Raw genomic sequence first — 121,896 nt, 5'->3', positions numbered from 1 at the left:
CCTGCAGTGGTTTCTAGGTCTTTCTGGCTAGACACTCTGTCCCCAGCTTCCAGCACCAGGTCTGGCCCAGAGAAGTCCCCAGGATTAGGTTGCTTGCTCCTGTGCTCTCATGTATGAAGATGGAGCTTTCAGGACTGTCTGTGCAGCATCTAGGCTCAACTACAGCATGCCAAGGCATCTCTGCCCCTGGAAATCTCTGTAGCGTGGATCTGTTAGAGTCAGAGAGGAGGCATGTGAAGGAATTTCAGCAAGGGCATACTGGATTCCTAACTGATGTGAATGGCAAGGGAACCATACAACCCAGGGTGTGTTCTTGCCAGGTGTTACTGACCCACTGCTGGAGGCGAGGGGCAGACTCTGATTCTGAAGGGGACACATTGCCCCCATAGGCTGAAAGAAAGCAGTTTGCAAGGGGGGGCCTGCTCTCTCTTCTCGCTGTCTGTCACCGGAGCCGCTTGTTAACCTACCACTGGGCAGCTGTCTTTTCAGGCCACATAGACGGGACACAAGTTGATGTTGACATTTCCAGCTTTCAGTGATGAGCGCCAAGCACAGAGATGGGAGCCCTCATCCTGTTCGTTGAGCTTATGTATGTGTGTGGGTAGGAAAGGACAGGGGATGGGGAGGTAGCATCTGAACACCCAACCTTGGCTTTGTTTGGGTCCTAAGTCCTGATTCTGAATATTTGAGAATTCAGGAGTTTCCTTCCCACCCCAACCCCACCCCAAACTTGTACCCTTTAGCCAAGAAATTACCAAGTGTTTTCTGAAGGTAATTAAATACAGGCAGAATTTAGTAGAAGTGCTCCCTACCACATGACTAGAAGACTGAAGAATTTTAAAAAGCAGGAGGTTCTCGGAAATATTTGCTTTGATAAACAAGCCCTTTCTGCCCACACTTAGAGCACTCTCATGGGGCTTATTTCTGAGAATCTCTACGGCTCATCCTCCATAGGGTGTCTGGTTTTGATTGATAATGAGCCTCGTGAGAAGAGTACACCTGGAAGGAGAGTCGCCATTGGCTTTGGCCTACTTGCCAGTGGCAGGAGTGATGATCACTTGGTTTCTCAAACTTTACTAACTCAAGTGCCCACAAGGGCATGGCCCGAAGCCCCCCTGAAGCCCATGTTTCTTTGAAGTCTACAGTTTAATCTTAAAACTGCGGGCACATTTTATTATTTTTTTTTCACGTTTTATATTCTACTGCATAACATGTCCTTGTTTGTTTCAATATGAAAATGTGTAAAATAACTGATTAAATTGCTTAAATCTCTAATCCCCACTGTTTTTTTCCTATCACCAATTTTTGGGTAAACATGAAATTCCCGAAGCAGCTTCAAGTATCTTTGAATACAGTGCTGCTGTGTGCTTTTGGGGAGTCAGCCCCACTGTGAAAGTAAGTCACTAGGTGATCCCAGCACTTTCCAAATGCCTTCCAGAGCTTCTATACACTTTCTTCCATGTGGAGGGTGCTCATGAGAAGTGGGAAGGCTGGTGGTGAAAAGACTGTCCAGCTGGGGAGGGTCGATGTGCTCATCCCTAGGGGTTGGGACGGTTAGAGGGAAGGTTAGAATTAAGCAGGAGGATTGTTTCTTCACTTGGGTATAAAACTCTATGAAAATGTTTAAATTTTGCATTTTCATTTTGATGATTTTTAAAAAAGATTTTATTTATTTATTCACGAGAGATACAGAGAGAGAGAGGCAGAGACACAGGCAGAGGGAGAAGCAGGCTCCATGAAGGGAGCCTGATGTGGGACTCAGTCCCAGGTCTCCGGGATCCCCTCTGAGCTGAACCACCCAGGCGTACCTTGATGATTCTTTTTTTTTTTTTTTTTTAAAGGATGGATAGGCATATTCTAGATAACTGAATGTTGGCCTCAACAACTGAATTCTGTTAGCAAATAAATTGGGGTCCCAGGCTAGTACTTTCAGTTCCATGGGCTAATGAGAAAAGAACCAAGTTTGACTTTATATATGTTATGGAATGAATGTTTGGTCTCCTCCCTACTCCATTCATATGTGAAAATCTAATCCAATGTGATGGTATTTGGAGGTGGGGTCTTTGAGAGGTGATTAGGTCACGAGGGTGGGGCCCTCATGATTGAGAATAGTGCCCTTAAAAGCATAGGCCAGAGAACCAACTTGCTTTCTATCAAGTGAGGATACATAAGAAAGCACCAGAAGAAAGCTGTCACCAGAACTTGACCATGCTGGCACTTGACCTCAGACTTCCAGCCTCCAGAGCTGTGAGAAATATATTTCTGTTGTTTATAAGTCACCTAGTCTATGGTACTTTGTTAAAGCAGCCTGAACAAACAAAGATAATACCTAAGTGAAGTATTTGCACCAAAAGATGGCTAAATGCAGCATGAGGTACTGCTTCCACAAAGATTTTCCTTGTATTTATATTAGATAAAGAGGAATTGTCACAATGCACAGGATATAAAGGCATATTGACTAAAAAAAAAAAAAAAAAAAAAAAAAAAAAAACTTGTTCCAATGTGGTGTCTCCATCCTGTCACTGTGAGTGGAGATACAGTTTTGGCAAAGCAACATCAGCTCTTATATATATTTTACCATTTAAAAAAAAAGCAATTCTCGGGATCCCTGGGTGGCGCAGCGGTTTGGCGCCTGCCTTTGGCCTAGGGCGCGATCCTGGAGACCCGGGATCGAATCCCACATCGGGCTCCCGGTGCATGGAGCCTGCTTCTCCCTCTGCCTGTGTCTCTGCCTCTCTCTCTCTCTCTCTGTGACTATCATAAATAAATAAAAATTAAAAAAAAATAAAAATAAAAAAAAAGCAAATCTCAATTCTCTTGTTAATGTTGTTAAGATAAACTCTATTAGGGGTTGCCTGGGTGGTTCAGTTGGTTGAGTGTCTGACTCTTGTTTTTGGCTCAGATCATGATCTCAGGGTCATGAAATCAAGCCCCACATGGGGCTGCATGCTCAGCAGAGTCTGTTTGAGGGTCTCTCCCTCTGCCCCAACCTCCACTTGTGCTCTCTCTCTCTCTCTAAAATAAATCTTAAAAAAAGAGATAATCTCTATTGGTTTTGTAGTTGTGAGTTTAACCTCTAAAAGTGTTCACCTTTTAATTCTCAAAGTTCTTTTTACAAAGAGAACATGTTTATGCCTGGTTTATGTTAGGTAATGTTATGATGAAAATCATTTCAGTCTAAACACTGGGTGTCTATAAGACTTTTGTTATTTTTTAAATGAGTAGACACAGGGAGCATCTGGACGGCTCAGTTGGTTGAGCCTCTAATTCTTGATTTTGGATTGGGTCAGGATCTCAGGGTTGTGAGGTTGAGCCCCACATAGGTTGAGCTCCATGTCGACCATGGAGCTGAGATTCTCTCTCTCTCTCTCTCTCTCTCTCTCTCTCTCTCTCCTCCTCTGCTCTTCCCCACCACTTGTGCACATGCGCTCTCTCTCTCTAAAAAAAAAAAAAAAAAAAAAAAGGCGGGGGGGAGGAGGTACAAAATCAAACTTGAAAAAATCATTTTTTTTTGAAAAAATCATTTTTTAAGGAATATTTTATGTATTTATTTGAGAGAGAAAACACACACAATAGAGAGAGTATGAGGATGAATTGGGGGGCAGGGCAGGGCAGAGTGTGAGGTAGAAGCAGGCTCCCCACTGAGCAGGGAGCCCAACATGGGGCTTGAATCCCAGGACCCCAGGATCATGACCTGAGCCGAAGGCAGACACTTAACTGACTGAGTTTCTCAGGGGCCCCTGAAAAATCATTTTTAAACATAAGAAGGTCCACCTTAAAAATGTGGCCCATGCCCACTCTTGCCACTTTTATTCAACATAGTACTAGACATCTCAGGACAATTAGACAAGGAAAGAAAAAAAAAAAAAAAACAGCATCCAAATTGGAAAGGAGGAATAAAACTGTCACTATTTTCAGATGACATGATATTCTATATAGAAAACTCTAAAGATACCAGTAAAAAACTTAGAACTAATAAATGAATTCAGCAAAGTTGCAGGATACAAAATGAATATATAAAATCTGTTGTGTTGCTATACACTAATAATGAACTGTGAGAAAGAAAAATTAAGAAAGTCCCCTTTACGGTGGTATCAAAAAGAATAAAGTACTTAGGAATATAACCAAGGAGATGAAAGACCTATACACTGAATACTATTAATATTGATGAAAAAATTGAAGAAGACACAAATCATTGGAAAGATATACTCTGCTCATGGATTGGAAGAATTAATATTGTTAAAATGTCCATAGTAACCAAAATAATCTACAGATTCAGTGCACTCCCTATCAAAATTATAATGGATGTTTTTCCCCACAGAACAAACAATCCTAAAATTTATATGGAACCACAAGAGATTCCAAATAGCCAAAGCAATCTTGACCAACAAAATAAAACAACAAAGTAGGAGGTATCATGCTTCCTAATTTCAAACTCTATTACAAAGCTACTGTAATCAAAGCATATGGTATTTGTATAAAAAGAGACAATGGAACAAAATAGAGAGCCAAGAAATAAATCCATGTATACATGGTCAATTAATTTACAAGAAAGGAGTAAAGAACATAGAATAGAGAAAATACAGTCTCTTCAATAGTGTTGGGAAAACTGGACAGCCACGTGCAAAGAAATAAAACTGGAGCACTATCTTACACCATACACAAAATTAACCCAAAATAGATTAAAGACTTAAGTGTAAGGCCTGAAACTATAAAATTCCCAGAAGAAAAAATAGGTGGTAAGCTCCATGACATTAGTCTTGGCAATGAGTTTTTGAATTTGACGCCAAGAGCGAAGGTGACAAAAGCAAAAATAAAGAAGTAGGACTACACTAAACTAAAAAGTTACACAGCAAAGGAAACCATCTGCAAAATGAAAAAACCTATCAAATAGAAAATATTTGTAAATCATATATCTGAAGGGGTTAATATCCAAAATGTAAACAACTCATACAATTTAATAGCAAAACACCGCAGACTGAAAAATGGGCAGAGTATCTGAATAGACATTTTACCAAAGAAGATGTACAGATGGCCAGCAGGTACATGAAAAAGTATTCAACTAATCATCACTAGTCATCAGGGAAAGGCAAATCAAAACCATGATGAGATATCACTTAATACCTGTTAGAATGGCTGTTTTTTGTTTTTTTGTCTTTTGTTTTTAAATAAGAGATAAGTGTTGGCAAGGATACAGAGGAAAGGGAACCTTTATACACTGTTGGTGGGAATGTAAATTGGTGCAGCCATAAAAGAGGGAAGTCTTGCCATTTGTGACAACATATATGGACTCTGAGGGCATTATGCTATGTAAAATAAGTCAGAGGAAGATAAATACCATATGATCTCACTTACATGTGGAATCTAAAAAAAAACAACAGAACTCATGGATACGGAAAACAGGTACTTGGCAGAGGTGGGGAATAGAGGGTGGGCAAGATGGGAGAAGGGGGTCAAAATGTACAAACTTCCAATTATAAAATAAGTAGGTCATGGAGATGTAGTGTACAGCATGGTGACCATAATTAATAATACAATATTGTATATTTAAAAGTTGCTAAAGGGCTGGGCCTTAGATGTTCTTATCACAAGAAAAAAATTTTGTGACTATGTGTGGTAATAGATGTTAAGTATTGTGATAATTTCACAGTATACATAAATATTGAATCATTATGTTAAACATCTGAAACTTTTTTATGTCAGTTTTAAAAATGTGGTCTGGAAATTAACAGACATGGAAAAGTTGCAGCTACTATGGAAAAGAGTATGTCAGTTTCTTTTTACTTTTCTTTTTTTCTTTTCTTTTTAAAAATATTTTATTTATTTATTTATTCATGAGAGACACAGAAAGGCAGGGACATAGGCGGAGGGAGAAGCAGGCTCCCTGCAGGGAGCCCAATCCGTGGGACTCGATTCCAGGACTCCAGGATCACGCCCTGAGCCAAAGGCAGATGCTCAACTGCTGAGCCACCCAGGCATCCCAGTATGTCAGTTTCTTTAAAAATTAAACATAGAATTACATATAATCCAGCAGTTTCACTTCTTGGATATATACCCGAAAAGATTGAAAGAGACTTAAATAAGTATTTATATACTCTCATACATAGCATCATTATTCATAGTAGCTGAAAAATGGAAGCAATCCAGTGTCCACTGGCAGATGAATAAGTAAAGCAAAGTGTTAGAAACATATCGTGGAATATTATTCAGCCTTAAAAAGGAAGGAAATTCTGACGTGTGGTGGAATATAGATGAACTTTGAAGACATTATGTTAAGTGAAATAAACCAGCCACCAAAAAATGAATAGAAGATGATTTCACTTATTTACCTGAGGTACCTGGGAGAGTCAAAGTCAGAGGCAGAAAGTAGAATGGTGGTTAGCAGAGAGTGGGGAGGAGTGGAAATGAGAGTTGTTTAATGAGTACCTGAGTTTCAGTTGGGGAAGATAAAAATGTTCTGGAGAGGTACGGTGGTGATGATTGCACAACATAGTGAATATGCTTAATACTGCTGAACTATACACTTAATAATGGCAAAAATGGGGATGCCTGGGGGGCTTAGTGGTTGAGCATCTGCTTTTGCGTCAGGTTGTGATCCCGGGGTCCTAAGATCAAGCCCCGCATTGGCTCCCTGCAGGGAGCCTGCTTCTCCCTCTGCCTATGTCTCTGACTCTCTCTGTGTGTCTCTCATGAATAAATAAAATCTCTTTAAAAAATGGCAGAAATGATAAATATTATGTTATGTGTATTTCACCACAATAAAAAAAGAATACGTAGTGACAGTAGTTTAGCAAATCCGTGTTCACAATAGCAAGGACATGGCCTGGTTCTCAAATCTCCAAGGACACACAGAAGCTGCTGTATACTTCCTAAGGCACACAGGTGCTATAATCACAGGCATTTGGTCTTTCTAAGAGAGACTTCCTTGAGGTTCTCCAAGTGAACATTGTCTCAGTCCTACGATAAACACTGAGAGAAAAATCAACAAAATCTATAGTTCTTTCAAACTAAAGACCAAGTTCTCCTGGTTACTCTGCTGAAGACAGTAACACATACGAACCAAGTCAGATTCCTCAGATGTAGGCATTATGGGGCACAAATTCAATTCCATGCAGTGAAATTCTGCATAATGATTAAATTATAGGATCTATAGTAGAATTTTCCAAAGTATGTTCTGTGGGATATTCTTAGATGTTACGTGAGAAAGAGAATTCTGTTATCAGATACATTTTGGAAATTCTGGATAAAACCAGGACAAACAGCTGCTTTACTGCAGGATTTTCAGAGCCTTTAATGTGCTAGCATGTGACACGGATCTCCAAGGAAGGAGGCCTGGAGAATCCTTATACAAGTGTCTGCCAAAGGGGTTTGGCCACATGATTCTTTTTCATGATCATATGAGGGGCTGATGTTCTATAAACACACTTTGGAATACTTCCATTTTCTTTAGAGAAAAGTTATGAAATAGAAGTTGAATGTAGACTAGACCAAGGGTCAGCAGACTGTAGCCCTTGGGCCTAATCTACACAGCTGGGTATTTTTTCACAGATTTGTACATGTTCAAATGGTTACATTTTAAATACGTAAGTCCTTGCATAACATTCTAGTTTTGACTCTTGGCTCCCAAAGCCTGAAATATTTACTATCTGACTCTTTAAGGAAAAGTTTGCTAACTCCTGTAGTGGGCAATGAAAATTTCTGAAGACTTAATTCCTTTTACTCTTCATAGAAACCATAATAATTATGGTGTGCTATTAGAAGTGCCTACTATTTGCTAGGTGTACATTGTTTCCATTAATCTTCACAACTGTGTGAGAAAAGCATCATTGTACCCATTTTACACATGAGGATGCTAAGTATCAGAGAGGTCAAGTGTGTATCAGAACCAGGACTCAAACCTGGATCTGTTTAACCTCAAAGGCCATAATTGTTCCTTTGTCGGTGTTTTACCAAGTGGGGTCCGTACATCCCAGAGGTGGATAAGACAAGTTCTTGGGAGGGTAGCTGTATTCAAAACTCTTGTTTTCTGCCTGTGTCCCCTGTGTCTTTCTTTCTCGTGTGTCTCCTTTACTACTCACACAGAACACTTCACTTCTGATGTTTCTGGTCACCAAATGTGTGGGTTTTTCCCCCACACCAAGCAATTCTCTGCAAAACCAGCTGTGTGTCCTACAGCTTAACTTGATTTTAACACTATCTACCTGGAGACACTATCAGATACTACAGGTTAAGGGCTCAGTCCCACAAGATGACACCCCCCCGCCCTACTTCAGATGCTAACTGCAAGTATTAAGTCCCTAGGTTACCTACAACTTCTGATTTGGCTACAAATCAGGTTTCCATGACCCCCTCCTCAGGTTCAATCAATTTGGTAGAGTGGCTCACAGAACTCAGGGAAACAGTTATTCACATTTACCAGTTTACTATAGAATATGATGAAGGATACAAATAAATGGTCAGTTGAAGAGATGCATATGGTGCGGTCTAGGAGGGTCCTGAGTGCAGGAGCTTCTGTCCTTGTGGAGTTGGGGTGCATCACCCTCTGGGTGTTGGTGTGTTCATCAACTTAGGAGCTCTCTGAGCTGCATACTATTGGGGTTTTTATGGAGGTTTCCTCATGTGGGCACAATCCTTAACTCTGTTTCTAGTCCTCCCTTCTCAAGAGGATGGGGATGGGCTGAAAGCACCCAGCCTCTGATCAGGGCTTGGTCTTTCTGCTGACCAGCCCCTCTTCTGGGAGCTGTCCAGACCCCAGAAGCACCTTGTTGGAACAAGAGCTACTCCTTTCACCTAGGAAATTACAAGGGTTTCAGAAGCCTTGTGTCAGGAACTAGGATCACAGAACAAATATTAGAACAAAAGATGCTTCTGATGCTCTTATCAGTCAGGAAATTCTGTATGAGGGTTTCAGGAGCTCTGTGCTAGGAACTGGGGGCAGAGACCGATAGAGATCTCTTATTATCTCAGGGTAGTGAAAAATTACCTCTTTTAATTATTTTTTAGCTTATCCTTTACTTTTAATTACATATATTTTTATTATAATATATAAAAACTACTATAATAAATTAGCTAAAATTAGCCTAATCAGTAGCCAAAAGGCAGTTAAAAAAAAAATTTATTCATGAGAGACACAGAGAGAGAGAGGCAGAGACACAGGCAGAGGGAGAAGCAGGCTCCCTGCAGGGAGCCCCACGTGGGACTCCAGGATCACGCCCTGGGCGGAAGGCAGGTGCTCAACCACTGAGCCATCCGGGTGCCCCCCAATAGTCAGTTTTTAAGGAGCCTAACATACAGCTTGCCTTTATGTTAGAAAGTTAGAATTGAGAGAGACAGAGGGACCTGGGAACTGAAAAACAAAACGGCAGCTTTCTTCTTGAGAGAGCCATGGAAGCATCTGGCTCAGGTGAGATGGGCAGAAGTCACCTGAATTTCCTAAGCCTGAATCCCAGAATTAGACATGCTCCCCGAAAAGCACAGGGCTCCTTTTGTGGGGGCTTCTTTTACCACTAAGCCTCCGCTGACTGGGGCCAGGTGGAAGGGGTGCTCCCTGAAGACGTCTGACCCTAAATAGGAGAGAAGGAATGTGCTATGCTCTACGGGCCCTTGCTCCCCTAGATAGCAATCATCTGAAGAATTTCCTCTTCTCACCTAAGAAGAGAGAAGGCTGGAATATTATCTTAGTGCAGCTCCCTTCATGTGGAACTGAGCACCAAGCATGAAGTGTAAGAATTTACTACCTTAAAATATAGTACATAATATATTCATTTAGTAATACATTTCCATACCACATATATGCTAATTTTTTAAATTTTTATTGATTATACTCAGTGAAAACTGTTTGGTGATGACTATTGTAAACTATACTGTACGAGTGTGGCCCGTTCTTTGTAGTTGAAAGGAAGCCAGAAAACATAGTTAATTGTAGGATCTGGGCCCCCTGAGTCTGAAAAGGAGGTGAACCCAGGCTTTATTAACTTGCGTTGGAATGCTCTGAACACTGCTATTAATTTACAGATCTCTAATGGAGAACTTGCTTATGAGGTGGAAAACAAACTGTGTTCCTGCAGGCTATTTTCTTAACAGTTTCCGACGGGGTGATTTCACTATAGGGAAGTCCATTCAGATTGCTTCAGGTTAGACCCACCTCCAGTAGGAAACCTTGACCTTCATGAGCAGCTCTCCATTCAGGGAAGTATTTTGTACTGGCGATGCTGTGAATGTTCGTCAGCTTTGAAGACTGGGTTGCAGTGAGGGGCAGAGTCACAGCCTGAGTCAGGGTGAGGAATCAGCTAAGGATGGTGGCTTGGACAGAATTCAGGAGAGTTGAATCGTAAACTTTGAACTTTTCCAGAGTTTGTGACATGAAACACTGCTTCTGCTAGATGCTCTGTGAATGGTTTCACCATCAAGTCTGTTTGAGGAACCCCCTATAAAATCCCCCTCTCGGACATTCACATTGCATGTTATTATGTGAAGCTTTGAGATGTCCAGTAATAAGGCAATTATTTAGCTTTCCTTAACCCAGTGTTTCTCAAAGTTTCCCAGTAAGTGTCCACAGAACATTTATTTCAGAAAGCTATGAACATTTGTTCTGGAAAACACACTTTGAAAAATGCTGAATGGAGAGATTATATGTTTGAAAGCTGTGATGGTCTATTAAGATCAGAGGCTTTGGAGTTAGATACCGAGTTCATTCTCTTACTACCTGTGACCATAGATCAACTTAATCTCTCAGACTATTAATTTCCATCCATAAAACAGACATATTAATTCCTACCTAGAAGAACTGTACTGAAGGTTGAAGATGAGTATCTATAAGGTACCCAGCCAATAGCTTGTACTCAACAGAAGTTAGACCTTTTTCCTCAGTTATAGAATTAGGTTTTTGGAAAAGGAAGTATTTTTCTTTAGGGTTTTATTTATTTATTCATGAGAGACACACAGAGAGAGGCAGAGACACAGGCAGAGAGAGAAGCAGGCTCCCTGTGGGAAGCTCGATGCAGCACTTGATCTCAGGATCTCAGGATCAGGACCTGAACTGAAGGCAGACGCTTAACCACTGAGCCACCCAGGTGCCCGAAGAGGAAGTATTTTTTTTTTTAAGAAGAAGTATTTTTTGAATAAGATTTTGAATCCTGGAACTAATTATACCAGGACTAGATATGTACTTTGATTAGCATTTGGGAGGGGACATAGAATAGGATAAGAGTCAGCTTTAGGACCAGATATCGTGTACTAGCTATGTGACAGTTTGGTCTGGTGCTTTCACCTTCCTGAAATGTACATAGTGTCTTCATATATAAAATGCAGGTATCTACCTTACAGAGCATTTTGAGGATGAAATAAAAGTGTACGTAGCCTAGAACACAGTAAATGCTCAGAAGAATAATGGTGACATTGATAATAGTATATGAGGTGTCATTTTGAATACTGAAGACTATGACAGGTGATGTGCTGAGTCTGGCCATTTCTCAAAAGTGGAGTATACAGACCACTTCCTCAAAAGGTACTCTTAAAGGATGCAGATTTTTGCTGACTCCCACTTTCATGGATTATGGCCCAGAAATGAGGACTTTGACAAACTCCCTGGTAAGCTGTATGTATGGTTTCTAAAATTTGAGAACTATTGATTGGGAGGCACAGGTTGCAAGATGGTGAGGAACCACAGCTAGACTGGATGGATACTAACTAGAAAAGTGATGGACATGAAACACTCTGGATTCGGAGAAGAGTGGCTCCATGACCTGAGTCTTAGACATAGATTTACAGTGACCTCTTATAGGGTCATGGTAAGGAAAGTGGGAGGAAACATGTGTGACAGCTGGATTGTGTTTGGCCTGGCATTTCTGAAACAGTATAAAAGGGAATGGCCAATGTGCCAGTTTCAACTGAGACCTAAAGACAATGGGTAAGCACCCTAAGAGAGTAAGTCAGGTTTGGCTCCTCACCATGATCCAGTCCCCATCCCATCCCATCCTGTGAGGTGAGGGTCAGGTGCCCCTGCAGACCTGCTCCAGGAATCCCATATCCCAGTGATAATCCCATTATCAGTTGTATTCTTATGAAGGACCACAGTTAGTTTGAAGATTTGGGAGAGAATGCTCCCAAGGGGTGGGGCGCCTGAAGCACATCACGCTTTTTCCTTCTTATGGGAACAGAGACTGATACTTGAATGACCATTATTCTTAAGCAAGGTGGTCCATCAAGAAGGTCATTGCATTCTTTGAAATCATTCCTTCAAGGATGACTATTGAATGGAAGTTCCCCCCCTTTAGACATTCTGTCCAGGGACTCTGCTGGTTCTATTCTTTCCTCCCCAGGAAGGTGGGTGATGGTGTCATTGTGTTTAATTATTTACCTGAGGCCAAGGAGGCTCCACGTTGGGGGTTGGTTTGGCCTTGCCTCTGACCTTGGGAAACCAATAGCACATCAGGCAATGCCCTCCAGATCCCAGAAGCAAATGGCTTGAGCAGTCCCTGCCGCCCCACCACGGCTGCACCCCCCCATCGTCCACCACATGCTCTTGCCCATCAGTAGGCCACAGCAGTGAGGTTCAAGACATCTTAAATGTGTGGTTTTCCATCTGTAGGCACAGAGCCAAGAATATGTGGGAAATGCCCAGTGAATACAAGGACACTTTCCCTTAGTTTCTGGACACTGTAATTCAAAGAATCAGGATGCACTAGGATCCAGAGGAGTCACCCCTATTGTTCCAACAGCTCACCCAGGCTTCGGTTCTGATTCCCAAACTCGAGCCCAAAATGCCAGGGCAGATAGCTATGCCTCACTTCTTTAGCTAAATAAAGTCCATAGACACTGCATATTCACAATGAAGCTTGAAACCAGTCAAGCATTTTTATTAAAAAAAAAAAAAAAAGGAGAAAGTCTAATGGTATATAGTCTATACATGCTACAGCTAATTGTTCACCACCCCTCCCCCCTCACATTATATATCCTCATGTATTTGTGTGTGTTAACAGGAAACAAACAAAACACCACCAGAATTTGTCAGTTTGCCAAGAGGGTATGAGGAGTGCTATGATTTTCAGGGATCTCCAGGGTCACTCTATGAGTAGACATGAGGAAGTGAGGCAATGCTGTCAGAGCCCCACCGTTCCTGGAGGGATGCACAAAATTTTCTGGTGACTTGGTGGTGCTCTGAAGCAGGAAATGTGGGGACAGCTAAGGTGACCACAGTTTATCATCTCCCCTGTATACGAGTGAAAGGGGCACTAGTAACAGTTACATGGACACAAAGGCAGAGACAGGCACACACTGGGATAAAATATGGACACCTTACTTGCATCAGAATTGCTTATTGCCGTAACAAGCCTGATTTTGGAGGTGGGGGCGGGGCGGACCGCCTTTTGTACATTTATAGAAGACCTGAAAGTGAAGGCTGCTGGCTGTGGCACTGGCTCTGGCCTCTTCAAGGACAAGAGTTGAGTCACTTGTCCTGATTGGCGCTGGGAGGCCTCCTTTGGAGTAGAGATGGGAAGGAGGGAATGCTGAAGCATGGTGAGGGCCTGGGTAACTTGGCAGGGTAGCACCAGAAACCAATCATTACCCCACGGAGCTGGATGTTCAAGTCTGTGGGAAGGGTCCCTGGCACGTGGTCCACAAGCAGGTGGAAGACCATGGGGCCTCTGGGTTTTAGCTCCGTAGATCTGGGACTGTCACAGGCTGTGGTCCATCCAAATGTCCGAACCTTAGCCAATTTAGGAGTAATTCTTCCAGGCTAATGGAGGGCATCCTACACCCTCAGGCCTCAATGCAAACCAACTTCCCACTCCTCCGGGCCACAAAGTTTGACATTAGGTATCTTTGGTCTATCATAGGGTATGGCTGGTTTGCAAAAGCTCTGGCCTGGATAACCAAGGGGGGTGGGGAGGGGATGGACAGGACTGCCAGGCATGGCGCAGGCTTATGCACCCACGGCCACAGTACAAAGAGAAGGGCAAAACCTCCCAGGGAGCAGGCTGACCCAACACTTAGAGACTTGGGCATGATGAAAGAATGGGAGCCAAGCCACGAATGTTCCTGTTCTTGATGATGTTGAGTCACCAGCTCTTTGAGGGCAGGAGCAACTTCTTTATCCCACTCATTGCTTTGTACTCGATACAGGCTGTATAAATACTGGACTGTCCATGCCTTGGCCTAAGGACCTTCTGAAACCTGGGGCAATTTGGCACCTGCCCTTTCATGTGGCAAGTTTGTTTTCCTACACTCCACCTGGTAATGCGATCCCCAGTGGGCTCAGAAACATCTTAAGGCCAAAAGCTTTGCCTAAGAAACTGGCTACATGGGGAGGTGTTGTGGTGGAGGCTTAAAATGACTATTAGAAACTCACTATGGGCTCTAGCAATTCCTCAGTGAGGTAGGGCATTAAAAGTGGTTCAAACCAGGCCCCAGCTCCCCCCTCTCAGCCTGGGACAATGGCATAAAGTCACCAAACAGCAGAGATTTTGAGTGAACATTTTGTGAAGGCCTGTTTTGCCAAGCAGTGATCCTAAAACTCAGATTTTCCAAAGATTTGGTGGCACTATGAGCTGTGGTTTTTACATGCCCGCCTTTTTTTTTTTCATGTCTGCCTTTTGGGCTAGCATTTGGCCTGTGACCAACTGCCACGTGTGATCATGGGATGAAGAGAGTAGAAACCTAAATTATGTGAGAGGGTCACCTGTTGCCCTGGAGGGGCCATGCACATTTTGCTAACATCGGAAGAGGAAAAGCCATGGGCACTGGGGAGAAGGCACCCCTGGATTCAAGTCTCAACTTGGTCATGATCTGGATGAAACCGGGCATTCGATTTCACCCCATGTACCTCAACCACCTCTTCACAGCTCGGGGCTGGTCCTATGCACCTTATAGGGTTGTCTTGAGAGTTAAGTTAAGAGGGAGTTTAAGCACCAGTGACCTGCCTGGAGCTTGGCACAGAGTTCTAACTGTGGTCTTGGGCATTTACTGCGAGCGTAACTTCAGGGGAGTTCTGCATATGCTGTATCAATTGCTCACAGAATGGTGGCCACAGGGCTGGATGCTATAAAGCTAAGTCCTCAGGCAAGGACAGCTAGGGGGAGCCCCCGGCCACCAGGTCCCCCTACTTCCAGCTGCCTGTATAAGTGCCCACCACTGTGGCACATGGGGCCGGAGAGGGGTGTCCTCAGGCCATATAAGTGTCCTGAGCAAAGAACGGTGAACAGAGAGAAACGTGGTTTCAGTACCTTCAGTTCACGTCAGAATAATAATAAAAATAATAAAAATAAAAATGCAAGTTCTTTCATTTGCAGGAACACTTTTGCCCACAGAAAGGTGGAAGTAGTCCACTCCCACCCGGCTGACCTTCAGCATGATGGAATGAGGCCAAAGATAAACCCTTTGGGTGGAAGCAGCAAAAAAACCCATAGCTTTCAGAGCCAGGCATGGAGCCACGTGTATCCTGGTCTTACCCAGCGCCAAGCACGTGGTAGGCGCTCACAAAACACTTGAAAAGGTCAAAGAAAGCAGAGAGAAAATCAGAGAAAAAAAGGCTGAGTTCTGTCTTTTGAAATGTAGTCAAATCCTGCATAACAGCTTCATAAAAGCTGTTTCAGCCAAAGTGGGTCAAAAACTCTGGAAAACATGCTATGGGCTTCGTTCCAAGTGAGGGTACCTCAAAGATGTGGGTGGCCCTCTCCCAGCCTCCCTTCTTCCCGGACTGCTATCCTCCACTACGGTTCTGGGCACAGGGCCATGGGGCAAGTGCACACTGCCAGGAGCACCTCGGGGCCCTGCCCCCAAAATCCTTGGGGATGGGGCTTACACACTACACTGCCTGAGGGAAGGAATAAAGATGCTACTGTGAATCAGAGAACACTCCTTCTCCTGTAGAAGCATCCAGAGCCCATGTGGCCTTGGGGAGAAGGGAGAGCAGAGGAGGGCCATTTACACAGAAATCTTTGGCACTGCAGGCGGACAGTGGGTGTCCCCAGGAAAGCTGGCCCTGCGGTCCCCAAAGCATCACAGCAGGTAAACACTGAGTTGGAGATCTCTGAGCTGGATCCTCTTCCGCAGGGTGGGGTGGGCTGACAAGCGGGTTTGCCCTCTTACCCACCAGGGCAGCCTGGTCCACGGGCAAGAACTCTGGGCTGGGCCAGGAGCCAGAAACCGAGGGTTCTGATTCTAATTCTGCAATGTTGCTGTGCCTCTACCTGCCTTAGTGAACACATCTGTCCAAATGGAAGGGAGATGACAGGGAGAGTGCTTGTATAAAACAGAAGTACTCTGCGAATCCCAAAGAGGAGCAGGAAGCAGCAGCAGAGAGGGCTGGGAGGTCTCTGCCTGTGGCAATCCAGCTGCTGGTCCTTGGCCATCCACGACATCCCCCACCCCGGCCAACAGGCTGTCATGCGAGACCACCTCAGCCTCACAAGCTTTATCTCCCAGAGGGGGCCCCAGCACAGCAGCAGGAAATGGGGCCCTGTGGCAACTGCCAGAGCCCCAGGCATTCCTCTGCCATGGAGGAGGAGCTGTGGAGGGTGCGGGCAGCCTCCAGTGTCAGCTGCACCAGGTCGGAGGGGTGGTGGGTGTGGGAGCAGCCACTAACGCCCCCCACCCACACCACAAGCAAGCCACTTGGCCACCTGCTTCTGGCAGTTAGCTTTTTCCTGTGCCCCTGCCTGATGAGCCTCCTACGGGTACAGGCATCGAAGTCGGGCCAGTTCAATTCAAATCCTCTTTCCTCTTCTCCTAGCTAGTGTGCCCTTGGCACGTTGAGTTCGAGGTTCTTTGTCCATAAAATAGGCATAATTACACAGGAGAGGATTGATTTGAGGGATAAAACAGGAATGTAAAGGGCCAAGGACAGAGCCTGGCACCTACTAGCTATTCAGCAATGGGATGCTCACGAGGGACATGGATTGTGAGTGGCTCCTTTCTTTCTTTCTTTTTTTTTTTCTTTTTTGAGTGGCTCCTTTCAAACAAACTTTGAGGTTCTTGCTCTGTGGAGATGAAAGTGGAATGGCCCAAGGTGGGGTGGAGGTTCCTATTTAAAAAGCCCTGCGCAGGTAAATGAAGCACCCCTTTAGGATCTGTCAGGGTCCCAAGACAGACGATGGGAGGCAGAATGGCTCAGTGGACCTTCTGGCCCACTCTTGGGGCAGTTGAGACACTCATGGGCCCAGAGCCTCGAGGAGGACATCTCCCTACGACTGGCGGTAGAGCCAACTTCCAGGGGATGGAGTTCTTTCTGGTACCAACAAGCATTTTGGAAACTCAGGAAATCAAGTCACTGGACTTTGAGAAACGTGGAGAGGCTGGAGCCAGCCATCAGGCTGGGTGGGGTGCCGGCAGTGAGACTATTTCTGCAGTTTCCAGACAATGGGTTCTGGTCTTGGAGAGTCATGGTCCCGCTGCAGGGCAGCCTACAGAGGGTGGCAGTGCCACTGGCCTTAAGGCAGGGATGCTGACTTGGAGAGGAAGCAGGAGGTTGGCCTCTGGGCTGCCAGGGGATGCTGTGATGGGAGGGAAGAAACCATAGTATTCCAGACTCTTTCTTCCTTCGAAGCTGCATGAAGGATGATAAATTAAGAGGCATATTAAATACGTGGGTAAGCCAGCAGGGATGTGCGGGACCTCCAGGCAGGGAAGGAGGCTACGGCTTCTTTTTGAGATAGTTGGAAGGGATCCACCCTTCCCAGGAAGGCGCCCCGCTCAGCACTTGGCAGAACCACCAGCCACTGCTGCTCTTTTCCCGGACCTCGAACACCGTCCCCTCCTGGAAGCTGCTGGTGTCTTTGTCTCCTTCAAAGTTGGCCACTGCCACGTATAAAGAGTCCTTCGAGCCGTCAGCACTGGGGAAGGGGGCGGCAGCTACTTTCTCCCTGTTTTCTCCTGTTTTGCCCACCAGCCACGGTCCCAGACCACCTTTGCCTCGCATGTCATCATGGCTGCCTGAGGAGTTGGAAAGAAAAGGTTTGGCTTTAGGAGGGACCAGCAGGGCCCGGCCTGGAGCAGGAGCTGCCTTGCCTTCACTCGCTTCCCGCTGTGGCCCTCTGACCTCCGGGAGGGGCCTGGAAGATGAGGTTTTTTTGGGGGGTGGTGGTCTCCGGGGCAGGACCACGGGTCGCTGCGGGGAAGCCTCTTGGAGAGGGGTGGGCACATTCTTAGGCACAGGATCTGCGGTCTTGACCGGCTTCGGAGGGGCTCTGCAGGGCACCTCCTTTGGGCTGAGCCCGTCCTGTTTGCCCGTCCTGTCCTGGGTGCGGCCAGGCCCTTCACCCGGGAGGAAGCTCCGGCTGCAGGCCACATCTTGGCTGCCCTCTCCATCCAGTAAGGGCTTCTCTTGGGACTTGGCAGGTCTCAGCTTACTCCTGAGGTTGCAGATGTCCACTTGGTCTTCACCCTGAGGTGGTTCTGTCCTGGGGGAAGGAGCTGGTTTGGGCCTAACCTGAGGTTTGGATTTCAAGAAGGGATTCTGAGGAATCCCTTCTGGCTTCTCCTCTGGCAGATCAGCTTTGGATTTGGAGATGGGTCGGAGGTTGGGCTTCTTCACTTCTTTGGCCAATACCTTGTGGCCACACTCCAGCCCCATCTCATTTTTCAGCTGGAGCAACTTGCCTTTGTCAGGTTTGGGCTCTGACCTCCTGCCATCCCTGGCTGGGGGTGTGTGTTTGGCTGGAATCATTGGCAAAATCATGCCTGGAGGTTTGGGTGAGGAGCCTCTGAGCTGCTCCATCCTCTGCCGCTCCCTCTCCTGCAGCTCCCCTTCCGACTTGATGATAGATTCTTTCCGGGGGGGGAGGCTGGGTTTTTCCTCCAGGTCAGGGCTTGAGATCTCTTCGTAGCCAGCACATGAGGACATGTCAGAAGACGCCTTCCTCGGGACCTCCTTGCCTCCCTTCCAGTCCTTGGACCATGGCATCCCGGAGTCCATGGCACCATGTGGTGCATCTGGCAGGGGCCGGGAGGGGCCGATGGCTTCGCTGCCCGTGTTGTTCTCCATGGCTGCTGCATCCCCCAGATGGAGCTGGGTCACCTCGTTGGGCAAGGGAGCCAGGAAGTTGGGCCTTGAGGCATTGCTGGTCTTCTTATACTTGTCAATGAAGGTTGCTGGGGCCCATCCTTCCTTATCTTCGATCTGAATGTACCACCAGCCACTCAAGTTCTTTTCTATCACCTGGAGAGGAAGACAGAGGAGAGCACTTAGTAGGTAAGGTCTTGAGGACAGCAGAGGAGAATACTCTGGGAGAACCCACATGTAACTAGATTCCAGAAGCAGGGAGTTTTCACTCAGCAGATTCCCAAACAATGGCTGTGGTGGACCACTTATGGAGATTTTACTGGGTATCAGAAACCTCTTACATGGGGGTAGGTTCTTGACTAATTTCGGATATCCCCCAAAGCAGTCCTGGGGATGTGGATTTGGGTACATGTAATTAATTTGAGAGGTGATTTCAGGAAGTGCAAGTGAGGAAATGGGAAAAGAGAGCCAGTTATGACATTATTGTTCTGGGTTACTGGGGCATAATCTGCCAGGGGACTCATCCCATGCAGACTCATCCCAACTGGGGGATGGAGACATTTATCTCCAGATTCCTAGTCCCTGGCCCCCTTGGGTCATCAATCCCTTGGCCTTTCTGGGCAGGTGCCCTCAGGCAGGTGTAGGAGGTGGGAAGCTGGGGGATACAGGGACCTGCGGCTAGAGATCAACTCAGGTGGGTCGGGGTATAGGGGTACAGGCTGCCAGCACTGTCTGCCACATTTCTAAAGCAGCACAAGGCAAAACCCACATAGCCAAATTAGCCTTGATTGTTGCTTTTTTGGTTGAGCACCAGATGAAGCTGTTGGCTGGTGTTCACAGTCCATGCAGTATAAAAAATGCATACCCTTAAATGTGGGAATTACATTCAGCTTGTGTTTAGATAGAGGGGAACCTCTGCTGATGAAGGTAAAAGAAACTTTCATCTTATCTCCTTCTCCCTCTGGGATACGCACCCATTGACTGGAACAGTGGGTGGAATCACCCATGAAATTTAAGATCTTTGGTTTCCTGTCTCCTCTTTGTTCAGTACTATGGCTGAATTGACTGAATGGTGTGTCTGTTGCATGTTATGGGCTGAACTGTGTCCCCTTCAAATTCATATGTTGAAGCCCTAAGTCCTACATCTTAGCATGTGACTGTATGTGGAGACAGAATCTTTTAAGAGGTAATTAAATTAAAATGAGGTTATAGGCATGAGCTCTGATCTAACATGACCCGTGTGCTTATGAGAGGAGATTAGGGCACAGAGTACATACAGAATGAGGGACAACCATGTGTAAACACAGCAAGAAGACAGCTGTCTCTAAGCCAAGGCAAAAGGCCTCTCGAGAAACCAAGCCTGCTGACACTTTGATCTTGGGCTTCTGGCCTCCCAAAGTGTGAGGAACCAAATCTGTTGTTTACACCACCCGGCCTGAGACATTTTGTGGTGGCATCACAAACAAATACCCTAGATTCCCTAGCAGGCCCCGGGTGTAGGAGACCTGATTAATGCCTGTAACTGCCTTATGAGATGAGGATTATCATCCCATTTTACAGATGCAGAACCGAGCCTCAGGATACCTGAAGACCTGGAGAGGGTCAGGTGAAAGTTAACAATGGAGGCAGGAATTAAAGGCAGGTTGGTGGGTTCTAGAGTCCATGCCTTTACCACTACTCAACCATGCCTGGAAAAGGGAAAGAGCCCTGCTTGGGGTAGTTTTGAAAGCGCCAGGGGACAAGGGGGGTTACGGGTGCAGTCCTGCCCACCACACTCCTCTGCCCAGCCCAGCCCAGTTAGAGAGGAATGGTGGTTACAGACCCCTCAGGAGGCAGAGGCTGGGCTCTGGGGCCTGCATAGGAATCCAGTGTATTAGTTTGTTTATTGCCTGTATGGCCCTGCACAAGCCGCATGCCTTAGATTCTACAGCACGAGATGGGGAGGATGGCGAGAACAATAACACCCACTTGCAGGATTTTTCACAATGACCACATAAGCTAATGTAGACAAAAGCCCTCGGTATATGCTGAAAAGTAAATGTTCCCTATTATGAAATTACAGTGGAGATCATTAACAAGGCAGGATGCGTGTGACAGGTGTATACTTAAGGAGTCCAACTGGTTTCCCAGAAAGGGTACTGATAAATGCAAGCCCTTTAAGTGACAGGGAGCAGTGTCTGACCAATACTTGGTAGCTCTGGTAACAATTAAAATTGATTCTGGGCATACAAATCACCATTGGCACATCCACGAATTCAAAAACTCTAAGTGTGTATGTGAGAAAATGAAAATAGGACAATAATCACAGTGAAATATATGAATGAGGATTTGTTAAGCTTACGCTCTGTGTGAAGTACTATGGCAGAAGCTCTAAACATTTGTGTTCCTGATCACGATTTATGGGAGTGTTCATTTACTAGAGAGAAGCCAAGAGCTATTACAAATAAAAGCAAATGCCAGATCAGAAGAACGGAGGGGAAAGGAAAGAGTCTGGGTTTTATTTTATTTTATTTTTTTAAAATTTTTATTTATTTATGATAGTCACACAGAGAGAGAGGCAGAGACACAGGCAGAGGGAGAAGCAGGCTTCATGCACCGGGAGCCCGACGTGGGACTCGATCCCGGGTCTCCAGGATCGGGCCCTGGGCCAAAGGCAGGCGCTAAACCGCTGCGCCACCCAGGGATCCCAGAGTCTGGGTTTTAAAACCAGAGAGACCTGGGTTCAAATTCCAGCTCCACCATTTATTAGCTATATAATCTTGGGTACTTGACTTATCCTCTCTTTGTCTCAGGTACATCTGTGAAATGGGCTGAGACTACCAACCTCTTAGGACTTCTGTGAAGCCTAGTTAATCAAATAGGTATGGTACCTGGCACAGAGGGTATCTATCGCATCATCATCATCATCATCATCATCATCATCATCATCAGTAACACATGTTTTGAACATGCATAGATCAGGTAGGGAACTACGATGTTCTTAGTAGCTCCACTGCTAGACCACCGTGGCTCCATTAATGAACTCTGAAGGCTTAGATGAGATTGAAATGAACCAGGAAGCAAAAGTGGAAAATATTAGCAAGTACAGAATTGCTCATGAGAAAAGAATACTTGGTTAAGCCAAAAACTTTAGTGGCAGGGCGCCTGGGTGGCTTAGTCGGTTGTCTGCCTTCAGCTCAGGTCATGATCCTGGGATCCTGAAATTGAGCCTCATGTGGTCATCAGGCTCCCTGCTTCTCCCTCTGCCAATTCTTCTGCCACCTGCCCTGCTTGTTTTCTCTCACTCTAGCTCTCTCTCAAATAAATAAATAAGCAAAATCTTAAAAAAAAACCCCAAACTTTAGTGGTAATGACTTCCTACTTGGGCCCCTCAAGCTACCACTGGCAGAAACATGCTGACATCATGGAACAATAAGAGAAGTTTCAAGGCTGAGTTATATCTGCACTTTCTGGAAAAGAATGTTGGGTATGTGAGCTTTTTATTGGATCAGCTTTAGCAAAGAGAGATAGGATAAAGCCAGAAATTAAAAACAAAACAAAACAAAACAAAAAAACAACCCAACAAGGAGACTGGTTCTAGTTAAACTGGAAATGGGGCCAGGAGAGAGGCTCCCAACACCCCCAGAAAGCCCCAGGGACCTGTGAACTCTTTGCTGCACGCAGAGTCAGCCCTCAGCTTCAGTGCATCGTCCACCATCCCGAGCTGCCCCTTGGCTGATTTCAGAACATTCTGAGCCAGGGAGTGGTGGTGCCTATCGGCAAATGTTCAGATTGCCAGTATGCTTGAACAATGGTGTGTGTTTGTACAAAATGCTGGAAACTCATTGTCTTAAAGGAGGTGATTTTATCATGTTTTTTTCAGTGCTCTGAGGAAAAAAGAACCAAACCTTTATACTATGTAACTTAGACTTCCAATTCCAACATGAGAGATGGAGTGAATAGCAGCTTCCTCTTTATGCAACAAAGCCATGGAAATAAATAATACAAAGCCAAGCTCAGAAGGAGGAGAGGGGGAAGTCAGTGGAATGGGAATTATGAGGACTCATAGATGGATAGAAGCAGCAGAGGGTAGCTGTGGCCCAGGACTGCGGTAGGGGTACCTGCTACAAAAGGTAGGAGAGGGCTAAGGGCTGCCAGACTTCCAAGGTGGTGGAACGGAGGAACAGGGAGGTGCAAGACCAAGTGACAGGGAATTAAGAGATACCATTACTGAGAAGTAGCCAGGCTGGTTGGCCTCTTCTGCCCCTTATCCTATCCTTACAAGGCAGGTAGAATAAAGAAGGTGACTGTTCACAAGTGGAAGCAGTGAATGTGGGAGCTTGGCTTAGAGACACCCAACACTGTTCAGTGGCTGGCTCAGAAGTCCCCCACCTTGCACTGAAACCAATGGCAGGTGTCTGGCCCCTGGTGTACCTACCCCAGCCGGGGCCGCTTGACCATCTGCTTCCTTGTCTTGTGCAGCCCAAGGCAAGTACTAACACCATGAGAAGAAACAAAATGAACACCAACACCATGGGAAAGGGGGCACAACTGAGAAGAGATATGGGCTATAATAATAATAGGACCTTAAACTCAACATGTTTACTATCCTTAGAGAGAGATGTGGAAGGGCATCATGTTCCTAAAAGAACAGGCAATGCTGAAATAAGAACAGGAGACCAGGAAAAAGAATCAGTAAAGAGCTCTCGGATATGAAAATTACAATGCTGAAATAAAACCAGAGAAGAGCTGAATTGTTAAAGAACAAATGAATGAGCTAGAAGGTGAAGCGGAATGCTCTAGGAATGCAGCACACAGGGATGAAGATAGAAAATGTGAAAGAAAAGTTAAGAAATGTGGAGAATAGGTCCTGAAGGTCACAGAGCAGTATAATAACTGCCCCAGGAGGAAAGAATAGAGAGAGTGGAGAGGATGCAATATTTAAAAAGGTAGAAGTGAGGAATTCTCTGGGAAGATCTCCTGAGGCCTAGATTGAAAAGGCCCACCACCTGCTGAGCAGAATAAAAATAAAGTCACACCTACACACACTTTAGTGAAATTCCAGGATATTAAAGATAATGAACTCTTGCGAGAATCGGATAAATGACAGATAATGAACAAGAGGACAAGAATTAGGTAGGTAGGAGCTTCTGACCAGAAGCATTAGATGTGAGAAGAGGACAGAGTGATCTGTTCAAAATGCTGAGGGAAGAGGACTTTCAATCTGGAGTACAAAATCCAAATAGTCCTTGAAGAAGGAGAGGAAAACCACACTCACATCTCATGATGTCAAGAAAGCATGTACAGGGGTGCCTGGGTGGCTCAGTTGGCTAACATCTGCCTTTGGCTCAGGTCATAATCCCAGAGTCCTGGGATTGAGCCTCATGTTGGGCTCCCTGCTCAGTGGGGAGTCTGCATCTCCTTCTCTCTCTGCCTGCCACTAAATCTGCTGGTGTTCTCTCTCTCTCAAATAAATAAAATCTTAAAAAAGCAAAGCAAAGAAAGAAAGCATACATAGAAGTGAGGGACTGCCTTCAGCTAAAGATTGAGACATATGGTCCTAGAGAAGCCATGCAGGGCAGGGAAGGGAAATCAGTATGAATCAGGGGAGGCTTCCCAGAGGAAGCAGGGATTTGAAGAATGAGTTGGATTTTGAGATGCCCAGTTCAGTTAAAAAAATGACCTTGCATGACTTCTATGAGAAGGCAGGTGGAGCTCTAGGAGCTGGGTTAAAGCAAGGTGATTCCTTGCTTTAAGAGAGAGCAAGAGAGCTGGAGAAAGTCCAGCTTGACCAGCAGGGATGACAGAAAAGCAATGGGAACAGGCTTTGTTTGGAGAAAGCCTTGGATGTGAAAAGATGTTAGGAAGAAGGCACAGGTTCCAGGTGAAAATTGGATATATAAGTTTTACAGCAGCAAAATGGAGACCCTGGACATAGAATGATCTTGTAGCACAAGCAAGATGCCTTGAGAGTTCTCTGTAGATCTGAAGTTGGGAAGAAATGAAAAAAAATGAATGAGTGAAAAAATGAATGAAAAAAATGGGTAGGAGAAATAGCTAAGAAGCCTTTTAGAACTTTGTGGGTAGGGCAGCCCTGGTGGTTCAGCGGTTTAGCACTGCCTTCAGTCCAGGGTGTGATCCTGGAGACCCAGGATTGAGTCCCACATCCGGCTCCCTGCATGGGGTCTGCTTCTCCCTCTGCCTGTGTCTCTGCCTCTATCTCTCTGTGTGTCTCTTGTGAATAAGTGGACTAAAATCTTAAAAAAAAAAAAAAGAACTTTGTGGGTATTTGTTTTCCCCTCAGTCTGTCTACCTAGATTGGGATTTGCATTTTATAAAAATTAGTTTGAGAGACTAGCTCAGCTTTATTTATTTATTTTAAAAAGATTTTTAATTTATTAATGAGCGACACAGAGAGAGAGAGAGAGAGAGAGAGAGAGAGAGAGAGGCAGAGACACAGGCAGAGGGAGAAGCAGGCTCCATGCAGGGAGCCTGACATGGGACTCGATCCCAGGTCTCCAGGATCAGGCCCCAGGCTGAAGGCAGCGTTAAACTGCTGAGCCACTCGGGGCCACCCACTAGTTCAGCTTTAAATATCCCTGCAGAGAGCCCTCCTTCAATGGGTTGAAAGACATTTGGCTTGAGGACAAGCTTCTGGAGAGGCCTGGGCAAAATCAATGGTGCTGAGGCCCAGGACACACATTTAGGAAGCTACCTTCCACTGAGCTGACTGGGCACCTGCTCCAGGGCGCGAGAGGAAAGAGAGAGAGGCAGGAGGTGTTCAGACTGGAGGGAAAACAGTAGGTGCTTTGCAGATCTCCTAGAGAGTGATTAAAGACCCTCAGGGCACACCTCACTTATGCACCTCACTTTCTTTCCTCTAGTCATCCACCTATTCATTCCTACAACAATGGCTTACTGAGCACCTACTGTGGACTAGCCTCGATGCCAGGGCTATGGGCAAGAATGAAGAAGACACCCCTACTCAGGGTTAAGCAGGAGGCTAGTGAGGAGATAGATTTTCATTGGTTCAACAACATTTCTTGGGGATCCTTGGGTGGCTCGGTGGTTTGGTGCCTGCCTCCAGCCCAGGGTGTGGTCCTGGAGTCCTGGGATCGAGTCCCGTGTCGGGCTCCCTGCGTGGAGCCTGCTTTTCCCTCTGCCTGTGTCTCTGCCTCTCTCTCTCTCTGTCTCATGAATAAATAAATAAATTCTTAAACAAAACAAAACAAAACAAAACAAAACATAACATTTCTTGCAGACCTACCATGTGCCAAGCACTGTGCTAGATATAAGGATATAGGAGTGAAAAACAGTTATGGTCTATACCCTCCCAAATGTCCAGCAGATAAATAACAATAGCATGTTAACATCCTTGGTTCAAATCTGGAGATAGGCATGGGTTCAAATCCTGGCTTTGTCATGTTTTAGCTGTGTGATTTTGGACAGTACCTTTCTTCCTGAGCCAGAGCTTCCTCATCTGAAAAAATGCAGATCGTTAATGGTCCTGCCTCATAAGAGTAAAGGATTAAGAGAAAGACTGTATGTGAAGTGCTTAGTTCAGTGTCTGGCACCTAACTGCTCCACCATTATTTACAGGCTCTCAAGGAAACATGGGAAACAGCTCAAGCTCTAACTTCACAAGGAAAGAAAAGAAACGGAAGGGGGAGAAAGGATTTATGTTGGCCTTTGTGCAGGAACAGAGCAGACAAGCAATAGAGTGGGAAGAAAAAGGAGAGAAGCAAGAAGTGATGTAGGTGGTGATAAAAACAGAATACAACACAGTCACTAAAGATCACACAGTGTATGATTCCACTTATATGAAATGTCCCAAACAGGCAAAGCTATAGAGACAGGAAGCAGATTAGTGGTTGCCAGGGCTGGGGGCAGGGGGTACTGGGAGGGATTGGGAGGAAACAGGAAGTGGAAGCAAATGTGTACAGAGTTCCTTTTTTGGGTGATAGAAACGTTCTAATGTTCTGAATGTGGTGGTGGATGCACAACTCTGTAAATGTACTAGGAAATATTGGGTTGCATGCTTTAAATCAGTGAATTGTATGGTGTGGATTATATCTCAGCAAAACTGTCACAAGGAAGGGAAGCAAGAAAGAAAAAGGAAGGAAGAAAGATAAAAGGAAAAGAGGGAGGGAAGGAAGGAAGAGGATGGAAGAGGAAGGAAGGAAGAAAGGAAGAGGAAGGGAGGGAGGAGGGAGGAAGGAGGGAGAAGTAGGTGAGATGAGAGAAGCAGGAAGTGGTGTGATGGCTCAATAATCACAAGTAGGCAGAGGGACACCAGGTCCACTCACCTCGACCTTCAGACCCGCCTGGAAGCTGATGCCATCAGGGATGGTTGTCTGGAATTCGGCAATGGTGTAATACTCTTCCTCCACTTGGGGTGGAACAGGAGGCTTGGGCAGGTGGAGACCTCGAGGCTGGCACAATTAAACACAGTGTTAAGTCCAGTCTGTTACCACTGGCTGAAGGGGGTAGGCGCTAAGGGACCGGGGCACACATTCATCCATGAGGGGCGCTGGTGGACCCATTTGGATTCTGAGAGGGCAAAACAGAGAGGATGGCTCAGATTGTCATCTCCCAGATGGGTCATGGGCCCGTCAGCTAGAGCAAGGAGAAGAAACATGGCACATTTACCTACAAGTATGAAAATCTAGGGCGGGACAACAGCCTCTGAACTCAAGAGGTAGCGAGGGGATGGAAAGAACAAAGATCTGCAGGGCAGACCCATCTGGGTTGGAAATACTGCTCATGTGTGCTGTGTGCCCTTGGGCAAATCACTTCCCCTTCTCGAGCCTCAGTTTCATCTCCTGTAAAATGGGGATCCACCGGATGGGTCACTGTAAGCATTCAATAAATTAATGTCATGAAGCACCCAGCACGTTGCACAGCACCCAATGGGTGCTCAATAAATGGGAGAAGGCTCATTTTTCAAAGTATTAGTTAGAAAGGTACCTGAAGAATTAAAAACAGTTTGATAGTAAATTACCAAAATGGCACCACAAAGCATATTTGCGCCTCGTCCCGGCTTTGGTTTCAGGTTACCTTCTTTGAGAAGACTGATCTAAGGTAAAGCAAAGTGGGCTCAAGAAGCAGAGAGCACGTCCTGAGACCCAGCTGTCACAAGGCCATAGGGAACTTGCCTCACCCCCCACGACCCTAGTCTTTTCCTCCTTGCTGGGACCAGTACTTGTACAGCCTGTTTGACGAGGCAGCTGTGTGGAGAGGAAAGACAGCATCTCTGGAAAAGGCAAGGTGGCCGGCTGGGGCCAGTTTCAGGTCGGGGGCTGGCTTCCCGGCAGCCAGGGTCCACTTACTATGGTCATATCCCGGCGAGGAGGTGGTCTCTGCCTCATCTTGGGCGATCCTATAAAGAGACGAGAGCTTATTGCACATACGAGCAGAACTCTACAGAAGGAAATTCCTGAGGGGGACCCGAGGACAGATCTGTTCTGTTCTGCAGAGGATCACGCATCACGCTTGGGGCAGGCATTAGTGAACCACTGAGACCCTTCTCGTGGGAAAGAACAGCCCGACTGGGAAGGGGCTGCTCAGACTTGGCTCAGGACTCTCAGGACTGCCCGTGGGCCGGAGAGACTGGAAGCTTTCCAGGGAGGCCAAAAAGGGTAGGCTCCAGTACAACACAGTGTGGGCTGCCACCAGTCATCTGACTCTGATCCAGAGGCCCCATCTGCAGAAGGGGGATAATGTCTGCCTCTCAGGGGCAGTGGCAGAGATGAAAGTTAACAGTACATACCAGGCTCTTGGCACCTGGAGGGTGTGCAATATTAAGCAACACACAAACAGAACCTAACAAACTGGGGCTGATGATAGCAGGGGTTTTTACTCTGGAATTGGGCTGCCCTTGCTCTGGGTCTCAGGGTCAAGAGGATGACTGCAGTGGTCCAGCCTCCTGGCTCAAGGTGGAACATGGGTCGCCCCTCGAGCTGGCTCAGCACGGGTCCACACAGGGGACTTGTTTGGAGTTGGGATGTGGAGAGCGCTGCTAATCTCTTAAATACCCATCTCCCCCGTCTTCTGTTAGAAATAAAGTGACAGAGTTTTAGGCAGACACTTAGCTGCTTACATAAAAACTGCATTTCTCAAACTCCCTTGCAGCTAGGTATTGCCACGTGACTAAGTTCTGGCCCGTGGGACGTGACACAGTGCAGTGTGTCGCTTCTGAGTCGAGTCCTCTACTTCGCTCTGCCTTCTTCATTGGCTGGACTAGTGGGGCGCCATTTGGACCAGAAAGATGAGGGCAACACAAGAGACAGACTCTTGACTGCATAGAGCTGCCATAGCAGCCCCAGACATAGAGCTGGACCGCTTTTGAGAAAGAAACCAACATCTCAATTATTTAAGGTCCTGTTATTGGGCCGGGGGTGGGGGGAGCGTCTTTGCTTGAGCATCTGAACCTATATCCTCACAAAGACGGGGTTTTCAGATTCTCATTTGCTCTAGTGTTAATGGGAATCCTCCTGTGCTCTTGTCTGTGACAGAAGCACAGAAAGCTGGGGCTGCCCGGAACCCCCACCATGGCATGTCAGTGTTTTCTTCTGAGAAATCAGCTGAGCATAGGATTGAGAAATTCTTGAGTTTCAAGAATTCACTGATTTCTAGAGGTTTGCCGAGCCACAATATACAGCTGGAGAAGCCCAGCCAGGGGGAAGGCAGGGGACTTTCCTAGCATTGGGCTTCCTCCTACCCTCTGCCACCAGGACAGGGCCATGTGCCCAAGGCTGGGGTCCTGGGCATGCCGCAGACCATAATGAGGAGCCCTGCTCTCAAGTGTGTTGGGAACATAAGTAGAAACAAATATATGGGAGGTGGGAGGTTTTGGAAAGTAAGATGGGTGAGGAATTGTTGTTCAAGTCAACTCAAGGTCAACTTCTTCCAGCTCAGAAATAAGGCCATGCAGAGAGGGCACGGGCATGGGCCTGGGTTCAAGTCCCAGCCCCACTGTTTATTAGCTGAGTGGCCCTGGGCAAACCACTTTACCTCCCTGGTTCCTAATCTGTAAAACAAAAGTAATTTAGCCCCTCAAAAGTTGTTATAAGGAGCCAATGAATCTAACTATAAGATTCCCAGCACATGTAGGGCTTGAGAAGTAATCTCATGATTACCATGAGATGGTGGAAAAACCATGGTCTGGAATAAGCGACCCAGGGTTTCTGTGCCTGTTCTGTCTGCAGGATGTTGGGCAGCAGGGCTGTTGTGAGGATGAGGGACAACATGTGAGGAGCTCTGAGCATGGAGCCTGGCACACAGTAGGCATGCAGCCCCCCAGAGCTTGGTAGGGTGGTGGGGGCATCACTCACTCTGCTTGATGTCGCCATCGGGCACCGGACGGCCTTCAAACCGGCCGTCCCTCTGGTTGTTGAGCAGCTCCCTGTCCCGACCCACTGAGCTCTGCTGCCGGGAAAGTCCATCCAGGTCGAGGATGCCAGTGTGGGCAGGCGAGCCGGTGCCCGGCTTCGGGGGTAAGGGCTCCCCACTACTCTTCTTCAGGTAGGAGGCTGGGGCCCAGCCCTCTTTGCCCTGGTACCTGGGAGGAGGAAGGATGTTGAAAAGGCTGCTGTGCCTGGCCTATGGGAAGAAGCTGTGCTCCTGTGCATTATACTTCAAGACCCAGATGGCAGGAATGATTGGCCAGAGGCTGGCACACCCCTCGCTGCCCTCAGCTCGGCATTCAAGGCCTTTCTAATCCAGCCTCTTCCTGCCTCCCCAGTCTCATCTCTCATAGCAACCTCCATGTCCCTCCCATCCCATAAGGCTTTTAGTCTCCCAAATGTACCACCACCTTTCACTCCCCTGGCTTCTGCTCATGATAACCCTGTGTCGGGAAAGCCCCTTCCCACTCTCCTTTCTGCTCTTCTTCCCTAGGTCTGTTTAATTAATGTCTTTTCCATCCCAAGCCTTTCCTGAGGCTCACAGAGAATGAAGCTTGCCCTCCACGGTGCTCCACTGTCTCCTGCACATACCACCACCCCAGCACCCTATGACACAGAGACACTTGGCTGTCTGTGGTGGTTCTGTGTTCCCAGTGAGCACACACACTCCTGGGGTAAAGGTGGCACTCAATTGATCTCTGTATGGCAAGAGCCTCAGTGCCAGTGAATTGAATGAAGAAATAAAAGGACAAGTGGACAAACTACCCAGGGGCCCGGCAAAGGTGAGCAGCCACAAAGCATCTGCTACACTTGCAGTTCTGTTACAGTCATTGCAGTGATGGCAATGATGATGATAACTGGCACTTATTGGGCACCTACTGTGTGCCAGTCTGTTCTAACCACTTTATAGCTGTTGATGTATTTCATCCATCCAACCCTGGGAGGCAGCAGAAACGGATTCAGACCTAGGCAGCTGGCATCAGTCTAGTCTGCTCCTAACCTCGGTATTTCGCTGCTTCTTCCCAGCAGCTCCAGTTTCTGGCACAAAGCCTGGCAGGGGCAGGGTGGGGCTCTCACATTGGTTAACATGTAGATTAAACATGTTCCTTTCAGAGGGGAATGAAGCCAGTCGGGGGCTGGTTCCAGGGCTTTCTAAGAATCGGCACGGTGACCAAGACCCTGACAGATAGCTCACTGAATTCCACAGGGATTCAGTGAGTGAGATGATCACTTCATTCTCTGCACAACAGAGCTCAGTGAAATAGCATGACTGGAGGGGCCCATCCGGACCAGAGGAGCGCTGGAGCCCACCTGCACCAGCTCGGGAGAGTCTGCTGTGTATGTCTCTTCCAAACTCCAGTTACTGACATGGCAACGGATGGCCTGAAATCACCCAGGGAGAGTATTTATACTATGCAAACTGGCAAACACCACAACTCAAGGGCAGTTTTCCCTCAGAGAACTAGATGTTAACTGTTTACAAGCACCTCACTGGTCTGGCCCACAAAACAGGTATCCACACCTTAGGGGACAGTTGAATAAACCCAAATGGCTAGAGATGACATACAGCAAATCTCTTGTCAAGAATCACTTTACGAACTAAATGGCACTGTGTTTCAATGACAAAAAGCTCCTTTATAACTGGAAGTCAATTTATAGGAAATCGAAATCTGCAGTCTATGTCTTTTGATCTTAAAATACCCTTGGAGCAGGGAGTAAATCTTGTCTGAACTGGAAAATGTCATGCTACATCCAATCCAGGACCTCAGCACAAGACAGTTTACTGTCTTCAGTCAGAGCCATGCGCAGAGCAACACATGCAGATGTGAGTGGGGTACAAGTTTAAATCTTAGCTCTGTCTCTTGCCAGCTCCAGTTGAACCTTCAGATGATAGCACTCCTCACTGACCTCCTACCACAATCTCATGAGGGGCCCAGTTAAGCCACTCCTGAATTCTAGAGCCACTAAGTTTTGGGATAATTTGTGATACAGCTTATACCATATATACTCAAGATACGTTAGGTGTCACTGCCACTACTCCTGCTTCAAACCTCAGTTCCCTAGTCCCCTCTCAAGAAGCCTTCCTGACCTCTGGGCCAAGGAGCCCCTCTTCTATGCTCCAGATCCCCACGAACCAGTCTGCCCTATAACGGAGGCTGACTTCCTTGCCTGCTGGCAGGAACTACTGTGTCTTTCTCATTGTTGACTCCCCAACTCCCAGAATAGGGCCTGGCCTGGAAAATACTCCTGGTGTGTACTGCTGAGTGAATGAATAAAGTGCCACAGGCTTGGGCCCCATGAGTGGCTCTAATGCCCTGCCTCACATGGCTGCACAGACACCAGGTCCCCGAGACCTTAGGCTTCTTTCCTTGCCCTAATTTCTTATGGCCACAGTCTGCCTACTAGGATAACCAAGAAGGGGCTCCCAGGACTTTCATTCCCCAAAATGGGAAAGTGCCAGGCAGGCCAGAATGAGTTGGCTACCTATATACTCATGATGTGTTGATTTCACTCTATAGGTGAAAGAGTTGGGACAAAGAGTTTGAAAGCTGGTCTCCTGCTTTTACTATTGGATTCTGTGAGAGGAGGGCACATGATCAGCTCCAGGATGAGTTGCAGTCCCTCTGGTATTCTGCATCATCCTGGTCTCTGAGCAGGGCTGGAGTGGGAAATCACCCACACAGAGCAGCACAGCTTCTCCTTACGAGAAACACATGGAGGTGGAAACCAGTCTTGCTCAATGAGGTTACTACCATCTGTGTGTTTGGAGGTTTTGCTTATTAGGGATTTTTTTAAAATTTATTTTTTTAAAGATTTTATTTATTTATTCATAACACACACACACACACACACACACACACACACACACACGGCAGAGACACAGGCAGAGGGAGAAGCAGGCTCCATACAGGGAGCCTGACGTGGGACTCGATCCAGGGTCTCCAGGATCACACCCCAGGCTGAAGGTGGCGCTAAACCGCTGGGCCACCGGGGCTGCCCTTATTAGAGATTTTTAGAGAAGGACCTGGATAGGGTGGGAGGCCAAAGGGCACTGAAGAGAAGCATCCTTTTATGGCTTAGGTTAAAACCTTATACTATCCATCTGTAATCACTTAGAGACCTCTAGGCACCCAGAGACCGTGTGACTTGAAGCCCACCCAGCTGCAGCAGGTACCTGATCTTCCACCAGCCTTCCAGGTTCTTCTGGATGACCTCCACCACGGCCCCTCTCTCTAGATTCATTTCATCCTGGTCACGAGCTGTGTACGGGTAGATGACTGTGTACTTCTCCTCTGCAGGAACAAAGGGATGCTGGGTTAAGTCAAGGACAAGGGAGAGTCCTGGGATGCTGATTGCTGAGGCTATGATCCATGAGATACCCTTGCCCATCAGAGGGAAAGATTTCCTTTAGAAATTTCTGGGGACCCCACAGGCCTTCATTTAGCTTTGGATGACCCTGTGGAAGCAGGAACAGGACATAGGACAAAGGTCAGGTCCCAATACCTCTGAAATCCCTGTGTCACACATTTGTCCTCATCTTCCTCAAAGCTGTGTCACCTTCCTTGACCTTTATGCAGTATTCAGACCCATGGCATCCTCGTCCCCCTTACCTAGGTTTATTTTTTGCCCCATACCAGGAATTGCCTTCTAACAAAGCATATAATTTACTTATTTATTGTGTTTTGTGTCTGTGTTCCTTGCTTGAATATAAACGCCATGAAGGTAGGGATTTGTGTCTGTCTCATTCATTCCTCTGACTCTAGCACTGGGTACAGTCCTGGGAATATTGTGTAACTGTTTATTAGTAAATTAGTCAGCGTTTAGGAAATGAAGGGCCTAGTGGGAGCTGTCTTGCTCATACTAGAGGGAGTTAACTCATCTGTCCCTCCTCCACAGTTCTTGCTGGTAGAGGGGTCAGGGATGAGCTGGATTTTTGGCAGCAGATAGTTCAGGCTGAAATCATTATCAAGGAGGTGAGAGCTAGTAATTTTTCTTTTTCTTTCTTTCTTTCTTCTTTCTTTCCTTCCTTCCTTCCTTATTTTTTTTTTGAAGGTTAAACTTTTATTCAGCAAGGCTCAAACAATTACATGCTACTTTCCAGCTAGGTTGCACCAAAAATGACTTAAAAATTTCCTTTTGGGGGGATCCCTGGGTGGCTCAGCAGTTCAGTTAATGCCTGCCTTTGGCCCACGGTGTGATCCTGGAGTTCTGGGATTGAGTCCTGCATTGGGCTCTCTGCATGGAGCCTGTTTCTTCCTCTCTCTCTCTGCCTGTCTCTGCCCCCCCACCCCCGCCCCGCCGCGTGTATCTCATGAATAAATAAAAACCTTTAAAAAAATTTCCTTTTGGTATCCTGAAGAACTGGATTCCTGTTATATAAAAGCTTTGTTCTTTCTTTAGACCTACAAAGAAGTATGTACAGTTGACTTCACCAAATGATTTATTCCCTTTTCCCATGTTTAGAAATCCCTTATGATCCCTCAGACAGTTCCTTCTGGAGCAAGTTTTCTCCTTTCCCCCAGCCAGCCCCAGTGGGTTCACCTTTACAGGCTCTGCGACTAGGACAGGAGGTAAGACATGTGACTGTTTCTTCACTGGGACCTTCCTTAATTTTTAAGGAAATTTTCATTACCTAGCTGGTAACTGATCTTTGTTTTTCATTAATTATTTTCAAGCCCCTGGATCCAACCATGCTTGAAGCTTTAATTTTATTTTTAATGTTTTGGCTATTTTATTGAGATATAATTGACATTTAACACTGTCTTAGTTTTAAGTGTGCCACCTAATGATTTTATATATAAACATACACACACACACACGCACAATAAAATTACTGCCTGCTTCAATTTTCATTAGTGTAACTGAGGTGCCTTCTACCTCTCTCTCAGTGGTTTCCCCATTCCTTCCCCTCAAAGCTACGGAGCCATTGCTCAGGCTCTGCTGGGAGATTGCTCATTGTCGCACTCTGTTAGGGCCCTCTGGAGAACAAGAGTAGAGCTCCCATGCTCCACACTGTCAGCAGCGACTGCTGAGACAGAACGGGTAAGTGTCCCGGGGGACCCTGGGGAGGACACTTTCCTGTTTTGCTTATGTTCCAGCCCCCAGGGAATGACTGAGCCAGCTGTGGGCTGATGTTGATGGCCAGTGTGTTGGGTCCGACTCTCTCTCTTTGGGAAAACACCACAGGCTGTCTGCGGCCTGTCCGGCTGGTGTTGAGAGAGGTGGCAAGCACACAGGGAGTTTATTTATTGATTGATCTAGCCCACTGACCTGCTCTGCGGGGGTTGAGCTGACTCAAGTTACACATATCCTGTGTATAGCAGACTCAGCTGTTTCCCTCACTCACGTGGCAGCAGGGTGGGGTGTGGGCATTGTGAGGGGTGCAGGGGCTAATTCAAGCCCAAGGAGGCACAGAAGTTCTATCTCGTTGGGTGAGAAGGGGTGCTGCCTGGGTCCTAGACTAAATGCAGTCAGTCCTATGGGCCCTGGACTCCTGTGGGGCCCCATCCTCCTGCTGAATTACACAGGGAGATTCTCTGGCACCCAGAGGCTCTCTCTGGGCTCCGTGAAACACTCAGTGATCCTTAACAAAGCTTAAAATGGGAGACCATGCTGACTGCATGGCAGGTGCCTGCTGACAGTGCCTGCTTAGCATCCATCTGTTCTTCCTCTTCTGGCACTACCAGCCTCTGTCCACACGGTTTGGGGAAGGCTGACCTCACCACTGCCTGGGGGGAAAGGGGGTGCATGACTCTGTCCTGACCAGAGTGCCATATGCATTCCCCTGGCCACTGCTATGGGTTCAGGGATAGCACGGGACCCAAGCTATCAGAACCAGGGAGAACCAGTCCTAGCACCTGTGTTGAAAGAGAAGCTCTCTCGGTTAGGTATCCCTGAAAGGTGCTTAAGATTGCTGTCAGGAGAAAATGGTGTCTGCAAGGCAGAAAGCAGAGCAGGGGTGGGGAGAGTGAGTCTCAGGGCCTGACAACATTTTCAAGCCCCTGGATCCATTCATGCTTGAAGCTAGTCCTTCCCCAGACTTTTCAGTGATGAGCTAGTACACTCCCTTTTTACTTAAGACAGTTTGATGTGGGTTTCTTTTCCTTCTAATGTGTCTGATGAAAGAAATAGGTCACTAGCTCAGCATTGTAGAGGCCCCAGGCGTTATTTTTTTAACCTGGGAAGCTTTAGAGCCCCAGGCTGAGAAATACTGCTCAAACCTCCATGCCAACACACACAGGGCACAGACAAGGGCACTGTTTCTCACATGCAACAGGCACGGGCAGTCCTCGAACAGGAAGGCGCATGCAGATGCAGGGCCCCAGCTCCAAACACCGAACATGGAAGAGAACCCCAGGGTAGGCACCTTGACGCCAGCTGATGGCATACAAGTCCCCCAGAGTCCGGCGGCGGCCCACGGGCCGGGGCAAAGACCAATACCTCCATGAGACTGGACAGGCAGCATGTGGAGGTGAAGCGGAGAAGGCATAGGTGAGGAGAAAGCACTTCCAGTGTCTGGAGGCAAAGGGGACATCAAGCACTTGTTCCCATTTAGGAGTAATTATTTCTGAGCCTCTACCAAGCCCCAGGTGTCTCAAAAGGACCAAATCCTTGAAATCCTTGAGTGTTAACCTTGGACTTGGGTGCAGAGGCCACCCAAGCATGAGTTTATTCTATTCCTAGCATGATTTATAAAGAGACACTAAGAGAAGCCCTTGTGTTGGGGGAAGAAAAATGTACAGACTTAGGAAAATGTGGTATCTCTCCCATCTTCTAGCTGTGTGACCCCAGGCAAGTGTCTTTACCTTTCTGAGCCTGTCTCATCTGTAAAATGAGGTTAATAATCAATCCCTTACAGAGGGATGCCCGTAAATGGTCATCATTAACTATTTAAGGGAGTTACAATTTCTATACACTATACCTCAACCCCTGCATCTGAGTTGATTCTTTCAGCTGGCCCAACCCCTGGGGCCTGTAGGGCCCCACAAAACACAGAGCAAACCAACAGATGTTTCACTCTGAGGGGTGCTGGCTGTAATAAAACTAAATGCAAAAGCACATAGACATTTTTATTAACCCTTGAGCACAGAAATATCCCCTTTCTTATCTTCCTTTCTGATAAAGTGGTTTTGTGCTTTCCCCAAACAGCTAAAAGCCCCAAATGTTCAACCCTGGGTAAGGCATAGCTATATGATAACTGTTCTAGTTACTTACTGTTTCAGGTTCTTTGCCAAAGGCTTTGCATGTGGAATCCCATTTAATTAAAAAAAATCCATGATACAGACATCATCATTTTCATTTTTAGAGGAGGGGGGTAGGGCAGACAGGGGTCAAGCTGCTGGCCCAACTCAGCCTGTAGTGGCACAGCTGATTCCCATTCAGGTGTGTCTGGCTCTCAAAGCCTTCTGTTTATTAGCTAAGATGAACTTGTCCTCCAGTTTCAGGAATGCTTCTAGTGGGGAACTTGGAGACAGTTGGGTGTTAGTATTTGGGGCATCGCAGAAACCACCCCCGGGGACACCCGGAAGATAAGTTTCCCCAGTAATGGAAGTGGGTAGGTGGAGAGGGTTGGCCCCTAAAAGCCCCTAAGAAAAGACAGGCTTGCAATCAGCCATAACCCCACGGCCTGGCTTCATGTCCTGAGCCTGTGAGCCACTGAGATTTGGGGGGGCAGAGGCTGAAGGGCACTGAGGGAGTAGGCAGGGAGGCCCCCACATGGGTGATGACTGGCACAGGTCTCTGCGACAAATTCAAGGCTCCTGCTCCTTCCTACCTTCTTCAGGCTGTAGGGAAAACTCATCCTGCATACCATCCTGCCCTTCCAGGCAGGTTGCGGGGACCCAGCCTTGCTCTTCGGCTGTGCTGACGAACCACCAACCTGGGAAAATGAGAGTGCAGACTGAAGTTAGTTGGGTCGGGTGTGAAGCCTGGGGGTCAGAATATAACACATTCAGCCACTACAAGAGTCAATGCTTGGGGTACAGCAAAAAAGTCACCATCTTATTGAAACGAACACAACTCCCTGTGTTAGCTGCCTGCTAACTGCTCAGGGCAGCCTAACGAGAAACCCCACTCCTGAGTCTGCAGGGGAGAGAAAGGTCATCCTGAATGATCAGAGTAAAGAATGTAGCTACCTGCACTAGGGTATGTAACCATTTTACTCACACTATTTTTTTTTTTAAAGATTTTATTTATTCATGAGAGAGAGAGAGAGAGAGAGAGAGAGAGAGGCAGAGACACAGGCAGAGGGAGAAGCAGGCTCCATGCAGGGAGCCCGATGTGGGACCTGATCCCGGGATTCCAGGATCACGCCCTGGGCCGAAAGGCAGATGCTCAACCGCTCAACCACTGAGCAACCCAGGCGCCTGCACTATTTTTTTTTTTTTTAAGATTTATTTCTTCATTCATTCACTCATTCACTCATTCATTCATTCATGAGAGACAGAGAGGCAGAGACACAGGCAGAGGAATAGGCAGGTTCCCTGCAGGGAGCCTGATGTGGAATTCAATCCCAGGACCCTGGGATCAAGACCTGAGCCAAAGACAGACGCTCAATCACTGAGCCACCCAGGCGCTCCTACTTGTATGTTTTATCTAATCTTCACATTATCATCCCCATTGCATGGGTGAGGAAACTGAGGCCTCAAGAAGCTAATAGACTTATCACATAGCTTAGGGCACAGCTGCTTGTGCACCCAGGACTGTCTGATGCTGAAGCTGCTGCCCTCATGACTTAGCTGAGACACTGATCTTGCATTTGCTCATGTCAGGGTAAATCTGTTTGTGATGTAACTGCCTGAGGGGCCTCTCACCCAGACCCAGGCCCTCCTTCTTTAGAGAGAGGGCTCATATCCTGTGGTAGGCAGAATAATGACTTGCCAAAGGTGTCCATGTCCTAATCTTCAGAACCTATGAGTATGTTAAGTTACGTGGCACAGAGTAATTAAGGTCGCAGCAGTGGGATTAAGGTCACAAAGCAGCCCAGCTGAAATAGGGGGTATCTGGGATCATCTGGGGGGGCCCCCTGTAGTTACAGGGAAAGCAGAAGAAGAGTTGGGGGAGATGCAGCTGTGGAGGATTACAAGAGAGGTACAACACTGCTGGCTCTGAAGATGGAGGCAGGGACCTTGGGCCAAGCGATGTGGTGGCCTCTAGAAACTGGAAAAGGCAAAGAAGCACATCCTATCTAGAACCTTGCAGTTCGGAACTCAGCCTTGCCAACACCTTGATTTTAGCCCAGTGGGACCCACCTTGGACTTCTGACCTACATATAGGACTGTGGGATGATTAAATTACATTGTTTGAAGTTCCTAAGTTCGTGGTAATTCGTGGCAACTAGAAATCATCACAGGGCCCAACTGGCTGTGCACAATATAAATGGAGAAAGAGAATCTGGGGGCACCAGCTGACTCTTGATTTCAGCTCAGGTCATGACCTCAGGGTCATGGGAGGGAGCCCTGTGTGGGATTCCATGCTTAGTGGGGAGTCTGCTTCTCTCCCTACCCACCCCTCCCCCCACTCACACAGGTGCTCTCTCTCTGAAATAAATATTTTTTTAAAAAAAAGAAAGAAAAAGAAAAACAAGATCTGCTTCCAAACATCACACACCTCCAAGCCCTGGAGACCCCAACAAAGAAGAGAAGGCAGTGGCAGACTACTGAGCAGCCTTCCTGGTCTTACAGCGAAGCCTCTGCTTTTGACCTCCCTGAAATGGAAGTCATCTGCTTTACTCAACTGGACACTCCTTTTAAAATATAATTTTTTTGGGGGTACCAGTTGGTGGCTTAGTCGGTTAAGCTCTTGGTTTTGGCTCAGGTTTGTGATCTCAGGGTCATGGGATCAAACCCTGCATTGGGCTCCATGCTTGGCAGGGAGTCTGTGTGGGATTCTCTCTCTCCCTCTCCCTCTGTCCCTCCCCCTGCTCTCTCTCTCTCTCAAATAAATAAATATTTAAAAAAGAATAAAAAATAAAACACAAGTTTTGGTGGCTGGGAACTGTGTGCATGGGTGTGAGTGAACAGGGTGGACAGATCTGTGGAAATCTAGAAATTAGGAGATATGTTGTAGGTCTTCTTAAGAACTCATATTTGTAGGTATTTGTGTGGGGATTAAGCAAACTTGTCACAATACAACAACAACAGCAACGTGTGCCAGGTTGTCAGCACTTCACATCTACTACTGACTGGCTGGGTCCTCACATGAGCCCTATGAGCTGTGTACTATGACTGCCCTATTCTACAGATGAGGAAGCTGAGGCTCAGAGAGGCAATGACTTGACTAAGGTCACAAAGAAAGCGGCAGAGTCAGGATTCAGTCCTAGGCTGAATCCTGTTCTCACAGTCTCAGCTCGCAAGATCACAAAGAAAGCGGCAGAGTCAGGATTCAGTCCTAGGCTGAATCCTGTCCTCACAGTCTCAGCTTGCAACCATCTGCACTAATGCTTCATTGCTAGAGGGAGAGTAAATTGCCATGGCCAGTTTCGAGGCAGGTCATTTGGCAGTATCTTAAAATTCAAAATATGTGTACCTATGGTCTAGTACTATGTCTCATATCTAACCTAAGGAAACACTCACTGGTAAGTGTTTTGCATATGGACAGACTGTTCATGCTAGAGAAAAATATGGTTTATTCAGATCAAATAGTATATAGATGTTGAAGCAGTAAGAAGGGCTAAATGTTGACTAAAAAGCACATTGCAGATCAAAATGATTAAATATATAGAATGATGCCACTGGGGTTAAAAAAACTACAAAATTATATTCACACACAAAATACTGTGTGTGTATATGGTTATGTATCTATGTATGAGTACACACCTGCACACATGCAGAGACACAGGCCACAAATAAACATATACATACATATACACATATACACGCATATGCATGAAGACATGTATACACACATACGCCTATGTACAGGACAGCATATGTGAACACAGGTGTATGTGTGTATACAGTTATTAAGAAGGATTCATAGTAAACTGAAAGAAGGTCTATCTGGGGTTTGGAAACTAAGGTTTGGGACTAAGGTTGAAGCTAATGGAAACAACAGATTATACTTTATTTTATTTATACTTAATTTTATTTATTTATTAAAGATTTTATTTATTTATTCATGAGAGAGAGAGAGAGAAAGAGAGAGAGAGAGGCAGAGACACAGGCAGAGAGAAGCAGGCTCCATGCAGGGAGCCCGACGTGGGACTCGATAGCGGGTCTCTAGGATCAGGCCCTGGGCTGAAGGTGGCACTAAACCGCTAAGCCACCCGGGATGCCCCAAAACAACAGATTTTAACTTTATCATTAATGTTTTTTTTTTTTTTAAAATATTTATTTATTTATTTATGATAGTCACACAGAGAGACAGAGAGAGAGAGAGAGGCAGAGACACAGGCAGAGGGAGAAGCAGGCTCCATGCACCGGGAGCCCGACGTGGGATTCGATCCCGGGTCTCCAGGATCACGCCCTGGGCCAAAGGCAGGCGCTAAACCGCTGCGCCACCCAGGGATCCCTATCATTAATGTTTTAAGAAGAATGTGTCCACATATACTTGGGTCAGTAAAATATAATTAAACATAAGTGTTGCCAGTTTGGTGGCCACTGGAAGCCCCCTTCCCCCACTTGCCTCTGCACATACCAGGCTTATTATCCTCAACACCCCATCCTGGCTGCTACTTTCCTCCCGGCAATGTATTCTTCCTGATTTGAGGCACACAGGCTGCTCAGGGGGGTGGGGGCTGCCTTTCTAGTTTCACTGGGGCATCCCAGCCACATCCATAATCTGCATATACTCATTCCCAGGAATTAGAAAGTCACATGCATGGCCTTGGGGCCAGCTGGAATTGGTTTGGAATGCCAGCTTGGTAACCTGTTTTGAGATCTTGGGTGAGTGGTCATGGTACTTGGAGTCTTGTTTCTTTAGCTGTGATGCAGGGATGGCAGTTGCTGTATTGAGTAATTAAAGAATTTAGTGGGCTAATGCTGATCTTATGACTAATGGTAACATGATCCAGATGCTGCTGCAAACACAGCCCTTCCACTCTGTTGGCCTGTATCTAGTCATTGGGGTGTCTCAGAGGTAGGCCTACTAATGATATTGTTAGACAATGTCACATTTTAGCCACAACAAAGCCCAGTGAGTTTATGCCATTTTTTTTCCTGGAAGGGATCTGCTCATCCCCTACTCCTTGCTCTTTGCCTTCAGTGGTGTCAACGGCTGCTCTGTGGCTAAGGAAGGCAAGAGGAAAGCAAACCACATCTTTGAGTACTTACTACGTGCCGGGCATGGGTGTAGGCACACTCTAAGTAGTATCTCATTTAATCCTTGTAACAGCTTTTTGAAGTCGAAGCTTTTTCTATTTTTTAAAAAAGATTTATTTATTTTTTTGGGTGGGGGTAGGGTGGAGGGGCAGAGGGAGAGATAGTACCAAGCACACTGGGCTGAGTGTGGAGCTCAATGTAGGACTTGAATCCACAACCCCGAGACCGCAACCCAAGCCTAAAAACCAGGAGTTAGGTGCCCAACCGACTGTGCCACCCAGGTGCCCTGAAGCTTTTTCTATTTTGCATATGGGAGAATTGAGGGTTAGAGAGAAGCAGCAAGCTGGACTGCTGTATAATGCAGAGTTCAGATGGAAACTGAGGCTAAGTGTTTGATCATACTGCCTTCTGTTCCAGACCTGACCAGTGTACAGGACCAGGGGAAGTTGTGATGATGGGTGGGGCAAGGAGATAGGTGATATGACTGTCCCACCAGAGCCCACAGCTGATGGAGCCTTCATGAAGGGTCCTGTGGTAATCAAAGGCAAATTTCCAGTGGAATGCTAGACTCCATGTCTCCAAGTGCTTTGAAACCAGAAGACAGATTCATGAAATGTGGCCCTCAGAATAAATCGGTAACAAATGACCCAAAAGGATGCTGGTAAGTTGTGACCAAGTTGGATATTTGAGCACTGTGATCAAACAGGGGTAGCTTTCTAAGAGAGTGTCAGCTGGATCTATGGAAACTGCCCAGCTTAGACCAGCTACTGTAGTATCTGTTTCCAAATCTTTCCTGTCCTAGGGGCTTGGTGACAGTGTAAGGCAGGGAGGGAGGTGGCTTCATTACCCTACCTGACTCATTCTTCTCGATGATGTCCACCACCTGCCCCACACTGAGGCTGATCTCCGAGCTCTCCTGCTTCTGGTAGTCTGCTACCACCACGTACTGCTCCAGGACCATGGGGTCCACTGAGGTCAGGTCACCCCCTGTGGATACAAAACCTTATCAGATGTCACATCTGGCCACCACTCACACATAAAGGAGCAGGAGCCAGGAGGGTAGAGGATGGGTCAGGAGAACATTGCAAAGCCTGAAAGAAGCTATTATAGGGCTTACTTCAAGGGTCACCTCATCTATTCATTCTTTCATTAATTTGCTCAAGCAACCGTCAAAATTTACCAAGTGCCTATTTGATGCAGAAAATGTGCAAGCCACTGGGGATTCAGAGTTGGTTAAGATATGGCACTTGCCCTGAAGAAGCTGATGGCCTAGTGGGAAAAGTGCATTCACCCACATCAGTCTTTCCTTCCATTTGTCCCTCTGCCATGACTCACCCATCCATCATCCATCCAACCAAACATCCATTCATCATCCATCCACCCATCCAAAATCACCCATCTATGAATTCATGAGGTCACCAGTGATGTTCCAGACACTCTATTAGATGCTAGGGGGTACTAAACTGAACAAAACAGATATGACTCCCAGCCTGAGTAACTTAATCTAGTGGGAGAGATAGACACATGGACAAACATAGATAATCATAAGTATACAGGATGATATAAATTATCAGTATTTGATTGCTGCATTGCTGAAGACAACCAGGATACTGGACGAAGAATAATTGGGAAAGGCGATGCCACATTCAAGGGGGTCTCCTAAGGAGGGGACATGAATTCTCTCTCCGAGAGAATGGGGAGAGAATGATCCAGGCAGCCTCTCAGATAGGAAAGGTCCTACAGCTTTCTAGGAATGGGGAGGAGGCTAGAGGGCTGAAGCCCAGTGAGTGAGGATACACAGGTAGGCATGGGTCAGAACAGGAAGTTTTGATTTTTTTTAGCCCTCAAGCAGAAAGCTGCTAAAGAGCTTTAAGAAGGCAACGAAAAATGCAGATTGACATCTTGAGAAAGGTAATTCTGGCTGCCACATGGAGTGTGGATTAGAGGCTGGCAAGAAAGAATGGAGGAGACCAGACGGAGGTCATGGGAGTTGTCAGGCAGGAGACAATGGTAGCTTTGGACCAGAGCAGTGGCAGTGAGAAGAGAAGGGTATGGACAGGTGCTCCAGGAGAGGCTGTTCCCACAGGATGCCATGCCCTCCGGAGTTGCATGGTCCTGGTTATGTACTAAGACATATCTGATAAACAGAGGAAGATATCATATAATATGGGTGATGTAGAGGGACATCTGAGTTCAGAGACTCCAAAGAGAAGGGAACAGCCTTTTCAGAGCAGCAGAGTGAATGTGGTGGGAGGGCAGCCTGACATTTGTGGCCACAGGGCCCTGGTTTTGTGAAAGTCCTGATTCACAGTATTCCCTCCTATTGTTTCCATAAACAATTGAAATATCCAGGAAATCCCACATTTCTGTGTTCAAACACACCAAATAATGGAGTGGTGTGTGTGGGTCAGCTCACACTAAGCCGATTCTGTGCTTCCCTTCCCAGCTCTATTGGGTGACGCTTTGCTGGTAGCTTGAAACTGGCCACAGTGGGAGTATTTACACCATGGATATTGGCAAATGCTACAAAGCAGGGCTTTCGATCAGAAAGCTGGTTGTGAAGTGTTTACCAGCATGCCAGTGCGCTCCTGCCTCTAGCATCCAGAAGCAGCACAAAAGCCCTTTGTTAGAACCATGTGCTCTGAATTTGTGATGTGGAAAACCAGAATAGGGCATTGTAGCAGGGTGAAGTGTCACTGCTTCTTGGCTCTTCCTGACTGAGGGTAATGGAGGGAAACAGGAACCGGGGAGGGTCCCAGGTTGCCCTGGGTAGAGAAAGCATGGGAACAGAGAAAAAGCAGAGGAGAGAGATGGAAATGTAGACCGAAGGATCGGGAGCAGGTCAGGAGGGAAGTAGCCCCCCTGAATGCCCATCACAGGCTACACATCATACATAAATTACATCAACACACCTACCCTGGAAGATGGGTACTGTCACCTCCCCCGCCTTTAGAGACAAAAAAAGAGAGGCTTTGAGACATCAAGTGACTTGCCTTGGGTCCCACAGCTGGATGGTGACAAAGCCAGACTTAAACCAGGTCCACTGGGCTTAGAGGCTCTCCAGTGTGATGGGGCGTGGTGGGGGTAGGTGAGGAAAGAAAAGATGCTAGGGAAGGCAGGATGGTCTGAGGCCCGCTTGCTTTCCTTCCCTGTGGGTCTCCCCACAAGCACTCACTCCCTCAGACCAGTCAGGCTGGGTCTGATTTTCTTGTGTCTCTCTGGGCTATCTTCTCTCATCCTCCGGCACCTTCCCCAAGGTCAGGCTACAGGGCTGGTTTCCTCCAGTACGACAGTCCACCTCAGCCAGCCCAGATGCTTGAGCCTTTCAGTAGCGGCCTTCGGGTAGGCTGGTTACTGCCCCTCCCGCTGGACCCATTAGATAGGGAGCTCTTGACAGCAGAAGGCTTGACAGTGTCCTGAACCACCTGGCACTGTGCTCACAGAGGTCCTATCATGTGAATGAGTGGGGGCAGATGCTGGCCTGCTGGAGGCTCCTGGCTATTGCAAGCTGGGGACAAGTTCTCCAGGGAATGCAACAGGTAGAGACCAGAGTCTATAGTTTTTATCCCAGGATATAGCCTGCCTTACAGATCACAACCCTAGGTATGCAGCTACCTTTCTGTTCTGGCCCTCAGGTGGGCCATATCCAGGCAACTATGCTTCCCTGTGCCTCAACCTGAAAGAACTGGAGAGACAGGAGAAAAGCAGTCACTACACAGACAGGTTGGAACCTGTGCCCACTGCTCAGATGAATACCCAGGGATATGTCCAGGTCTTCCTTGAAGGAGGTCAGGGGGCTGGTAGGGTCTGGAGGTAGGTCTGGATTCTTTCCCACCCAGCCACAGGTTTGATGCGGGTGGATCTTTTTAGCACCCTCTCATCTGACTTCACTCGCATCCTCACCGGGGCCCCATTCTCTGCACCAGGGTCTGAGTGAGGATTCTTGGGGATGGTGGAGGCAGGCGGCTGACACCTGTAACTGGTCTCTATCCTGCCAAACCCTGGCCTAGAATGTGGATGTCTCTTACTAGGCTCAATAAATATCTGAAGGAAAAAAAAAGATTTTTCTAAAACTCACCTTTAAAGGCTCAGAAATTCATTCAGAAATAAATTAAAATGCCTTTCTTTATAGCACCTATAACAGAGTGTTTAACCATCTCTTTTTCCTACCAAACTGTAAGAATTCTTCCTACATCTTGTTTACCTTTGCATTCCCTAGGGACCTAGAGCCTTGTCAGGTGTACAGTAGGTACCTAATAAACACTTAATAAGTAACTGTGTCTGTCTTGTTCAGTCAACACTTAGCACAGACACTCAACGGATATCTGTGGAGTGAATCACCAAAGGACAAAGAGAAACTTCTAGAAACTCTTTTGCTTTTCATGGGTCCAGGCCTCCTCCTAAGAGCACATAATGCTGACAGTTATTGCAGGAACCTGTCCAATTTTATGTGCAACCAAAGACTACTCCTTCTTCCTTATAAGGAGGGACAGAGGTTTGATGAAGTCAAGGTGGAGTTAAGTCTGGTTACTCTGCCCAAAAAGCTAATTGTAGCCACCCAGTTTTGACAACTGATGGTTGTTATCCCAGTTTTTAGGATTCTGATCAATGGACTGATCTATTCATTTCCGCACCAATTCTCTGGAGCAACCAGGCTGCCAAGGGGGCTTGGGAGAATGAAGAGCAATGACAGAAGCAGAAAATCACAAGACTCACTGCAAACAAGACACCAATCCAGGAAATGAGGTCAGGGAGCAAGGTTTAGGACTCTAGGCTGGCAAGAGAAGATCTTCTACTGGCACACGGCTCAGGGAAGCCAGCACATCCTCCAAGACTTGCTCAGGGGTCAGGTCTGTGTCTTACATCTCCTTGTTCTTCTAGGACAGCAGCTTTTACACTGACGTTTCCCTGCCATTCAGTGGTTTGGAAGAGAGTGCATGGGGCTGCTTTTCCAGCACCAGGTCTTCTGTCTTCATTTTACCCAGAGCACTCAGCTTATGAAAATGTCATTCCTTTGACTGGCTAGGATTCTCAAACTAGGCTTCAGGCCAGCTAGGTGTTAGGTGGAGACACCTACTGGTGGACAGCAATATTGTGCCCAAGCTCTATAACACATTGTAACAGCAATCTCTAGAAGCTGATGCCAGTAGCTAACCAAGTATCAGCAACTGCAAGTTTGAAATCTAAGTATTCCTATGTATGGAACACCATTCTTGTGGTCCATCAGGAATAAGAGAAGGAAGAGGTTAGTAGAGAGATTCGACAGTGGAAGGGTGATTTTCACATTAAGCAACGACTATAAAATATTCTCAAGTAGTATAGTGCCCAAGGTACCATAGAATTTTCTAACTGGAATATTTTTATTCACAGATGACATGTCTTGTTTTAAAGATAACTGCCAAGGAGTGAATTTTGTCCCTCCAAAATTCATATGTTGAAGCCTTAACTACTATGAGATGGCATGTGGAGGCGGGCCCTCTGGAGGTAATTAGGTTTAGATGAGGTCATGAGGGTGGGGCCCCCATGATGGGGACAGTGACTTTATTAGAAAAGACACTAGAGACCTTGTTCTTGCTCTCTCTCTGCCATGGAGGACAGAGCGAGAAGTCAGCAGTTTAGAAGCTAGGAAGAGGGCTCTTGATGGAAACTGATGGTGCTGGCACCTTGGTCTCAGACTTCCAGGCTCCAAACTTGTGAGGAAATAAGCTTCTGTTGTTTTAGCCACTAAGTCAATAGTATTTTTGTTATGGCAGCACAAGCTAGACTAATACAGCAAGTAATTTTATCAGTGGGATTTTCTTTCCAGAAATTTACTATACTGCCAGTCTTTTTTTTAAAAGATTTTATTTATTCATGAGAGACAGAGAGAGAGAGAGAGAGAGAGAGAGAGAGAGAGAGAGAGAGAGGCAGAGACACAGGCAGAGGGAGAAGCAGGCTCCATGCAGGGAGCCTGAGGTGGGACCCGATCCCGGGAGCCCAGGATCAGGCCCTGGGCTGAAGGTGGCGCTAAACCCTGGAGCCACCTGGGCTGCCCTATACTGCCAGTTTTGTTGAAAGAACCAGTAAATCAGAGAATGCTTTCATAAGAGGAGAAAAATCAAGAAGAAAGATGCTCTTTAAATAATCTGATGACCTCTTAAGTTATGGTAGGAGGCTTTTTTCCTGCAAGATGAGCAGACATTGAGACCACATTAGCCAAAGTCTGCAGGAGTCAGCTGGCTGGCCATGACTGGCAAATTCTGGAGACAGATGAGCTGTCTCCAGTCCAGAGTTCTGGCACAGAGATCTCAGGGTTTGGGCTGCCAACCTTAAATCCCTTTCACAGCCAATCAAGAAGGCAAGTTCTAACAAAAAGGACGTGTGCAAAGGTCAGATTAAAAAAAATAAAGCTAATCCCAGCACGGGTCCTTAGTTTGAATGAAGAAAGATGCAATTTTCCATCCATGAACTATAAATAAATCCATCCCCCATCATTGCAGGTGAATGGTGTAACAGTCGTCACCACAAATTAGAGCCTCTTCTTTCTTTTCCAGACCAGTCCCCTCATCAAGCCTGTTCTGACCGGACACTTTGGTTTTTGTAGACCAGAGCTGTCTCTTTCCAATCCTTCCTTAGCCGTTCCCTCCAGGAAAGTCTCTGCACCCTGGAAGCCAGAAACTCTGTGACCAGCCCAAGAGTGGCTGTTCGTCTTCTCCTCTCTCTTCTTTTCTAAGAAACCGATCATTATCCTCAGCAATCAAGGACCATGTGCAGCTCTAACAGGATGCCATGGTTCTGGCCAGTAGCTATTAAACTTGAAAGTGGAGCTGTAAACAGACTGGTTGGGGAAAGACGGGCGTTCACTCCAGACGCCCAACCTTGAAGCAAGAGACGCAGCTCCTCTCCATTCTGCCTTGCAAGAACAGTCTGAGCCCTGTAAAGCTGACCACAGGCCTTATACCCAGGGAGCAGTAAAGGGACCAGAGCTGTTAAATTTGGACAGGGACACCCATGTGCTTTGAATTAATGGTGGCAGTATAAAGACTGCAGCAAACATGTCACACTTAAAATATGCCAGGCATTGTTCTAAGTGCTTTATACATATTACTATAAATCCTCTAATAATCCTCCAAGACAGATTACTATTATTATTCTCCTTTTACAGCTGAGGGAACTGAGAGCCATGAAAGGAAGCATCCTTTTTTGCTTCTGGGATCTCTGCTTGGTCCCTCTCTCCCCACATCATTATCAGTACCCTCAATCTTCCCAGAGTCCTGGATGCATAAAAGAACTCAAGACTGCTGGAAGCTCTGAAGACCATGCTGGCTCCAGGCATGGTGGTGTGGGCAGGGCATTTTGCAGATATGTGGGGTCAGGGAGCATAATCCTGGGTCACTGGAAGTAAAGGTCACACTGTGTGGATCTAAAGTATCTAAAGTTATCAACTCCAGGGATGCATGGGTGGCTCAGTGGTTGAGCATCTGTCTTTGGCTCAGGTCATGATCCCAGGGTCCTGGGACAGAGTCTCACATCAAGCCTCCCACAGGGAGCCTGCTTCTCTCTCTGCCTATGTCTCTGTCTCTCTTTCTGTGTCTCTCATGAATAAATTTTAAAAAATCTTAAAAAAAAAAATAAAGTTATCAACTTTATTTATTGGGCCTATGAGGACTCAGCCATTCCTCTGTGCAAACTTGAATGCCCGCCTTCTCTTTTTACATCGTTGCTCTAGAGAGAAGAACTGTGCCATCCCAGGATGAGGAGGGGTGCTGGGAAGGAAGGGAAAGGATGCTCAGGAGAAGGGAGTGAGTGCCAGAGGTGCTGGAAAGAGTGGCCTGCTACTGCCCAGAATAGCAGCTGACTAACAGAAGCATAGAAGCTTGGTCCAAATATGTGAGGCTCCCGCCACCCGCCTGTGTGCCTCTCCTCAGCCTCAACCGCCCTTCACTCTGTGGAAAGCTCCCGCTCGCTCCTCAAGACCCAGCATCCCTTCTCTTTTGAGACTTTACAACACCTGGGAGGATTGCTTTCCGCTGTGAGTCACCACATTCCTCCATCTAAAGCAGATGAGAAGTATTTAGCCCCCCACAGCTGGTCAGGAGATGTCAGGTTCCCCCATTCCTCTGAGGCATTCTCAGGGAAAGACAGCATGTCTTAACCACTCTGTAACTTTTTTTTTTTTTTAAAGATTTTATTTATTCATGAGAGACACACAGAGAGGCAGAGACATAGGCAGAGGGAGAAGCAGGCTCCCTGAAGGGAGCCCAATACAGGACTCGATCCCAGGACCCCAGGATCACGACCTGAGCTAAAGGCAGATGTTCAACCACTGAGCCAGCCAGGCGTCCCATCCACTCTGCAACTTTTTGGTATAGGATGCAAAAACCTCCAATTGTTTTTTTGAGAAACAGGCTGGAGTATCAACCAATCAATCAAGCATCAGCCCATCCATCCATCCATCCATCCATCCAGCCAGCCAGCCAGCCAGCCAGCCAGCCACATGCTTATCCCCCAGGCAGTGCCCAGGGCCTGGTGATCACAGGTGTTCAGGAGGGTATGTTGAACGTTAAATGAATAGGAGAAAAAGGAAAATATTCTTACCAGATTTCTTTTTCCCAACATGCTCCCTGCACAGGAAAGAAGGGGGTGGCAGACAGTAACACATCAGTACTGTTAAACAGCGAGGTGAGTTATTCCATTAAGAAACTGAGATGCTCCATCCTACATCATTTCCAAGGGAATGAATATAATCCAAGTCAGCCCCAGGAACCCAGACTCTTTGAAAAAGAAAGAATTCCTCTTAATTTTCTTACTTTGCCTTGATAAGAGCCCTGGCACCCTGGGCAGGGGTTGATGGAGGGCGGCACATGGGATGAAAACAAGATTAGGCCCCCGTGTTGTACTGAGCCTGATGCTCACCTCATCAGGCACAGCAGAGGCCTTGCCCCACTTCTTAGGGCTGTTCTGCGCTCTACACATGGAGTGTGTAGATGGGATGAGCACTGGGTGTTATTCTATATGTTGGCAAATTGAACACCAATAAAAAAATAAATAAAAAAAAAAAAGAAAGCTCTTGGGGGTAAGTGGTAAGTGTAATGCACTAAAACTGGGTAGATATCTGGATATCGGTGAATAAAACACATCTCCCTTGTGGTGACATAGAGAACACTGGTGTGGGCTAGAATTCAAACAATGAGTAATGACTCCCTTGTATTTGTCAACCACATCAGAATTTGTACACGCAACTGCATTACAAATCAGGGATTACAAGATACTTTCAAGTAAATTGTCCCATTAGTAAAAAGGTTTCCTATATTATAAAAAGAAAAGGGAGGTGACAGGATGGTTGAGTTGAGACAGATGTTGTGGCAGCAGTAACATTAGCTAATGATTACTACATGTTATTACCCTGTGCCAGTACCCTGCTAAGTACTTTAAGCTCACTTATTTAATACTTATAATAACCCTGGAAATAAATACTCTTTAAATATCTGTTTTATAGATGAGAAAATGAGGCCCAGAGAGGTTGGGTAGCTTGCCTAAGGCTAAACATCTAGCAAGTAGCAAGCTGAACCCGGATCTACCTAATTTTTAAAAATTAAGCTATACTTCAAAATTAAGCTATGCTATAAAAATTCATTTTTCTAAAGCATAGAATTCACTGGTTTTTAGCATATTCACAAGGCTGTGTAATCATCACTGCTATCTAATTCCAGGAAATACTCATCACTCCAAAGAGAAACCCTGTACCTATAAACAGTCACTTGCTATTCTGACTCCTTCCAACCACTGGCAAATACTCAAATACTAATTTGCTTCCTGTCTCTAATGATTTGTCTATTCTGGATGTTTTATATGAACGGAATCACACAGTAAAAGGCTTTTTGTGATTGGCTTCTTTCAGGTGGCATGTGTTCAAGGGCCATCCATGTCGTACCAGTATCAGTATTTTATTCCTTATTATGGCTGGATAAAATCCCATCTTGTTGGTAAACCACACTTCGCTGATGTATTCATCAGCTGACGGGAATTGCGTTGTTTCTATGTTTTGGCTCTTATGAATCACGCTCCTGTAAACATTTGTACACAAGTTTTTTATATTTTTATTTCTCTTGGTTCTGTATAGGAATGGAATGTAGGTCAAATGGTAACACTAGGTAACACTAGGTTTAACTTTCTGAGGAATTGCCAGGCTGTCTTCCACAACAGCTGTACCATTTTACATTCCCACCAACAGTGCATGATGATTCTCGTTTGTTCACATCTTCAACAAGTAGCTGAAGCACTAGTATTTGCTATCTGCTTTTTGATTCTAGCCATTCTAGTGGGTGTGAGGTGGTGTCTCACTGGGGTTTGGATTCACATTTCCTGATGGCCAATGATGCCGAGCATCTTCTCATATGCTTATTGGCCATTTGTGTATCTTCTTTGGAGAGATGTCAAATTCAGTCTGATTTTACAGTCTGGCTTTTTAACCAGCATGTAATGACCCTGTCACTGTCATTGTGGGTGAGGGGGCTATGCCAATCCCCGGAGCTTGGGGCTGCAGGTTGATCATGATGTTCCCTGGCCCAGCATTACCTCACTGGGGCTAACCTTCATTGCCCCTGTTTAGGGGAGGGTGAGAGCAACAGTGGAATAATCTAGCTCACGTTTACAGGCACTTGCTGTATACAGGGTGCCACTAGTCAGGGTGCTGTATCTGGACTGACCCAGTGAACCCTCACAATAATCTTTGAGGGTTACTCCATTTCACAGATGGAGACACAGAGGTCCAGAGAGGTGAAGCAGCTCACCCAACATCAGAACTCAGGAAGCCCAGCTGGGGCCCACTCTCCTGACCACACCCTGGCCTGCTCCATGGGTGTAGCTCCCTTTTTGGTGGCCAGCTCCAAGACATACCCACAAAGGTCCCTCAAGGCTGCCTGTATGTAAAGCATAATCTGCCTGAGTTGCCATTAGGGCCTGTGACCTGAGCTATGGTCTGGGCTTCCTGAAGTCCTGGGCTCCTGCCTGCCATATATTCCTGCTGGTTGTCTTGCTGTCCTGGCCGGAGCAGGGAGTTAGGGGCAGCAGAGAACTCTTGGAACAGCATGTGTGAGCTCACACAGGCATATTATCTTCTCTGTGTGACATGCTTGGGACGGTCCCGAGTTTACCTATGCATGGCAATAAAAAAAACCTTTCTTTTAATAGGACCATTTGGAATCCATGTTCTCTCTCCCTAGAGACTGTTGGGAACAACCCCCGGTTTCCATCTTAAGCCCTAACTCAGGTATGAGCTTCAGGATCCTGACCAAGGGACCAGTTGTTTCGCTGCTGTTCATTACTCCCTAAACCAACGATGAAGGCCCACCTGAGACTGCCTGCCTGCTGTGGCCCCAGAGCCATCCCTTGGGCCCTCTGAAACCTTCCCTTCTTCCTTCCATATCAAAGCCTGGCTATCAACAGGAAGGCAATGCCAGGTAAGTCCCTGCCCTGTGCCAGACTCCTTTATAGGCAGGATCATGCTTAATTCTCGCAACCAAGATGTGGTCAAGGTTAGCCACGACCACTTTACTGATGAGGAAATAGCAGCTCAGAGAAGTCAAGACACATGTTCAAGGTCATATAGCAGGGAAGGAACAGAGAGATTGGAACCCTTTCCTTCTTTACTGGAAGCCTCTTGGAGCAATATACAACTACTCCAGCAGGATGCTGTTGGCTTATCACAGCTGGTACTCTGTGCTTTCTTTGGTATAGTCCAGGCTATGTTTTGTAGTTTTAGTGGCTGTTCTATTTGCAGGTGTGTACATGTGTGTGCACGTGTGTGTACACCTGTACACATGCTGTCTCTCTAGTCAAAGAGCCTGGCTGGCACTTATCAGCCCTTCCTGACAGGTGCTGGTTCTTGTTCCTGTGACCCCATGACAGCCCTGAACCTGTGAGCTGGTCTCCTCTTGCATACTACGATTGCTCCATTCAACAGAACTCTTCTTTCTGCAGACACCCATGGTAGTTTCCTCCATAATAAAACTTTTTAAAAAGCACTATGGTTATGTCAGTGTTTCAGGCTGGCAGGGCTATTGGTGCCATCAACTCCTGGTATGTCAAGCCAGCAGGCAGGTGGTAAGATTCTATACAGTGTGCCTGGGCTGCTGGGACCCCTGGCTATGCACAGACAGGTGCCTGGGAGGGTTTTCTGTCTGCTGCAGGGGCTGGGGTGAACATTTTGGACAAGCATTAGACCCTGGATGACCAGGATCAAATCCTGGCCCTGGCCCTGTCACTTGCTAGTGCAGAGACTTTGAGTAGGTCTTGTCACTCATTCATTCATATCCCTCAAGGTCATGAGCACATTCACCCTTGTGGGCAAGGCACCAAGATGAATCTCCTGCACAGACCCCACCTGAAGGGAGCCCAGCCTTCTGCTCCCACCACTCTCCATGCATGCCTGCTAAGTACAGGTGTGTAGGGGATTCCAGGAGTGACCCTAGGCCAGCTTCCTTCTCCTGGGAGGGCCACATGGAGCCAGGCCCCAAAAGTGCTCAATCGGTGTGGTCAAGTGTAATTTCTCCCTTGGCTTTACACCAATTCTCTTGGGGCCAGCCTGGTAGCAGGGAGGGCCAGGAGGGCACACTCAGAGGAAGTCCACATCCCAACTTACTCTTTGGGGGGATTCAGGTCCTCAGGTCTTGTCTCAAAGAACTGCAGCACCTCATCACACTGAGAGATATAGGGGGGCAGCTGGATCAGGGCCTGCAGAAGAAACACAAATGAGACTGAAGGAAAGAAAGGGGTGTCAGGAAAGCCATGAGTCAGGGGTTCTCAAACTTGGGTATGAGCAGAATCATCTGGGGGGTCGGGGTGGAGAGCTTGTGAAAACAGATGGCTGGGCCCTGGCCCCCCGATTTTCTGATTTAGTAGGTCTGGGGTTGGGCCTGAGAATGTGCATATCTGACAAATTCCCTGGTGGTGCTGCTGGTTTGGGGAGAGACACACACACACACACACACACACACAGTGTATATACACACACATGTCCATACACTTTACAGGCATATCTGAACAAATAATATGTATATATTTATCTAAAACACTCAACTGTGGACTTCATACCATGCCATTATTCTTCAATTTCATCTCTATTGGCCATTGAGTGTGTCTCCTGCACAAATGTATCATAACTTCATTGACCAAGCCGCCTACTGGTGCGCGCGCTAAGCTTGTTTCCAACATGCCTGCGTGGATGTCTCAACTCATGGATCTGCAGTGTTAAAGTGAAGGCACTGCTTTATGATTTGGGAAGAGGTCAGAAGTTCCTGGGTTAATGAGGAGTTGGAACATCTGGTATCCCTCATTGCCCCAGTCCATATTAATTTGCCATCCTAGCTCATCCGTTCAAGGAACCTCCAATGTCTGTCAGTGGGCTGGATAAGGAGTGGAGGGAGGGCAGAAAGGGGATGAGGCATCTGTCGTATCAGTTCACTTCCCAACAGGTAGCCATTCAACGATTCAATGGACAATATCTTTGTGCCCAGAACTCCACCGGTTTCTGCGTCCAAAACAAGAGAAGGATGAGGTACATCCTGATCATGAAAGGCTCTGAAAATAAGACAAAGCTCCATAATGAATGAACAGTTCAGTTTAGTAGATCTTTATTTAAGCCCCCTCTGGCTCAGGTCCTGAGGATACAGATTGCAATGCAGCAGAGCTGTTTCATAAACTTCTGTGTGGGGAGAGCGCCTGCGCACATGCACACATTTAAATAGCACAGCCAGCCATTTCAGCCCACCAGTGCATGCTCTGGAGGGAAGCAGGACTCCCCTCCAGAGAAGGCCTCAGTTCCTGGGTGCCTCTTATGTGCCTCCTTGCCATGCTGAGGGAGTTGGGAGTGGGAAAACCCCCATATCTTCGATTTCCTATGTAACAGGCCTCTAAAAGCTCACTCTCCATTCACCCCCTGCAAAGTGATGCTCTATCCCTGCTATGGAGCTAGGATGGACGAGTATTTTGACTTCTTTTTCAGATTTTTAAAAAAAGTTTTAATTGAGGTAGAATACACATAAAATTTGCCATTTTAATAATTTGTTTTTTATTTTTTTAAGTAGGCTCCATGCCCAACGTGAGGCTCAAACTCATGACCCCAAGACCAAGAGTCACATGCTCTACTGACTGAGCCAGCCAGGCACCTTATCATCTTAACTATTTATTTATTTATTTATTTATTTATTTATTTATTTAAGATTTTATTTATTTATTAATGAGAGAGAGAGAGCAAGAGTGAGTGAGCAGCAGAGACACAGGCAGAGGGAGAAGCAGGCTCCCTGCAGGGAGCCCGATGTGGGACTTGGTCCCAGGACTCCAGAATCACACCCTGAGCCAAAGGCAGACGCTCAACCACTGAGCCACCCAGCGTCCCTCATCTTAACCATTTTTAAGCATACAGTTCAGCTGCATTAAGTACATTCGCCTCATTGTGCAACCATCACATCTATCCATCCCAGAACTCTATTTCGCAAAATTGAAGCCCTGTACCAAAGAAACCATTCCCTCTTCCCCTAGCTCCTGGCAACCATTCTTTCTGTCACTATGAATTTGACTACTCTAAGTACCTCGTGTAAGTGGGATCATACAATATTTGTCCTTTTGTGACAGGCCACCTTCACTTACCTAACAGCCTCAAGGTTCACCTATGCTGTAGCATGTGCTAGAATTTCCCTCCTTTTCAAAACTGAATAATATTCCACTGTATGGCTATGCCACATTCTGTTTATTCGTTTACCCACCGACGGTCACTTGGGTTGCTGACCCTACGTAGCTTTGGGTCTGGTTCTGACTTTAATACAAATCCCAGGTTCAAGCCACCTCAGATCTAAAGTAGAAGAACATGTGAGGTGGGTGGACATGTTTTAGTAGGGTGATTGCCCTAGTCACTGTCCAAGCTCTATCCTTCTGTGGTGAAGGATGCTGACCATTATGGGACTGGTATTTGTGGCTCATTGATTTTGTTAGCCTTGAAGTAGCTCCAGCTCAGCAGCAAATCCCCAGGGACTGATCTTTTCCAGGCTGAAGGCAGAGAGCCCAAGAGGGAGAGAGCAGGCACTTTACTTTCCTCTCTTACCTCTGACTTCTGACCTCCTTCTCTTTCTGGCTTGGAGTATTCATTCTGCCTGGGATGAGTTGCCATCTTGGGGGCCCCTGTGAGTCTGTCTTTCCTCTGAAATTCTGCAGTTTGTACAGTCAGAACCACATAATGAAGGGGCTGATTATATGCTGGACTGTGGTGTGTCCTGGCTGCTTTGTGTGCAGAAATCCTGTGGCTCTCCCCAGACTGCAATAACACTATTCCCTTATGTTGGCTCAGCATTTGCTGGCTCTCAAAATGTGTTCATCTGCTCTGTTCCACGTAATCCTGAGAAGGCTGACCCATTTCTGAGATGGGAAAGTGGAAGTTCTGGTGAAGTAGGCAGGACTCGAGAGCCCAGGACTGGCCAACACCAGCTCCTCTACCCCAAATCCACAGAGGGCAGAGGTATGTGGCTGTTCCTCCTACACCTTTCCTACATATCTGAGTAGTGCTGGGGAACCCCTGATACCTGGTGAAAAGTATTTACAGGGGGAGGGGGGACACCCAGATGGCTCAGTTGATTGAGTGTTCGACTCTTGAGTTTAGCTCAGGTCATGATTTGGGGTCCTGAGATCGAGCCTGTCAGGCCCTGTGCTCAGCGGGGAGTCTGCTAGAGATTCTCTCCTTCTCCCTCTCTCTGCTCCTCCCCCTGCTCATGCTCTTGCTCTCTCTCTCAAATAATTAAATAAATCTTTACACTTGATCTTAGCCAAAAGGCGGAGAAGCAATGAAGTTAAAAAAAGAAGAAAAGAAAGTATTCACTGGATCAATGACTCGAGGGAAAGGCCTGGATGTGGCCACCTGGTCTGTTTGGGGGAGCAGGGCGGGCCCTGAGGTGGCTGTGGCTTCCATTTACAGGGGGGGTGGGAGGGCTCCCAGGGTGCTCCTTGCTGAAATGAGCAGAGGCTCTGAAAGGACCAGTGAGGGAAGAGACGATGAGGCCCATGGAAACCTCCTGACAATGCCAAGTTCCCTTTTGGTTTTGAGCAATTCCTAGGAAGTAAAAGCCAACCCCCAAACCATAAAATACAGCCAAGTTACTAATAAAAGGCAGCACTGAATGCTTTGATGTTTGTCCCTTTCATTTTGGAAGGACAGGCTAACAGTAAAAACATGACCTGGGGCAAAGAAATAATTCTGCTTCTGAAATACTCCAGAATTGTCTTGTGTTCGGTCAGTAAAAACAGAAAACCATAGTTCCAGGAAAACTCAGTTCTGTCCCGGATAGAATCCTGGCCCTTTGGATAGATGTCGCTGGTTGATGCAGGGTCCAGAGGAGAGGTGAGCAGGAGCCCTGTTTGCTGAGAGTCATGATAGAAGGTCAGATAGATCCATTTCCTGATTCTGGCTCTGGCCCAGACATCCCATCACCTGAGCCTCAGCTTGCTCATGTGTAAAATGGAAACCACCAACACCCACCTTGGAAGGTTGTGTTACAGAATAAGTGAGGAAACGGCTTTAAGATTTCCATCATACACTAGTTGCTTGATAACACTAAGTTAACTCTTTGTCTCTCGGTACTGTATCAAGTACAGCAGTGTGGTGGTGCTCGGAGGTGATTCTAGAACCAGCGTGATGGCTCTGCTAAACAACAACGCCTTGCCTAGTAAGGGAGATGAGTTTTCTCAGTTCTTTCAACCCTCTGGAACTTCAAAACGAATGCCCCAGAAAATTACCACTTCTCTCTCTTTATATTTTTGTAATTTTATTTTAGTGTGGTAAGAACACTCACCAAGAGATCTACCTTCATAACAATTTTAAGCACGCAATACAGTATTGTTGGCATTGTATAGTAGTAGATCTCTAGAGCTTATTCATCTTGTTTGACTGAAACTTTACATCTGTAGGTCAGTAACTTCCCATTTTTCTGTCCCTCCAGCCCCTGGCAAACCACCATTTTGCTCTATGATTGAGGTTTGACTATTTCAGATCATGTAAGTGGAATCATGTGGTATTTTATCTTTCTGTGGCTGGCTTACTTTGCCTAGTGTCCTTAAGGTTCATCCACATTGTGACATATTGCAGAATATCCTTCTTTTAAAAGGCAGCATAGTAGTCTGTGGTATGTATATACCACGTTCAGGCTGTTTCCACATCTTGGCTATTAGGAACAGTGCTATGACCGGCGCGGGAGTGCTAATATCTCTTCCAGATCCTGACTTCAATTTCTTTGGATATGGACTCAGAATTGGGATTGCTGGATCATATGGTAGCACTATTCTTGATTTTTTGAGGAACTTTCATACTGTTTTCATAGTGGCTGCATTTCGCATTCCCACCAACAGTGTAGGAGTGTTCCAATTTCTCCATATCCTTACCAAGACTTGTTTTTTGTTTTTGTTTTTTTATAATAGCCATCCTGACAGATGTGAGGTGATATTACATTGTGGTTTTGATTCACATTTCCCTGTTGATGAGTGACACATTAAGCAGTTTTTCATATACCAGTTGGTCATTTGTGTCTCTTCTTTGGAGAAATTTCTTTTCAAGGTCTTTTTTTTTTATTTTTTATTTTTATTTTTTATTTTTTTTTCTTTTCAAGGTCTTAACCCATATATATATATTTATTTATTTATTTATGGCAGAGAGAGAGAGAGAGAGAGAGAGAGAGAGAGAGAGAGAGAGAAGAGAGGCAGAGACACAGGAGGAGGGAGAAGCAGGCTCCATGCCGGGAGCCCGACACAGGACTTGATCCCGGGTCTCCAGGATCACGCCCTGGGCCAAAGGCAGGCGCCAAACCGCTGCGCCACCCAGGGATCCCCTGAACCCATTTTTATTTTTTTTTAATTTTTATTTTTTTAAATTTTTATTTATTTATGATAGTCACAGAGAGAGAGAGAGAGAGAGAGAGAGAGAGAGAGGCAGAGAAACAGGCAGAGGGAGAAGCAGGCTCCATGCACCGGGAGCCCGACATGGGATTCAATCCGGAGTCTCCAGGATTGCGCCCTGGGCCAAAGGCAGGCGCCAAACCGCTGCACCACCCAGGGATCCCTTAACCCATTTTTAAATAAGGTTCTTAGCTTTTTTGCTATTGGAGTTCATTATATACTTTGGAGATTGACAAATCATATACCTTGACAGGTATATGATTTGCAAATGTTTTCTCCCATTTTTTTAAAGTTTTATTTATTCATTCATGAGAGACACACAGAGAGAGGCAGAAACATAGGCAGAGGGAGAAGAAGGGAGCCCAATGCAGGACTCAATCTCAGGACCTTGGGATCACGACCTGAGCCAAAGGCAGACGCTCAATTGATGAGCCACCCAGGCATCCCTATTTTCTCCCATTTTGTAGGTCACTTCTTTACTGTTATTTCCTTTGTTGTGCTACTTTTTATTTTTTTATTTTTATTTATTTATTTTTTTTGCTGCAAAAAGCTTTATTGTCTCCATTTGGTCCATGTTTTGGGAAAGGGCTCCAGAATGGTTAAAAAGCTGCCTAGTGGCTGCATGGGAAAAGGTTCAGGCACAAGCCCTGGCACCGGGGGGTTGCCAGAGGAGCCCCTCAAAGGCTGCTGGTCTCCAGAGGATCCTAGTCGTGCTTGAGAGTGAGCCTTTCGAAAAGATACTCGCCCAGCCCAGCCTGGGGGGTGGCCAGCCTGCGGAGGTTAGTCAGGTGGTCGCCCATCTTCTTGATGAGTTTTACCTCCTCATCTAGGAAGTGGTTCTCCAGGAAGTCACAGAGATGAGGATCCGCGCGAGCAGAACCCAGGGCATGCAGATCCAGAAGGGCCTGGTTCAGGCTCTTCTCCAGAAGCAGGGCGGCTTCCATGGCGTCCAGGGTCTTCCCCCACTCATCTTGGGATGGTTTCTGCACGTCCTGGAAGAGGGCGCGGCCGCCACGCTGGTTTTGCATCTTCAAGAAACGCTTGGCGCCCTTGCGCTTCTCCTCAGCCAACTCGCGGAAGAAGTGGCCCACAACCTCCAGAGCCACATCGTCACGGTCGAAATAGAAGCCCAGAGAGAGGTAGGTGTAGGAGGCCCGCAGGTGCATGTTGACCAGGCGGTTGACGGCGGCCTCCACGTCGGTAGAATAATTCTGACGAATCTGGGAGCTCATGGTTGATCCTGGACAAGGAGTTAAATTCAAACTTGGGTGTTCGCTGCCGGTGGCAGAAGATGGCCAGGAAGATGGCTCCGAAGGTTGCGACTGGAAAAAAGGTTGGAGGGTGGCCGTTGGCTGGTAGAAGGGGCGTCCCTGGGTCTGTTCCGTCCAAACACTGTTGAAGCAAGAGACAGATCCGCAGGACCGCCGAAAGCACCGCTGTTGTGCAACTTTTTAGTTTGATGTAGTCCCACTTGTTTATTTTTGTTGCCTCTGCTTTTGATATTATATTCATGATATCACTGGCAAGAGCTCCCAAAACAATCCATGCACATGGGCCCCTGGTTTTTGACAAAGGCACCAAGAATATACAATGGGGAAGGGGGACAGTCTCTTCGACAAATGGTGCTGGGAGAACAATATCCACTTGGAAAACAATAACACGGGGCCCTTATCTTACACCACACGCAAAAATCTACTCCAAGTGGATTAAAGACTTAAACATAAGACCTAAAAACTGGCAAATTCTTGGAAGGAAAAGGTTTCTTTATTTTTCTTTCTTTCTTTCTTTCTTTTTCTTTCTTTCTTTCTTTCTTTCTTTCTTTCTTTCTTTCTTTCTTTCTTTCTTTCTTTCTTCATTCAAGATTTTACTTATTTATTCACGAGAGACACAGAGAGAGACGCAGAAACCTCATGAGTTAAGGGGATCCCTGGGTGGCTCAGCGGCAAGTCCACTCTCCAGAATGGTGCATTGGGTCTAGGACCCTGAATCCTTTGTGTTCTGTCTCTTCTAGGGAATTTACTGTCAGACCAGGGGGGTCAGCTAGTCCCGGCACTGGGGTATCATTCCATTTGTCCCAAGGAAATGTCCATGCAAAGTCTGCCAGACAGACAGCTGGTATTTTAATGAGCTTACAGAACAATGTGAGAGGCTATTTGGGGAGCTGCTTGAAAATAAATGCTTGTATATGTGGCAGACTTTGGTCAAGTCTTATTTTCACTGTGTTCTTCAATGAACAGAGGTTCTTAAACTTAATATCGTTGAATAAATTAATCTTTTTATGGCTCTTTTTTATCTATGGTACTTTGTATCTTTAGAAATCCCTCTATATCTAAAGATTATGAAGGTTCCCCCTACCCTATTTTTATCTTCTAAAACTTTTTATAGTATTGCCTCTTATATCTAGGTCTTTAATTTCCTCAGAAACGATTATATGTGTGGTGTGAGGCAGGGGTTAGTTATCTTTGTTTTTTTTTTCCATAAAAATTCCCCCTTACTGAGGAATCCAACCTTTCCTCAATGACTTGCAAGGCTGCCTTTGTCAGTATTCAAGTGTCCAAATATACACGGGTCTGTTTTCTGGCTTCTCTATTTTGTTCCAAGGTTTGTCTATCCTTGTGCCAACACCTCACTATGTTACTTACTACAACTTTATAATATATCTAGCAGAACAGAAAGTTTTTTTCCTATGGAATTAGGTTTGGGATACTTACAGCCTTAGTCTATCTTTACCTATTGGAGACTAACAATTTCTACTAAAATAAAGCTAATAGTTATAGATTCAATTGGCTTAAGTGAGCTCACAACAGTGTCAATAACAGATACTCAAATGTTAAATAAGAGTCTTGTAGTCTGTAAAAGATTTTGCAGACCTTGTGAATAGTTTCATCTCCTTCCAGGAGGGCAGTTACCTTGAAGCCAAGCTGAGGAATTTGGCCAACCAAAGCCCCAAAATATCTGCTCTGCTCTGCTTCTTATGATGTATTAATAGCAGGGAGTGTAACTTCATGTGGCTCATATGACAAAGCAGTTTTTTCCCTATGGCTAATCCAGGTGAATTCATGATGCCCATACCATTCCAAGCATGAGCCAGTTGCAGGCAGCTGCTATCTTTTTTCATTTCAGGATTAAAAAAAAAAAAAAAAAATTCTTTCTTTATTTGGGGGGGAGGGCAGGAGGAGAGGGAGAGAGATCCTCAAGCAGACTCCCCGCTGAGCACAGAGCCCAACACAGGGCTCGATTTCATGACCCCGAGATCACAACCTGAGTAGAAATCAAGAGTGGGATGCCCAACCAAGCCACTCAGGTGCCCCTCATTTTAGGATTTTAAATCTCCTTTTCCAAATCAAATGTCCATGGGTTTGTGAAGCCCTGGGTATGAGCAAAGTATGACTCTGGAGAGAAGTTGTGTGTGCTGGGGAAGAAACAGGATAGCAACACTTTGGACTGAGAGATTAACAGTTGCTATGGAAGGTACCAGCTAGAAATCCCCAGCTGGACAAGGTGACCTCAGAGGTCCAAAGTGCTTGCCAGCAAGGCCTGGACAATGGACGTTTAAGCTCTAGAAATTTGAAGACACAAAGAGGAGAAAATTCAAACTTTCATCCAAGAGCTGGGAGACAGTAGTAGTATCTTTGTGCCTAGGTGACCTTCCCTGCCCTTTACTCCCCAATCCCTTTTTAAGGATATCCTTAGGAGAGAAAGAGAGAGGCTGTAAGTGGTATGTGAATGTCAAGTCCTAAAAGACCAGTGTTCAACCATCAAATCTTCCAATACTATTGCTGGAAGTAACTCTATTGGGCCTCTGTTTCCTCGTGTACATAATAGGAATAATAAAACCAACTTTCCAAGATTACTGGAGGGATGAAACAAGGTCATGCCTGGCCAAGAGAAGATAGGAGTGATCAGGAGTGATTTTCTGTTCTTCCATGACATCTGCCAAGCTGAGGGTCAGCTATCCCCACACTACCCCCCTTTCATTTTCTTTTTTACAGATGTATTGAAGTATAATTTATGTACCATAAAATCCATGCACTATAAATACACAACTCAACGATACTTAGTAAATTACAGAGTTGTGCAACCATTACCACATTCCAGTTTTAGAACTTTTCCATCGCCTCAAAAATTTCCCCCACCTAATGGGTGGTCCATCTCTGCCTGCACTGTCCTCAGGCCTAGGAAACCACTGTTCTGTTTTGTCTCTATAAAGTTGCCTTTTCTGCACATTTCATGTAGATCGAATCATGTAACACGTCATCTTTTGCATCTGGCTTCTTTTGCATCATGTGTTTGAGATTCATCCAAGTTGCAGCATTTATCAGGATGTCACGGCATTTTATTGTTGAAAAATATTCCATTGCATGGGTATTCCATATTTTCTTTATCTATGCACCTAATGATGGACATTTGGATTGCTTCCAGTTTTTGGCTATTATGAATTGGTATTGCTATGAACATGTACATCCAAGTCTTTGTCTGGAGTAGACAGGTACCCAAGAGTGGTCATACAGGAAATTTCACTTGTGGAAGAAAGTGCCGAATTATTTTCCAAAGTGGTTTCCCATCATGTGTTCCCACCAGAATGAGGGCTCCAGTTTCCCCATATCCTCACCAGCTCTTGGGTTTGTCTGTCTTGTGGGGTACAGCTGTTCCAGTTGCTGTGTAGGTTTCTCATTATGGTTTTATTTTGCATTACCTAATGATTAATGAAGCTGAACACCTTTTCCTGTGCTTATTAACCATTGTGCATCTTCTTGGGTGAAATCCCGATTCAAATCTTTTGTCTATTTTAAAACTGGGCCATCTTTATTGTTGAGTTGTAAGAAATCTTTATACAGATTCAATACAAGTCCCTTGTCAGAGATATGATTTACAAATTTTTTTTGTAATCTGTGGCATATCTTTTCATTTTCTTCACAGGATCCTTTTGAAGTACAGAATTTGGAAGTTTAATGAAGTCCAATTCATCAATTTTTTGCTTTTGGTGTCATAACTAGGAACTCTCTGCCTACACATGGTCATGAAGATTTTCTCCTCTGTTTTCTTCTGGAAGTTTTATAATTTTAGCTTTTATGTTTAGGTCTGTGATCCATTTTGAGTTGATTTTTGGACATGGTGCAAGGTAAGGATCCAACTTAATTTTTTCCTTTTTTTCTTTGGCATATGGATGTCCTATTGTCCCACACTGTTAAAGAGATCATACTTTTCCTATTGAATTTCTTAGAACCATTGCTGAAAATCAACTGACCATAAATTTCACAAAAGTTTATTTCTAGGCTGTCACTTCTGTTCCACTGATCTGTATGTCTCTCCTTATGCTAGTACCACACTGTCTTGATTACTGTAGCTTTTGTAGGAAGTTTTGAAAATGGGTGCTACAAGCCCCTAATTTTGTCCTTTTTTTTTCATAATTGTTTTAGCTATTTTGGGTTCCTTGCATTTCTCCATATAACTTAGGATCAGCTTGTTAATTCTACAAAAAAGCTTACTAGGATTTTGGCAGAGGTATGTTGAATCTATAGATCAGTTGGGGAAGAGCTGCCATTTTATTATTATTTTTTAAAGGTTTTATTATTTACTTGAGAGAGAGAGAGAGGGAAAGCGCGTGCACAAGTAGGCAGAGTGGCAGGCAGAGGGAAAAGGGGAAGCAGGATCCCCATAGAGCAGGGAGCCCAATGCACGGCTTGATTCCAGGACCCCGAGATCATAACCTGAGCTGAAGGCAAACACTTAACTGACTGAGCCACCCAGGTGTCCCTATTTATTATTTTTTGCTATTATTTGTCATTGGGATTTTTTTTTTTTTTTTTGTATTTCCATTCTTGTCCTTTGCCCATTTTTCCTGTATGGTTGTTTGTTTTTTTCATATAAATTTCTACAACTTCTACATATATAATACACACACACACACACCATGTTGTCCTTGTTAAGAAATTCACCTTACCCTTAAATTCTAATTTACTCTCCTAGATTTTTTTTAAAGTTTTAATTTAAATTCCAGTCAGTCAACATACACCGTAATGTTAGTTTCAGGTGTACAATATAGTGATTCAACACTTCCATACAACACTGGGTGGTTTATCACAGCAAGTGCACTCCTTAATACCCATCACTATTTCACCCATCTCCCCACCTCCCCCTCTGGTAACCATCAGTTTGTTCTCTATAGTTAAGACTCCGTTTCTTTGTTTGCCTCTCATTTTTTCCCCCTTTGATCATTTGTTTTGTTTCTTAAATTCCACATATGAGTGAAATCATATGGCATTTGTCTTTCTCTGACTGACTTGTTTCACTTAGCATAAAATTCTCTAGTTCCCTCTATGTCATTGGAAATTGCAAGATTTCATTTTTTTTTTTTTTACACCTGAGTAATAAGAATTATCACTTTAACACTATTGAGTTTTCTAATTCAGGGGGATGGAATGTCTCTCCATTAATTTAAAGCTGATTTAATTTCTCTCAATAGTGTTCTGTAGTTTCAATGTATAAGCCTTGTATTTCTTTTATTAAATTTATTCCTAAGTATTTTATTATTTTTGATGTTATTGTAAGTGGAATTTTCTTATTTTTTATAAGGAAAGATTTTTATTTTTTCTTTATTTTTTAAAGTAGGCTCCACGTCCAATGTGGGGCTTGAACTTACAACCCTGAGATCAAGTCTCACACTCCACACCACCTGAGCCAGCCAGGTGCCTCTACAACTGATTTTTGATATTGATCTTGTATCCTGTGGTCTTATAAACTCGTTTATTAGTTCTAGCAGTTTTTTTAATGGATCCCTTATGATTTTCTACAATGGAATCATGTCATCTGTAAATCAAGGCAGTTTTACTTCTTCCTTTTTGAACTGTATGCCTTTTATTTTATTTTATTTTATTTTATTTGCCTGCTTCCACTGGCTAGAACATCCAGGAAAATGTAGAATAGAAGTGAGAAGAACAAATATACTTGCTTTGTTTCCAGTCTTTGGGAGAGAGAGAGAGCATTTGCTGCTCCATTGTTTTCTTTTTTTTTTTTTAAAGATTTTTAATTTTTATTTATTCATGTGAGAGAGAGAGAGAGAGCAAGAGACATAGGCAGAGGCAGGCTCCATGCAGGGAGCCCAATGTAGGACTCGTTCCGGGGACTCCAGGATCACACCCTGGGCTGAAGGCAGATGCTCAACTGTTGAGCCACCCAGGCATCCCTGCTGCTCTGCTCCATTGTTTGCTTGTTTATTTATTTATTTTTATTTGTTTATGACAATCACACACACACACACACATACACACAGAGGCAGAAACACAGGCAGAGGGAAAAGCAGGCTCCATGCTTCGGGAGCCCGACGTGGGATTCGATCCCGGGTCTCCAGGATCGCGCCCTGGGCCAAAGGCAGGCGCTAAACCGCTGCACCACCCAGGGATCCCCATCTGCTCCATTGTTAAAGCATTTCTTGCTACTCCCACCCTTCTCCAGTCAGAGCTGCTATTGATTTTAAGTTAGAGAAATAAATACTAAGGGTAGGAAAAGTGTACTTCTTTCCCAACCACAGCCTCAAATCAAATGAGATACAGCCAAAAAGCAGGCTCCTTGTGGTTTAGAACATTCAAGGGATTGGAAGCCAGCTGCGTTGTCCAATGACAGGGACTAAATAACTTTTGGAACATTCACACACAATGGAATACTACGCAGCCATTTAAAGTAGGCTCAAAAAGATGTTGTAATAGTATGGGGAAATTCTTACTATCACAATATTAAAAAAGAAAGAGCAACAAAAATAACACATATGGGATGGTGTCAACACCATAAAGAAATGCATTGTGAGAGAAAAGAGAAACATGTAGAGACCTTAATAATTGTTGCCTCTGAGTAGAGGACTCACAGGTGATTGTTTTTCTGGTTTTACATTTTTTGCACCTGCAGATTGCTTGCAATGACTATTTTGTAGCCAGAAAGGGAAAAGAAGAAAAAAACACAACCCAGAGGGAAGACATGAGACACAGGGAAGTGTTAGCATTTCTTAGACTTACCTTACAGTACTCATCAATTGGTATCAGGCGTTTGACCGCCACATCCCGGATGTGGCTTCGTCGGAAGAGAATTTTGCCTGCAGGAGATGAGAGCACATGTGGTATTGTAAGGGGGCAATGACAAGCTCTCAGCAACCCTGGAGGGTGCAGGTGTGGCACTGGTAGGTCTGAGGGGTACCTAAATTCCTCCCCTAATCATCTGTTTGTAACAGAAAGGATCCAAGCCTTCCTAACTCATCAGAAACTAAGTGAGAATCTACTACTTGCTTGGTGATATCCCCAGCACTGGATGTAGTACCAGGACTTCCTGTGTGACATGTGGGCAGGTCACAAACAAAGACAAGTATGTAAACGATGCCACTGAGGATGTCTGGAAATATCCAAGATGCTATAATGTTCTGGATGAGGTTTCTTTAAAGCAAACTGGTGAGTTTCCATGAGCCTAATAGGGGAGAGTCATGGGGAGGTGGTGGCCAAGTACATGCACTAACTATTAAGATGGCTTGGCCTCATGTTCTGGACCTGTCATAGAGGCAGGGGACGGGCAAAATCAGAAATAAGACACTGAGGGGGGCCAAAGAGATGGGTGATGGGGACAAGCCCCTCTGCCAAGCTTATGTAGAGTGCCAGGAGATCTCCATGGGGAGGTCAAAGAAGAGGGCACAGGGAGACCACAGCTTTTCAGACAGCAGAGTATAGAGAGCTACAGAGAGCTTCACCTACTTCTGGTCCGAGAAGGCAAGTCAAGGAGAGGAATCTGGGTCACAAGGCTCGCAGGGCAAGGAGGGATCAACCAGTGCTCCAACATGGCTCTGGGGAGGCTGCAATCTCCACAGATCTAGCTTGGGTGAGCAGGAACAGGATAGTAGGAAAGGTCCAAACGAGTTTTCATAAGACAGAACCGAAATGAATGAGAAGAGCCTATTGACTCCAAGATTTGCAATGCAAGCTGGTAAGGGAGATTTGTGCCCCAAAAGCCAATGTGGTTAATCTAACATTTAAAATAATCTGACCACCTGAGTTTAGCAGAGGGGCACAATTAGGAAATTAGGTATATATGGTCAACCTAATGGTGAGGTTTCCCCCTTCCCTAATTTCTACCAATTAAAAAGAAAACAATAACCCACAGTGAGATAAAATATATACTCCTCATATTCTTTAATAACAGGGAATTGCATTTGTTTATTATGGTGATCGTTTTAATTCTGATGAGTCAGTCAATCTTCTGACACACCATGTTTCTAGAAAAGGAAAATCTAGAACAAAATGCATCATGCAGGATTCAAAGTGGTTGTCTCCAAGGGGCAGAAGACAGAGCCTTTTTGTTTTCTTTTTTGACTTTCCCCAAATTTCCTACCATAAACATGTATTGCTTCTGGAATCAGAAAATGTTCATGTTGTTTACCATAAAAAAGCAGATGATGCAGCCAAGTGGGGAGAGTTTACAACCTGGTATTCCTGTTTCCATTCAGTTGATAGGTACACTCTAGCTACTGTCTCTCTGGGAGCCCTCCATGGGCCTGCGTAGGGGGCTGCCCTCTTGGCATTGACAGTCAGTGTTCCCCAACAGGAAGGGACCCTGTTGACATTTTGGGTGGGGCAATCCTTCCCTGTGTGGGAGTGTCCCCCACCCTGCAGGATGTTTAGGATCCCTGGCCCATCCCCATTCCACCCTGAGTCATTGTGATAATCAAATTACCACCCTCATGGGTGGGACTGTTTGCAGTTTAGAATCCCTAGGAGAATCCCAAGCCTTTAGGAAAATTAGGAATGCCTGCCTGAAGAGAAACCTCCCACAGTAAATGTTTCCTGCCTCTAATCTGTTTCTCAGAATTGGAAAGGAGTCCCTACCAAAGCCATTTTGGTCCCATTTTGATAAAATGTTCCCTCTGTAAACCAGAGGAAGGGTGGGGAGTGGGGTGTTCAGGCTTCTTACTGGGGAGGTTGTGACCCAACTCAAACAATTCACAATATGCATGGTGCAAGCACTGGCCCAGGGGAACAGTACAGGCTGGTCTTGAGAGAGAAGGATGGAGAACTCCGGCATCTTCAATGTCTCCAGGGGGTGTGACACAGCAACAAAAGCACCACCCCTCTTCCTGCGTGGCCTCAGTAGGACAGGAGTCTCTGGACATACGGCAGGTACCCTGCCAGCGAGGGGGACAGGAAGCCCTGTGGCAGCTGCTGGGGAGGCCACAGGCTCTGTGGTTAGCCAATCCAGGATGACTGTGCTGCCTTGGGAAATGCATTTACCTCCCAGAGCCTCAGTTTTCTCATCTGTAAAATGGGACTGAAGCTCCTATTTCTTAGTAGTAGCCTCCATGACACACCCACTAACAGGGCTTGGCCCTTCCTAGGTGCTCACAACAGTAATCACTTTTTTCTTTCATGGGTTAGATGATACTGCCTCATACGCTGAGCACATGTTCTTTTCTCAACCTGCAGCTTGGTTTTTTAAGATCTGCCTCTGATGAGTTAGTTCATCATCTATCCGCAGCAGAACTGGAACCCGGCTCAGGCCCCGGGCTGTGGGGCAGAACCATGTGGTCTGGACCTCCTTGGCCAGTGGCTCTGAGTGAAATGGGGCAACGGCCCCTTATCTGCACCTAATGTGCTTCTGCGTGAATTTTGGGGAAGGAGAGTGGAGCCCTGCCCGGCAGGCTAGCCTTACTGGAGTGGAAAGGGTTGCTCAGCAGAGAGCCCAGCCTTTGGTGGGAATGGGCAGGCTTTTGTTTTCCACAGTGATGGAAGGCCAAACTGTAAGTCTTATTTTTCAAGCTGCATGCTCTGCCAAGTTGGCTTCCCCAGCTCTTGCTGGGATGGAAAATTGTACAGGGCTGCTTTCCCCTCCCCCTGCCTTTGTGCTAACAAGAGACTTGCTTTTGTTCTGCTGATGTGGCAGTCTTGGCAGAAAACTGACCCCTAGGAGAGGGCATGTGCCTCCCATGTATCCCTGCCCTTGGCCTTGGCCTCAGGGAAGAGCGAAGAGGCGGGCCACGAAGGGATGCTCTAGGGATCCTGGGGCCCAACCACACCTCTCCAAGCAGCAAGTGGGTGTCCCAAGCAGGGATAATGGGGCTGAGTCTCTGAGAACAGCATTTTCATAAATTCATGGGTGGAAATGGATTCCATAACCACGAAAGCTTTCAGGGGCTTAGGAGAGGGTCAGCTCAAGTTCTCCCCTGTCCTGGGAAGTTTTTTCACAGCTGGTTCTGCCTTTCATCCAGTAAAGAGTTACAATTCCCTGCTTTTCTTTCCTTCCTTGAAGGAAGGGCCTACATTTGGAATCTAATTCAACTTGAATCTTCAGACTGATCATTTAAGTATGACTCTAAAACGTGAATTCTAAGAAATTCAAAGGAGTGCCCCAGGATCCTGTTTCTTTCTTTTATAGAGAACCCACTAGGTGCCAGGGAGAGAAGCTTTGTAAAGCAGGAGGGCATTGTCCCATTTTACAAATAAATAAATAAACTGAGGCTCTGGGGCAGGGGGTTGTCACCTGCTTGAGGTCACAGAACTGCCTCTGAAGCACATGCTCTGGAGCAGCGCTAGTTGGCTGTTGGCAGTTGGTACACTGGGTTTTCTCCAATAGGAAACAAAAATTCCAGTGTGATTGCACACTTTCTCCGTGGAAGAGCTAAACACATTAGTTTTTTTTAGGCAAATGATTCTCCCAGGAGACGGGACCTGGCAAATACATCCACGCTGTCTAAATCCACTCAGTGATGCTAATATCTGGAAGAACCACTGGATGTGCTAACTGCAGAACCATGGAGTAGGGAGGGCAGGGTGGGCTCCTGTGTGACCCAGGGAGTCCCCTGCATCTCTAGGCCTGCCTGCTTCCTTGTCTGCAACATGGAAAGGATCCTAAGGGAACCTTCCAGCTCTCTAAACATTTGTGATTTAAGGAGACTATCAATTCACTGATTATCGCTAATCTTCACAATAACTATCACTTAACTAACATTATTATCTCCAATTTGCAAATGAAGAATGAAACTCTGTGTGCTAAAATAATTTACCAAAGGATAATAACAGTGGATCATGGGGCCAGCCAAAACCATGTCTGAATCCCAGCTCTGCTATTTGTGAAGACAATTATAATTTCTCTGAGTTTCAACTTCCTCATCTGTAAAATGGGCACAGGGTTATTCTGAACACTAAACAAGGTAACGAATGTAGACCGCTTAGCCCCGTGACTGGCCTATGGTAGACATCCAATATTATTACTCGAAGCTGGTTCTGCCTTTCATCCAGTAAAGAGTTCTGCTATTCTCTAAAGCAATAATTCTGGTTTGGGTAGCCCATTTTTTTTGAGCAGAAGCCTTAATGCTATTCCTTTGGTAAGGAATTTTTTTGGGGGAAAAGGAACACTTAATACCTTAAGGGCAGAGATCAGCCTAAGTGTGTCAACTCCCCCACAGTGCCTGGAGCACTGCCTAGCACTCAGAAGGGGCCTGGTAGCTGTGGCAGATAGGCCGGCAGAATTTCTAGAAAGGACTCCCAATGATGTTCTATCCTAATCCCCAAGCCCCAGAGCCAGCAAGGAAACAGGTATTTTACTTTTACAGCTGCAAAGAATTGAATGCTGTCAACAACTTGAATGAGGCTGGAAGTGGATTCTCCCCCAATCCTCCAGATGTGGATTCTCCCCCAATCCTCCAGATAAGAGCCCAGCCTGGCCAAAATGATGACTTCTGCTTTGTGAGGCTTTAAACAGAGAACCCAGCAGCACCTGCCTGGACTTCCAACCAACTGAACTGTGAGATAATAAATGACTGTGGTTTTAAGCTGCTACATTGGTATGAATTCATTACACAACAAAAGCATAATAAAGATGCCACTCACTACAAAAACTTCATGAGATCTAATTATTCTCATTTTAGAGACAGAAAAAACTGAGGATCCTGGAGGTGAAGTATCTTGCCTAAGTAGATGGTGTAGCAACTAACCCCAAAGCCCGTATTCTTAGGCACTAATTTCTACAACGACTGGGCCATTAGGCCATTAGGCCATTAGGACAGTGCCCCAGAAAGCTGAGCTGAGAGATGTGGGGGTTGTCCTGGATCCCCTGGAGGCCCCTGCTAGACACCATGTGTCTCACCTACCTGGCAGAAAGGGAATGATCCGCTGTTTGGGGTCCTTCTGCCCTCCTTCCATGGGAAATTTGTCCAACATCTGCATCTAAACAGGGAGAGAATAGCAAAAACAGAAGCCTTTAATATGATAAATTGCACCTCTGACATTTTAAGGGAATTATGTGAAACATGTGATTTGATATATAAAGGCTCACTGTGTTCAGCTTTTCAGAAACCCAGACTAATGGGGAAAGCAAAGTCAATTGGACCTAGGACCTCCATGAAAACAATTCTCGATGTCCATCGCTGCCATATTAGCAAAAGCTCAGAGCTGAGACCATTCTCAGTTTTTTGGGGGGGGGTCTCTAGCCACAGGAACTGAAATATGAACAATACCCCCAGAGCCACCAGAATTCCACTGACAGTAGGTCAATCTGTTTCCTAAGGATTGCAGGTTTTATTAGGGACAGACCACTGAGACTCAATTAATCTGGTTAGGTCTATGCCTGTGAGATCATTATGATCCCCTACTACACACTAAGATTCCCCAGGCCAGTCCAACAGATAGATCTGTGCCTGGCTCTGTGCTAGGCACATGGGGTTTGGAGATGAAAAGACTCATAGCCTAGAGAGATTGAAAAGGAAATGGATCATTACAGGGTGGTGTAGGAAGCACCTTCAGAAGGAGGGGCAGGCTGCTGTAGGGGAGAAAGAACAGGGGCAGAGTACCCAAGTTGGAAACCGTTACTAGTGCAATAAATGCCTCTCTGATTGGATATACAGAATCCCAAGGACCTGTTGCTTGTGGTCTTGGGGAAGTAACATACCTTGGGTCTCATCATTAAGTTGGCCACAATGATACAAACTTGCAGTATTACTTTATGGATTAAAGCCAGGCAGGCCATGGTAGTGACTAAGACTGTCATCAGATTTCTGGTTCTTCTCCTGAGCACATGGTAGATTTGTACTTTCCCATCCCCTTGCAGTGGGATGTGGCCAGTTCAATGTGAGCAGAAGAGGTATGTGTCACTTTGGGGTGGGAGAGTTATGAGTGGTGCGTGATTCATTGCCTCTACTTCTTTCTGCCGTGTGACTGGTCATACTCCAGGCAGTGGCTTCTCTGCCATTGAGGGTCAGGTGCCCCCAACGATCTCCAATGGACATGCAGCCCGAGTGAGAGATGACCCCTTGTTGTATAGAGAGGTCTGTCATAGTAGCAGAACCACCCTATTGGTACCTGGGCCCAGGATTCAAGCAGAGCAAAAGGGAGTCTTGAGCCTCCTAAGTGATGGCTGGAAGGTTAAAAAGTCTGCTCATCATTTCACCTCAAGGAGAAAGTCACCCTGGCATTCAAGATGCCCCTCTGATAGAATGAAATAAGCTCTGAATAGCCCTTGAGAAATAAGCAGGGCTCTTACGTAGGGGGAGGGAGGAGAGGTTGGAAGAGTAAGAGAAACAGGTTATCTGTGCCAAGCATGGACTAGATTCTTTAGACACATGCTCTCACTAAATCTTCAGAATATTCCTTCAAGGTAGAGATGATTAGCCAGGAAACTGAAGCCCAGAGAATGAAGAAATCTGCCATGGGCCTGTAGCCAGCAAGTGATGCGGCCAGAGAATAAAGCCCGTGGCTTCTCTGCAGTCATACCAGCTGCCTCTACGATGCAGTGAGAACAACAAAAATGCACTGCTCTGCAGGCCTGGGAAACAGGCTGGGGCTCCCTGTCCCCTTGGTGCAGTCTTCTGTGATACCCCCGGGTAGGTGGGGCTGCCTCAGCTAGGCCAGCACCCTGAAGGGCTGCCCAGAGGCTATGGTCTTATTTGTGGTTTCCCACTGACCCTAACTGCTGCGTGGTGACGGGAAATGCTTGGTCCACTGTCATTCAGCCACTGGTGAGGCCATGGCAGACCTGCTGGCAAACGCAGGCTTCTTTCTTTGAATTCGAGAGCTTTTCGATGCCAGCACAAAATAGGCATTCAGTAAAAACTGACTAAAGCAATGAAAGCAAATGAGTGGAACACTTTAGGGACAGCTTCACATGTTTGCTAAGTGCCCTTGGTTAATACTATTCATATTGCTAATATTAAATAATAATCAGTCACCACTACTGACATTTGTTTGTCAGTTTACAGTCAGCAAGCCTTTCCACGCATGATTTTATCTGACCTTTACAGTAACTCTGTGACATAAATGTACACTTCCTATGTCCCAGCTAGGAGAAACCGGGGAGCAGAGAGAGGGACAGCTGCCTGAAGTCGCTCAGCTGAGTGGTGGTCCAGCTGGTTCAAGGACCTTCATCTAAATCCCACTCTCTTTCCCTAAGACCACTCTTGTAGGTGGCTTTGGAGTGTCACGCAAGTGTGAAAAATCAGCCTGAGATGAAGTAAGTTTAATATTCTTTGCACAAGTGAACAACACGCTTTCTTTTGAAAAGCAGGGTGATCAATCAGTCTCAGTCGCAGAGTCTTTTAGAGATTATTGGTTTTGCCTAATACCATCTTTTTTGTCCTTCTCAATTTTACTTGTTAAGAAAATGCTGGAATACCAATAAAGGGAACTCAGGAAAAAAGAAAAGGTATGGACCAGTTATCCATCCACCCTCCCATGCCCATTCTCCATTCTCCCAGCTTCCGAGCCTCCATCTGAAGGAGGCCCACTAAAGAGGTCTCCCTCCGTGCTGCCTGTGGTCTGAGACAGTCTGTCTTAGGAAGTTACTCTCTCATCCCTTGTCCTAACTTGCTTTTGCCCAGACAAGCATGGCCCAAAGAGCTGAAGTGTCTCCCCAAGTGTTATTAATTTGAGGCAGCAGACTTGGGTTTAAGGCTGTAAAGTCTAACCACAGATAGTACTCCTGGGGACCAGACAGTCCTGGGGTTAAATCCTGATGCATCCTCACACCAGCTGTGTGTCAGGGGCCAGACTCCTCACCCAGGGAGCCTGCCTGATTCACCATCTGGGGAATGAGGACCACAGCTGGGTTGGCAGGGTCGTTTATCCGCGAATGCTGAATGTGAACCCTTTAGGGTCATAGAGGTGCTCAACAGCAGATCCCCCTCCTTGCACTCTGCCCATAAAGAATACATTATTATGAAAGTTATTTAGGAATAATTTTTAGTAGTCTGTGAGGCTTTGTGTTTTTAGAAATTGTGTTAAATGGACTTAACATGAACCTTGCCATGTTGACCATTTTAAATATACGATGAGTGCCATTAAGCACGTTAGCATTGTTGTGTACCCGTCACCACCATCCATCTCCAGAACTTCTTCATCAGCTTAAACTGAAACCCTGTCCCCATTAAACACTAACTCCCTATTCTCCTCCCTCAGCCCCTGGCAACCACCACTCCACTTTCTATCTGTACAAATCTACCTGTTCTAGGTACTGCATGTAATGGAATCATGCAGTATTTGTCCTTTGGCGTCTGGCTTATTTCACTCAGCACCATGTCCCTGAGGTTCATCCATGTGGTAGCAGGTGTCAGAATGTCCTTTCTTCTTAAAGCTTAATAACATTCCATCATGAGGCTGTGTTTTAAGGATGGCAAAACCCCTCAGACTATCCAAGTACCCTCAGTAGCCAGAGCTCGAGAACTTTCAGCAATAATGGAAATGTTCTGTATCTATCTGCCCAGTCCCTACCTGTATCCACTAGCCCTAGACTGAACTCCAAGGCTGAGCACCTTAAACACAGCTCCGATGACTGAAGAATCAAATTTTTAATTTTATTTAATTCTTAATAATGTAAATAGCCTCACATGACTAGTGCCATCATCACCAACAGTGCAGGGCTAGACTCTACCACCCACTCTCCTCATTGAGCCATATCTGGTTTTATTTTACTTTCTTCATTACTCTGTCAATGGTTAATGACAATCTAAGACGACTATTTGCAAGGACAGGAGATCTCAGGCCTGTGAGCTATTTTGCTTTTGGTCTTAGTGTGCCCAAATTCACAAGCCACAAGCTGCATCTATCCAGAGAACTGTCATACTTGGCACCCACAGGCCACATTCCAGACACTCTGTGGGGACCCCCAGACCCAGGCTGTCTGCAACAGCAGGACCAGAGGCACGCCAGGCTAAGTCCAGCGGTAGACTGCTATCCTTGGAAACTAGAAAATCCCATGCTCCTCCCCTCAGATAATAAAAGGAAGTGGTGCTCGGGGTGAGGAGGACTGGAAACTGAGGAGGAAAATGAGTCAGTCTGGGGGGCAGGGAAGGAGAGGGAGCCACGTCAAGTGGCCACATTGCAAGCCTCCAAGGGGGATGAGAGAACACTCCATCAGCAGTTTTCAAGACTGCTTGTGGTAGAGAGAAAGGAGACATGCTGTCCAAGGAAAACAGTGTGGAAACTGGCGTGGAGGGCCACACGTGGTTTGTGTTAGTGGCAGACTGGACTTGGAGGGGTTTATTCCCTCAGCATCACAAAGCCTCACATCCCAGAAGAGCCAGAGCAGGCCAAGGAGACTCATGCACAGCTGCCGGCTGGACAGAAGCCAGGTAGTCCTCAAAGCAGGACAACATATGTGGACCTGCCTGATGGCTCATTGTCTCTGGGGATTCTATCCCCTTGAGAAGCCAGTCTGGTTAAATGTTAGCATGCTCTGGTATCCGGTGGACATTCCACGTGGGGCCTGCCTCCCCTCCCAGCTATCCACCTTGCTCTTCTCCCTGCTGTCCCTTGGTCTAGGCCAGCATGTCCTACTCTGACTTCCTTACTGGTCTGCCTGCCCTAGCACTTCCTCACTGGTATGTGCTAGAGACCCGGCATACAATTGTGTAAAGAATGAATGAATGAATGAATGAGTAAAAAAAAGTGGTTATTTGGTTTGGTCAGCCACTGTCTAGGAGAGGAGAAATTAGGTTCCAGGTGGCAGCAACAGGACTTGGACTGGGATTCAGAGGCAACTGACCAACACAATCTTCCTTCTTTCTATTTTAGAAATAAAGAACTGCTAACTACGTGGGAAAGAGTGGCTACGGTACTGCCTCAGCTACACTCCACTGAGATGGCCACAGCTTTTCAGATGGAAGGGAAGGAAGATTCCATCAAGTGTGTACAACATGTGGGAGGCACTGCAATTTCAGAAGATAATGTCTGTGGAAAAGAGTGTGTCTAAGGACCTAGCAAAGGCAGTACTTGCATAAATATGGCTGGCGGACTGAGGCCAGCTGTTGGCTAGGATCTTGCTGGAAGCCTGCCCGGCTGGGCCAGGGAGTGGGAACTCTTTGGTTTGGTCACCCCTATACCCCCGGAAAAGATGAGAAAATACTCCCTTCCCTTTGGCCTCTGGGGTGGAGCATGGGGGCTTCTGGGCAGACACTTCCCCAAGCTCAGAAGTGCACGTGGGGCTGTAAAACTCTCATGGGGGGGGGGGGGGGGCGGGGGACAGGTCATTCCTGTCTCAATTACGATTGGAAACAAATGACTTTTGCTCTGTGCATTGGGGCAGCCTCTCCTATCTCTGGATCTCAGTTCCCTTCTCTGGGGAGAAACGAAGGTGCAGATCAAGATGCTGCCTCCAATCTGCCTTTAGCTCTGGGATGTGATGCTTCTAGGGAACAGCTCCCCCTGAAAGCCCCTGTCCCTACAAACAGCTCTCTCTGGGTCCCCACAGACGGAGTGTCCCTGTGTATAGGACACATGTGATGGTGCTTCTCCTAAGAGCTCCCTGCTGGGCAGAGCGACCCAGCTGGCTCCATGTTCTCCACCACTGGAATTCTGTAAGATGCCCAGCTAAAAATCCTGCCTCTACACCTTTGCACATGCAATTTCCGCTTCATGGAAGCCCTTCCCTATTCTGCCAGCAGGTAGAACTCCTCACTTTTTGTCAAGGCCTGGCTCAGACGTCAGCTCCGCCAGGAAGCAAGCTCTGCCTAGGCTTGTTTGGGACAGAGGTCCCTCTCTGAACACCTGGGGTCTGGCTCAGCATGTATTTAACTGTGCCTTCCGTGAGGGAGGCCCGTGATGTCGGCCTGGGGAGGCACCATGAGCCAGTGGGAAAACTCGAGGGCAAAGGTCGCCTGGCACAGCGTAAAGTGGACCCCTCACACATCAGAGGCCATTTGTGAAGGGCTCCTGTTCTGCTCAGAGCAGCCTCTGCAAGAGAGGCTCTGCCCGCATCTGAGAGGAAGGGCCAAATGGGCCTCTGAAGGCCCCCAATAGGCCGAACTCTGAGGCAAACCTATCTTTGAGCAGACAGACGTGGAGGCAAGACTAGGCCTCAAGGAGGCCATGGGGCTCAGTGTTTAGGAGCACGGGCTTCAGACTCAGCCACGCCTGGGCCTGGCTGCTTCTCGGCATAGAAAATGGGTACCTGGCATATTGCAGTAAATGCTCGCTGACACTGTCACTGTGTCGCTCAACCAAACCCCGTTTCCTCTAGGCACGGCCCTCAACTGGGCATTCGGGCCATCCCCAGTCCCCTGCTCAGAGGCCAGCTCCCTCTGTCACGCTCTGATGGATTCTCCAGCGTGGGCCCCAGTCAGGGCAGAAAGGGAGGTTCAGAGAGGCTGAGTGGCCTGCCCAAGGCCACACAGGCAGTAAAACAGAGGGCTGGGACCTGACACCAGGTCTTCCCATTCCGAGCGCAGGGCTCCATCGCCTGCACCCTTGTGTGAATGAGACATGTGGCTGGATGTCAACTAGATGTGGCAGGCATGACGATCAGGGTCTGGCTGTTTTAAGCACAAGAGGGTTAGGAAATCACTGTGGAAGGTGAACTGTCATAAAGGGGACACTCTTGCTGGTGACCATGGTCTCTTTTCCCACAGAAGAGCCTGAGTCATGTTTTCCCTTTTAACCCCAGGGAGCCTCTCTGCAGACTATTTCCTCTGCCTGAATGTCCTGCCCCAACCAGGAGGATCATTTGTTTTCTTTTATCTACAGGCTATTTCCCCTTCCCTGGCAGCCACTGTCTGATTTCTCCTGGGGAATCTCCTAATCCTTAATTTACATGCATTCTGGGATGCCTGGGTGGTGTGAGTGGTTGAGTGTCTGCCTTTGGCTCAGGTCATGATCCTGGGGTCCTGAGTTTGAGTCCCGCATCGGGCTGCCTGCATGGAGCCTGCTTCTCCCTCTGCCTGTGTCTCTGCTTCTCTGTGTCTCTTATGAGTAGATAAATAAAACCTTAAAAAAAAATCTACACACATTCTACTCCAGTCCCTAGGCTGGCTCTGACCAGCCCAGCTACTGATCCAAGATGAACCAATGAGACTTTTGCTTAGATTGCTAGGGGTGTTCTTTTTCCTGAAGCCACTGAGCTGACCTGTTGGATACAGCTTGGAGCTGTGGCCACCACTGTGCCATACACCACCCTGCTTGGACATGAAGAACACTAAGAACTGGAGGAAGGCAGGTCCTCACTGACATTCTTGTCCCTGGATCCAGCCACACCTGAAGCCAAGAATGCTTAGACATCTGTTACATTTAGCTAATCAATGTTCTTTTTGAGTAATCCATTTTGACTGGGATTCTGTCATCTGCAACTAAAACAGTTCTGACTAAAACAAGATCTCACAGCCAGTAAGTGGCAGCATTTGGATCAAAGCCCAGGATCTTAACCACTCTATTAAACTGGCATCTTCTCTTCCTCTTATCTTTATACCGGTTCCTAGAAGCAACCCACGCCCATCAATAATCCCAACAGCTGACATTTGCTCAGGGCTTGACAGCCCAGAAACTCACACACATCATCACTTTAAAAAAAAAAAAGCAATTGAGATATACTTCATATACCATAAAATTTACCCTTTTGAAGGGTACAATTCAGTGGTTTTTAGTATATCCACAAGGCTGTGCAACCATGACTATCATCTAATTCCAGAACATTTTTATCACCCCCAAAGGATACCCAGTACCCACTAACAGCCTCTTCCCCTCTTCCCCTCCCCCCGGCTCTTGGCAACTACTAATCTGCTGTCTCTGTGGCTCTACCTGTTCTGGACACACATCAGCACTTCTAACTCCATATAAACCTTGTGAAGTAGCCACTAGAGAGAGAGGGGCACTAGAAGCACAGTGGCTAAGAATGTGGTATCTGGTGTCCCCTGCCCAGTTTCAAATCCAAGTTGTGACGCTCACTAGCTGTGTGGCCTTGTGCAAATGATGTATCTTCTCTGAGCCTAAGATTCTACATCTATGTAATTTAATAAGCTTAACATGAAGATTAAATTAGTCATTATACCTAGATGCTTAGCAGTCAGTGCTCCAGAAATGCCAGCTGTTTCTATTGTCATTACCTCATGTTACTGACAAGGACAATCAGGCCACAAAGGGGTTAAGGGACGTGCCCAAGGCCACACAGCACAGGTGGCTGGGCCCCAAGTCTCCTGACTGAGTCCTCTGCTTTTTCCATTACGCCACACTGGCCTAGCTGTTCCTCCACGAAAGCTTGGCCCTTCTCATACTCTTTTGTGCCAAGTTACTTTTGGAAAAGCCAAGGCTACTCGCCAGACGGGAGGAAGGGGAGGGTGGGATCATGATATCATCTCACTTTAGGGTATCACAGCCCCATGCTGGCCGGCCCCCTTGCTTGGTCCTTGGAAACAGCTGAATTTGGCTGGTGGGGTCCTCCTCTAGGATGTAGGGGGTGGATAGCAGGCTGTTTCTAGGACAGCAGGACCCTCTGGAGTTCCATGACTTTTTCATTCCAGCCACCCATCAGGACTCTTTAAGGCTGGCTGAGGCACTGCCTTTAGACTAATAGGGAGGGGAGTCTGAGGCAGCTGTTTATGTTATAGCAAACCCCCAATTATTGCCAATTATGCTGAGTGGGGAAGAAAACCTCACTTTTAAGTTCTGGTAGAAATAAGAAAGTTGAGTCAGAAGAGTCGAGGGAGGACAGGCTTTGAGCCAGGGAGGCTCGTGATTATACTCTGGCTCAAGTGTTCCCAAATGATGTCACCTCGGGCAAGTCTCATCTGAACAAGAGGGACAGCTAATAACAGCTAATGTAGTTACTGAGACAGGCACGTCTTGATTGACTGCCACAATGAATGCGTGAGGAAAGTGCTTTCATTCTTAACATGCAGATGGGGAAACTGAGTGAGTCTCAGAAACATACAGAGGTGAACCAAGCTGAGACCTGAAAGGTAAAGCTGAGATTTGAACCCAGTCTGTCTAACCCCAGAAGTCAAGGTCTAAAGCCCTGGGTATGATGCCTCACTGGCTGCAGAACAGCAGCACTGAACATTTCCATATGTACTTCCAAGGCTTCACCCCCGCCCCCCACCCCCGCCTGTCCTTGTCCAGACCTGCTCCTCCAGATGATGCTGGACCAAACCCCCTGACCCCTGCGGCTATAGCTGACAGGCTTGGAGGTGGACCTAGGACCCCTGGGACAAACAGATTCTCTCTCTCTCCTGGAGACTGGACTCAGTACCTAAAAGGCCAGAGTGCTGACTACAGGGAAGGATACCTCACCTGGGGAAATGAAATGCTACCTGGGGGATGTGGGGCAATGGGTTGGGGGAGGAAGCTGGTACAGAGGGGCTGGCAGGAAAACAAAGTCAGCTTCATGGGAGACTCTGTGGCCACAGTGACAGATGGCTGAAGAGCTGATAGGCCTCCGAGGGTCATTCAGTTGCTGGTTCTGGGGCCCTGTGAGGCCAGCTGCATTTCCTGCTCTGGGCTTGGTGGGGCACACTTGCCTCCTCCCATAAATCTACCCCACTCCTCTCTTCCTGCCTGAGCTGCCCAGGAGGTATTTTCTCAGTGTGGATGTCCCTAATCCTCAGGATAGCATTCCTGATCATCATTGCCACAGTTCTATCATCTCGCTGTTCTCTGCCCACTGTTATCCTTTTGGAGGTGTTAGGCAAGCAAGAGGCATCTTGGAAGCAAATTCAGGTAGTCCTCTCTATACAGACTGTGCGTGAAAAGTCAGTGGAGAAACTTGCAAAGGTGTTTACCCAACATTCAATCTCTGACCTGAAGACCCGCTGTAATACATCTGCATAGATCACCCCTGCTTCTGGGTAAGACGGTGTGGATCTCAGTCATTCTCAGACAGGACTGTAGCCCGTTTATCGTGTTCATCTTCCTTGCCTTTCCGCCAGGGTTCGGCCCCTTCTTGGTCCCTATGCTGCTCCTGCCAAGTCTGTTTTAGATAGTATCTTAGCATCTTTAACATATAGTCTCTTTGTGTATTTACATGTTCACTGTAGACCAGAAGGAAAATATAATTTACATATGGTACTGTTTGATTTTGTTGCATTTTGTGAACACAAAACATAACGAGTTCAGTGCATTTTAATAATTAGGTAACTGGTGTCTCAGTTGGTTTACATTACGCAATGACTCTTGGCAGTTTGTTATGTAGGCGTTTGAGATTGTTTTAGTGATATTGGGGAACTGGTTAGAAGCACATTATTATCTCGCCTCCCCCCTTAAAATAATGAAATACAGATTCTGAAAATTCTTTATCCAACATTTTTAGGAATGGATTAGTTCCATACAACCAAGGCTGTGGTTAATATCACTCAACCTGCTGAAAGAACATGTGAGGTCAGAAGATAGGATGGTGTGCAGAGGACACTGTGTTCACTGGGACTTCTGGGAAGCGACCTTTTATTCCTTCCTGCTGAGTATAAGGCCAGAGGATTTTGTAACCCTGTGGGATCTGAGGATAAAGCCAACACCACAAAAGCAGGATGCAAGGAAGGAGCTGGGTGAGGTGGTACTGTGGAAACCCTGGATCAAGCTGTGCCTGAAGCCCAGCAGGTTTTTTCTCCTGGGAAGTCAAACATGTGCTCCACAAATTTGTGGGTCATTCTTGCATAGGAACCATGTTAATTTCTGTATCATTTCAATTTCAATACCTGTGCTGCTGAAGTGAGCAGCACATGACACAATTTTTAAGTATGGGAAATAAAAAGGAACACTATGTGTCCACTATGGGTGAGGGTCTAGGCTTTGATATCAAAATGGAAAGTTAGTCCAATTAAATTTTTTCCTACACTGCAGTTCATTGGACACTCCAAATCCTTACCTGGAGGTCAAAGAACTTGCTGTAGCGCCGGTAAATGGCCTCTGTGGAGCCGCTGGACCACGTAACCCGGATGATATAGACCTACAGAGAGAGAAAAAGCAGATGGGCATTAACACCAAGGGAGCCCTTCCATTTCCAGGACTCTGGAGCAAAGCACAGGGTTGTGTCAGAAATACCTGGATCTGAGTCTGAGCTCTGCTGCCATCCAGCCATATGGCTTTGGACAAGTCATTTGCTCTCTCTGGGCCTCAGCTTCCTTCTCAATAATATGGGTATAACCTCCACCTCTGAGAACTATACAAAGGATTAAGTGAAATCAAGAATGGGAAAGCATTAGCACCCTGCTCATCTCAGATGATGGTGTTATTTGCAGCACTGTAGGGATTTCCTGCCTTCCATTCAATCCAGAGAGCCGCAGGGCTGGCTATTTTTTGTCATTCTTAAAGCTTTGCCTTTTGTCAGAAGTCACAGAGACTGGCAGTGCTTAGCCCTCTAATAGTTCTCATAAGCTAAGCCATCAGACCTCTTCCACCAGGCAAGGCCCAGGCCAGGTCACTTCTCCCTCCAAGTCAGTTCCTGCATCTGTGAACTGGGCTGACAGCATCTGCTTAGTGTGACAGTGTGAGGATCTCATGTGACTGAGGACGGGGAAGCACTTCACAAGACACAGCCCACACAAAACACAATGTATGATGACAAATTTGGGCAGAGTGACGTAGCAGTAGGTGGTGGCTCCTGTCAGAGGTGGTGTCTAATGCGGCTCTCTGCACACCACTGTTCACTGGGGATGAGAAATCAGCCCATGCATAACCCATTCTTGACTTGCACAAATGATCTGTGGCTGCAGGGCTGTTTTGACAATTAAAAAGTATATATGTGAAAGCTCTTTGGAAACGCAGAAAATGCTGTATAAATATGAGGGGTTCAGTGTTGTCAGAGGCCATGAGCTAAGGACTGGCTGGAGAGACACCACTTAATAGGCGAAGAACCCCCCTCCCACAGCACACAGCACGTTAGATGCCAAGTGCCATTAACTATCCATGGTGATTGGTTGCGAAATGAGCACATGACCTGTACTGAACCAATCAGAGCCAGTAAAAGTCAGTTCTGGGGCTTTTGCTCCAACCCTTGAGAACGACCACTTCTCTTTTCTTTGAAATTGCTGGGCTGTCAGGATGGGAATCTGGAGCTGCTGGGGGGCTGTCTCATCACTGCTTAGAAGGAACCTGTCTGAGAATGAGGCCAGCATCAGTAGATTTCTGTAATAGTCTGACCCTGAGGTCCAGCTCTGCTTGAAGCTCAATCTACTCCTGGTCTGTCAAGTTTCCTGAGCTAATAAATGTTGGGCCAAACCTGTCTTCTCAAATTGTTTTTGAAGCCGGTTTAAGTTGGGTTTCTGACACAAGTAATCTAGTCCTGACCGATGCAGGATGAGAGGTGGGGAGTGCTCTCTGAAGCCAGGAATCATCACTGTGCACTTTGAAGGACCTGGAAACTTTACTAGGAAACTTCATTCAAAATGCGACAAGGTGGAGCAACTATGGGGGGCTGGGGCCAGAGACCAGTGTGAATGCCAGGGACTTGTGGGAGAAGGTTCTCCAGGTGAGAAGACATGAATAATGGGAACAAATATTAGGACAAGATGGGAAGTGCCCTTGAATGCCAAGCCAAGTTCACCAAGCAGCGCTGAGTGAACATGCATTTTCTTTCAAAGAAGCTTGATAGAGGGGAAAAAACATGGGCTCTAGAGTCAAGAAGCTCTAAACTCATACAATTTCCTAACCCTCAGAGCCACAGCTTCCTTAACCAAAAAATGGTATCAGCAAGTCTATCTCATACCAAATTGTGATGACTATTGGAGGTCAAGCTCTGAGCTCTTTGCCTAGCAGAAAGGAAAAGTTCAAGAACTTTTAGTACCCTGTACTCAGATTCTCCAATGCCTGCTCCACCCCTCTTCATAAAAACAAGCTATTTCAACATCAGGGATTTGGGCATCTGGGCTCACTGCCCCACCTCCCTTGTTTGTGCTCCCTGGTCCTGGAGGCCTCACAGAGCCAAAGAACAACAGGTCAAGGCATCCTTTAGGAATCACCTTAGAAAGGTGATTTTCTGACCAAGAACTGTGTCTCCAAAGCCACCTGGGTAGTTGTCATTTTTAAGACTTAAATTCTGCTTCAAGACTCCAGCATAGAGAGAGATTTTGAATGGCTACCATTTGTCATTCGTTTTTTCAGTGTACAACATTTATTAAGTACCTCTTGCATGCCAGGTGCTCTGCTGGGTGCTGGGATATGAGGAGCAAGACAGACCTAGACTTTGCCCTTGGAGGGTGGGAAGATGAGCAACAGACCAGCCGACAAGCAAACATGTATGTAACTTACACGTATGTAAGTTACAGTCAGCGCTTCTGAAGGACGCCAGCACCTGCTGTGAGCACACCATGGGGGAAGGCAGGGCAGCTGGGTGTCCTTGGAAGGGAAGGCCTATCTGAGGAAGCCAGCATTGAACAGAGACCTGAAGGATGAGGAGCTGGCCAGGAGAAGAGCCGAGAACAGAGTATTCCAGGCATTGAGAAGAGGATGAATAAGGATACAGAGGACAGGAAATGCTGGACATGTCTGAGGTGTAGGAAGACTGTCACAGCAAGCAGAGCTGGTGAGACGAGGCAGTGGCATCACGAAGGGCTTGCAGGCCACAGGGAGGAGATGGGATTTTGTTCTAATAAAGAGTTTCAAGGTGTGTGTGTGTGTGTGTGTGTGTGTGTGTGTGTTTCACATGATTTAAAATCATTTTTTAAAACATGATTTTTTTTATTTTTTATTTTTATTTTTTTTTAAAACATGATTTAAAAAAAAATATTTTCCTATATATCCTTCTGGCCACTGTGCGAAAAATGGTTTGACGAAGAGCAGGGACATTACTAAGGAGGCTTTTCCATCACTGAAAGGGACTCAGCCAATCTTAGGGCCCTAACATCTAGATGAGTAAATTGAGGCCCAGAGAAGACCATACCAACAGTCCTGTCACTAGGGGATGCTTAAGCAAAGTCTTGATGACTATCTGTCAAGAACAATGCTAATACAGATGAAAAAAACAAAAGACTGATCATGAAAGTTTCATTGTTTTCCTAAAACCAAAATGGAAAAAAACTTCTTACACAATTCATTCTCGATCACTTGTTTATAGTTTTTAAAGTTCTGTACATATGGTACAAGGACTCTGCAGTAGTCCTAATTGGTTTATTGGAATCAACCTCTGAGCACAATTTGATGTCTGCATTTTTAGGCACAGATAACTTTTTAATGAGAATTGTCCCAATGTAGTCCTTATCCAGGATTTAGGGGTGGGTGAAAGGGCACACCCACTGGATTCTGACGCCAGCCCTGCTGCTGGGGGAGACTTACAGGCACCAACCTCTTTGGCCACAGTATCCTTCTCTTGAAAAGAGGGTTAGTAATTTCCCTTGAGGATTCACTGCAATCGCTAATATATTTGCCCAATGCCTGACACACAGGAGGTATGCAAAGTTAGTAGCAGTTGTCTGATATGCCTGCTTATCTGGTACTCCCTTTCTTGTCTTGGTAATTGCACCTAATTTCCTTTGGAATGTCACCCCTCTCCCTCCCCTAGTCTTTGTGATACAGAGTGGGCCCGTGTCCTGGGTTTGGCCAACCAGACTGTTGCTTATCCCTGGTCATAGCAGTGGTTTAGGGATGGGCATGTGACCCAAGCCAGGCCAATGAGACTCAATTCTTGGACTTTTGATGGCATGATCAGGGAAGAACCACTTTTCCCCACCTCAAGAGCTAACTGGGAAGAAAACTATGTGAAAAATATCTGTCACACAGGAGCAAGCAGCCAGGAGGGAGAGAAGGGGCCTGAGTCCTGTGACATCATTTGAACCCCCAGATCCAACATCCTGGACATCACTGACATAAGCCAAAACCTTCACTTTCTTGTTTAAGCCAGTTTTATTTCTGTTACTTGTAACCAAAGTAATTTGAACACATTTGACCTTGACTTTTAGATTATATCCCAAGCCCAGTTAACACTAATTGTCCTGACATTAAGGAATTAAAAGCAGACTTCTTCATGGCAGCATTATTCACAATAGCCAAATGATGAACAAAATGTGTTGTATACACACAATGGAATATTATTCAGCATTGAAAAGGGCATTCTGACTCATGCTATAACATGGATGAACTCTAAGGACGTTATGCTAAGTGAAATAAGCCAGTCACGAAACACAAATACTATATGACTCCACTTACGTGAGGTACCTAAAATAGTCAAATTCATAGAAACAGAAAGTAGAGTGGTGGTGACCAGGGGATGGCGAGAGGGATAGGGAGTTAGGTGTTTAATGGGTATAGAGTTTCAGTTTGGAAAGATAATAAAAGTTCTGGAGATGGACAGCAGTGATTGCATAACGGTGTGAATATACTTAATGCCACTGACCTGTACACTTAAGAATGGCTGCATTGGTACAATTTACATTATATGTATTTTATCACAGTTAAAAAAATAATTTCTAACAAAAGTAGATTTCCTGCAGATTTATGTAGTCCATGTCATGTTCCCCTGGAAATGACACTGAAACTTTCTCCATAGAATAGCCCTCAAGACATGTGCTGCATATCCAGGAAAAGATTTATATTCAGAACATATTTTTTACAAAAAAAAACTCTCAAAACTCAACAGTAAGGAAACAACCAACACGATCACAAGATGAACAAGAGATCTGAACAGACCCTTCAAAGAGGAGATACGGATGGCAAATAAGTACACAAGATGTTCGACATCATTAGCCAACAGAGAAAGACAAACTGAAACCATGATGAGATATTACCACATATCTCTTAGAATGGCTAGATTAAAAAAACTGACAAACAAAAACAAGTGCTGACAAAAATGTGGGGTCACTGGAACTCTCATCCATTGGAGGGAAAGCAAAATGGCACCACCACTCTGGATGGATGGGAACTACTGGGTGAAAGGCTGTTGATTAGGATAGTCACACTGTGTGAGAGTATCACCCCATGGATTACTTTCCTAGCAAAGGGAAGAATGTACCTTTTCAATGGAGATCTGGTGTTTAAACTCCAATGAGGTGATCAAAGCTAGCATCACCAAGAGAGACAAGCAAGTATCCCAAGGTGATACAACATGAAATATGCAAAATCTTCTATCAAGTATTGTTGCTAAAATGTTTAACCTGAATCTCAAGCCTCTTGACCTAAGTTCCAATTTATAGAAAGTAAAGGAGGAAGAGGAACAAGCTAAATGACACCATAAGGAAACAATCAGACAAATTCAGAATGTGGAATATTCTAGAAGTCTACTAACAGGGCATAGTTCAAGTGCTCTTCTCTGACTGCTCCCTTCCTACTAATATTAGGTTGGGTCTCCCTGCTGCATGTCTCCTTGGCACCCACTTCCCCATCACAAAGTCAATTATACTTTACTGCAATTGCTAGGTATCTGTTTTCACACTCGGCTCTAAGTTTTGTGAGAGGAGGGACAGTGCCTATCTCATTCACTGAATGCTGTATGCCCAGTGCTGGGCATGATGGGAAATCTACGCTTTGTGAAAAAATCTGAAAGAAACTGAGATGCTAGGAGGTCAAGTGTTGCAGATAGCAATGCCTATGGGAGGCAGGCCTGAGGTCTATGGGAAGGGTGCTTAGCCCAGCTGTGTCTCTCAAATGTTCTCACAGGTTTGCCTATCCTCTCTGCTCTGTGCCCTGCTTTGCAACCCCTCCCACTGGCACATCTGCTCAGAGAGTCTCAGGGAGCAGCTGGGACTCCTTTCCTCTGGGAATGAGGAAGCAGATACCACACTGGTGTCTGAAGGTCCCAGAGGGTTTCCTCTGGCTCCTGCCTTAAATCGGAATTAACCACCATGGCAATCCCTTCTTACTCAACCTCAGCAGCCTGGCCTGTGTGATTTACAAAGCCCAGACTCCCCAGGCCTGGGTTCCCATCAGGCTCAGTGTCATCAGGGCCAGAAGTGCTGGATTTCCTCACTTCCTCTAAGTCAGTACAGAGACGAACTAGTGGAAGTGGGGGCTGTGGGGTGGGGTATACGACAACCAGGGTGCTTGGGGTGGAGGTGGGCAGATGGCTGGGCCGTGGAATCTCCCAAATTCCCAAGAGCCTGAAGGTGAAGCTAACACACCTCACATTTTCCTAGCCAGGAATGGAGGTGAAGAAGTGCAGTGACCTGCCTGAGGTCACAATCTCTATAAAGTTCAGAATGAGGGCTGCGATTCAGGCTACCTCTAACCCTGATGGCCTTGCTACACCAGGCAATCATGCCTCCACCCCATCTGTCTGTAGGCAGATGCATGCTCATTCTCCTGTTTTTGAGAGCCCACCAGGAGGCTGTGGAGTTCAGGAGTTCAGATGGCCTTGATTCACCTCTGTTTTTGTTTCCAACTAGCTATGTGGTCTTGAGAAAGTGGTTTAAACTTTCTGTGACTCAGCTTCCTCTCTGTAAAAAACAGGAATCACAAAAGTATCAACATCAGAATTGGGGTGATGATTACATGAGAATGTACATGCAGAGTGCCTTGCACGGTGCCTGCGTGAGGTAAAAGCTATCATCATCATCATCATCATTACTAGAAGTCAAGCACAGGGACATAAAGCTGAGGGAGACCTGGTCTCTGCTCACTACCTCTGTAGATGCTCTTCCCACAGCCCACCCACCTGTCCCTACTCCCCCATCCCCAGGGCCCTGCCTCTTTCTCTGTCTTCTCCAGGGCCCATGGGGGTCAGAGGGACTGCCTCTGCATGGCCTGGGAATACAGGCCTCGCTCACCTGAGCCTGGGACACACATTTCCTAGCTGTCAGATGAGTCAGGGCCCTGTCCCCTCCCTATGAGTGTCTGGAGGGAAGGAACTACCACCTCCCACCCCCACCCCCACCCCCAGGCCTCAGCCTCAGCCTCAGTGGAGGGGAGCTCTGTGTCTGGCCCAAATTCAGGGCTGCCACAGTGCCAGGGCTTCACCTACCCTGGGCTTTCCTCCTCTGCCAAGAATTGAAGACTGTTCCAGAGCCCTAGGTCAGTCTGACCTTGCCAGGAGGTACCATGGTGACCCCTGTCTTCTGAGGATTACTCTGTCTTGAGGCCTCTGGAAGCTACTTTTCCTTAATTTAGACTACTTCCAGGAGACAAAAAAGTAAAGCCCTTTGGCAGAGGCTAAGAATTCCTCTTGGACAACCACCTCCCCACCCCTCGTACTTGAGAAGTGCTACCTTTCCCTCCTGTCTCATGGCCACAACTGACTGCTCAGGGTGGGCCCATCAGCTTCTCTCAGGAAGCTGGAATCAGACCAGATGTCAGCTCCAGCCAGAGCCACCTCCACACTTTGTGACAGACATCTGGCATGCAGAAAAGGACAAATGAAGGAGAGGCACAGAGAGGAGAGGCAGGGAAGAGCCCTGCTTGGCTCCTGCCAGCACTCCAGTTCCTGCTTCCAGGGACTGCCTGCCCACCCATGGCTTCTGCGATGCATGACAGGGACCTGGGCCTTCCAGTTAATTCCCCTTTTGGTGTGAAGAGGGTTTTTACACAACTCAAAGAATTCTATGATACAGAGAAGAAAGTTCAGCCACTATCTTAGGTAAAAAGAAAAGGCTAAAAAAAAAAATTGTAATCTCAATCTCAAAAAAGTTATACATACTGTATATAAATATATGTGTGTGCACGTACCTACATAATATCTGGTAGCTATGTTGTATTAAGTCTTTGTGAACACTGATTTAGCAAAGACTGAGCCACTGTTCCTGGGGGAAATACACGGTTAGGGTCCTGCAAGCCTCTGATCACAACATTTTCATTAACCGACCAATACATAGCTTGGCTGTTTTTGTTTAAAGAAACCTTATTTGATGTATATTGTAAATGCATTAACAATGAACTCCGGGGGCAGCCCCGGTGGCTCAGTGGTTTAGCACCTCCTGCAGCCCAAGGCCTCATCCTGGGGACCTGGGATCGAGTCCCACGTTGGGCTCCCTGCAGGGAGCCTGCTTCTCCCTCTGTCTGTGTCTCTGCCTCTCTCTCTCTCTCTCTCCCCCTGTGTCTCATGAATAAATAAATAAAATAAAAAACAAAACAAAACAAAAACAATGGACTCCAGGGCAGAAACACTGTAACTCACGCCTAAATGAAGCTTCTCTAACACACGTGTCTGCCCCATGAAGACACATCACAGCCCTTCTGAGCTTAGGAACGCCAGACAGCATGTCAGCACTCTGTATCAGGTCATTTCAAACAGTTTGTCTACGAATGAAGATTTAAGGGATCCCTGGGTGGCGCAGTGGTTTGGCACCTGCCTTTGGCCCAGGGTGCGATCCTGGAGACCCAGGATCGAATCCCACATCAGGCTCCCGGTGCATGGAGCCTGCTTCTCCCTCTGCCTGTGTCTCTGCCTCTCTCTCTCTCTCTCTGTGACTAACATAAATAAAAATTTAAAAAAAAAAAAAAAAAAAAAAGATTTAAATCAGAACAAAGCTTAGAGGTCTTTGAAACATGCCAGGAGCTGGGTCGGGGGAAAGCTAAGTGGTGCGCCTGAAACAGGCCAAGCGCCTCCGTAGCCCCCAGGAGCCCTAGTAAGCTGACATCCCTGTCTCTGCATACCCACTGGCCAGATCTCTGCCCAGGGCTGCAGCTCTTGGAAAGGCCCCAGCACTCCATCCGCATGCCGTATGCTGTCCCCAGTGCAGCAGGATATGAGACAGCTGCCGCCCCACCTCACGAGTGCTCTGATTTCATACATTCTCATCATATGAACTAAAAAACACAAGAAGGTGTTTCTGCCCCATGAATAAAATCTCTGAGCGCAGGGGGGAATGTCCTCCAATACCACTTCGCTTTGCAAATCTATTTAGTGGGGTTTCTAGGATTAGCAAAGAACCCAGCTGATACCATTTAGAAGGGCTGGGGCTGTTGCTGTAGTCGCGACAAAGTGATTACATTCTGGTCTGGGTGGCAATGGCCAGAACTTTAATTTTTGGGGAACAATTGCAGGTGTAGGTGGGGAAAGGTCTGGTCCAAGGGCCTTCCAAAGTGACATTCTTTCCTAAGATCACTGTGTCTCAAGGGACGCGGGAACCCGGGGTACACGAGCTGCTGGCAGCTGATACAGGATCTCGGCACTCAACTGCAGAGAATCCCAGAGAGACAGTTAGTCTCTGCCATTCCCTTCCCTCCAGGAGCCTGGCAATAGTGGCTTCGTAACACTCTCTCCGACATTTGTTGGTCTCTCTTCCTAGAGGGGACTGAAGACATCAGGGCAGGCTGCATGGCCAGGGAGAACGTGAACACACCGACTTCCCTTTTCCTTTCTATTTAGTTTCCCTCTAGTTCTAGCAAGTGCTACTGGTTTTCCACTTATGGGAGACAGCAAAAGCTTCACCTTTAAAAATAATTTAAGAAAAACAGTGGAGTCAATTCGAAGAAGAATACAGAGTTAATACGTAGCACCAGGGGTTTGTGGCTATGTCAGACGCTTCGACGGTGCCCGCGGGAGGATGGAGAATGAGAGCAGTGCTGTTTTAATGGAATCCTGAGCCCATTCTCACTCTATCTGCACTTGTGGTTCGCAGGCCAATGGGCCTACAACATTTCTCAAGTGGGAAGCCTTCTCCTGGCTCTGCAGTGCTGGTGGGCTGTCTGGAATGACCTGGGAGATGGAAGAAAGTATCTCTAGAGAGGGCACGAGTGGGGCAGAGGGGGCTAAGGCTGTTTTCCCACAGAGGCTATGAGAAAGGTGTGTCGGCAAAACAGACATTTGTGGTCCATTAGCAATGTCTGCCACAGGCACGGGGATCGGAGGATGTACATATGCAGCATCCCTAATCTGGATCAACCCCTCCATTTACAAATGGGGATACGGATGGGCCAAGAGGTACAGCGACCTGCCAAGGGTTACACTCTCAGCCATGGGCTCCTTCCACTTCCACAGCCATGTCCGCATTTCTATGCAAGATCCTTGGGCCCCCTGGGCCTCCCACACAATGGCTTGTCCAGAGAACTTTAGAACTGATTAAGCCAGTGGTTGGATTGGCCTGTAAGAAGCCACTGGGATCCTGGTGAGGTAGCTGGGTCTCTGGGCTCTCCATCCTGGTTTCCACTAGGCAGCACCAGTTTAGGCTCTTCTATATATGGAGGAGGGTGTAATCCAGCAGCTTGCAGGCCCAGCTGCCAGAATTTGGGGGTCCATACTGCTACCCGGCAACCATCCATGCAGGTTCTGACAGGGCCTGGGCTCTTCCATCACCCACAGCCCTCCTTTGCCTGCTTCAGGATGACAGGAGGGGCTTCCAGTACTTGAAAATATTTGAAAACCCTGTTACAGGCCATCCCTTATTTTATAGTTGGAGTTATGAGGTCAGAGAGGGGAGGGGAGTTGCCCAAGCCACACAGAGAACAGACAGGACAATTGGAACCACACCCGGGGCTCCTCCTGGGAGGTGCTGAGGATGCTGGAGCTCTGCTCCAAAATGCTGTTTCTCAGAGTTGAGGGGCAGCAGAACCCTTTTTAGATGGAGGGAGGAAAAACTGTCTCTCACGCAGCACAATGAGGAGCTCTGGCTTCTACTTGCAGGCCACATATTTGTGTGGCGAGGCCTGAGCCCAGGGTAACGGAAGCTGTCCTATGTGGCAACCTGAACTACAAAAGCAGCACATGCAGCCTTGAAATCAAGCAGCGGCATTAGTTTCCAGAACCAAGTGAACCCACTTCCAGCAGAGAAGGCTCCTGGGAATATGCCTAAGGGCACCGGAGAGATGACAGATCCTGGTTTAAGAAACCAACTTTAAAGGATGGGTGTGACTCCCTCTTCCATACTAATTGGGTCTCTGGGTTGGCAGATCCCAGGCACAGCCTGGTAAGGACGGGCTGGGCTCCAGATCCATCATTCTGGTGATATGCCGCCCTGGCCTAAAGTGGAGGAGCCCAGTGTGAGGGGGGTGGGAGAGAATGAGAGGAGGGTGGAGGAGAGAGGGAGAGAGGGAGAGAGGGAGAGAGCAGAGGCAGTTGGATGGGCTCCGAGGACTTAACTAATGGGAAACATGATTCTGCTGCTCCCCTGGAGACCACGAGTTCCCTCTGGTTCTGATCTGTCGGCTCTCCACAGCTGTCTGCCCAACATCTGGCCTATGTAGGTCAACACTCCCAACCTCTTTTTTGGAATTGCAACAGCCTGCAGTTTGTCTGATTGCCCAACACCCCAGAGCAGCATCGTCCGCCGGAAGGGCTGAAGACTGTGTATTTATCTTTTCAGAGTAAGTACATTAAGTCTATTCCTAGAGAAATGCTGCCAAGTGTGGCGATGCCCTAGAGACCCAGGAGGCGATCACTGAGTGTTACGGTAGGCTGGGACCAAGAGGAGTGGGGGGGCCCAAGACAAGATCACTGACCACATACGGGACGGTGCTGGTGTGCATCGGTGCTAAGTGCTTTGCAAACACAGTGTGCAGTCCTCAGGAACTGCCTGCCAGGAGGGTAGAGCCACCCTCAGGGCTGAGGAGGAAACCTAGGCCCAGAGCACTGACATCGCACACCTGAGGTCACACAGCTGGGAAGAGCAGCTGACATCAGATAGAATCCCAGCCCCTTCAGCCTCTGAGGTCCTGTCTCCTCCAAAGGCCAGCCCTCAGGTGTCCTGGCCCCAGGCCAGAACTTTTCTGTCCTCATCATCAGGAATCACCAAGCCCAGGCTTCACGGCAAGTGACACATGGGGAGCAATCGTCTGCCAGTTTTTCATTTTTTCCTAATTTTTTCAATTAAATGAATGCTTGGAATGGGGCCCAAATACAAGTGCTGGTGGTGCTGGCTGTGGGTAAGATGTTCTGGTTTAGGGTTGGGTACCCACCGTTCCTCATCCGTAGGGTACACAGTGAATGTGCAGGGGGAGCTGAGGGTCTGTCTCCCTGTGGGCAGAGGGGTGCCAGGCTGGGAGGCGGGAGAGCGGAGTGCTCTCTCCAGTCAACATCTAATTGTGTCTCTCTTCTCTGTTTCAAACACTTCAGCTTGTTCATCCACTCTTGCATTCAGCAAATACAGAGTGCCTACTGGGTACCAGGCTCCCTTCCAAGGGCTGTGGCTGTGGCCATGAAAAAGACAGAAGCCCCCGCCCTTCTGGAGCTTTCAGCCTTGTCAAGGAAGGCGACAATAGCATGGTGTGGGGTTTAGGGGGCCTCCTCCCATGCTGACCCAGCCAGGCTCTCCCTTGCCTCCTGGCCCTGCACATGCCATGGCCTTTGGCAGAACATCTCTCCCTTTGTTTGTCTAGCACCTCTTTAGTTCTCAGATGGCAGCTGAGGAAGCCTCTGGAGACCCTAAATCTGGCTCTGGTCCCATTCTCTGGGTTCCCACAACCACTGGGGCTGCCCTCTCTCAGTACACATGCCTCTGAGCATGCTGGTCTGTCCCCTTCTCTCCCCTGGGAGTCCTGGAGGGGCAGGGGTCACCTCTGTCTGGTGCACCATGGTCCTGTCAGTGCCTGGTGACATGTGGCTCTTGGGAAATACCTGGTAAAAGACAAAAAGGCACATGGACAGACAGGTAAGCAGGCAACGAGACAAAAAGCCAACACAGGGCCACACAGTCATAAATCAAGGTGACCTCACTCAAGGCTCTCTGTGTCTGGAGAGTAACAATGCTCTCGAAGTGGCTGAATGGACAGCTCAACTGCCAAGGGTACTGGAAACAGAACCAGCTTTGTGACAGAGGAGAATGCAGGCATGGGGCCCGATCCCAGAAGAGAAGTCCACATCTCACCCCTAGGCTTCTCAGAACAGGCAACAGAGAAAAAGAGAACACCAGAGATGCAAGTTCAAGTGCAAGTGGAAGCATCTGCCACTGAATTCAAGAGTCAGGTCAGCCTGAGGGAGGGGATGATGGAATTGTTCTGTATCCTGACTGTGGTGGTGGTCACAAGAAACCACACATGCATAAAAACTCAGAATGTTATACCAAGAAGGGAATTTTACTGCACACAAGTAAAAATTAAAAATAAACACACACACACACACACACCCCAATCACTCCTTAATGTTATTAAAAACAGACAGGCACTGGCTTTAGACTACTCTATAGCTTGAAGCTGCTGCATGATTTTGTAAATCAATGCATGGCTCCGGGCCTCCATTTTCTCATCTGTAAAATGGAGAGAACAGTATCTACTTTCAAAGGTTGGCTAAGGATCACAGGAACTAATGCACGACAGGCGCCTGACACATGGCCTGACCATATGCAGCTTCCAGTGCTGTCACGGATAACCCCATTATAGAGATGAGGCACTGGCGGCTCAGACAGTCTGTCTCTCCTGGGCCAACTCAAATCTTTCGAGGTAAGCTATGTTAAAAGGAAAAGGCAGGAATGTTATGCTTTAAAACCCAATCAGCTGTCCCCTACTTGTGCGCCCACACACAGAGCTGCCCACCCTGGGAGCCTGTCTTCCTGTCACTGCCAGAGTCTTATCCAGATGGTGGGCAGCAGAATCCACTTCCAGGCTGGCCCGGCCACCTCAATTCTTCTACACTGAGACAAGGAACTGGTGGAAACACTCGCCGGCCTGGGTGTGCAGCTCCAGCCTGGGCCTCTGGCTGCCAACACACGTCCTCGCACACATCTGGCCCAAAGCAGCATGGGGAACTTTCCAATGGCAAGCAGAGGTGCTGGCAGCTGGAGCCTAGGCTTGCTGAAACCAACCTGAAGGCTGGCTTTCTAGGAAAGCCTCCAGGGCAGGCACTTAGGGCTTGTGGGGATCTCCCTGGCTGCCAGGCGTCAGAGGAGCCCAGAGGCCATACAGGAAACAGAGCTGAGAGATTTCAAGTTGGGGCCTCTCCTGTGTTAACAGGGCCGCCTAGAGAGAACTGGGCAGTCCAACGTGAGCACCCACTCTGTGTGAGGTATACAGACAGGAGGGGTAAAGCTGCCCAAGTAATGAAAAATAATCAAAATTATTATTTTGATTGGGCTGATCAGCGATGTGCCAAGTACTTCATTTATGTTATGTTATGAGATCTGGACTTGGAAGGGGTACCTGGCTTACCCAAGGTCACAGAATCATCATGTAACAGAGCCAAGATCTAAACCCTAGCTGCGTGACGTGGTGGGAAAAGACCAGTGCACATGGTTAGATAGTTCTCAGCTCTTACCTAAAGGGTCCAGCACAGTGCTTGGCACATAGGGGGTTCTCAATAGAGAAGACATTAGTAGAATCTTCTCATGGCCACACACCCCCTAAGAAGTACTCTGTAGCCACTGTAGGGGCACAGGGGAGAAAAAGGGCCCATTCTGCAGAGGGCGCTTAGAGGCTTTCCAGATGAAAAAAACAATTGCACTGGATCTTAAGGATGAGTAGGAGTTTTCTGAATGAGGACCAACACCGAATCTTACTAAATCTCCAACACTCTGCTCTCAGGAAATCCTACGGAATGAATCCCATCATTCACCCATTTCATGGCAGAGAAAACTGACATTCAAAGACGTTAGGTCACTGGCCCAAACCCATGTAGCTAGTTAAGGAGGATGCCAATTTTTTTTTTTTTTTTTGGATTTTAATGTATGATGGATGCCAAAATTTGAACTCAGTTTTATTTTACTTCAGAATGCCCATTCCTACCCAAGATGACCACGTGAAAGATGAGCATGTGGACCATAAGCGACTGTGTTCACTTCCCCTGGCTCCTAAGAACAGCAGAGCCGAGAATCCTGCCTCTACCACTTACCAGCCAAGTGACTGACTTCAGTCAGTAACTGTTGTGATAAGTAAATGCAGCCATACATGGGAAGCCAAAGACAATGCTGTGAGCAGTAGGAGCTCTTATCGTAGAGATTAAATGAGCTCATAAACCAGTGTATGACCCCAATCATGCTTACCATCCCTGACAGGTTCTCAAACCTGGTTGCACAGTACACTTGGGGGTGCTTGTTAAAACTTCAGAGTTTAACCCAAGCCAGCCCCTCCCACTGCCTGGGTTCAAACTGTGGCCCTGTGACTTCCTAGCTGCATGGGCCTGGGCAAGTCCTATCTCAGCCTGCTTCTCCATCTGTAAAAGGGGAGTAATAGCGGTGCCTACCTCATGGGGTGACAGTAAGGATCAAGTGATTCAATGTATGCAAAGCTCTAGCTAGGCACAGCACCAGGCACATAGTAGCTACTCAATAAAAATGGTTTTTGTTACATTTCCCCCAGTCTAGAGTCAGTGGGTACAAAGACGATGAAATGTGTGCAGAGGCCTGGCTATTCCTGATCCTACCAGGCAGAGATCGGAAGACCCCCCAAATCTGGACCTTCTAAAAACAAGGTCAAATGGACTTGGAACTTCTAAGACGGGAAGGAGCTCAGAAGAGAAGGAGGTGGGAGCCAGGGTGGCTGGAAAGGTATAGGAGAGAGGCCAGAGCAAGGAGTCTAGCAGCCAGCTCTCCTCCTGGGTCCTCCCTTCCCCACTGGCTCATGCTGCCTCCTCACTGGCTATCTCCTCTACCACATAGCCCCAGCTCATTTTGGGCCACCTCATTTTGGATGACAGCGGCTGTTCTCACAAGGTCCTCCTGTCCCTCTGCTCCCCCCAAAAGAGAGATTTCTAAAACACAGCATCTGACTAGATTCCCTTCCTCCTTAGAATCTCTCAGTGGTTCCCTCTTAATGAAAAACAGTAAAACAACACTGATTCACATTTAATGAGCACTTCCTTACTTCCAGCCATGCTACTGGGCTTTGTTCCTTTATGGGGCAGGACTTACTGTCACCCCCATTTTATAGACGGGGTAACTGAGTCTAAAGAAGCCGATGGCCTTGTTCAATTTAGACCAACACAATCACCAGCCTGAGTTTCTGCAATGGCTCCCTGCCTGGTCTTCTGCCTCTAGTGGCCATTTGGCTCTGTCTGTTTGGGGCTGTAGACAAGGGCTGGACCAGGGGACTCCAGGCCCAGGTCCAGAGTCTGGATACCAGGACCTGGATTGAACAAGTGAACAGGAAGGCTTGGGAAGAACACTCCCAAAGTCTGGAAAGATAACTGACACCAAACCTTCCTGTCACCCTCTAGGCCCCCAACCAAAGCCAAAGACACTGCAGCAGAATACCATAGGAGCTGACTGCCTAAACTAGGGCCAGAAATGTGGGGTTCCACTGGCAGCCTCTCAGGGAGTCTCAGTCTACAGCTCCCAGCTGCTGGGCCAGGGGCCCCAGGGAATGCTGGGAGCTCTCCCAGCCCCACAGTGAGGCCCCACACCACACAGAACAGGCAGCCCAGCCTCAAGACAGCAACAGTGCCAACCACACAGATTCTGAGCTGGACTGATGTGGGTTCTAATCCTGGCTCTAACACTTCCTTGAACAAGGAGCCTCAATTTTCCCCCCTGTAAAACAGGGATGCTAATAGTATTTCCTGTCTCTCAGGGCTGTTGAAGGGGATAATGGGATGTCAGTAAGATGCCTGGTCTAGAGATGGACATCAAAACCCCTTCCACATAGGAGACTGGGTTCCTTAGACCCCAATCAAAACCAGATCATTAGGGTGAACCAAGTTTAACTGTTATTTGTACGGGTAACAAATTGACAAATTTCATGTGGTTCAACCTAATAGCATCCCAGAGGCCTGGAGGAGTCCTTCTGTTTCCAGTGGACTAGACTAAGAATCACGATTACTTTATTATGTGTCATGTACTGGGATGACTCCTCCATTTATAGATGAAGAAGATACAGAGGTTCTGAGAGGTTAAGTAACCCACCCAAAATTGCATAACTAGAAAGTGACACAACCACAATTCACTTCCAGGTCTGGCTGCCTCCAAAGCGTGTGCTTCAACAACTATGACACAATGCTCAGTCTGGTGCCAACAAGAGGTCATCACGAGGAATCTGCCTTAGCTGAACGATGTCAGTGGCTATCACCCTAGAATCACGGGATCTTGGGATAGAGAGGGCCTACCTAGGCAGTCATGGTTTCATTCAAGGAACACACTTGGCATCTGTTCTGAGTCAGGCCCTGGACTATGAGGGATTCAGGCCTGGTGGGAGAGAAGACAAGTCAACAGAGGACTAGCCCAGTGTATGGGCACCGCAATGGGGTTGGGAAACTGGGAGGCCCCACATCAAAGTTGAGTGCCCTGGTTCGGTGACAGGTAGAAAGGGATGAACCAGTCCAGGATGCTCCCCGAACAACGGCCTCTACCCTTAAGCCCAGCCTCATCTTGTCCTACTGGGCTTGGGGATATGGAGGAGAAAAGAACAAGATGAGAATGTGGCCCCTCAGACCGAGGATGGCCACCTATTAGACGTGTCATAAGGCAAGAGGGATTCCTACACCAGAAGTAGGGTGGCTGCAGAAGTGGGTTCCAAGCTTCGTATACCCAAGGAGCCTCTATTCCTGCAAAAAGTGTATGTGATTCTGAATGGTCAGGTTCAGGGAGTATCCTTGGCCATCCCTGTGTCCACGTCCTGCTGGGCTCACCTGGCAGAGAGTATTCTGCCCAGCCTCAATTGGAGTCCCTATGTAGACATTTTCTGCCAGCTTCTCGTGCTTCACACACAAGTCCCTGAGATAGGACAAAAGAAAACAAGAGACTCAGGCTCTCCTCCTTCTCCCTCCCTCCTGGAAGCTTTCCTGTCTCCACTATACTACACTGTCCTCTCCCCTCTAGAGAAACATGAGATAATACACAAAAATATAATGCAATATAAAACAATAAACTTCCTCACAGCAGCCAACAGTCTAGATGTAATTCCTAGGAGGCTGCCTTGTACTGCTGCTCCCATTCTGCAGTGGAGCGAATAAAGCATAGGGAGGCCAAGTAACTGTTCTGTCTGGCTGGTAAAAAGTAGTCTTAAAACTGTCCACATTTCACCACCAGAAGCCATGTTTTGGGCACACGGTTTTCCTAGACTCTTTCCTATACATTGAAGTACTTTTTGAAATTAAGATCTCATTGTATACATTAAGTTGTCTTTTTCACTTGCATTATATGGTGAGCATTTCCCATTTCATGAAAAACTCTTTGAACAAACCATCTCTAAAGGACCCTCCACAGCCCACCGCAGGTCACAGATCATTTATCTAATCATACCTCCAATGAAAAACATCAAGGTTCTTTTCAATATTGTTTTAATTACCATACTGCTGAATATCCAAATGTATAAATATTTTGGGAAGATTGCTTTAAATTTCATGGGGCGCACCCTGAGCTAGTCCATTTTGAGCATCCTTCTCTATGTGTGGTCATGCCAGACCACCTGAGTCATATCATTTGAGTTGCTTATCATGGCAAGTAGGGTTGAGAGGGATGATGATAAAGATAATACTAGTGGGTAACTATCCAGCACTTTCATGTGCTAGGCACTTCTCTAAACCCTTTATGTGACACAACCCATGGTAGGTACTATCCTTCCTCTCATTTTTACAGATTAAGAAACTGAGGTGTACAGAAGCTAAGATGCTCACTCAAGGTCATGCCCCTGGTAACAGCAGAGCCAGGTCAAACCCATGCCATCTGGCTTCCAAACCCAAGGTTGGAAACTTCTACCCAGAAGTCTTTCTTTCTTTTTTTGGTGCCACAGACCTCTTGACAACCTCATGAAACCTATGGACCACTTCTCAGAATGATTTAAAATTAATAAAATAAAGCATGCAGGATTCTAAATGAAACATTATACTGAATTATAATAAAAATGTTTCAGAAACGAAATGGTGAATATAAGTATCCCTTTATTAATACAATTATGAAATCTAGCGGTAGGTTGAGTAGCATCACAGTTCTGAACTAGTAAATGATCTACTTACTACTAGCAGATGATAAATGAGCTTTGGGATCCATGCCATAGCTGTAAGGTGATATAAAAATAGAGCAGAATTTCTTTTTTTAAAAAATTTTAATTTAAATTCAATTTAGTTAACATACAGTGTATTATTAGTTTCTGGGGTGGAATGTACTGATTCATCAGTTGCATACAACATGCAGTGCTCATTCCATCAAGTGCCCTCTTTAATGCCCATCACCCAGTGACCCCATCCCCCCAACCCCCGCAACAGAGGGGAATTTCTATTGGTGACAAAGTCTCAGGTATTATGAATATCACTAAGGGTTGTTGCCCTCATTCACAATGGAAGGCAATGCTAAATTACAGTCAGCGGTTGATGAAAATAAAGCTGAACTTTTCCCCTTCCAAGTTCAGGGCCCTCTGAACTCTACCCATGTTGAGAACTCCTCTACTAGTTTGCATTCCCTCTCCAGAGCATACCTCTCTGTCCCAGTGAGGAAGGGGCAGCCCAGGTCTCAGACCCCTACCTGTTCCCAGAGCCCCACGCCAGGCCTCATTATGGCCCTATTGCTGTGACGCCTTCCAAACAGATGGTGATCTCCACAGGGACAAAAGCTGCCTGGCTATCTTAGCCTCTCTCCAGCTTGGGGCCAGGCTTGGCCTGGGGCAGACAGTAAACCCACATCTGTGCAACGGACTGCCAGCCAAGGGTGGCCCGAAGCCAAAGGCTGCTGATTCACACCTTGGCCGGGGAGGAGGAAACGGTGACGCCGCTGCGTGGGTTTCTGGCTTTCTTTGCCAATGCAGTGGCCAAGGGGTCCATGCAATTCTGCTTAATTAAGCAGACTAGAAAATATTATCCTTATGTGCCTTATGACCACGGTTTCCTTTACCCCCAGGGAGATAGCTTCTATAAGCTTCTAGTCAATGAGAGGCAGAGAAGTGGGTGTGATTGTGGGCAAATTAGTCCACCTTTCCAAGCCTCGGTTTCCCTACTTGCAAAATGGGCTAATAACAGGACCCACATAGCAGACATTGATTGCTTCCACCTGCTCTTTCTTCCAGCAACAGTACCCTGGATCTCCAGTGACTATCTCTCCCACTACATGCAACCTAGGGGGACTACCTATCCCAATACCTGGCACTTGCCGGGCCAAAGGATGGTAGGGGGATCTGGCTGCACCAATCAGACTCTCTCTTCCTAGAACTGAACTCTTGAGGGACCCAAGGACGGAGGGATGGAGCAGCTGCTCACCTTTGGTGATGCTCTGATGCCTCCTGGCAGCTCCTCTGCCCTGGCTCCAGCTGGCCAAGTCATTTCCCCACCCCTATTCTGCCCAGAGTCAGCTTTCCATATGTTCCCTGTGGCTTAAATTAGCGAGGGTCATTTCTGTCATTTGCATCTCACAGAGGTGCTGAGCAGATTCAGGGATCCAAAGTATGGAAAGCCTTGAGCACATAAGAAGCATTCAGATAAATTATACCCATTCTAGAAGAGTCATAGTAAATTATTATTAAGCTTTGAGAACAAGATAGGTCTGGAGTTACTTAATCCTTCCCAAACTTCAGAACTCCTACTGGCTCTCCCAGTCCCCTCCTTCTCTCTTACCTCTCCTGCCCCAGCTTCATCTTTGTCTGCACGCAGCCCTTCTGTGGACAGGCGCTCTCTCCCTCCAGCCTCCCACACTTTGTCTGTGCTCCACCCCCCTCTGTTTTCCTGTGGAAGGCCCGCCAGCGGGAGGGCCCCAGGTACTAGCTCTCCAACTACTCCAAGACTTCTCTTGGACACCTCTGGGCCCCAGCCCCGGCCCCTGTGCACGGAAGCTGTGACCTTCCTGAGGGTAGGGTCCATACTTTCTATTCTGTGGCTGTCAGCCCACTCCGGAGCTCCTGGCCCCCACACATCAGGCTTCATTTCCATCACTCAAACCACTCCTGCTTCTTTCAAACATACCACATATTGGGGTTTCCACTTCTTTGCCCTCCTGTTCTCGGCCTGAAATTCCCTTCCCTCTCCACTTGCAGCATCCCTCCTCAGTTTTGTGATCAGCTTTGGCTCACCTCCACCGCATGCTGACCTTATCCAAGTCCAACTTCCCCAGAACCCAAGTGCACAGGCTTCTGCTTATTCCCCAAGTTCCAGGCTAGCTCTGAAACACCCTGCCTGTGTCTCTCAGGACACTGACCTCCTTTGAAGGCTGAATTCCTGGTTTGTGTATCTGCAGATCATCCCTGTGCTTCCAAGTGCCTGGCCCCTGGAGGGATTTGTATTTGTTCAGGGAATTCTCAGGAAACGTTGTCACTATTACAAAGTCCAAAGGTTTCTTGGTTGTGGTTGTTGTTGTTGTTGAAAGTGGTGGTTCTGGTAGAATTGCCAAAGTACAGGATGCCCAGTGAAATTTGAATTTCAGATAAGCAATGAATAATTTCAGAGTTATGTCTCAAATATCACATGTTTATCTGAAATTCAAATTTAACTGGGTGTCCTGTTAAATTTGGTAAATCTGGCAACCCTAAGCCCTGGGATGGTCTGAAATAGGCCTGCAGAAGCAGGTGGTAGAGCTCTGCCCACCTGCACACAAGATGCACCACCAGTCCCTTCTCCCTTCAGTACCTGAAGATGGTCCTGGGCGTGGGCTCCCTGCCCACCTGTAGGCTTGCATCTGAGCCAGCAAGCCCAGGAGGAAAACACTCTGCAGTTTGGAGAAGAGGGTGGAGGAATGACAGGCATATGATAAAGCTGGGCCCTGTGGGCTCCCAGGAGAGCCCCAGAGGAGTGAGCCACACCAGCCCCTGCCCATGACGCACTGTGAGACACTGGGCTTCCCGGGTCTATTACATCAGGCAGCTCCCATGTCAGGCGGGGGCAGCGAAGCCAGTTCCACCCAGCGTCTGGCTAAGCCTGCCTACCAGCGCTCCAGGGAAGGGACCGCAGGGTCCCAGTTTCTGGGCCTTACCCCAAGCTGGGAAGCTCCAAGGACAACTGTCCCAGCAGCACTGTCCTCAGGCATTCTGCACACAAGCTCATTTAATTTGCAAAGCCACCAAAGCCACCCACTTCCCAGAGGAGAAGGGTCAGTGCCAAGAGCAAGTGAATGACAGAATCAGCCTAGAACCCAGCGCAGAAGCCACATTCACAACCCTCCAGACACACGGCCTTCTTAATAAGCCTCGTCTTCTCTCCTTCAGCCAGGGATGGTTGCCTATGACTCACTGCTTGCACCCACCATGCTGACAGGATCACTTGGCTAGTGGCTCTCTCCTTCTTGCAGCTACAGTGACCCACAGCTGGCCTTCATCTCCAAAGGGAAGGAAAAAAATGGAGTCACACAAAACAAGACTGTTCCCCATGCCGCAGCCCTTTCTCCCAGGAAAAAAGCACACACCACTTGCCATCAGGATATGAGTGTTCTAGATGTTCACAAGTACAATGAATGGTCTGGTCCTTTAGTACTTTTCTGGCAGTGTGATGACTAACTGTACTTGGAGCTGACCTTGTGCACCTCTGGGTGGGCTAAGGTGAATGTATAAACACCCAGGGAGCGGGGTGTGGGGCCTAACTCTAATCTGGATGACCTTTCTCGTGTCCTATGGCCTCAGTGCAGGCCACAGGACTCAGGCCTGCAATTCTTTCCAACCCTCCTCAGCTGCAGGCATTGTGGGAAGAAGACCTGGACCTGCTGAGCAAGCAGCATTTTAACTAGAAAAGCATCTGCCCAGGCCTTCCCTCGAGGTATTTTAAACTCATTTCTTTCCATTTCTTGGGCTCTCACACTGGAAAGCTGCATCCAGAGACCTCCCTCTACAGCAGGAGTGGGGGAAGTCTTTGAGGCCAGCGCCTACATCGGAAGGACAGGCTCTCCGAGGAGCTGGAGAATCCCACTGCTTCGGGACAGGATGGGGCAGCAGGATGTGGGAACCTGGCTGGAGCCACCCACAGCTTGGCACTGCTTCTTTCTTTAAAATGAGCATTTGCTGTTTTTTTATTTTCACTAAAAACAGGAATATGTGTTCACTGCAGAACATTTGGAAAACAGAAAGCACAGACGAGAAAAAAAAAAAGGAAAAGAAAAGTGACATATTTTATCAGCTATCTTTCTATGCTTATACAGACGCATATTTTCATCCTTCATTTGTAATCAGGTGGGAATCAGCCTGAGCATGTTGTTTTGCAACCAGCTTTTACTATTTAATATTCCCATGACAGAAGATAGAATCAATTTTTACCATCTTGATGGTATCCTCGCATGTGGATATAGTGCATTTTATTTATCTTGTTCTCCACTGATGGGAGTTTAAGTGGTTACTGACTTTTTACTACCATAAACGATACTATGTTTGTATGTTCCTAATACAGCTCATGGTGAAGGAGCCCTTACTTTATGATAGGTCCATTTAATCCTCCCATCAGTCCTATGAAATGGGAACTGTTACTATTCCCATTTTATAGAGGTGCAGAGAGTGTAAGTCATTTGTCTGAAGTCACATTGCCGGTAGGTGACAGACCAGGGATTTGAACCCAGACTGTCTGGTATACTTTCTCTGCTCACCAGAAGCATGGAATAACAAAGATTTAAAGTCTGAACTAAAGTAACATGTAAGTGATCTGAAGATATGATAGCTCCACCTGCCTTGATCTTGACACAGCTGCAGGAGCCCAGAGTGTAAGAAGCAGGCTGATATCTCCTGCATCCAAGGGCCAGAGGGATCAAAATGGTACAAGGCAACTGATAAAGTCCACTGTTTTTCACTCAAAGAAAGCAACAGTCATTAAAACAAACAAACAAACAAAACCCACCTTACCCGAGGGGCCTTAATGCCTACCTAGTGCACTACTCTATGACAGGGTGCATGAGAAGAACCCACTGGCAGATAGATAGGAAGGCTCAGCCTTGCTCGAGGGCCTATGCCAGCAGCTGCAGGGTGTCCAGCCTGGAGCTGGCACCCTATAAGTGCCTCCTGAATCAAAGAGCATGGAGAACACATAGCATGGCCTCACAGCAGCAGGTAGGAAAGAGGCATAGATTTGGATCATGGCTATTATTATTGCCAATATTATTTTTCAAGACTACTACCATTGATGAAGGGCCTTTTCTACATGATGCACGAGGCTGAGTATCGGGTGACCTGAATTAACCTTCACCATTGCCCTACACTTATAGATAAGTACTGTTGCACCCTTCTCCCTTTTTATCAACCCTCAGGTGGTTCATCTACAAGGTCACCCAGCTCAGAAGTGCTTGAGGAGGACTCAGAGCCAGGTCTTTTCATCATGAAAGAAATGTGCTAGTAGCTGGCATTTATCCCTCTGGCAGAAGGCACGGAGTACAGATCGAGTGTATACATTATCTAAAAAGCACACAACAGTCTGAGAAGACACGACTCATTCTACAGATGCTGAAACTAAGACTGGGGGTTGAGTCAGCCAAGGCCATGTTTATCCCTAATGCCCAAGTTTGTTGCCCTGTCCTGTGTGTTTCTGCAAAAGAAGGGGTGCAAGGTAACTGGTAGCTGGAAAGAGAATGCAGCTAATCTGGGTAGCAAGTTCACACTTTGTTCCAGACCACTGAGCTCGCCAGCCAGAGGCTTCCCATAGACTGATATGAGCATGCTGGTAATACCTGATAAGGGTGTGATCTACCTTGCAAAACTCAACGGCTCAGAATAGCGACCCCTGGGGCTTAGTGGAAGGAGGTTTCAAGGCTGGTGGCACAGGGTCTATCACCCCATCACTCCGGGGGCACAATCAACTCAGAGCTTCCCGGGGTGAGAATGATGAGGGCTGGAGGCTGCCTGTGCTGCATCCTTCTAGGCTGAGGGAGCAGTGAGATGAGTAAAGGGCCAGGACGGGGAAACTAGGATCCAGAAGGTAGGTGATACACCTGAGGCTGCTTGGTGCAGGGGTGGAATCACAGGGCTGCCACCTCTCCCAGACCATGTATGCATCTGGCTCCATCCCTATGCCACCACTCCTTGCTGTGTGACCTCAGGTACAAGCCTTCCTCTCTCTGAGCCTCCAATCTTAAGGGAAGAGTGGAAGAGCTAAGGTAACTGGCTAAAGCATTAGGATCTTGCCTGTGTAAAGCATTAGGATCTTGCCTGGCTAAAGCATTAGGATCTTGCCTGTGTAAAATCGTACCAATTACTAGAAGACAAATAACTCAATATACTGAGAAAGGAGCAAAAGATAAAACAGGCAATTCACAGAAGAGGAAATGTTAATGGCCCATGGAGGTAGGAAAAGATGCTCAACCTGGCCAGTGAGCCGGGAGATGCGAACACCACCAAGAGATCCTACTCTGCACCCAGCAGATTGGCCAAAACGAAAAGTCCGACTATTCAGGATGTTAGCAAGGACACACAGCAAAGGGATGCACAGACACTGCTCCATGGCCTATAAATGTAAAGGGGACAACGCACGAACCCCTAGACCCAGCAACCCCATCATAGGTACATGTGCAGGAAGCAGCTGCATGGGTCTGTAGCGCTGAGGACACCCTGAAAGTCCCCAACAGAAACTAGGATAAATAGTAGTATATATAAATGGAATATTAAATAGCACTTAAAATGAACTGGGGCCACATGTATCAGCATAGATCTCAAAAGGATAATGTCTTTATATAGTTTTAAAACACGCAATACATGATTTGGGGCAGTGCTAAAAAGGTAAAAACATTAAAAAGTGTGTAGGGCTGGGGTGGGATGGGGATTGACTGCAGACAAGTCCCAGGGATCTCTCTGGGGGTGATACAAAGGTTACACAATTGGAATGTAGTGGTGGTCATACAGCTCTATAAATTCACGAAAACAGAGATGTCTGGGTGACTCAGTGATTGAGCATCTGCCTTTGGCTCAGGTCATGATCCCGAGGTCCTGGGATCGAGTCCCACGCCTGCTTCTCCCTCTGCCTATGTCTCTGCCTCTGTCTCTCATGAATAAATAAAATAAAAATCTTAAAAAAAAAATTCACTAAAACAATCAGCAAACCATACACTTAACAGGAGTGAATTTTATGGCATGTACATTATACCTCAATAAAGCTGTTGGAAGAAAAAAAAGCCTATCTAGTAGATCTAATAACCTATTTTTTTTTTAAAAAAGATTTATTTATTTATTCATTCAGAGAGAGCGAAGGGAGAGGCAGAGACACAGGCAGAGGGAGAAGCAGGCTCCATGCAGGGAGCCCGATGTGGGACTTGATCCTAGGTCTCCAGGATCACACCCCGGGCTGCAGGTGGTGCTAAACTGCTGCGCCACCGGGGCTGCCCCTAATAACCTATTTTTGAAAATGCATGGGAATGATAAACACCAAATGCAGGACACTGGTTCATTTTGGGGTGGGGGGAGAGTTAGGGAGGATACACAGGGGCTTTGCATCTGCCATGTTTTATTTCTAAAAAACAAAAAATAATGATCTGAAACATGGCAAAATGTGAACACCTGACAGAGCTGGATGGTGGATAGTTATTTGATTTTATGTATTTGTATACCTGAAGTAGTGTATTAATATAGTAAAAAAAGACTTATTTTAAAGGACTGTTGTGCCAACTAAATTATACAGAGAGCTTAATCCAGTGCCTGGCCCACAACAACTGATCAAATTTCAGCCATTATGATTACTGCTGCTGTAACTACTACTACCATCTTGCTCCTCCTAATGTCGAAAGATCTCAAGACAGAGCAAGCCAGCATCTCTTGGCTCCTGCAGCCAGGGACTCTCTTCTAAATCCAAGGCTTCTGTATATCCCACTCCAGTACAGGAAATGGGGTGATCCTGCAAAACCTACAGAGAGCAAGCACTTCCTTCTCTCTTCAAGCCAGAAGATAACCCAGCCAGGGAGGGTCTCCCCAGGCCATCACACTTGAAAGCCCCCTTTCCATTCATTCAGAAAGCCCTGGGCTCTGGGAAAGGAAAGGTGCTAGCATAAAAGGGGAACAGCTCCCTGAGCCTTCAATCTTCTTGCCTCTGATAGAAGGAGGCGGCTCCAGGGGAGCCTCTCCAAATCATATTATCATCTACAATAACCCTTACCCAACTGTTGGGATCTCGGAGGTCCTGGGAATGTTTAACCCTGCCTTCTTCAGACCTGGCCTGTGCCTCTGCCCTTGGGCCCACTGACGATGTCTATGCCCACAGGTGAAGGAGGGTGGGCTGGCATGGAGAAGCAACCCTGATCATGGAGAAGATATCATTTCAGGGGGAACAGGTGACTCAGCCCTGAGCTCAGGTGCAGTTCTCCATGACATCTATAGTACCTGTGACCTGTTCCTTCTAAGGCAGCTGAGTGATGAACAGGCGGTAGCCAAGGTAGCTGCAAATGGGGAGGGGGTAGTGGAAAACTAGGGGGCATGGTTAACAGAATTCTCCTGTCATGGATCTGTATATTCTTACTCAGTGGTTCCGGCACCGGGCATGGGGTGGAGGGTAGAGATGTGTGATTTTGCTGCTGGGGGACATGTCTGGAGATAATTTTGGTTGTCACAATTCAGGAGGGGGATGCTACTGGCACCTAGTGGGTAGAAGCCAGAGATGTTGCTAAACATTCTACAATGCTCAGGACAGCCCCGCATAGCAAAGAATGATCTGGCTCAGAATGTCAACAGTGTTGAGGCTGAGAAATTCTGCCCCAGAGGGAAGGAACAACATTTACAACTTGAAGATTATAAAAGATGGAGTTCAGAGAGATATATCAACCTGCCTAACGTCACACAGCAGGAAATGGCAGAGCTCAGGACTGTCTCACTCCCCTTGCCATGCTTTCTCTCCGGGGTGGCTGGGCCAGGTTCAGAGGAAGGGATGTCAATTGGGATGGAAGTCTAGGCACACACCAACAGTGACCTCCATTTCTTCCAGAGTGGTGGGCTGGATATGTCTCGAGAACAAGAGAAGGAGGCACTGGCAGCTTCTAGTGGGTTCAGGTCCTCTGCCATCATGGCATGAAATCTGCCCCGTTCATATGGATGCCTCAGGCTTCAGTTCAACCCATCGCCCCTCTTCATCTGATGAAACCAAACGGCTGGATACAAGGGAGAAAGCCCCCATGAGTCACAAGGATAACTAAACCCACATGCAGAAAAACAAGTTTTTGGTGAAATCTCTCCACATGGGACTTTGGCACATTCCCAATCCAAGTGACATGGAAGCCATGGAGCAGAGAGGCAGGCTCTAACAGCTAAGGCACAACAACAGCCCTGGTGTCATGTGGTCCCTCCTTCTTCTTGAAAATTTGTTTCAAGGGGCCCCTAAAAAGTGATGGAAAGCTAAGCAAGATGCCCCTTAAAGCTGCAGAACCTTCAAACAGCTGGCAGGGATGAATCTGACTAAGCAGAGAATGAAAAGCCACAGGGTGATCACAAATGATGTCAGACTTCCTGGTTCTTAAGGGGACTTTGCTTAAGGAAACTATGAAGGTATGGGATCTAGGAAGTGGCAGGGTCTAGTGGAACCCCACTTTTTGGGGTCCAAAAGACTTGGTTTGACATCTTTGCTCTGCCGGGACTGTGATCCCAGGCATAGGACCTCACTTTCCTCAGCCTCGGTTTCCTCATCTGTCAAATGGGCTCAAGAACCTCAGTCTCATACGTGTGTCTTGGGAACGGGCAGGAGAGAGTTAGTGGATGATGATGCCCAGTTTGTGGTGGCTGTATCTATTCTGGTTCTGCCCACTCACAGATTGGGTGGGAGGAGGCATGGAGAATTTTAGACTCATCTTGTTGCCATGTTGGTGAAAACTGTCTTCATACCAAAAAGGCAACTCAGTTACACACTCAACAAGCTCAAACAAGAAACCAAGATTTGGCAGCATTTGAAACAGTTAACAACAAAAAAAGACAATTTAGCTCTGCTGTGGAATCAAGGGAAACTTCACTCTATTTAAAGATGCCACAGGTCCAGGAAATAGCTTCCCACCGCCTGGCTAAGGGCTGAATAACTGGCTGTGCAGCCAATAACAATACGGACTCACACAGCACACCCTTTCTCGTGGAGAGTGCAGAGTGGATTCCGGTTATCTCCTTTCAGGTTTTATAGGCTATTCACCGAGGGCATGTAGATCTGCTTTATAAGAATGAGGCTCATAAGAAAATAGATCCAGAGGAGACTTGCAGGGAGGCCAAGGAGCTGAATTTAGCCAGCCAACGCCCTTTGCTATTCATTGTTCTACACTTCTTTGTTAGGATTTTTTCCCTCCCTCTTGCTCTTTTTTTCCTTCCTGGTTAACTTCTCTGCAGCTAGGCGCTGCCACTGCCCCCTTCTCACCACCAGAGACACCATAGTCCCCTTCCCTCCAGTAAGGAGGCCTCCCCAAGGCCTCACCTGGGCCCAACATCCCACAGACCCATTATCCCTCCACCCAAAATCTCTAAGGTGATCCCAGGGCCCCCTGAACCCAGGTTCAGGTCCTAAACTGCTGCAGAATCCACTTCCCAAGTGGGGGTTACCGCCCCCCTGGAACACGTTCCAGAGGCACGGAAGGCCTGAATGCAGCTCCCATGTTCTAGAACCTGCAGCTTCTTTGAGCCTCAGCCTTCCCATCTGCAAAATGAGGGTACTGGCCCATTTTCTCAAGTCCTCACCAGCTCTAAACAAGATTCTCATTTTACAGAGGGAGGTACCAGGAGAAAACTTTCCTACATTTTTAAACAGAAGTTATTGGAGCAAGAGGGCAGGGACTTTTTTTTTTTTTTTTTTTAATCTTTTCACGGTGCCGGCACTCAAAGGATCCATTCTCTGAGATCGCTCAGGCTGGATGCTCCAAAAGGACGACGCCAAACTCGGCGATCCCTCGAGGGGCTACCTGTGGCTAGGCGCCGCGGGCCTGGGTGCCTCTGGGCAGGAGCAAGGGGCGGGTGGCGGAGAACAGCAGCTTCTCTCGCTCTCTCTGCCCCCCTCCCCCTCTTTCCGTCTCACTGTCCCCTACACTGGCTGGGGCCAGACTTTTCCACAGATGGGCAGGAGGAGTGGGGGCACAGGGGGACACGGAGAGGAGGAGAGCAGCTGCCAAGGGACGAGCGTGGGGGGGCCGAGGCGGGAGGACGCGAAGGAGCGGAGGAGAACCGGGCAAAAGAGAGGAGGGGGAGGGGAGGAGCTGGAGAGACCCGGGCGCGCCGCAGCGGGGCGAGGGGGGGGGGGGAGGGGAGGGGGAGGGGGGGGGGAGGGGAGGGGGCAGGCGGGCCGCGAAGTTTCCGGAGCCGGGGGGCTCCCGGCCGGGCCGGGCGGGGCGCGGGCTGGCGGGGGCGTGGGGCCGCGCGGCACTCACATAATGCTTGTTGGGCACCCGCCGCTTCTGCACGTCCAGCACCTTCACCTCCACGATGCTGCGCCGCGGCGGCATGGCCGTCGTCCGCGGGGCCCGGCGCGGGGCGGGGCGGGGCGGGGCGGGGGCGGCCGCCGCGGGCCGGGAGCGGGGGCCGAGCGCTATCCGGAGCCCCGCGCGGGCGAGCACCGACCGAGCACGAGCCGCCGCCGCCGCCGCCCTGCGCTCCGCTCCGCGCGCCCTCGGCCCGGCCCGCCGCCCCCGCCCCCGGCCCGCCCCCGGCCCGCCCCCCGCGCCGCCGCCCCGCCCCCCTTAAAGGGCCCGGCCCGGCTCCCGCCCCGGCGGCCGCCCCGGGGGGCCCGCGTCCGGCCGCGCCGCGCCTTTGTCCCCGCGCCCCGCCCCGGCGGCCCGGGCCAGCCCCTGACCCACCGGCACACTCGCCCCCGCACTCGCCGGCTCGGGAGCCGGATCTGAATCCCGGGGTCAGATTCCGACTCTCCCGCAGTCTATTCCGTGGCCCGGGGCAAGTCGCTTTAACCTCTCCGGCCTCAGTTGCTTCATCTGTGAAATGGGCCTGGAAAGCCTGCCTGCCGGGTGAAGATGCGTGGGAAGCCGTTGGCACTGTCTGGCCGCCGTATAGATGCTGGCAGTTTTAAACTCAGACCCCAGCCTTGGGGATTCAGGGAGTAGCGAGAGGCCAGCAGCTTCCTTTCCTAGGTGTACAGTCTGAGAGATGGGGAGAGAGGGAGACAGAAGTCGCAACAAAGGCAAGTCCAATATAATCGACGTCGCCGAACCGCGTAATAGGGCGGTGGATACGAGCGTGGGGCAAATGGGTGCTTGGTAACAGAGCCATTGATTCCCAAATATGGGCCAAGTACTCCTTTGCACGTGCAGTGCCTTCTGCTTTTCTGAAATGTTCCCTGTGAATCCTCAAGACAACTCTGGGAGGAACCGGTGGTTGGCCCATGCTACAGAGGAGGTGACTGAGAGCAAACTCCAGACTCACAGAACTGGTGGAAAGAACCCATCACTGTCTGGCTCTCGGCATATTTTGCAAGCTAAGGTGGCTGGGGCTGCTCCACGTTTCTTCATCTAGTGCCTCCTTGTCCTGGCTTGGCTGGGAGTAGTTTTCAGGTGTTGGCTGAACAAACATCTGAACGAATGTACGCATCCATCCTGGGATAGAAGCCTGGCCCATGCTGTCACTCTAGTAAGTGGGGGCTTTTTCCAACAAACTGCATAGCTCCCCTGTAGGCCTGAAAGAGCCCTGAGCTCCTTCCCACCCTGGGGGCAAGGTCACCCTTTGAATGATGGTAGGGGTCATCCAGGGAAGGATGCTTCCCAGCAGCCCTGGCCAAATCCCTGGATAGTTTAGTGCAGATTCACTTTGGATCCACCCTACCATTTGTCTCTCCAACTTCCTTCCTTTTTTTAAAAAAAAAGATTTTTTAAAAAGATTTTATTTATTTATTCACGATATATATATATACATATATACATATATATATATATATATAGAGAGAGAGAGAGAGAGAGAGGCAGAGATACAGGCAGAGGGTGAAGCAGGCTCCATGCCAGGAGCCTGACGCGGGACTCGATCTCGGGACTCCAGGATCGCGCCCTGGGCCAAAGGCAGGCGCCAAACTGCTGAGGCACCCAGGGATACCCTCCAACTTCCTTCCTTCTCTAACCACCTTGCCCTGGCCCCAGAGGATGGCCTGTGCTGATTTCACCCATGGGCTCCTTGTACTCAGCTTCCTGGTGGGCTTGGCCAATGGGAGGCCCTGGCAGGAGATTGAGCAGAAGAAAAGAGAGGTCTGGGTATTAATTTCCTGAGTTCTCTTCCTGCACAGTTGTGCTTACCAAAGGTGGCTTTGCACGTACCTTCTCCCTTAGGGTTCCCGGAACCACTTTTAACCCGCTAAGCGTGTTAAGAGTTCCACTTAGTGGGAAAGAGCTCTGGGCACTGCACTATCTCCTCATGGTTCCCCAAGCTCTGCCCACACCTTTGTAAGTGGACCCTTAGGTAAACGTCCCCCGGTGGCCCTGTTGAGAGAGGCACCCGTTTAACACCAGGACTTTCACTGATACCATTTCTGTAAGGGACATTCTTGTGAAGCATAATTGCAAGTCACATCCTTGGAAATGTCCAGTACGTTAAAGGCCTGGCTTTTCTGTTCCTTTTACCTCATCCTCTGAATGAGCCAAGCCTTCCTAATAAGGCAGAACCACAGAAGGCAGCTGCTAGAGGAAATCTGTGAATCAGCCAGCTTCCTCGGTTTTCCCAGAAAGGCAATGCGACCTGGCCGAGTCGCACACTGAATGGCGAAGTTGGGACCTCAGCCCTCCTGTGCTTGCTTACGTCTTCTGCTGTGGCAGGCCTGGCCTGGGAAGACAGACTTTCCTCTTACCTGCCTGTAGCAGAAGGTGCGATACTTGCATCTTTCCCTGCGTTTCCTTTGTCTCTCTTTTCTTCTTCTTTATTGTAGTAAAATGTAGGTGACACAAAATTTTCACCATTTGTAAGTGTTCCATTCTGTGGCATTAAGTACATTCACATTGTTGTGCCACTGTCACCAACATCCATCTCTAGGATTTTTTTGATCTTCCCAAATTGAAACTCTGTGCCCTTGAAGCAAGCATTCCCCATTCCTCCTCCCTCAGCACTTGGCAACCACCATTTACCAATTGTGTGACTTTGGGCAAGTCACGTGACCTCTCTCTACTCTATCTCCTGATCTGTAAGATGGCTTGTTCATTGGGGGTCTAAGTGAGATAATACACATAAAGTACATGTATTTTTGTTATTTTGCTATTAGCTGATCTGAGACTGCTAAACATCTCCCTTTAAGTGCATCCAAATCTCAATCCTAATTTACTTATTTATTTATTTATTTATTGAAAAGATTTATTTATTTATTCATGAGAGAGACAGAGACATAGGCAGAGGGAGAAGCAGGCTCCTCACAGGGAGCCCGACGTGGGACTCGATTCCTGATCCCAGGATCACACCCTGAGCTGAAGACAGACACTCAACCACTGAGCCACCCAGGCGTCCCTCAATCCTAATTTATTTATTTATTTATTTATAGATTTTATTTATTTATTCATAGAGACACAGCTAGAGAGAGAGGCAGAGACACAGACAGAGGGAGAAGCAGGCTCCATGCAGGAAGCCTGATGTGGGACTCGATCCCGGGTCTCCAGGATCACGCCCCGGACTGAAGGCGGCGCTAAACCACTGGGGCTGCCCTCAATCCTTTTTATTTTTTTTTTATTTTGTTTATGGTTTTTTTTTTTTTTTTAATGATAGTCACACACACACACACAGAGAGAGAGAGAGAGAGAGAGAGAGGCAGAGACACAGGCAGAGGGAGAAGCAGGCTCCATGCATCGGAAGCCCGACGTGGGATTTGATCCCGGGTCTCCAGGATCGCGCCCTGGGCCAAAGGCAGGCGCTAAACCGCCGCGCCACCCAGGGATCCCCTCAATCCTAATTTAATACCAACTTTGCTGTGAACTACATCTACTCTTTCCTAGTCCTGATCCTCTTTTTCGCCCCTGATTTTATGTCCAGTCTCATCTCCTACCGGTTGCCTCTGTTTTCCCTATATCCCCCAAATAGAAATGACTTGTGATTTTCAGAAGGAAATATATTCTGTTTTTTCCTCCTAGTATACCTTAGTGTAAGCGATTCGTTTCCCTACCCTGTCTGCTAGTGACCTCTTATTCAGCCTTCAAAGCCCAGCTTGGACGTCACTTCCTCCAGGAAGCCCTTCATCCCAGATGTATAATTGCTTCCCCACCATCCTCCCTCCAGCTATCATCATGCCTTGTCACAGCCATTATTGCCTTCTTATAGATCTGATTCCTTTGCCAGACTCTGAGCCCCCAAGGAGCTGGAATGTGTCTTATTTGTCTCAATTCCCCCAGCATCTGGCACAGACTAGCATTGAGAGGCCCTGAGGAAATGCCTGTGAGAAGAATAAATCCATCTCCATCTCTTTAACCTAAATTCTCTCCTGGGCTGGGCTTACTTTTGTCCCTACTCACTCCCCAGAGACCTCTTCCACCAAGCTTCACTGTGTCCATACTCCTGGGAACACTGCATTTTCCCTGATTGGGGTGTGAAGAAAACAGAGCAGAGAAAAAGGTAAATTTGCTGCTTAGCTGACTTAATTCTTTAAAATTTCTGTTCTAGAAGTGCATTTTGCAAGCTCAAGAGCTGTAGACCATAGAAAATCAATGCTGAAGCTGACAGACCACAGAATTCCATATGGTGGGTGTATTTGGGAGGAGGGCTACACATTGGAGGGGCATGGAGTCCATCAACCCGAATTAGGTTCTGGTCTTTTTGTGATTTTTGTTATCTACCTGGATGTCAGGCTGTACTCCCAAATCCCAAGTCCCCAGGATGGACAGCCAGGCACAGGGAGCTGAGGCCCTGCTCCTTTTCTCTCCCACACCCCCCATCAACTGTCTGAAATGGAATCAGGCCTCTTTTAAGAACAAAGGCAGGGAGAGATTCTTTCCCTCTGAGACTGTCATCTGATTGACTAGCACAGCAAGATGCTCATAACAAACACAGCCAAACCTACAAATGCTCAGTGGCCAGGCACATGTGGTCCTGGGAAATAGATCATGGGCTGTAAGGAAGTGAGCCTTAAAGCAAAGTTCCAGGTGCCCAGGCTGCAGGGCAGAGCCTTGGAGATGGTGAGGAGCTTGAGTAAAGTTACATTTCAGAGTCTGAAGAAGGAAAGCACACTTTCCTTCCATCTTCTCTCTTCTCCTGGCTGCCATAATTATCTTCTTCCTAAAAGGAAGCTCTGTCCATAATCCTCCCCTGCTCAGAAACCCTCACTGGCTCCCACTGCTCATAGATGTTCATGTGCTATAGATTGGCATTCAAGGCCTCCAGACCTGGATCCTTTAGTACTGCTTTCAGCCCTACCTACTTTGTGTTCATAAATTGTGCCTATATCTGTCTTTTCCTCACTTTGTAAAGGGATGTGTGTGTAAAGTGACACATGTGTGTCTGATCATGGACCAGGTACTATATATAGCACCAGACATTCCCTACCCAATTCCCTATCTAATTTGTCAAAGAAACTCATGGTGTGTTATTTTTCCCATTTTCAAGTGAGAAAAGCAAAGCTCAGAGAAGTTGCCCAGTGTCATAGCACAGAAAAGTGATGAAGCTGGGATCTGAATTCAGACCTGTTAGGTGCCTAACCCATGTTCAGTAAGACCTCACTTGAGGATAGGACTGATGTTTTCTTAATATTCATACCCTCTCCTCTTCATTCAGTAGATATCTTTCTGCTACAGAGTGAATATTTGTGTCTTCAGATCCATGCTGAAATCTGATTCCCAATTTGATGTTATTTGGAGGTGGGAGTCTCTAGGAGGTGATTAGGTCACAAGGATGGAGATTTCATGAAATGAGATGAGTGCCCTTATAAAAGAGATTCCAGAGCGCTCCCTCACTCCTTCTGTCTTCATGGAGGACACAGTGAAAAGGCTGCTGTTTATGAACTACGATGTGGGCTCTCACCAGACTCCAAATCAACACCTTGGTCTTGGAATTCCTGGCTCCCAGAATGGTAAGAAATGACTTTCTGTTGTTTATAAGCCAACCAATCTATAGTATTGTTATTGTAGCCCAAATGGACCGACACCCCAAAAGCCACTGTCTCCAGCCAGATGGGTCTTTAGAAAAGTTGTTAGATAATATCTATAAAGATCAAGGCCTCACTATAGCCAAACCCCCACCAGGTTCCCCCCATATTGACTTTGTCTCATCCCCTCTCCCTGGCACACTACCCTCTAGCCATTCTGGCCTTCTCTCCATTCTAGAATACACACCATTTTGCACATGCTGTTCCCTCCTCCTGGGATGCTTTCCCCTCCACTGGCCCATTCCTATTTTTCAGGCCTCAGTTTAAATATCATCTATTAAAAAAAAAAATCTATTCTTTTTTAAAATAAATATATTTTATTTAATTTCAATTCGCAAATATATAATAGCCTGTGTTCATCACATCAAATGTCATCTGTTCTGAGATCTTCCCTACTAAAGTAGCCCGCCTCATCTCTCTCCTCCATGCATTTCCTTCACAGCGCCTATCACTGTTTCATGCTTTTATTTATCTGTCAATAGAACATCAGGTTCATTAGGTCAGTTCAGCTGTCTCATCATTGGTTATTATCTACAATGCCAGCACAACGCTTGTGGGCTTGTAGTATGTAAATCGCTGTCGAATAAATGAGTGACTTTCTTCCCCACGAGAAAGGCAGGGCCTCTCTCTTCTTCCCCTGAGTCTGGACCCCTGGCAACTGCCCAGCAAATATTTGTTGAAGGAATGAACAGATAAACAAATGGATGTGTGAGAGATCGTGTTGATTGCAGAAAGAGTTTGGGCTACATTTCAGGTCAATGGACACATATACCGGAGACCTCTGAGGGGACCACGCCTGTGACACCCATCACAGAGTCTAGAGAAACTTGCAGAGAGATGTTAAAAGGTAGAGGTTACCTGTCCTTGAACAGCTTCGCTAAATCAGACTGGGTGCATTTCCTCATCCAGCCACCAGGTGGCAGCCAGCTTGTCGCCGCTGCCAGCGCATCCTCACTCTCCTGCTCCTGGGGGAACAATTGCTGTTTGATCATCCCCAGTGCTACCTAGGGCCCAACTGCCAGGTAAGTCTGTTTGGTCACCCTAGAAGTTTGTTGCATTGAATATGAAGGTTATGGTTCAGCTTTGCCCCTTAAGATAAAGCGTGTCAGAGCATGATCCCAAAGCACAGGTAGCTCAGGGAGCCCACGTATATATTCACTGGTATTTATTTATTGCTCATATATAAGTATTTATCACTTGCACACACAGAACTTATTGGGTCCCTAATATGTGCCAGGCATTGCCTGAGATGCTTGGGATACATCATTGAATGAAACAGGTAAAGATCCTTTTTCTTGTGGCACCGACATTCTAGCAATAAACATAAGAAATAGGGAAATTGTATAGCATGTTAGAAGGTAAAAAGTGTTAGGAGCAAAATAAAAGTAGGGCAGGCTAATAGGAACTAAGAGGTTGGGCATCAGGAGAGCAGGAGGCAATTTTCAATAGGGTGGAACAGGTAGGCTTCATTGAGGAGGCGATTTTGAGTACAGACTTGAAGGTGAGGCAGTGAGCCATGCCTGTGCTTGGAGGAAGAACC

General features: G+C 47.0%; 1 protein-coding gene and 2 non-coding genes across 4 annotated transcripts; all 3 read right to left on the bottom strand.

The window, feature by feature from the left end:
* Positions 1-12,823: 12,823 nt before the first annotated feature.
* On the bottom strand, positions 12,824-114,878 carry SH3PXD2B (SH3 and PX domains 2B). Of its 2 annotated transcripts, XM_072756588.1 has the most exons (14): positions 114,679-114,878; positions 84,636-84,716; positions 73,675-73,750; positions 68,567-68,643; positions 55,267-55,358; positions 51,222-51,247; positions 43,497-43,631; positions 38,159-38,263; positions 36,752-36,835; positions 33,560-33,677; positions 30,313-30,539; positions 28,309-28,358; positions 27,286-27,411; positions 12,824-19,156 (listed from the first exon to the last, which is right to left on the bottom strand). In XM_072756588.1, the coding sequence occupies exons 1-14, from the start codon at positions 114,751-114,753 to the stop codon at positions 17,633-17,635; spliced, it is 2,796 nt and encodes a 931-aa protein (XP_072612689.1). In that variant the 5' UTR covers positions 114,754-114,878; the 3' UTR covers positions 12,824-17,632. The 2 variants fall into 2 exon arrangements, with proteins under 2 accessions (XP_072612689.1, XP_072612688.1); XM_072756587.1 differs by lacking the exon at positions 36,752-36,835 and having other exon boundaries at positions 114,679-114,877.
* On the bottom strand, positions 34,861-34,985 carry LOC112928824 (small nucleolar RNA SNORD22). The gene has a single exon (XR_003236801.2). It is a non-coding gene; the product is annotated as a small nucleolar RNA SNORD22 (small nucleolar RNA).
* LOC112928818 (U6 spliceosomal RNA) lies at positions 84,383-84,489 on the bottom strand. The gene has a single exon (XR_003236799.1). It is a non-coding gene; the product is annotated as a U6 spliceosomal RNA (small nuclear RNA).
* Positions 114,879-121,896: the final 7,018 nt, after the last annotated feature.

The sequence above is a fragment of the Vulpes vulpes genome, chromosome 4 (assembly GCF_048418805.1).
Source record: "Vulpes vulpes isolate BD-2025 chromosome 4, VulVul3, whole genome shotgun sequence".
In the NCBI taxonomy this organism is placed as follows: Eukaryota; Metazoa; Chordata; class Mammalia; order Carnivora; family Canidae; genus Vulpes; species Vulpes vulpes.
This window is presented reverse-complemented; position numbering and strand designations above follow the sequence as displayed.

What these genes read in the sequence shown, in the direction of transcription:
- SH3PXD2B (XM_072756588.1), bottom strand. Translation starts at nt 114,753, where the DNA reads ATGCCGCCGCGGCGCAGCATCGTGGAGGTGAAGGTGCTGGACGTGCAG. An exon ending in CATCGAGAAGAATGAGTCAG is followed by an intron (nt 38,264 to 43,496) that starts GTAGGGTAATGA and finishes TCATTTTCCCAG; the next exon opens with GTTGGTGGTTCGTCAGCACA. An exon ending in GAAGGCTGGTGGAAGATCAG is followed by an intron (nt 30,540 to 33,559) that starts GTACCTGCTGCA and finishes TCCTCCTCCCAG; the next exon opens with GTACCAGGGCAAAGAGGGCT.